The sequence below is a fragment of the Centruroides vittatus genome, unplaced genomic scaffold (assembly GCF_030686945.1).
Source record: "Centruroides vittatus isolate TY-2023 unplaced genomic scaffold, ASM3068694v2 contig_747, whole genome shotgun sequence".
Taxonomy (NCBI): Eukaryota; Metazoa; Arthropoda; class Arachnida; order Scorpiones; family Buthidae; genus Centruroides; species Centruroides vittatus.
Genome location: NW_027122483.1, coordinates 1,518,458 through 1,633,465, shown reverse-complemented (window position 1 = coordinate 1,633,465; position 115,008 = coordinate 1,518,458). Strand labels below are relative to the sequence as shown.

The window sequence follows — 115,008 nt, the reverse complement described above, 5'->3', positions numbered from 1 at the left end:
ATCATTACCAGTGAATAAAAGTTACAGGTTTCAATCTCCATCATCTATGAAAGAAAGAGTTTCACATTACTAGCTTAGTTCCGATTTCCGACAATTCGTTGAAAGCACACGCGTATTTTTACAAACTAACCTCCTCCTCACTGGGGATGATGACCTCTTCTGAGCGGGCGAAAGAGATCACCATTTACAATTTTCGTTAAATAATCCAATGGGAGTAGGCGGTGACGGGCGCTCGTGACGTTGGCCTCGGGATGGAGCCTCCGTGATTTCTGCGTCCGCGACCGTCGCTACGCGAGGTGGTATATAACCTGATGATTTTGGAAGAACCCAAGGGTACTCACTTACGGGTCCTCTGCTTCGAAGAGCGTAATTGTGGGGAATTTGAAAAGGGCCCACGGGTTGTTCGGATTCTGTAGCTCGTGTTGAGTCTGTCCTTTCCGGTTGGATCGAGTGTAATATGATCTCGTCCCAGGGGTCAACTAATTCCGATTGAGGTGACTCCGCGTCACTACCTAAATGTGAGTTGGAATTTCCTATTCCTGGGTTATCATCCTCTTCTAGGGTTTGCTTAAATTCTAAACGAGCTATCGCAGGTTTCATTCGATTGGCGTGCGTATGCAATTTCTTTCCGGTTTGTATGTGCTGAACGATGAAATCTACCGGGCTTGTCTCGGCAACGATCCGAAAGGGTCCCTGCCATCTGGGAGCTAATTTTCGTTTCAAACCAGAGGGGACTACTACTTCCTTTACAAAGATTCGATCTCCTACCGAAAATTTGTACGGTTTGTTTTTGCGCTGGTGATATTCGTTTCTGTCTATCGCGGCTTTTTCTGCATGTTCCTGCGCTATTTTGTGTGCTGAATTCAATCGGATTCTGAGTTCGCTCGCGAAATTTTCGCTTACGTCATAACTGAGTCTATTCGGTTCCGTAACTATATCAAATGGATATGTAGGGTCACGTCCATACATTAAATAAAACGGGGTTTCATTTGTGCTCGAATGCACGGTTGTGTTATACGCGAAAAGTGCGTAAGGGATCATTTCATCCCAATTACGTTGGTCCTTGTCAACATAATGGGTTAGAATGTCTATGAGCGTTTTATTCAGACGTTCTACCATTCCATTACACTGAGGGTGATATGCGGTCGTGAGGAGTCTTTCTATACGCAGTAAATCGCATACTTCCTTCATTACCTTAGAAACAAAATTGGATCCTCTATCAGTAAGCAGTTGTTTCGGGACAGAGTGTCTTAAAATAATTTGCGTGACGAACGCTTTCGCCACTGTTTTAGCAGTAATATCTGGCAAAGGGATCGCTTCTGCCCATCTAGAGAAATGGTCTATGAAAACCAATAAATATTTGTTGCCGTTATGGGTAACAGGGAGTGGACCCTGAATGTCTAATGCAGTACGCTCAAAAAGTCTCGATACTTTCGGAAACGTCTGCAAAGGGGCTTGATGACCTTGCAGGGGTCTTCTCCTCATCGCACATTCCTGACAACTGTCGCAGTAATTCGTAATATGTTTGTTCATTTCTGGCCAGAAAAATAGTTTTTGTAATTTCTTCCGCATCTTTTTAGCACCTAAATGTCCTGAGCTAGGAATATCGTGAAATAATTTTAAGATGTATCCTATCATTACTTGAGGAATTACTAATCTGTCCCAAACCTCATTTCTTTCAGCTATTGTCTTTCTATGGTAAAGAGTTTGATCTGCAGTCTAGATAAAAGTTTGCTGCATCTAGGTTTGTTTCTTGGGAGGACGGGTCTCCCATTAATTGTTTTTTTAGTCGACTACAAAAAGAATCCTTTTGCTGTTGTTCGCTAACTTGTTCTTTACTAAAAATCGGCTGCACCTCGTCTATTTTCGTTACGGGCAAGCGGCTCAGCGCGTCAGCATTTGTATGCGCTTTGCCTGGTTTGTGTATGATCTCAAACTGATATTCCTGGAGCGCTAGGTTCCAACGACTTAGTCTCGAACTTTCATCTCTAACATTAATGAGCCATCTAAGGGGTCTATGATCCGTGATTATTTTAAACTTTTTTCCATACAAATAGGGTCTAAAGTGTTTGATTGACCAAATTACAGCTAGACATTCTTTCTCCGTGGTACTATAATTCCTTTCGGCTGGCTTGAGCAACCTACTTGCGTAAGCCACCGGAAGTTCTCCACGCTCATCTTTCTGCGACAACACCGCACCTATCGCAGTGTTTGATGCATCGGTTGCCAATATAAAGGGGCTATCAAAGTCTGGTGATCGTAGTAATGGAGCCGATATTAATATTTCTTTTAACCTTTCGAATACTGCTTCATGGTTCTCGGTCCAATGGAATTTCTCATCTTTCTTCAGTAAATCGGAAAGGGGTTTCGAAATCTTTGCGTATTGAGAAATATGTCGCCTATAGTAACCTGTCAAACCTAAAAATGCTCTAACGTCCTTCTCGCTTTGTGGTCGGGGAAAATTTTTAACGCACTCTATTTTCGCTGGGTCAGGTCGGATGCCTTCTTCCGACACTTCGTGTCCCAGGAATTTTATTTGTCGTTTCAAGAAACTGCATTTTTTGGGTTTAAGTTTTATCCCTGCACTTGCCAGACGTTGAAAGACCAATTCTAAGCGCTCTAAGTGCGATTTGACGTCAGAACTAAACACTAAGATGTCATCCATATAAACCAGACAGATTTTGTGTTTTAAGCCCGTTAGTATCAAATCTGCAAGACGTTGGAAGGTTGCGGCTGCATTGCAAAGTCCCATAGCCATGCGGTTAAACTGGTAATGCCCTGACGGGGTACTGAATCCTGTCTTTTCTTTTGAGTCTGGGTCTAATGGTAACTGCCAATATCCACTTAAGGTGTCCATCGTGGAAAAATATCTTGCCTTTCCTAGTAAACTTAATGACTCTTGAACAAGGGGCAAAGGATAAGGATCTATTTTTGTAATTTTATTCAATTGGCGGTAATCTACAACCAATCTATAGCCTTGCGGCTTCTTAGCGACCAATAAGGCCGGTGCTGACCAAGGGGAGGTAGACGGTTCAACCACCCCACTTTTAATCATATTTTCTACTAAATCGTCCATTATTTCTCTTTGCGCGTAAGGGATTCTGTATGGGGCTCGACAAATAGGAGGGCTATTCCCTGTATCTATTTTATGTTCTATTAAATCACAATAGCCTAAGTCGAAATCATCTTTCGCAAACACGTGTTTATATTTATATAGTAGGTCCAATAAAGGGGTTAACTTGTCTTTTCCTATTTCGCTAAGGTTAAACAGATTTGCAAACTGAGCTCTAGTTAATTCATTTTCATTTGATCGCATCATTCCATTTCGCTCGGCCTCTTGCTGTGTTTCTTGTTCCGCTAAGACAAAAGTCCCTACTTTACTTCCCTTATTGATTTTTACAGGCCGCGTTTTTGTATTTAAAATTCTAACAGGTATTCTACCTTGCTTCCGGGTATTTACTAATGTACTCGCAACAAAGACTCCTTCTCTTTCAAAGGGTGAAGGTTCAACTACTCCTATCCGATTTGTCGTGTGTGAATGGACTTTTCCCTCTACAATAACCTCTGATCGCGGAGGAACTACGTAATTGTTTAACAATACTACATCAGCTGACGTATCGCTCTCTCTCTTGTCTGAGCTATCAGCTTTCGTGTATCTTAAATTTCGTTTCTCCTTTCGTTTTTTTCTTTGTGTGTGTCTCGTTTTTTTCCTCTTATCTACGTTTCTGTTGTTATAATTATTATCCCTATTTCTCCCATTTCTACTAGTGGTAGAATCGTCCTCTGTCGCTGCAACTTCATTTGTTTTGATTTGTTCTCGCGTTTCTTCTACCTTTCCTGTCTGCTTAGGGTTGCTAAAATTTTCTTGTAATTCAGCTGTCCCCCAAAAGGTCACGGTGTCTCCCGAGGGAAAGCTTAACGTCGCGTTTTTAACAGAAATTGTGACGTCGTATTTTTCGATGATGTCCCTACCTAAAATTCCGTGATTTGGTTCTGTGATTTCGGGCTTTACTAAATAACAATCGTGATAAAAGACTAATCGTCCGATTCTGAATTTTAATCTAAACTTCCCGATCGTTTCTATAACGTGACCGGTAACGCTAACTAAATCTACCGTTCTCGTTTCGGCTCGCGATAGTTGTTCTATGTTGGGGAAAAGAGTTCGAGATATTAGGGTAACGGCTGCCCCTGTATCGATCGTCAACTGTACCTCTCTATCCTCGATCTCACAAATCATCGTACAGGGAGGCAAGTTTCTACCTTTCGATTCGGTTATTCCCGCTAATGGAGTTTGAATTAGGCCTTCTAGTGGCCGTTCTATTTCGCGATTGCGTTCTCGAAATTGTACCGAGGTGACTCTATCTAAATCTCGCGATTGTTTATTTTCTGACGAGTTGCGTTCTGGTGCGGGTAATGCTAAATATCTAGAGGGGGTCGCGTTGGATGGCGTTCGTTCGGTATCAAAACCACCTGTACCACCCTGACCGTAACGCGGTGGACAAAAGGAAAAGGGCGCAAAGTTCCCGCTACATCCGGGTTCAAATTGCCCAAATCGTGCCTGAAAAAAGGGTATCTGTCCTAACTGATTGATTGGAAAGGGGTTCGGCACGTTTCGCACGGGGACTACCCATTCAGGAGCGTCACGCTTCGCTCCCCATCTTCCCTGATACGGTGGAGGGACCTTTCCTCCGTACCATTCGGGTGGTGATGGGACGTACTCCCACGGATTCCGATTCGACGAAAAATTTTGTAGGTATTGATCTCTGTTCCCTCTCCACGGGGGATTTGGGCCTTGTTCCTGGTACTGATTATAAAAAGGGTATCGCGCGCGGAATTGTCTTTGCGGGAAGGCGGGCTGTGATCGCGGGGAAAATTGTTGCTGTGGACGACGCTGCGGACTTGGGGGATAACGCGGCTTTCGCTTCTCATTGTTCGCCCTTTCAGCTTCTCGGTTTCGATTTGGTTGCGAAGGTTCATCTCGTCGGAAGGCGTTTGTTTGCTTTGGCGCTGGCTGTTGATCTAATTTTCTCCCAAATGTTGCTAGTTGCTTCGATAGTTGCGCAATTTTTGTGTCGAGAGCCGAATCTCTCCGCGAATTGGTCTCCTCCGACTCAGCGTCGCAATTCTCTTCGGTATCGCCTACGCTGGCGACTAAACTCCGTGTTTTTCCTGTCAGTTGATCTATTGTCTCCTCGCGGATCGCTACTTTTAATGCTTCCGCGAAGGTCGCTGGATCATGCCCCATTACCTGTCTTTTTAATCTATCTGTTAGGCCATGTAAGAATTGGACACGCAGTTTTTCGTCCAATTCTCGCTGTTGACAGCGTTTGATAACTGCTTGTTCCTGTTCGGTTGCACCTGTGTGATCTATGGCCGTTGCGCTGGCGAGAGTCTGCAGGCGAACCGCGAACTCCTGCACCTTTTCATCTCTCTTTTGGGTACACGCGTGAAATTTCTGAACCCTAATCGAGTAAGGCTCTTGATCAAATCGAGTGATCATCAAGCGTTTGAATTGCGCAAAGTCTGTCACGCACTTCATATTTAAATCTCGCCATGCGAAGTCTCTAGCTACACCTGCGAGTTTGCACTTCGCAATACTCAAGCACTGTCTCGGCGTCCATCCCGCTAGGCTCGCGATCTCTTCCAGCGTGTCGAAAAAGTCCATGACACGTCCAACTTCTCCCGAAAACGTTGGGATCATACCTCCAAAGGTGGAGATGGATGGAAGAGTCCCGCTTCCGTCACGAGGCCGCGCCGCACTTGCTTCTGCCTCCATTTTTCTCACCCACGTATTTTGGCCACAATGCCTTCGTCGGCGTACTTACTAAATTCGTGGGACTTAAAATATCCCACTTCTGACACCACTGTAAGTTCGCCGAAATGGGGGGGAGTTTTATTCCCAACCGTCGGGATGGCTAAGGGCTATTCGCATGTGGGTGGCGGTTTTGAGGAGGCAGAAAAACAAGCGTTTCACATAGAAACCGTTTATTTTAGTCGAAAATGCTTACATAAATTTAGCAATGGTCCTTGAGTTCAGAGCTTTAGGTTGTTTTCGGTTTCGGTCTGGTCCTACGCTGGAGGGGCCCCGTAGCAACGTCGAGTAAAAAGTTCGAAATTCTGAAGAGACGGTGCACAAAAGACGAACGGAAACACCACTATTGGAGGTGAACGAACACAACAGGTAGTCTAGAGGAAGCTCTTCTGTCCTTGATATCGGAGGCTTTATAATTTTCTCGGGATCGAATCATCGCTAATTGGCTAACTCTTCTCCTCCTCGCTTCCCAATTGGTTTCCCACCTGTCTCCAGGTGTAAATGGAGCTTCGTTAGGTCGCAGGAAAGGTCGACAAAAGAAGGTTCATCCGACACCGTCTTTTAGACTATGATCGCGTTTAATTGTTGACGACGACACCAACGCTCATTTTGATATATTTTTTTTTCTTTCAGGTTTCGTTTTGCTTTTTAAACTGCGTCTTAATTTTTAATATTTTTCTTTCTAAATTTTCTTTACCTAAAATTTTGTTTTTCCCGTTACTCGTTATGAGCGTCGACATCAAAGTCCGGTGTCGCCGACTCGACACTTATAAAAGTTATCATCTCGTAGTTTGACTTAACAAACTTGTACATATCCCTTTTGGGGCTATTTCCGGGCCTCACATATTATGTCAGCATACATCCCTTAACTTATTATTTAGCGGATCAATACGTTTATTTAATTAATTTTATGAATGTTTTTATTATTATTTTATATTTTACATAGAATGTTCCAACGGTTTTTTTAAAATTTGAAATATCTTGCGCATATACATTCGATCCTGCACGAGATAACATTCCAAAAGTAAAAATTGCTTGAAGATGACCTGTGGAACAGGTGGAAAACGTTTGCATTATTAAATTAATAATTTCTCAGAGGTATAAGGTGTCTGAGTAGTAAAAGTTTATATTTCTTAAACTTACTGTTTGTAGTGTATGGAATCGCCCAGGCGAGCGATTCCCGCTCTGTTTGTAACCCAACGGAAACTTTCGTGATTCAAAATCTTAGTCGTTACGGAAGAACCGTTAAAACAGACCCGTTGGGAAAGCCGTTGTGGTTTGAATCGACGATCGACGATCGACGGACGATTGGCTGTCGGAGAATGGCCGTTGGCCGGACTTTATGAAGTTATCGAAGCTGATTGGCGGAGAATTCGAACGCCGGCTTCTATATAAGTAGTAGTTTTCGGCGGGAAAAGGTTGGATCGGTTCTATCGAAGTTTTAGCTATCTCTCTCTTTGGGACTTGCTGAAACCTGGTGTAAATGGACTCCCGTTGGACTATCACGAACTTTTCCTGACTCAGAGGTGTTGCGAGTACTAAGTCTGTTAACGAAGGTCGTAAGGTGTCCTTCCGACGAACTGGTACGGAATATAGTCGGTTGTAACTTAGATTAGTGTATTGTGGATACCTAGTTGTAAACGTTATTTTGCATTTATTTTGTATGTTTGTCTCGTCAATATAAACGTTGTGTTTTGTCAATCCGACAGGTGTTATTTTGAACATTACTCTGTTTATACATGGTACTGCTTTGTCGTTTCTTTTATAGATTAAACATTATGTGTATGGCCTACATATATAAACGTTTTAATCTGATTTAATTTGTGATAATGAATGAATATTTGAATACGTATTTCACAGTAACACGGATATTTTACAATGTTACATTTGTTTTTTTCATAAACTTATTTATAGTTAATGCAGCATTATGATATTAAGTTACAAAAAATTAAAAGGTAAATTATAAAATGATTATTTTTAGATAATAATAAGACAGTGAGTGGAGAAATGATCGACACAAAGGAAATTTCGAGAATTATAATCGAATTTAATAAAAGTAGAAAAGTTGATAATGAATCTTCAAGCGAACTTGAATCGATGAGAGAAGATGACGATGATAGAGTAAGATAATATTTTTTAAGTTTCCTTACTTTACACTTATAAACCCATTCTCGTTCATTGCTAAACTTTCGATAGTATTTTGGTATTTTAAATGATTGGCCTTAGATGGTTTATATTTAAATTTTGAAAAAATTAATTTGAAAATATTTAAATATCACTTTGAAAATGGCCAATTTAACGAAAAGTCTAATCGAGAAATTTAATTCTTCGAAAATTTATTGTTACCGCGGAATGATGGCATTCGATGAGGAATAACACATAATTCCAAGTTATCGGCCAGCACAAAATATGTTTTAAATGGTTTTCTAGAGTACGAGTTTAAATATTTGTTGTATTTTTCGCGAAATTTGATTGGTCGGCAGATTACTGTTTGATATTCGGCTGTGAATGGAACAGTTTGTCAGAACTGACATTAGAAACTTAAAATATATTTGCAATTGGTGTTTATTTCACCAATGAAATTGTGCCATTTCGTACCATCCGAGTATCGCTATAAACGTAATAATGATAGAATAAAATAATTATTTTTTATACGGCTATTATATCATAGTATTTGATTTATATAATTACGTAAGGATTTAACACACCGAGTGACCAATTTAACATATTATAAAGATTCTTAATTTTCCTACTGTACACAATTTAAAGAATTTTTTAAATGTGTCAGACAGGTCATTCGGTGTGATAAACTTTTACATAATATAACCTTTGTAATTATAAATCAAATACTATGATATAATACAAGAGTCAGAAGTACGAAATAATGTAATGATCTTCATGTTTGTTGTTGTAATTTACTGGTATACCAATATATTTATACTTTTTGCAGAAAACGACGAAATGTTCTGGTTGTTTTGCATATGTATTCGGCAAACTTCAGTCCATATTTTCGTTTTGCAAAAAAAGAACTTAAAAGGCCAATGGTCCAAAAGATACGTAAAAGATTACGTTAACTGTAATTATAACATGACTCTTATTAAATAAAAGTAAATAGGTGTGCGATTTGGCATGCTTATGTTAATTATCGAAAACAAAAATAAACATTCACATAAAATTCAATCTACTTTAACACCACGTCATTCTACTACTAAACAATTTATTGAGAATATAATGTTTGACGTCATATCACTAACACGAACAGAAAATAGCTCAGTTATAAACGTGAAAAATAAAATAAAAAATAAAAACAGGCCTTTGATACCAATTTAATCATTTTGTATTAATTGGTCTTACAATCCAGCTTCATTGTGAATCACAATTGATTCCGTCGTTTTTGGATTCGGATCAACTTGTGAAAAACAGCTACGTCTACAAGAATGTTTTTTATCTTACTATCACTCTACTTTCATTGTGTATGAAGTTCCTGTGACACAGAACACACTGCTGTTACTCCTAAAGTGCAGACAAGATAATAAAAACAGTTAATGCGAAAATAGAATATTTTAGTTTTCACTTCTAACTGGCTTTACTCTTTTAATTACATAAACACTTGATGTTATAACCATAACTGGTTTTTTGGTGATGCCGCATCTTAGTCATCTTAGTTTGTTTACTGTATTTACTCTGCGTTTGTTTGTTCTTAGTTATTTGCCTGACTTTTACGTTTTCTTTTTTAATTGAATTAATAATAATAAATAATTTAATACTTTCTGGACGAAAGTATAATATAATGCGCGTTAAGAAAAATTTAGAGTAGTGGTTTAGAAATACTAAGAAATTTGTAAAGAATTTGCTAAAATCACCACAAAAGTTTGATTTGTGTACAATTTTACACAAATTCCGTGTTTTAATTTATGATCTCTGCTAACTTTTGTTCTGCTTTAGCCCAAAATTCAGACGACGGTTTCTTCTATTGCCCGACTTGTCTGTTTCTGTATATATTTACACGTCTGTGCGTCTATACATAGAAGTTTCTAAACAGAAAGTTTTGAGTTTTGCATAAAAGAGAGCTTCGTAAAATATGTTTTAAAAAGAAACTCACATCATCACATTTTATACACTACGAAATCCTATGAAATTAAGGAGCACACATTTAGTGAATAAGTTGGTTAACTAATCTAAATTATGTGTGTGTTTTGGTGTTCTCTAATACAGAATCCTGTAAGACTAGTCTTGCGACACTGCGAAACAAACAGCATAAATGCATGTAAAGAAAGGTTATTTACTAACTTCATGTGATATGAATATGAGTTGACAGTAATATAATTGGATAGATTATAAATCACACTTAGCAGTGTTGCTTAATTGCTCATAGTCAATGTCGCTTTACATTTTCGGTATCCTTCAGCTTGAACAGTTATGGGGCCTTTCTTAAACTAGCAACGAAAGGTAACAGTTCAAGCTGCGGAATAACGAAAATGTACTTTGTGGACATCCGGGATTAGTAACTTTAAGCATAAGCTTCGTTAATTTCATAGTAGATACGCCACTGTTAATATAATTCCGTTTCAATCGTACACATTTGTATTTTAAAAGAATATAAAGATGTTAATTTTAAAAATTATTGAGATATTTAAATATTTTAGATGAATATCTTAATTATTTTTATTTTATTTTTACAGATTACAGACGAAGTTTAGAAGTTTTCGTCTCTTGTACATAGTTATTTTGTTTACAATTAGTTTCTATTTCATTCTTTATTCGTATTTGTCCATTTTGAATTTTATTTTTCTTTACTTCTTACATATTTATTCTTGTGAATACACAAGACAAAAAAATTATAAAAGTTAAAAACTACAAAAAAATTGTATAAAATAGAAAATTAAAAAAAAGTTTAAAATCTAAAACTTAAAAAACAAGTTTATTTTTTATTTGTTTTTATCTTCTGCTTGTATTGGAAGCAAAGGTCTTGTCGCACAAGATATATACGTGCGAAGAATTTGCAAAGGAAATATATTCGATTTCTAATTCCTTCGTGAAAGTAAGGGAAATCATAAAAGCAATCGAACAAAGCTATTTCTAAATTTTGTTTCTTTGAACATCGATTTTAGGAATTTTCTTAACTATAAGTCTTTGCAATTTTGTGCCTTTTGTCAATACAGATAGATTTCAAGCAAGTTTCTTATGATCTATTTGCAGTTTTTCATTTATGTTATTTGTTGATGTTTGCATTAGTGCATGGAGAGTAACGGAAGCTGCTGTTAATTTTTTTTCAATGATTTATAGAAAATCTGTATTTTGCGACGAAAGAGATATCGAAGTATATGCGTTAAGACTTTCGTCGAAATGCTTAGAACAATTTTTTTTTTTTGTTTTCTGGTTGCAACGTTTTTAACATAAATCGAGCACTAGTTTTGACCATTGTTAGTGTAGCAGTTTGTTATACAGCTATTGTTTGTCAGAACACTTAATTTCAAAGTTTGTGCTAAAAATTACTGTTACTGTTTTACAAAATATTAAATCTCTCATAAATTTTAGAATTCGTATGAAAATATTAATCCAGTTATATTGCAAATATAAAATGTCATTATACTAGTTATAGTAAGAGAAGACAACGTTTGTTTTTCAATTTAGAATCGTCACTTAAGATTAAATTTAATCATTAGCAACTCTCCTTCAATCTATTTATGTATAGAGAAAACTCTGAACATATCAGTAATAATATAATAACAATATCACTTATAATGTAATAAGTATTTTGAATATATTATTGTCACACAATGCGATCGTAATATCGCTTTTTCCGTGACATCGCTTATTAAAGAACACAATTATTCAAACTATATCGTAATATATTTTAGTATTTAGTATATTATTGTTATAACGTAATCAATAGGATAGATTTAAAGATTTTGTATTTGTATTTGTAAACTGAAAATTATATTAAGAAATACACTACTATCTGTAGCAATATGTATCAAAATTAAATCTATATTTTGTGCATCTTTGTTGTAATATTATTTTACCACACAACACACTGAAATTGTATTACTTCTATTTTAATTTGACTTTGTTTCTGTATAAAAGTCGGATTTTTCATATTTGATATGATATGCTTAAACAAGTGGAAACTTTGCTGTGTTTTTCTTTATTAATTTTTCGTATTGTATAAGATTAATAATTAAAAACACTGCACTGTATATACAGTAGGAACACTGAGAAAAATATTAATTCCAGCTATTCCGTTTCGCATTAACAACGTCTTTGATTAATAATGTATCGTCAGCCATATTTCAATTATAAATTTGTCATTAGATTTGCAATTATTGAAATATATATAACTCGTATACGGTGGCCTAAAATATATAATTAACCATTGGAGAGACTACTGGTATATTTCTTTAGTTCTGGTACTATATTACTTATAAATTTGAAAAAATTATCCAAACTCAGTTTTTTACTTGTTAAACCCTCGGGGTCCTGGTGGGGTCTGAGAGATTGACTTATTTTCAAAAGTTCATAACTATCTTTATATTTGCGTTAGCGACTTTACGTTATTAATAGCTTCAGTTCTTTTCATGCGCTTGCGATCCCCACAAAATTATTAGTTCATCGCGCGATATTTTGCGAACAAAACGTGTTTGAATAAGTGCTGGGCCTCACAGACCCCACCAGGCGCTCCGCGTTGCAAAAGTGTAAGTGATATTTTTTGTGTTTGATTGATTTATAACACGTTTTAGTTGTCAGTAGATAAATGTTTAAGCAGCTACTGAGCGTCTGTAAAAATGATCGAGATTTATTTGCATGGGACATGCGAAATTCCTATGGGAAAAATGCCTGAATTTTTAATTTCAAATTTTAACTGAAGAATCTTAATGTTTATGCTTTAACAGATAATTATATTTAGTGCCATTAAAATGAATTCAAGATACTTAAATTATAATGAGATTACATCATGATTTCTAGAGAATCAAAGTTAATATTTTTGTTACAACAAAAAAAGTTGATGTTTTTTATTATGTAGTCGTGTGAATAAATATTATACGTAAATCAATGATTGTTTTATTATAAATATGTCTTAATAAATCTATTGTATATATATATTAACATAACATTGAAATTATCTTTACAAGCCATATAATGTAGTGTTTTATTTTGGGGTTTGTGGGACCCCACCAGGCGTTCGGCGGAAATTCCTTCACTAGGCACCCTGAGGGTTAGTAACAAAAAATTACAACAATTACGATTGCAAATGTAATGGTAGATGTATTGTACTGTACTTACGGACTCTCTTTTTCTTCATTCACATTTTTTATTGAGATTTTCAAAAACTTTACTTAAAAGTGTAATTCAAATAATCCAGCAACGAGTTGCTAAGCTTTCTCGGCAACTTTAAAAATTTAGGTAGTGCTATCTATTATCATATTTTATTTTAAAAGCTTTTAATATTTTTAACTATTTTAAAATGGCAGAAAATTTAATTTTTAGGATACGGATGAGTTTTATAAAAATTGTAAATGCTAATAACGAGTAAAATCGTCATTAAGTCTCACCTCACTGGATATACACACGACCCTCATTATCTTCCCGCTCCATCGATCTTTAACTACGAAAATTTAACAGCTTCAATTTCCCTAATAAAGAGACCTCCCAGCGAAATTTCAAAATTTTTCAACAAAAAGTCAGTCTTTTATCTCAGACTTAAAATTGTCCCCGATATCATATTTTGTCGTAATAAAAGTAGTAACGACATTAAAAAGTTAGGACGGGTCTAGGCCCTACATCAAAAAGAAAGTAGTATCGCTCGTTGAGGCATAAATGGTTATATTATAGGCAAATAATTTATAGGGAATCCATTATTCCAATCTCGTTGATGTCGAGCTATGTAATGACAGATAATATCGATAAGCGTTATATTAAATATTTCTATTATATTATAACAATATAAATATTATTTTTATAAACAAGAGACAAGTCGCTCCAAAATTTATTAGACGATCACCATTTACACTGATGTTCCAGAACAATTTTATAGACAGCCGGACCTTCCTTTTTAGGCTACTCAACTGCCTACTCTTTTAAAAGTTCCTTTAAAAAACACAGAAAAACCAATAAAGTTAAAAATCTTTAAAATTGGTATGGTAATCTTACGACATCTTTAGGCCATCCTTATCCCGTCGAGATCTCGGCTCCTTTTATCCACTGAGAATTAGCGCTGTTTAATGTAGATTACGCCGATATATCCCTCTGGTGACGAATTTAAAGTTAAATTTTTGTTTAATTTTCGTCGGATGGATAAATATTTTTTTACAAACAAGAGACAAGTCGCTCCAAAATTTATTAGACGATCACCATTTACACTGATGTTCCAGAACAATTTTATAGACAGCCGGACCTTCCTTTTTAGGCTACTCAACTGCCTACTCTTTTAAAAGTTCCTTTAAAAAACACAGAAAACAATAAAGTAGCCTAGACTAAGTAGCCTAAAAAGGAAGGTCCGGCTGTCTATAAAATTGTTCTGGAACATCAGTGTAAATGGTGATCGTCTAATAAATTTTGGAGCGACTTGTCTCTTGTTTGTAAAAAAATATTTATCCATCCGACGAAAATTAAACACAAATATAAATATTAAATATTTATATTGTTAATTTAAATTAATTTAAATATTTGCTTGGGGCGCCCCTAGTGGCCATTTTTGGCATACATTGATAGAATCCGGTTTTTCAGCTTTATATAGTAGATTTTTTTATGGGTGAAATACTTATTTATTATTTAAGTAAATATTTTACCAGAGGATTATTCATCCTATATGATGATCTCAGCTTGAGCATCATCAACTTGTAACAGTTTTTCTTACATTTCATGTTGTACGAGGGTTTTACCTAATTCCCGAATTATGTCAGAGTGAACCCGTGCTATAGAAGTGTCGTGTTATACGAGGATGTTTTCAATTCTCGAACCGTGTTAGAGCGAATCCGTGCTATAGAAGTGCCGTGTTATACGGAGGTTACCTGTACTTTCATAAATATGTAAAAAAATATCTATATAATCGTTCACATAATAGGGTAATAATCGGTTATTATAATCTACTCTTATTATTATATTGTAAATATCACAAATGGAATCGAATATACATCACCGATACTAAAAAGTGTATTGACCTACATTTAGAAAAACAACCACCCTCTTCCATGCCCATGGGCGTTATAAAGGCTTTATTATCTCTACGTAGAAAGCTTCATTTTTTTTACTTGTGAGAATATAGACGTATGTATTAAATTTTCTATGATAGCTGTATTCTATGTTGATCTAGTAATAGTCTCTTTAATTCGAAAAATTGACGGTAGACTGCCTCACAGCTTAACAGGTTCAAACTCCTTTATTGCCTTTTTACAAATGCATTTCGGGTTAGTATTATTTTCTCTGACCCTTCTTCAGTGCTTAAGTTCTTCATACACTCTTTTTACACCTATACAGTACTTTCGGGTTTTGTTCACATTGCCTTAAAAAATACGGTTTTCTTCCCTTGCAATCTACGTAACATATATACAGAATAATCGGATGTTTAAAAAAAAGGTTTATTATTTTTTAAAATCCTGAATTGTGTAAATTTTTGTAAAGGTACAGGACATAATATTTTACAGTCAACAATCATAAACGCTGATAATATTATATAATTAGGAATAACATATCATCGTACTGTACTACATATAAAAGCATTTGTATAGAACATATGAACACCTGGTTTACTATCCAGCTGGCTTAGACCATTCAACTGTGATAAAGTCATTAGTGTTTGATGATTAGAAAGTGTTTATTGTATTGAAAATCGAAAGGTTTCCTATATAGGGTTCTCAAATGTTACAATAACCGTACAATAACAGATGCGAGTTGTTTGTTTTTAGAATTTATGACTCTGTTCTTTTTTTTCGAATGATTCTTGGATTTCTCACTATTGTCTTGCTTTCTAGTAGACAAGATCTTCTTTGCTGTTATGCTTCGTACGTTTTCCTTGGACATTTTCTATATATTTCGAGAAAATTTTCTAGTAATTTTCAAGCGGGTTTATAAATATATTGTATTTAGAGTATATTTTTCTCAAGCGTATTATAAAAAACGGATTTTAGATAAAAAATTTTTGTTGGCAGAATGTCTGGTTTAGAATTTCAATATGATAGTATCTCCGAAAGTGGATCGGATTTTAATTTGAGTAAATGTAGCGACTCGGATCAACGCCACCTATAACACAAGGCCTGTCGACAGAGATGGATGACTCATCCTAAGTAGGCCATCCTCTTCTCTCCAATCTTGTGCACGCAGAATTGGGTAGTTTAATTATCGCAATTTTCCGCTATAAATTAAAGATTTATGTTGTATAAATACAAATTACATCGTAAATTTACCTGTTGTCACTGTATTAGGAAGAAATACTTTGATAATCATGCTTTGCTGACGTAAAGATGTCGAATAAAATAAATGATTCATTGTCAAATTATATTTTTATATTTCCCAATTTTGTTACAAAATATTATAGCATACATTGTACAAAATAAAATTCACTTGCAGATAGGACTTTTTATTGTCAAAATCAAGTAAATTATAAAATATTTAATATACAAAAATATTACAGAAATAGTTTACATATACAAAGTTAATTGCAATAAATGATGTTATTGTCTACTCTTTCTGATGTATTGAACTACAAAGGAAAACTGGATCCTATTATGTAATGATCCATAGAACTTCCAAAATATGTTGATACTAATAATTATAGCTGTTGTAATTCCAAAATACGGATGCACAACAGATGTTCATATACTACCTTATTTATTATATCAATATACTTTAAATCATATTTATAAGTATATTGATAATAATTTTGGGTAAATAAAAATTAGTTTCATAAGAGCAAAGATGTTATATGTGTCTCAAGTGTTTGGCTTCAAATCAAAGCTGGCTTTTAATGTTTTCTTAAGCTGAAAAGCTTAAGATTTGACATTAGCATAAATTATCACTTTTTGTATAGTAAACAATAGATTCCATACACTTGTCTTTCTTAAAATATTTCTTGGTTTCTTTAAAAACAAGACTAATACAGTAGAACTCCAATTATCTGGATTAAATTAGTGTATCCTTCCCACTTTCATCCTTTTACATTGTGGCATAGTTTTCTTCCTGATATCATCATTTTTTCTCTTTGTATAATTATTTAAGAAAATATTACTAGCAATATGCAAAATATTCTTTTGCATATTGCTAGTACTATGTGAACGACAGTTATGACCCAAAAATATATTTTCAGGCTTGTTTATTAAACTCAGTGCTACAATAACACCCCTTTGGTTTCTTTGCTGCAGAAAAGTTTCTTCATTTTCTTTTGAAAGCAACTTATTTACAATTACATAAACATAAGACATACAAGTCACAACATCTATGTGAGGATAACATAGACCTCCCCTATCAGTTGCCCTAATCAATCTTTCGGCAGCTTTGTTTTCTTTGCTGTCATCGTCAATTTGTGAACATAAAAACACTTGACAATAATCACATTTAAATTTTTTAATCATTGCATAGCTAGTATACCCAGCTATATAAGTTAATAATGGCCACACTGAATCTTGAATAATATCTATGTCATCATCATCAACATGACAGTTGTTTATTAAACTTTGTGGCAAAACACAGTCATAATCTTCTGCCGCATGCTTTATAAAATGTCTCATTTCAGGAACAGCACTTAATGGAAGAGAAACCTCACCAAAAGTATGTGATTTCAAAATTAGGGGCACTGTTGTTTGAATACGCAGCTTTGTTTCACATTCATACAGTTGGCAAATAGAAATATGGTAATGAGATCCAGCAAGTTGACGATACCTACCAAATCTATCCTCTAAATTATCTGTCTGTAACTTGCCACAAAGGAAGTAGCTGAGGATGTAACCATGTGTTCAGATAGCAGGAGTGCTATAGATGCATTAAAGCAATTTAAAGACAGCAACCATCTTGCGATGGAAATCAAGAATATTATTAAAAGCTGTGGAGGACGTGGAACCATCAAATTCAGGTGGGTCAGAGCCCACATTGGCCTGATAGGCAACGAAAGGGCGGATGAGCTTGCTAAGGCAGCAATTAACAAGAATAACACAGACTACACAGTGTTACCAGCCACTTATATAAAAAGGCAAATAGCAGAGGGAATGAGGAATAGGTGGCAGCTTAGGTGGACAGAGTCCACCAAAGGCAGGCATACTCATAACATCCTGCCGAACATCAAGGAAAGGCTGGAAGACCTATGGTGGATGCCCACAGGCTTCACCCTTACTCAAGTGCTCTCTGGGCACGCTATCTGTAACTCCTACCTTCATAGGATTAATAGGAGCCCTACTGACGAGTGCGATTGCGGGGAAGATCAGCAAACCGTTCTACACCTTATCTTTAATTGCCACAAATTCGCCGCTCTGCGGCAGGAGCTGGAATGTGTCTTTTATCATGAAAAGCCAAGTCATACCTTTGACCTCTACAACGTTACTCGGACTAAATCTACTTACCCGGAATTCTCAAGGCTTATTAACGCCATTTTTAAACGGACCTAAGTCACTGGGATAGGCCTCCCATGTGGCTCTGGTGGTGTGAGGCCACCTCTCGGTGTTTGTTCAACTGGAAACGCACCAATGTAGACATTGTATATACCTTTGTTTTGTTTACTTGTTTTATTTGTTGTATGGCATAAAGATTAATGCTAATAAAGGACGGGAAGCCCTCTGCAGTGCTAATGCGGAACAGAGGGGTATTCTGATCCCCATAAGGGGAAATGATGATTTTCCTTAAAAAAAAAAAAAGGAAGTAGCTGTTCCCTTTATCATAAATCCAGAATTGTGCTATCTGAAGCAATGCATGGGTAGTGTGTTTAAGAGCAAAATGTGTTTCTCTTGTTAACATTGCTGCATCATGTAACTTTTCCCACCTCTGTAACCAGTTTAAAAATTTTTGTAGAAAACTTATAATATGATCAGAATTTTTGGTTATAGGTTCTTGAAATGGATTTCGAAGCCTTAGACCTTTTAAAGGGGTTTTCACATTTACAATATCCCACCACCTGCAAATTACCTCAATGTAATTTGCAGTAGTTTCCCAGTTATCAAAATGTTTCACACAGCCCAATTCCCTCATAGCTATGTAGGTGCTTGGAGTAAAAATGTGCAAGACCAACTTTACATTCTGGCGTTCAATATCAGAAGGATACAAAGATTTCAATGACAAATTAACTCCATATTTTAGCAGATTTAGCTTTTCATTTGAATGCAGCTGTTTTAAAGCTGAAAAGGAAGCAATCTGTGGAACTGTAGATGTATCATTAAAATCAGGATAAATCATATCTTGATTGACTTTGTTTAACCAATTATTTCGTATGCATTTAAGGATGTGAACTGGATCAATAACAAAAAATAGTTTTCTGTTGGAATCACTTGGATGGCAGTATTCAGTTTTCACTGATGGTGGTTTGCTAAAAAAGGACATTGCTTTACTGTTGATTGAATTATTGTCAGAGACAACAGCCACTACAGTAAAACCTATCTCTTCTAACTTAACAATAATTTTCTTAAGAAATGTATGAAGTATATCACCTCTAATAGTTTTAACAGGTAAAATATGCACAACTTCCTTGTAAGATGATGACAAGCTAGAAATCATAAAAACATAAGCACTTGTAGCCAACTCTTCTGTGCCAAATGCATTTCCTACCACAGAGCCTCCTTTGTAGTCAGAATTTGCTCTTAAATGAATTTCATCTATTTGAAGAATGACAGTTTTTTCTTCTTCTTTCAGGAGATGACTTTTGAATGAGACATATCTGAGCATGCTAGAGGTATCTTGTTCTAATTGTGGGCTACTTTGAAACTGTGCACATACTCGACGTATAGTACTTGGGCTTGGTATCTTTATAATGTTAGCTGATCTGAGAAACTTATATGCATGAGGAGAAATAGAATATAATAAGCTGAAAAACACCATGATACTGCAGGAATATCGTGATCTTGTTTTGCATACTGGAAGAAGTAAGACCTGCTCTTTCAGGAATGCAACAATTCCAGTATCATCTTCATGCACTATGCCTTCCAACTTATTGAGATAACTTAAAATACATTGTATGCATTCATCCATAGTAAACTGGGAAGCATCATTTGTGAACTTGGTATGACATTCTTGTACAATTTCATCTATCTCATTAACATTACTTACAACCAGTGGCAAAGAGACTTTGATATTAGACAGATGCTTCACTTCTTGGTTTTTATAAAACACTGTTACTATAAGTTCTTGATTTATTTGTACACTGCAAAGTACTTTCACATTTTGTGTGTCACTGAGAAGCACAATGCTGATGCAATTTTCTCTTGAAATCATGATCCATTCTTTTGGAAATCTCTCAGCATTACTATAAAGTTTATCCTTCATTTCCTGAAAATTTGCAAAAGTTGTAGTATTGACATAATGATTAAAGGATGTGACACTTTCTTGTATTGTAGCTTTTAAAGCTTCATTTTCGAGACGCTCCTTTCTTTTACTTGGTGCCTCCCTTGCCACTGCAGTCTTTTTATCTGACAAATACTTTGGACAATTTGGTAGTTTTGAAGGTACTGCACCTACAAAGAAATACCAATATTGTTTTACTAACATGTGGAGCTTTAATTCATATTCAACAATGTGCAACAAAAACTTAAGAGAAATTAAATATCAACATTTTTATGACATACGTGTAGTGTAATAGTACAGTACACGTATTAATACCACATACTTGATCAGGGCTTTTTTACAATTATAAGAGGGAATACATGTATCATCATTTGACTACATAGTATAAAGAAATAATGATAACTAACCACGTGGAATAAAAGGAGATAAAAACCAAGATTTGACAAAAAATCAAAATTTTAATAGATGTAAAAAAGAAATATTTAACATACTTTGGGAATAAATCATTAGAAACATGAAAGGAATATAATGAAGTTAGAAATAAGGTCAATATGCTGAGAAGTGAAAAATAAATTAAATTTTGGAAATTTAATGTCTTAGACACAACAGATTTACTATGTGGAAAAGAAAAAAACCAACCTTCTACAAGTCTTGGATGATTAAGGGTTACTGTAAGTTTTTCACCAGTCTTACTGTCGTAATCACAAGCCGTCCTCTCAATTTCATGATCATGAAAATGTAATTCACATACCTGCAATGAAGTAATATCTACATGAAACGACCAATACATGTAAACAGCACTATTTCGAATTACAATTACTAAAAAGCTGACACAGTACGCTTACCTTTGAGTACTTTGTTGGAACAAAGTTTTCCCTGCAAATAGCTCTTATCCACTGGCTCTGTAACTCTGGGTTTTTTGGAAATGAAAAAACACTTAATTTAGGCCCACCCTTATAATTTGTTCTACATCCAGGAGCACAACACTTATATGGCATTGTGGATACTGAAACACAGCAAATCAACACTGAAGATAAACTCGTAACACAGACAAACCCGTCGTCTTCCACGTGTAACACAACGTACAAAATGGCCTACTCGTGATTGCACAACACCCCTTCCAGCTTGCTGTCGACAGGCCTTGTGTTATAGGTGGCGTTGCTCGGATTCAAGCGAAGATTCGGATAGAAGAATCGCTACTACCAGAGATTGGGCGATGTAGATATTAGCAATCCTCCTCCACGTCCTCCCCGATTTCTTTTTACAGAAAATCCAGGTTGACAATTTAATATAAATAATATCGATCCACTCGCCTTTTTAAAATTATTTTTACGACTGAAATTTGATAAACTTAACCTTGCAGGTCATTCATTTGTGCACATTTTTTTATTTAAATCAGAATTTTCATTTTGTTATAAATCACAACTTTATTGAACTTTTTAGTGTTTGCAGGTGTTTGAGGTTGGACTACCCGGTTCTGTTTGCAGCGGGAGCCGGGGAGCTGGTACGCAAAATTGGGCGTTTAAATGATGGTCAATGTGAGACATTAGAACATGCTTTCCTTCCATCAATACGAGCCATATACAGAGACAGGCCAATGTGGTTCATCCACAACCTCACCCAAATTCACATGGCCCGGATCAGCCAACAATCGGTGAGAGCCCAGACAACTCTGATAAACACTCAATGGTCAGGGAGAGGTGCCGACCTCAACCCAATCGAGCACCTTTGGACAAGAACTCTGCCACGAGCCCATTCAGGCAGCAACTCCCGACGAACTTTGGGGACAGAGTTTGTTGAAAGAAGTTTCACGAGGAAATACTTAGCCAAAGTCTTGTGGCAAGTATGCCTGAACGCCTGAGTGAAATCATGGACAGAAGAGGGCTCTGGGTGAGGTTCTGACACCTCTCCCCTGCATCTGCGGTTGTCATTTTGCGATTTGTTCTGTTTACGATTTGTCAAGACCGTGGTTATTTGCTATGTTCTGTTCACGAGTTTTTTGAAACTTGAGTTATTAAATGTAATTATTCATATGTAATCTGTGTGTTTTTGAAACAAGTAATGAAAACGTAGCATAATTAAATGTTATAACAGTTACTGTAATTCTTATTTTACATGAGTGTTGCTTGCAGATTGGTTGCTTTGATATTTTTGTTTTTTTTTCGGAGTCGCTATTCTGATATATTTCGGTAAAGATTTACGGCCAATACACTTTGGACAGTCTTGTATGTCACACACTACATAATCAACTAAGTAGAAGACAGTGTGGCTAACACTGTCTTCTACCAATCATATTAAAAAAATTTATTGTTGTTTCATTGGATAATAACAACTCATAAATTTCGGAATTTTTTACGGAACCTGCAAGACTTGATAACTAAAGAAGAAAGGGGATAGCTTGCCGAAAAAGAAGGAAAGTCGAAGTCAAAATGGAAAAGTGATGAGAAGAGAAACATGGGTGGGGAAAGACACTGAGGGGTGTCACCTTTACCGTTTATTTAGGAAAAAAATTGAAATCTTACAAATTTATATAAGCTTTATAAGTATTTTTTCAACAAAGTTCAAAAGAAGAAAGAGATGTTGCATTGCTGATTGCTTCTTCGTCCACTCGTCAGCCTATCGCTGATTTTTGGAACACGAACTCTCCTGTTCGTGATCGTTCGATGGATCAGTCAAATATGGCAACAAGCCGAGAAAGCTGCGGAGCACACGAATACGAAAGGACAGAATGGAATACGAAAGGACAGAATGGAACACGTTACTCAACATTGAGAAGAGAAATCCGTGTTTTCTCTTTGGCATCTGGGATTTCAAAAGGTGGGTCTCCGAGTTAAATCATATCGATTGATCTCAATTTCCTCTCATTGCTCTTTGATTAGCCTTTTTTCTTTATCTAGATGACAAAAGACTAGATCAGGTCTAAGGAAAAATGTGATATATAAAAAATTTTCACGAACTTTAACTGTTTAATCAACAAATATTTCTTGAAATCGCGAAACTTTGGTTGCAATGTTTACACTTTAATTCACAAATTTTCATGACGACTCAGGATATCTTCTATATTGAAGTTAAGACCATTTACAAAAATATACAATATCTTCGAGTCTTTTCTTTATCTTAGATGTAGAGTCTTATATTTACACGAAATACAGTAAAGTATGAAACCTTTATTCACTGACTACGTTCTACATTCATAATTATTAGGCTATGGATATACGTGATAACAGGACGTTAAAAGCCATAATAGTGGTGCCAAGAATTTTCATTATATACAGTTTTGGTATCGGTGACAATGTCAAAAAACAGTTCAATGTCCAGTTCAATCAACAGTCGTCCATATTTTGAATAAGATTATAGCAGTCGTCTTGGCCATAATGCTTACAATTTTATTCTTTTCTTTCTGTCCCGTAGTCTTATTAGAGAAGTTGCGGCCGACGTTTTCATCGCAAAAACGTGTACGTCGAGCATGATTCCACTGACGTTCCAAACGCCATTATCAAACGTCTAGGGTTACAGGAAGGCGGCGCTGAACGCCAACGTACACGTTTTCGCGATAAAAATGTCGGCAGCAATCTCTCTATTATTGAAGAATTCAACGCCGCTGCAGAGTCTGAGAAAATTGGGCTGTGTCCTCCATGATGCTACGTCCGTCGTGAAGCGGAATCCCAGTAAGAAAGTCTTCGCGTACATAATCAAAACATGACTAAAGAAAGTCAAGTCAAGTTAGGTATCATCGCGTTAATTAGCGTGACAATAATCCACCCTTCAGTCCTTTTAATTCATAATTGTCCATTTCTAACAAATATTCCATATTTTAGTATGTAGTTATCGTTCTTAGTATCCTATGACATGAAAGAACCCCTACTAGTTGATCGAGGAGCATATAGCAGCCCTCAAGAAAGCGAAAGAGCAATGAATCTTGCAAAACAATCTATTGCTTCTCGTTTTCTTTTGGAATATTCCTCCCTAATTTCAACAGCTAGCTAACCCAACAATTATTATAGAAAAGAAGCCGAATTACAATTATTACCCCCATTAACGCATATTTTTGAACGGACGGCCATAGACATTGTGGGCTTTTTGCAACAGCCGGTAACAAATATATTTAGGTCTTCGTGGATTATTTTAGTCGATAAGCGGAAGCTATACCTATATCAAACATAAGCAGTACAACCATTATCACTATTACTATTTGATGTTATTGTCTTCTGTACGTATTATTCATATGCCTTTCTGTCTTTATAATACAATTTATTATAAATGTCTAGTAAGACTTATTACACTGGTGTCCGGGTTCTTCGAATTGAGGAAACTTATTCAGTAAAAACAATATTGTTCACCTGTTTCACCTGGTCTCTGAGAAAATCAGTGGCATTACAACGCAGGTGAAACAGGTGAACAATAAAGATTGTTCGTGTTAATTAATTCTTCTGTTACTACTCTTTTTCTTTCTAGCGCTCAATCGTAATTAAATATGAATTACTATAACGTGTCTAGCACGTTGTATTTCCTTAATGGTATTACGCAAAATACAATCGTATTGTGATTAGGCCTTACGACGTTGTGGACGGTCATTAATGTAACTAAAATCGATGTTTGAGGGGTTCAAATTAGAAACATTCACCCCTGTACCAATGTAGATATAGCCGCGAGCACTGTGAATAAATATTAAGTTCTTATACATATTTTACACATGTACATAACTCTTATATATTGTATATAAATAAATTTGTCACATGCATAAGTTTATTTATGTATTTATTTGATTTGTTTTCATATATTTGTTCACATAGGGTTCTACTGGTTACACGACTGTGCACCCACAATCATTAAGGATTTTCACAAGTAAATTAGTATAGTATATCAATTTATTAAGATGGACGAATCCAAGTGTGAGCTTAAACGATAGTAATAAAGTTAACATAAAATAAATCATCAATAGAGATTAGTAATTTTTAATGTTTCTTAAGTAAAAATTGACTATAGTTAATTGGGATAATGGCTTACGTATATAAGAACAAGTTCATTATTTACATTTTTTTTAAATGATTTACTTTCATTATGATAATTGCTACAGGTCTGTCTACAAAAGATAACGTTGAGTGACCTAGTTACAAGAGAAGTAGAATGTTTCCTTTACAGTTTCACTTTCTCGTCTAAACTTATTCTCTAACAATTATTAATTCCCAGAAGGTAAGCAAATTAATTAAAACATTGAGCTGTAAATATTATCTAAATAGACACTTATACATCAACTTCAGGACAGGAAAGTATCTGCCCCCTAATATATAAATTGATTATTAATTTAATAGAAAATGTAATGGAATCCTGTCAAATTTTATTCTCGGGGATTTTTGCAAATATTTACGTTTTGAGGCCCCTGAACCCCCCAAAACAGTAATAACAAACAAAAAGTTTCGTGGATGTGTGTGTTGTGTCCACTTAATATGTTTAATATATATAGATAACGTCCCATGAAGCTATAAGGCACCACTAATTATAGATACATGCAAGTCTCAGATTCTTCTGTTTTATTTACTGCAACTAATACTCATTTTGCGTTAAATGCCTTAAATTAAACTACTTGTAACAGTTAATGTCTATTTAATTCAATTAGATTGCAAATGTCTACAAAAATGTTAATAAAATTACTCTGCGTTAACTTAACATACGATTATATTATGTTAGTGTTCTTATTCTCTTTAGTTTTTAGTGCGGAATGTGACTTTATTTACTTATTTTTTAGTAAATAACCTTGTTTATATTACAAAAATTATGATTCTTTTTACAATAGAAAATCCAGGGTGGTCTTACCCATCATCACTCCAATCTGTATCTGAATGCTTTAAAAATTTCAGCAATTCTTTAGCTAGAAAATTTCTTATCATCAATTTAGAGCCAAAAATTGCCGAAAATCTTATCAAAGTTATTGGGCAAAAGACGTAACACAATTATTCTCATTTGAAACTTACCTTATACATTTCGAAAATGCTTAAATTGTCAACATAAAATATACACATGATAGATTTTAATAATAAAGTCTCTAACTTAAAATACAGCTGGTCACATTTAAAATCATTCCCACTTATTAGAAACTGTACAAATGAGATTAGGGAAAAAACAATCGTTAGTTCACACTGATACCGATAGCTTTAATGCTTTTGCTTATGCTTTTTTTTTTTTTTTACTTTGCTTAAAGGACTGGGATCAGTCTTATACACTTTTCCTTTTTATATCCCCTATATTATTTACATCAATAATGATCTGTCATCTCACTCGAGCTGATTTTACGTCAGACATCCTGTGTTATATCGTTAAAAATCACCCCAAGGTTATTGAAACCTTTCAGAAATGTCAGTTTTATTCGACTTTCACTAATTTATTTGTTAAAAAGTGTCTGGAGATGTGTGTTTAGTTTATTGAAAACAGACTTTCAAACACATCAGCTAACACTTTTCCGAGGCAATTAAGCAGTAAATCTACACACCCCTAATATAAAAAATACATTTGTGTTTTAAAAATGTTTGTTTTGTAAACTTCTTAAGTGCTTGATATAGAAAAATGTCGTATTTTAATATAGAAAAGAATGAAATTAATAGAAATAATTTAATATTTTTCCGAACGACTTTCAATCGATTCTTAGAAAGTCAGTGACATTATAATATTTGTATAATTATCAATATGAATTTTAAATATAGGTCATATAAATACATTTCTACTATTATACCTATCTATGTATATATTTTGCTAATTATATTAGAGAAAAAACAATTTTAAAGAAATAAAACTCTTTTGTCAACTCTAGAATTAGAAAAATAATCATTTTGTTAGAAAAAAATTAATTATATAAAATATACCTGAAATTCAGGCCAATGTAATTAAATATCTCTATAATGAATTGTAAACATAATACGAAAATTATATATATATATATATATAATTAATATTAAATTGTAAAGACTGAAAAAGTGATTTCTGAGTAGTGTTTGATAGCAAGGAAAAACAATGAATAAGTATTTAAATGTATACCTTGTACGAAAAGAAATGATATTGCATTATATTTGAATTACTTCTTTACTGAAAAAATAATTACGTTAACAAATAAAATTAATTAGAATTGTTTATTATTATAAACACAAATATATTAAAATGAGTTAAAGTTAATAATTTAAAACATTTAATAAAGTTACAATTATTTAATTACTTTGTTTTATCCTCCTTCCCTTCGTATTGTTAACATTGAAACAATCCTCTGTTATAGAAAAATAAATGATGGTTGCCTTTGTCTTTATTGATAATATTGTTATAACCTTTTGTTTCGTGTATTTTACTAAATACGTGCGAACTACTACTTGATACAGTTTAAAAAATAATATTGTATTTAGTTATTTCCTCTGTAAAATGACATAAGTAGCTATAATTATAATGTTTAACTTTTCACTATTAAAAAAACATATAGGTCTATATCCTGTCTCTGCCCCATTTTCAGTTCCTTGCCATTGATAAGTATTTTATATAAGTATCATATTGAACAAGTAGTATTATGTAAAACGTGTTTACTTGGATTATTATTGAGCACGTCATGTTGAATGTAAAATATATTGCTGTAGTTTTGTTTCTAAAGCTTTGTATTGTTTATGGTAAACATAAAAATGTATTCGATTATATAATAGGTAGGTCTTTTATGATTTTTAGTGGTGTTTCTTTAACTTTTTGTATATGAATTTGTTCATTTGTTGAGCAATTTAACAGTTGTTTACTTTTTGTCGTGTCAGGTCAGTGATGTAGCAAAATGTTGGGAAATAGCTTATGTAAATCGAAGAAGCATAGAAATAATGACATTTTACATTCTAGAGATTTTTGCATGATTTGTCTTAGCATCCACACATGATGGAATTCTCCGGAATTCTTGCTTTTCATCATCTAAATTTATTTGTTTTTCTACTATACTCCTATTTAAGAATAGAGATGTAAAATCCTTTATAATTTTCTGGTTTAGGTTATTAACTTTTAGTCTGTGATAATTTATTCATACTGAATTTTAATAATTTTTCACTGTAATATATATTATAAATTTCTTATTAATTTCATTAATGTCTGGTGATATTTAATTTTTAATTCTTTCACTACCACTCTTAGAGATTTTTGTTCTTCCGGCTGTTATACAATATATATCAGAGAGGAAGTATCAAAAACTGACATCCCAAGAGTTTTCCATTGTTGGACTTAGAAAACCTTGAAATGTGGAGAAATGCAAAATATTGGGGAGTTTCTATATGTATGGATATTAGTGTGTGGAGCACCATTTTGTTCACCTTTAAAGCTTAATAGCTTCTGTGCTTTTTGTCGAAAATTTCTAAAATTTTGTAGGAAGGTTTACTTATTAGGGAAATTCATAGGTTTAAATTTTGGTGATTAAAGGTCGAGGGGATGGAGAGATAATGAGGATCGTGTGTATGTCCAGTATGGTCGGACTTAATGACAATTTTACTCGTTTACTCGTAGAAATTTGCCAAAGCGAAAATTTTTAAAAAACACATAAATAATCTCATAAAATAATAATTTTCTACCAATAACTTTCTGCAGTTGGTTCAGGATCAGCAGGAGCAGTTATAGCAAATAGGATTTCGAAAATACCATCCATTAAAGTTCTTCTGTTAGAAGCGGGAGAAATGCCGCCTTTATCATCTGAAATTCCATTTTCTCCTCTAAATTTAGCTAAAACAAGATACAATTGGAATTTTACGACTATACCTAGTAAAACCATTGCTCAAGGACTTAGAAACAGGGTAGGTAATTTGTAATAAAACAGTTATAGAAAATAAATTAATCTCTGTAATTAAATCAAGTGTATTTTTTTCAGCAAAATAAAATTGTAGCAGGAAAAACGCTAGGAGGAACCACAAATTTAAATTTAAACTTATTTGTGAGAGGAAACAAAAGAGATTACGACAACTGGGCGGAACATGGTGCCATAGGTTGGGATTGGAATAATGTCTTTCCTTATTTTTTAAGACTCGAAGACAATCGAGATTATCGTTATGTACGCAATGGTAAATTTTTTTTTCTACTTTATGTATATTTAGTATAAAACGTAGAGTAATTTAATAAGAATTATGTTACAATACAGGTTATCACGGTGTTGGTGGAAATGTTGTTATACAGACACCACGTTTTCATTTACCAATAACAGAAGGTTATTTACAAGCAGCCAAAGAAATTGGATATAATATCGGAGATTTTAATGCAGAGCCTCAGACAGGTGAAATATTTTGTTAGATTTAAATATTACTAGTTTTAAAATAGAAAACCAAAAATCCGTTAAAAACAAAATTATATTTTTCAAATTTATGTTATTTTAGAAAAGGTATGTACAAATTTGCTACAAAAAAATAAGGAATATGTAATGAGAATACTTATTGCCTTTTGATAACACAAGGAAATATTAGAAAATAAAACACGAATTAGAAATGTTTAAAAGAAATTTGATTTACATATCGGAAAATACGTTTATACATATATTTCTTTTTAAATTGGTGAAAGATTATGACATAAAATACACTAAACATTATTTTAATTCACATCTGTTTAATATATAAAACGTTTCAGTGTTTCAACCGCCTCAGGGAACCATTAATAGGGGAGCACGTTGGGGTACTCTTAAAGCATATATTAATCCTGTACGAGGTCGAAGAAATCTTTCCATTCTAACTTCAGCATTTGTCCACAAGGTAACTCATATTAATCATCATCAACTGATGGTTTTTAAAAAATGAATAAATGAACAACACTTTTCATACTTATAGATATTAATCCACAACAAACGTGCTTACGGAGTTAAATTCGAGCACCACGGAAAGTTGTACGAAGCTTATGCCAAACAAGAAGTGGTAGTATCTGCTGGGACATTCAATTCACCAAAACTCCTAATGCTGTCAGGAATTGGGCCAAAGCGTACATTGGAGAAGTTCAATGTAATGACTGTTCTAGCCTAAAATTTTAATTTTTACACAAATATAACTTGTATAAATGAATTTTAGATACCTGTCGTAGTAGATTTACTAGTTGGGAGTAATGTTCAAGAACATCCATCTACGTATGGTTTGTTTTTTGGAGCTAAAACCGTTACTTACCTGTCGGAACGTATTACAGTAGATCATTATAATGAATTTCTAATAAACGGCACAGGTAAGATTGAGATAAATACCCTATACAATACGTACTTTCAAATGTTTTCAACGACTTTTTAATATTTTATATTATTTTAGGTCCACTTTCAACACTAGGATCACTCGAAACAATTGGATTCGTAAATTCTAAATATAACGATGAACCTGATTGGCCAGATATTGAACTCTTATGGTTTACTCTATCGGCGGCATCCGATAAAGGTGAAATTTTAAGGCCCGCCATGAACATTAACGACGAAGTAAGTGAATCTATATTGCTTTATATACATATGTAAAATGAATACCATTGCTTTATCATGCGTTTAAATCATATCGCCATTATTTACCTAGTAATAATTGACTTCTGTGTCAAAATCACGTAACCTTGAATTCTATTCTTGTTTTCTCTGTCGAGGGAACGTATTATAAATCAACAAATTTGACAAGTATCTTCATTCAAATTACGCATACTTATATTGTTTAATGTATCAATTGGTTAAAATAAATTATCTTTACAGCACAGTTAATATTCTTATATACTTCATGTTCACCGAAACAACTTTCATTGCAATCCATTCTAATACAAGAGTACTTTCTTATAATATATTGGATATTTAGAAGGGTTGGATACAGGTAGAAAAGTTTATCTATAGACCATAGATTCGTATATGTCTACCTTATTACTGACTATTAGATACAAGAAATGTACGCCTTGATTACTGTATTGATTTAACATCAGACAAAATTATACTTTTCGTATTTAATTAGAATTTAGACCTAAATTTAATGTCGCATTATCTTAATAAATGTATTAATTGTCTAATTATAATTCAACACACTATAATTATAAATTTGTTTTTATTATTGAGGTATGGAAGACAACTTTCGAACCATTTACATCCATTGACACAATAACTTGTTTACCATATCCAACACGTCCTAAAAGTAGAGGATTCGTTTCTATCAGATCGAGCAATCCTCATGACGATCCTCTGATCGATTTAAAATTTTACTCGAATCAATATGACTTAAAAGTTATGGTTGAAGGTGAGATATTTATAATTTTCTAGTGGTGAAGGTTTACAGCGTATAACACAATAACGTATTGACACATTTAAGCTCAATAAAGTATATAATAACTCAATTTTCAGGTTTGAAGTACTGCCTAACAATGGCATCCACGAAAGCGATGAAAAAGTATGGAGTCTATCGCCTTCCAATAAGTGTGCCCGGTTGCGAACATTATGAGAGATTTAGTGATGAATATCTCGCTTGTGTGGCAACATCAATCCCATTTACAATTTACCATTATTCTGGATCGTGTAAAATGGGGAGTTATGCTGATCCTACAACTGTGGTTGATCCAGCGCTCAAGTAAGCATTCATAATTCTAGCTGTATGTAGTATTTGAAAGAACTAGATTTGAAAAATGGAAAGGGTATAAAATACATTTTGTAATATATCCATTTTCGTAAGTTTAAATAATAATTCACTGAAAGCATAAAAATATGTTAATATAAAACTTTGTTTAAGCGCTCAAAAACAAACACAAACTTGTAAAGTTATGTTTAGCTCTTGTACATACTTCAATGTGGAACCGAAATCTAATAATGCATTGATTGGCATTTCTAACGTATTTCTTTGTGCATTTATTTTACTAAATCATGGAGCAAAAGGTAGATCGTGCACAAGATATTTCTCTGTTCGACACCGGAGTGCAGAGGTTACGTATCACAAGTTCGTATTTTTTATGTTGTATTTTTTCCATTTTCGTGAAATCATCGACGATGGATTAGTGTTACCTCAGGTCGTAATCCAGCATTTATTTATTTATTATTCTTTCTGCCCTGTGGGACATAGACGTGATTAAAAATAAAGATCCTCTATCATGAGTTCGATCATGTCCACAATGGAGTAGTACGATTTTTTAACAAACTTTGTCGAAATATGTACGTCAAACAAAATACGGTTTGTTCAACAAATAAAAAAATGTTCAATAATTTGAAAAATTAGTGATGAATTCTAACTAGAGTAGGTATTATCTATTTAACGCTGGGTATTCATGAAATTTTACTACAATGCTACTTCACTCAAAATGTTCCGTTAAAGCAGACTTAAAATATTAAATTTCGATATTTTTCAAATGTTGTTTACATATTTTAATAGTTTTTCGTTTCCTTTTCAAGTCACTCTTGCGATTATTTAAAATATCAAAACAATAGGTTGCTTCTATGGTTAATAAAATACGAGTATCAACATACCAGAAAACACTATATCACTGTAATAAGAATTATAATTTATGGTTGTTGACAAGAGAATTACAATTATTGTCAAAGAATGTAAGAAGGAAGGCAATTACCATGAAACAATATGCTGTTTAATGAACGAAAAATCAGGATGACAACATAGTCTATCTTCTAGAAGTTAACTGCCAATTCTCTCTCGAAGGCTTTGTAGATTTCTTCTTTATCCTGGTGTTTCAGGCGAAGCATTTTGAATTCATTCATTTATTTCTTTGCAATTTTATCGTTAAAAGCCATAAAACTGAAATAGTTATATGGGAAAGCCTCGTGAACTTTGACCTATTTTACAGAATGATTATACTAGTAAATATATATGGTAAATTGACTTTAAGGGATACAATAAAAGAATATATAAGTATTATTTCAATCTGATGCATTCTTTGACATACATTTATTTGTTGTTTCTGTTTAAAAAGTGTATACTAATATATTTAAAGTTGTATTTATTTATTCAATGTAGGAATTTTTCGAAATAAGCAACAACTAAGTGCTTAATAATCTTTACATATCTTGCAGAGTTAAAGGTGTAGATGGACTAAGAGTAGCAGATGCATCCATAATGCCATTTGTGGTAACTGGACACCTGAACATTCCAACTATGATGATTGGGGAGAAGGCTGCCGATATGATTCTCTACGATTTATTCCACAAACCTAAACACAAATGAATACTTTACGTTTGTTTATTATTAAATAATGGTAACTTTAAACAACGTATCCTTAGTCTACTACTTTATATTGTCAGCAGTATTGACTTCGCGCATATTTTATAATTGAAAGTTTATTCATGTGTAATTAAAAATCAAATATTGCTTTATTATTTACATTAATAATTTAATTCGCGTATGGATGAGTCAAGTTCTGCCATTTCTGCTTCAATTAAGAGAATATACTGTAGTATAACTATATAATAAATGTTAGCGCAAGTAACAATTTAAAATAATAAACTGACACTTTTATCCTAAAAATAACTTATTTAGAGAATTCTAATAATTCTTTTATGTTGCCCTTTATGATTTAATGTAAAACCTAAAGAGGCCAGTTGAAATGGACGAAAATTCACGCTTGTGTTGTGGCCCGAATGACGTTCTGGCACTTCTTTTCAGGGATAAAAACGAGTTCCTAAAATTTTGTGCCGATTTTGTTATAAGAAACAAAACAATCAAATTTTTTCTAAATAAAGAACCTAATTGTGAAATACTGTTATTTGTTTACAGCTGTAATGATACTGATCATAGTAGAGTAATTCTTAGAACATGAACCTAACACTATAAAATAAATTTAAATTTATTTTACTTTCTCGGCTCTTGTAACACAGAAACGTATTGTAAGCTGGCTGCTAAAGAATAACACAGGTTACTTTCCTCTGTTATAATGTAATATTTTAATATGTTACGTTTCGCGTTTTTGGAATCTCGACATTTTGAAACCCCTATGTCAAACACACGATATATATGTGTGTATCATAATGAGCTATTGTCAATGCACTGCAGTTTAGATGCTACTTCTAATCTTTTCAATTTTTTTTTCTTATTTCATGCCTTTGTTCTCCAATTTATGTCAACCACTTTCCTTATTTCGTCGCTCCATCGTCTTAGGCGTTTGATCTCACGTTGGATCCCTGTAGGATATTTCTAGTTCATCTGTTTCTTATCTTCTACCAATGTGTCCAGTCCATTGTCATTTTCTACGTTTGATCCTCTCAATATATACTACTACTACTACTTTGCTGCCTTTGTCCCTTTGCAGGGGTAGGCCTCCTGGATCTTGCGTTGCCACTTTCCTCTATCCAAAGCGTCTCCTTTCTCCAGTCCTACTATTTTCATATCCTCCTCCACCATATCAACCCATCGCTTTCGCTGTCTTCCTCTACTTCTCTTCCCCTCTACTCTCAGGTCAAAAGCCCTCCTTGCCATATCATCCTCTCCTCTTCTCAGCATATGTCCGACCCACCTCAATCGAGATTTAGTTATCCTGTCCAAAATACATTCAACCCCAAGCTCTCTCCTGATCTCTTCACTTCTCCTTCTCTCCCTGAGCGAAATACCGGACAACCATCTCAGCATTCGCATCTCGGTCCTCGCCAACATCAACTCCTCTGTCTTTCGGAGGGTCCACGTTTCCGATCCATACAAAAGGACCGGTCTTATTATTGCCTCATAAATTTTGATTTTCAATTTCCTCGGCATCTTGGCATCACAAAGTACCCCTGTCAGTTCTCGCCATTTTAACCACACCTTACTGATTCTACTTTTCACCTCCACGGTGCATCCTCCATTTTCATCTATCATCACTCCCAGGTACTTAACCTTAGCCTTTTGCGTGATGTCAAGTCCGTTTCTATCCGTTAACTTCAGATTTATCTTCTGATTTTTAACACTGGCCAAAACCTCTGTTTTGTTAATGTTTAATTTCATTCCTCCATTCTCCAGACATCTCTGCCAATCCCCCAACCTTTGTTGCAACTCTTCTTCACTGTTCGCTATCAGCATTATGTCGTCAGCATAAAGTAACTCCCACAGCCCCTGTCTGCCAATGGTTTTGCTCAACTCATCCATTACCGTTATAAACAGCAGAGGACTCAAAGCTGATCCTTGGTGTAACCCCACTCCAACTTCAAATTCTTCTGATCTACCATTAGGTGTTCTGATAGCAGTCCGTGCCCCTTTACACATTTCCTCTAATGTATAAAGGGGCACGGACTGCTATCAGAACACCTAATGGTAGAACATCCTCTCAATATATACACTTGTTTAATTTTTTATCCAGATGATTCGCTTTTTGTCTCTTCTCGTAATTGCTAGTATTTATCCTTCTATACTTCTTTGTGTTGTCTGTAGCCTCTGTATTGATTTCTTGTTAGGATCCATGTTTTTCTCTGTAGGAGAGTGCCGGTAGAACACATTGGTTGAATACTTTTCTTCTCAGGCACAATAGCAGGTTGCTTTTTTACGATTATGGTATTTTTGCTAAATGTATTCTATCAGATTTTAATTTCTCAGTTTACTTCATTCGTGATATTGTTATCCACGGTTCTTCATTCAGGTAGACATAATTTTCTACTTACTCAATCTTGTTTCTGTTTGTCATTATCTTCTTTTTCACAGGTAAATTGTTAAATATTGTAGGATTGAACATAAATCTTCGATTTCACAGATTGAATGTTTGCTCCAGATAATTATTCCAACATTTTTTCTAATTCACACGGGTTGTTGGTATCGATAACTATATCGTCTTCAAAGAGAGGATGAGTCAAAAATTCTTCATTTATTTTAATTCCTTTCATGCTCCAGTTCAGAGTTCTTAAAGCCTTTTCTAATACAGCATTGAATAGTTTTGGCAATATTGTGTCTCTTTCTCTAACCCCTTTTCTAAGCATGATCCTTGCCTTTTCTTTATTCGATTAGATGGTTGCTATTGCTATTGCTTCATTACAGATCTTGTGAATTATAACAATATATACGCTTACTATACCATTTGATTCTCAGGATTTCACTTCTGCAGATGAAAAAATATGTTCAAAAGACTTTTTGAAATCTATAAAGGCAAAACAAAGTGGTAATTCATATTTTTTACGACATTCAATAAGTTCTCTGATTTCTTGGATGTAATATATTGTACTAAATTTTCATCGAAATTCTACTTGTCTTGGTTGAGCGGAGTCCAATTTGGATTCTAGTCTGTAAGTATTTTAGTAAAGATCTTATACATATTAGAGAAAAGGCTGATAGGTGTGTAGTTTTTTTTGTTTTCTGTTCCATCCATTTTGAAAATAGAACATTATTCATTTTTTCCAGTCTTCTGTGCATCAGACTTCTTGAAGCATTGAGTGAAGTGGGCTGCTGAAATACAAGCGAAATCTTCACCAGCTTATATATATATATAACGTGCTTGTGTGCATGTATGCTTCCGTTATTTTGTTTAATATCTCTGGATAAAATGAAGATAAGCTAAAGAACTTTGGCGTAATAAAATATAATTTTAAAGGGGCAGTGATTCTATTAAATTCTGATGGTAAAATGTCGAAGGTAGAACGGGGTTATGTGATATCTCGAATTGGGTCGGACTTAATAAAAATGTTACTCGTTATTGGCATTTACAATATTTTTAGAAACTCATCTCTATCCCAATAATTAAACATGTTCTGGGGGCACTCCGATCACCTGCTGGTTCAATTTCGTCTCACTTTACAAAGTTTGTGTATCTACTAACATATGAAAAGTACTAAATCATATTTATATAATATGAATAATTATATGTTAATTATATTGTTGCTGATAATCTCCGGAATAGAACCAAACCCAGGACCTCCACAGAAAACGCCAGTAAAAAGAAATAGACTACCTCCTAATTGACAAAATTATTACATAACGAAAAATCATCATAATTGGAAACGAATCTAATAACTGAATATACAGAAGTTAGATAAGCAGACCCTATATCTCAAAGAGGTGAGAAATTTAATTTAAACTCCTAACTAGAATTAATATCTACGGAAACAACAGACATCTCAACAACCGGGCTATGGTTAAAAATACTCTAACTAATTACTATAAACTGAAGAATCAGTTTTTACTAATTCGTGAAGAAATAAATATAGTTCATAATGAAATAAAGGATTTTAAAACAGTTACAACGGTTTAATAGATGACGTCATTTACTTGTGTTTATCTTTAAAAATCACGAATTTCAAACTGCTGAGGCAGTGGCGTAGCGTAGTGGGGGCGGCAGGGGCGGCCCGCCCCGGGCGGCACTTTTAGGGGCGGCATTTTTGCACAGTAATAATAATATCTTGTAAAAATTTGAACCATTTCATTTGATATTTTTGTCGCACCTACGATTCGGACCGATTGAAATGAGAACGGAATTTTTCATTACTTATTCTGTGACGAAACTGGGGAATCCCGTTTTGTTTAAATGAATGTATAATAATGACATCTTGCTCATTGCAGCGACTGATAACACCGTCTGTACTGGTTGTAGAGAGATTCCCCGTATTTTATTTAAGGGGGCGAAATTTTCCTCCGCCCCGGGCGGCTGACACCCACGCTACGCCACTGATGGATTTTACAGGAAGTACTGCTACTGGTGTAACTCTGGGGACTGGTCTTTGATCCACAAAAATGTATAATGGAATAACGGCTGGCCAACAAATGTATATTTTTTAAACTGTGTTAATACTAACCCCCTGTAACAACGCTCGCCTTAGTACATATAAATTATTATTATTATTATGTTGGGTTTAGTGGGTTATACTCGGTTGACACCGGTGGCTGCGTACTATGCCGGACCTTAGTCAAGGCATAGCAATCAAAACAAAACTAAAATTAAATAAGTGTGTCTGTGTCTGTATTTAGAAATTTCCTAACAATGTGGCATGTATTAAATACAGTGGCCTTTTGTAGAGTGATGAATTTCTATTCAATTTTAATGTTCCCAGGCTTTTGTGTAGTGTGTGTGGTATCACACCTGTAGAGGAGAGAACAACAGGTACAAGAAGCACCCTATCCATCCTCCGCAGATGCCTTATTTCCTGGGCGAGTTCTGTGTACTTGCTAATTTTTTCAGTGTTTTGTATATCGTGAGTGTTTTGAATGGATATGTCTCAGTGGCGTAGCGTGGGTGTCAGCCGCCCGGGACGGAGGAAAATTTCGCCCCCTTAAATAAAATACGGGAATCCCTACAAGTCAGTACAGACGGTGTTATCAGTCGCTGCAATGAGCAAGATGTCATTATTATACATTCATTTAAACAAAACGGGATTCCCCAGTTTCGTCACAGAATAAGTAATGAAAAATTCCGTTCTCATTTCAATCGGTCCGAATCGTAGGTGCGACAAAAATATCAAATGAAATGGTTCAAATTTTTACAAGATATTATTATTATTTACTGTAAAAAAATGCCGCCCGGGGCGGGCCGTCCCTGCCCCCCCACTACGCTACGCCACTGATATGTCTATAATGTATGTTTGATTCCTCACATCTGTTGAGGGTCTTGCAGTAACCATGCCTGGGCCGGCGCTACTTTCGCCACCGGTAACCAAAGAACGCTGTGGCATATTTTTCGAAAGTGAGCGACTGTCTAACCGATGCACCTTGTTATTATTATTATTAAGTCTGTTCGGCGCCATTTTTAATAATATAAGAGTTATTTTTTAATAACACCTCATAAAAGATGTAGCCACAAGCAATTTTTTTTCTTCTAATGTGTATTAGTCTTTCCTAAACTATTTTTACCAGGAAAGTTACGCAACTCGTTGCTGGAGTTTTCTGCAACATTTTTTATTTAATCTTTGGTGAAACTTTTGAAAATTTTTCGATATTCCTAACTTTGTAATCCACAGGACATGCCGACAAAATTCTTGCATTACAAAAATACCATTCGAGCAAAAAAACGCTGGATTTCTCGTTGAAGATACGCACTAATTCAGACAAAATAATTTGGAGAGAAATTGCGTAGACGTAACACTTGCGAGTTTTGCATGTAATCAACGTGATCTGTTATTGTAGCAATTTAAAATTAGTGTATCTTTACAAAAACACTATTCCATACATTTTGTACTGTTTATTTATCTATGGACCAGAAAAATTAATTCCTCTAAAATTTTAAAGAACTGGAAAATGTTCGAAACACATTTATTACGATAAAGTTTATATTTATTTGCATACTTATATGTTTACGTGTATAATTATAATATAATTATCTGAACAACGTAATTATTTTATTAACAATAGTAACATACAAAGAATTAGGACAAAAATCATACCATTAGGAAGATTTTGATGCAGACAAAAATCTATTTCATATTTGTGGAAAAAAGTATTTGTATACCAGAGTCACTTTAGCCACCACTCAAAAACATCGAGTGACGTTTCCACTTTCCAGAACGAGGACATAAAGGTTAGATTTTGGGAAGCAGTGTTGGTATCATGTGACGATGTCGTTTACGGTAACGAAGCGTGGTATAAAAATGATTGGATGAGACGAATAAACTAGATAATGGTTCAATTGTGAATGTTATCGTGAAAGCTGTTTGTAAGGATTTGTTGTAATGAAACTGATGAAATCGTCCAATCTTAAATAATGAAATTCCTACTACTTCTTCTTCCCCTTTAATACAGTAGACCTTGGGTTGAATCATGGACTAAAAACTTCAATGTCTTTCTATCCTTGTACCACTCCTCTTCAAAGATCGTCAGTCCATTTTTTAGTTATTCATTTACCTCTTTCTAAGTCTAAAATTCCGATTGATGGATTTATACTTACCTGAGGCCGAAGACAGGTTATTGCATTCCAAACTGGATCAGATTTGTGGTATAACTGCTGCTAAATACTTAGCAACCCTGTAAAAATAGGTGTCATATCAATTACGTAACGAAATTAACAATCCGTGTATTTGAATTTTCGGGTTCCACGTCAGATGTAAGCGTGCTCCCGGGCACTCAACAACTGTACGAAATTATTTCACTGGGAATCTAACGGCCCTACAACATTCTAAGATAAAAATTCTTAAACAAATTTTCGTAGAATATAACAATCATTTTTATTGCTTTTGTAATAATAGTATCAGAACAATTATTACGTTTCCAAGTGAATTATAAGAATGATTAATTTTGCTTTTTTGTTTCAGAATTACTGTATTTCTATACAGTATTTGAATAATTCAATATTAGTTTGTTTTCATACAGTTTCAAATACCTGACAGTGGCTTATATAACATAAAATTTCGTCTGGTAAGCAAAATAAAACATTACGAAAAGAGAAATTTTTGTGAAAGGAAAGACTGCTGATATGGTTGAATATAAGGAAAGACGGTATTTATAATATGGATGGATCGAAATAAAGCACAAGTGTGCTTAAAAGCACTCGTACATTATTTCAAAAATAAACTTTTATGAAATTTACATGAAAATGATATTTTTATTGTACCAGATCTTATTTTATTTATATTATGTTATCATTGTTTGTGAAATATAGTAAGAAATTTTCACCTATTCTATTCAAATCATCGTTATATTCTTGTAGAATATCAAAATGCGAATACAGTGCTGCCTCGTATAACGTACGCCTGGAATAACGGACGCTGCGAACAACGGACTTTCTGTTTGTCCGTTACGTGACTCGAGCAACGGACTGACTGCGAACAACGGACTTTCCGGCATAATTGGTGACTGCTCCACGGGTGCGTTCTTTAATAGCAGTCGCTCTGCGTATCCGCTACTACGGGAGTGCGCTGCTGTTTGTAGGCATTTAGGAACGACGGTGAAAGAAAGAAAGATGGCAGCGCCCGCACTATCGATAGTATGGTGATGGAGGAATCTATAATTCTAAAATATGAGCTTTTAAGGGCAAAAAGAAGGGTCCCCGATTGTTAAAATTGTAACCATAAAATAGATTATTTATTAAAAGAGAATTCAAAATAGCCACGAAAAAAATTAGAATGCCGGCTACCATTCGAAAAAAATTCGTAAAGACACTTCACCGCGTGCACTAACTCGCGCTTTTTCACAATTTCTAAATTTTCATTCATAAAACCACATAATGGACCCGGAAACGAAACTACTCTTAGCCATGGAGGACGCCTAGTTGCTTTCCACCGTAAACTACTGCTACAAGCGGCCGTTTTTGCCGTTCGACGACGTGCACTCCCACCGGAATTTAGGAACGCGTTCCGCAGGAATTTTTAAACGGATGTCGCTCGCGCGGAGTTACGCGGAGGAATAAAAGAACGCACCCCATGTTCATTTTTTTAATAATACAGTACGGTTATTTTATGCTGGCGGAACGAATTAGATGTTTTAACATCAGGGCCGGATTTTAGGCGATTGGAGCGATTGGTGCCAATCGGGCCCCGCGCTTGAAGGGGCCCGCATCACGTCAAAATTTATATATTTAAAAATAGTACGTTACAAAAATAAATATCTAGGTATATTATTATTAAAAATAAAACAACATATTTCAATATGTAAATTAACAGTTAATTAATTTTGTTATTTAAAGTTTGAGGGGCCCCGCAAAAAAAAAAAAAAAAAAAAAAAAAAAAAAAAATTCAATCGGGCCTCGCACCTATTGGATCGGGCGCTGTTTAACATGTATTTCTATGGAAAATGCGTTTCGTATAACGGACGTTTCACTTAACGGACGTGCACCTGGAACGGATTAAGTACGTTATACGAGGCACCACTGTATTGTCAAAAGATATAATGATATTAATAAGACTGGGTATTGCTTTAAAAGAAATCAGTAAGAAGTCATTTATTTCGTAAGACTTATTGAAAAAGTTGTGTAAGAGTATTGATAATGAAGAAAAAGAATTGTTTAAATATTTAAATGTAAATTTAACTCTTATCTAACACATTTCATGTTAGATAAGAGTTCTTTCATAATTATATCATATGTAAGTAAAAACTGTTATCTGTAAGTAACTATATGGAACATTTTGTAGATCGCTATCAAAGTAGTATGGAGAAGGAAATACACTAAGAATGATTGATTCATTAATCAGTAGTACCAGCACATAAAGCTTTCGTGATCGATAAATTTGGTCAATCATACAAGGTGTAATCTGCAACTAGCTATAAGATGGTATAAGCGATTCATGTGGAACGAATCTGACATATATAATACTCCCAATACGTCTTGGATCAAATACAAAGACACACTATTCTCATATTAATTATCTCTAACTCATGATTAGGAAGGTTTGAATCAGTGTTTGCAATATCTAAATATATAGTGTTTTCTAGGAGGAAATATCAGTGGGCTTAGTGTTTCTTCTCCACCTCTCATTTTCAAAATAATTCTAAATCCAAATATTTTATAAAAAATCGAATAATTATTAATAATTACCGCGAAGTTTAACAGGTGATTAACATTCAAAACCTTTCCTGTTCCTCATCTGAATTAAATCCTCAAAACTAAATTACCGGCCTTCACCTTATCCATTCAAAGTCACGTTGGGTGTATTGCAAGTTCTCCTGTCAGTTCGTTTATATGGAAACACTTCAGAAACCCAAAATATTTTCAATATAACGAACTTTAAATTCGTGACAAGAATGTAATTTAAATTTCAAGTAATCATTCACTCGTTCATTAAACTAAACGCCTAAATAGCCATAAGAACAAAAAAATAATAATAATAATTGATAAATATTTCTATAATAAAAAATATCATGTAAGACTGCCAATAGCCTTCTCGGTTCAATAACCATAGAATTTGCTCCATAATAAGTTATGTACAGTGGAACTTTATAAATAAAACACAGGCTGATGTACTGAGTCATCGGAACTGTTAACTTTAGTGTCAAATTATTTGACAAAGTAATTTCATAATTAATAATTCATTAAATTGGAAACTGTTTTAATTAATATCTTCAAGACCAATGAACCGATTTGGATGAAATTTAAAATATTCAGAGTATGAGATGAAGACTAAGCAGGCCTTAAATTTTGCCCGATTTGCACCAAATTTTTCATACTTATTCTCTGGACACTGAGAAGAATCTTTAGGCTATGTCAGATGAATGTAAAAGTTATCATGAAAACTTCCCTCTTATGAAGTTATTGATGACTGAAAATACTTGAAATCCCTTAAAAAACTGATAAAACTGGTTAAAAAAGTAGAACAAAGGAACTAAATAAAGGAAACTTTTGAAACATGTAGCATAAGAATAGTGGAAGCAGAATAAGACTCAAGATATGAATAAAGTGCACATTACCAGACTACAACTATAGCAAGTATTGGATGAAGCATGTCGTCATGATAATAAATCGAAAAAATAATCATCATTACAGAAAGAAGGCTTCGAGCTTTGCTTTGTGTTTTAAAGTCCTTAAGTCCTGTACCAGTGTAAATGTAGGTGCTAGCAATATGAATGTACAGTACATGTACAGTACAAAACACATACTTATTACATATACATACATTACATATATATAAATACATGTGTCACATACATAACTACTTTCAGCATTTATTTGATTATTTTTTTCCTTCGTTTACTTGTTTACATGGGTAAAGGACCCTGTGTTACGCGACTGTACATCAACCATCATTATGAATTTTTATTATTGAAACAGTCGAGTGTATCTGACTCAAAGATCGTTATATCAATTTACTAACATACAGGAATCCAAGTGTAAATTTAAATGACAGTAATAAGGTTAAAATGATATAAAAATTTAATAGAGATTAGTAATTTTAAAACATTTCATAAGTAAAAAATTAATTAGTTTTATAGAAAATAAATGTAGTTAATGGGATTAATGACCTGTGGATATATGAAACGTTTCATTATATACATTTTTGTACAATGATTTACATTCTTCACAATAATTGGTCCACAAAAAAGAAGGTGGAAACTGACCCAATTAAAAGTTTCGTTTGTAGTTTTAATTTCTAATCTATTTACCATCTTTTGTTATAATTTCAGAAGGTATTCATTTAAAAAATATACGAAACAATTAATAAAGTAATTACATGAGCTGTGAATATTATCTAAATAAGCACTATTTACTATATAATAAATATATATTCTTTAAATCTAAACATACACACCGCACATCAACATAATTATTGTGAAGAACACTAAAAGCATATTAAAATTCGCTAACATAGCTTAATCATTATTTAGAACAGTAATTGTTTAACCTTTTGTTAGCCTATTATTTTAATTTACCAAAATAATAAAATTAATAGAAATAATTTTATATAGTCTATTATAAATAGTAACTTTGTATCGATACTTAGTCAGTACGACTTAAATTATATATTTAGGTCAGTTACTACTCTTGTATCTCTTTATCTATACATATTATTTTTATATTAGAGGAAAAATAATTTAAAATATAAAAAATAAACTATTTTATCAACTCTGCAATCATCAAAATTTTCGTTGTTAACAATAATTAATACCCAAAATTCATAAAAACGTAATTAAATACATCTATGATCAATTATAGATATAATATAGGACTATATATTTAATAATTACGATAATAGATGAACTTGGCCTTTATTAAAGTATACACAATGTATCTGTGTTAAGGATGTAGACTAGAAAAATCTTTATATATAAACAACAATTACATAAAGGTAAAAGGTAAAATGTTGTTGAGTGTGTCGAGGTCAAAACTTAGAATCTATAATTAATTTCAAAGTAGGGAAAGTGATTTCTGACTGCAGAGTAGATAATATACTAGAAAAAACTACAAATGCCTACATTTATATCTTATAAAGTTTATATTTGAACTACAGATAAAAACATTTCCTCTTATTTCAAATAAATCTCTATTGTGACATATATTTTACGCTTACGAATTAGAATTTTAATATTATATTATATAAAGGCATTTTTTTACGTATCTGAAAATAAATTGGACCTAACAAATACTTCATATAACAAGGAAAATTAATAAATTCCCGTATAGAAGTTACTATTCTCCTAACAGAAGTGTATTGTCGTTTCGACTATTCTGTTGTAAGTCATATGGAAATTCTTATTAAAGTTTTATATTAAAATAAATGTCAATTTCCATTCTATATTTATTCTTAGTATTATAATAAACTTCATTTTGTATATTTCCTTTTAATATTCCTCTTACAATCATAAAAATAAGTGATTTGTTTGAATAAATGCCTAAAGGTACCAATGACTAAACATCTACTTGTACTTGTTTAAAAAATAACATTTAATTTAATTATTTCTTCTGTAAAATGACACAATTAGATGTGATTATAATGTTAACTTTCCACTGTTGATTCGAGAGACCTTGTTTTTTTTTTTTTTTACTAATAAGTTCTAAGTGCCTTTATTTTTAAGCGCCTTCTTAATAATACTTGACAACACTTAACAACACTTACTATTATTTTTACTTTTAAATCCTAATACAATCAATTTGTATATTACATCACGTTACTAAATTACTATTATTTTATAAATTTAAATTAAAAAATAATTTTCTTAATTGATTCGTTCTCGATTATAAATTAATTCACACGCTAAACACTTGTAAATTAAAGAAATAACTGCTTGAATGCCAAAGGAAGTTAATTTGCATTCCAATTTTTGCATATTTTACTCGATTAAAAAAAAAATTATTTAATTATTTTCAATTAAAAGTTTATTGCTAAATATAAATATAATTATCAAATTAAATATAATTTTGCTCTTTTATTTAAAATATATTCCCGTACTTTTAACTTACATTTTAAATTCTGCTTTTATTATTGATAAATTGTATATTTTAATTTGAATATAAAGTGAAAGAAAAAATTCGTTTAAAGATATTTTAATAGTTATTAACATATAATATAGTTATATAATGTGACGTAGACCTACCTATAATCGGCGACAGTATGTAGGACAAGAGTTCGGACCTCAATAATGACTTGAATTTCAATTGATTTTTAATCATAGGCTATATGTAAATTAATAAAGTAATAATACGTTTATTTTACATTATAGATAAACTAGTGATAACTAGTCTCTTATGTGACACAGCTTGAAGTGTGTAGCCATTTCAAAGCCAGGTTAAACTTTAATACATTATATTAAAACAGTACACCCGACCGTTTTTAATACATTAATTTGCTTATTCAAATAATAATGACGAGTGAAATTTAAATCTATATAATTTTATTTGAGTTTAACGGAGTTTTTTCTTTTTTTTTTTTATTGACAAATTTACGCACAATTACTTGATTATATACGTTTTAATATACACTTGTGTTGCCTTAGGCTGCCGGTGTTCAACCATGCTTTTACTTATTGTACTTTAATAATAAAACAAATAGACTACATGTCGATTTTGCCCCATTTTCAGTTCCTTGCCATTAATAGGATACAATTTATATAAATACCACAATATTGAATATAAAGTGTTAAGTAACCAGTTAAGATATATAAAGGCTGCTTTACTTGGAACATCATAGAGCACAATATGTCGGATATAAAATATATTGTTATAGTTTTATTAATTCAGCTTTGTATTTCTTATGCTGAACATAATAATGTATTCGATTATATAATAGGTACGTTTTTTGATTTTATTTTTAAATGTTTTCTGTGTTAAATTTAAAAATATTTGTAGTTTTAATACAGATATTAGCTAATATCTTGTATATGTTAATTGTGTGTGCTGCTATGTAATTTACTAATATTTATATTTGATAAATTCATAATTTATTATTACTTAAATTTGATGAGTAATGATTATATATTACACAAGTCTACTGAAATTGCTATTATATTCTCGTAAATCATGATAATTTTTCGTTATTGTCTGCTTATTCTAAAACTAAGCGATTGTAAGACATTGCGGTATTGTTAGATATATATTTGATAAAATTGTAGACATATAAATTCCCATTGTCGCTTGCTTTTTCAAGATTAAGGGCAGACAGACCTGCATGCCCTTAATCTTGAGAACGGAGTTAGATAAATGAAAGCGGATACCATATCTGGAAAAATTTGGGGCAAGTGGCCCCGTTTAACTACATAAGAACTTCCGGTAGAGACAAGAAATTACGTTAATTCAATTATTTCTTATTTGATTATTTCACACAATGAAGCGTAATATCAATGACACAAGACTTTCTTTACAACTATTACAAATGTTACTTACAGAGAATTTGTACTAAAGACATATATTTAGAATAATATAAATTCGACCGTCTGTTTACTTTCTGCAGTTGGTTCGGGATCAGCAGGAGCAGTCATAGCCAATAGACTTTCGAAACCACCATCGATTAAAGTTCTTCTATTAGAAGCGGGAGAACTGCCACCTTTAGCATCTGAAGTTCCATTCTCTCCTCTAAATTTAGCCCAAACAAAATACAATTGGAATTTTACGAGTGTACCTAGTAAAACTATTGGTCAAAATCTTAAAAATAGAGTAAGCGATTTGTAATAAAACATTTTTAGAGAATAAAGTAAATATATAATATAATCGACTTTATTCGTTTCCAGCAAAATAAAATTGTAGCAGGAAAAGCGCTAGGAGGAACCACAACATTAAATTATAACTTATTTGTGAGAGGAAACAAAAGAGATTACGACAACTGGGCAAAACTTGGCGCCACAGGTTGGGATTGGAATAGTGTCTTTCCCTATTTTTTAAAACTCGAAGATAATCGAGATTATCGTTATGTACACAATGGTAAATCTTTATTTTTACTTTATGTATATTTAGTATAAAACGTAAAGTAATTTAATAAGAATTATATACAATACAGGTTATCACGGTGTTGGCGGAAATGTTGTTGTTAACACGGTACCTTTTCATGCACCAATAACAGAAGGTTATTTGAAAGCAGCCAAGGAAATTGGATATGATATTGGAGACTTCAATGCTGAGCCTCAGGCAGGTATGATATTTTATTATATTTATATATTACTATATTTGAAATATAAAACACAATTTTTAGTCAAAAAGTAAAAATTATATTTACCAAATTTATATTGTTTAAAAATTATATGTGTATAAAATTGCCAAAATCTGTTTAAAATATATAATCACAGCTTTCTCTGTTATTTTTGACCGATCACAGGTTATACTCGTTATTCAAATTTCTGAAGTAATAAGATTTCTTTGTAGAATCACTAATTCTAGCATACCACACTGTATATTTTCAACACTATTTTAATTCCTATTTGTTTAATGTATAAAACGTTTCAGTGTTTCAACCACCTCAGGGAACCATTAATAGGGGAGCACGTTGGGGTACTCTTAAAGCATATATTAATCCTGTACGCGGTAGAAGAAATCTCTCCATTCTAACTTCAGCATTTGTCCACAAGGTAAGTCATATTAATCATCTTCAACTGATGGTTTGTAAAAATGAATAAATGAACACACTTTTCATACTTATAGATATTAATCCACAACAAACGTGCTTACGGAGTTAAATTCGAGCACCACGGAAAGTTGTACGAAGCTTATGCCAAACAAGAAGTGGTAGTATCTGCTGGGACATTCAATTCACCAAAACTCCTAATGCTGTCAGGAATTGGGCCAAAGCGTACATTGGAGAAGTTCAATGTAATGACTGTTCTAGCCTAAAATTTTAATTTTTACACAAATATAACTTATAAAACAAATTTTAGATACCTGTCGTAGCGGATTTGCCAGTTGGGAGTAATTTTCACGAACATCCATCTTCATTCGGTTTCTTTTTTGGAGCTAAAACAGTTACTTACCTCTCAGAACGTATTACAGTAGATCATTATAATGAATTCTTAATAAATGGCACAGGTAAGTTTGAGATAAATACCTTATACATTACTTTCAAATATTTTCAAATACTTTATGATTTTTTTGTATTATTTCAGGTCCACTTTCAACACTAGGATCACTCGAAACAATTGGATTCGTAAATTCTAAATATAACGATGAACCTGATTGGCCAGATATTGAACTCTTATGGTTTACTCTATCGGCGGCATCCGATAAAGGTGAAATTTTCAGATCCGCCATGAACATTAATGACGAAGTAAGTTGATTTTTATTGCTTTATAAATACGTACGTAAAATTTATATAATTGCTTTATAACTTCAAGGGGCTCAGGATAATTTGAATTAGGGTCCCTGTGTACAGTATTGACTTCAGACATTTTTCTGTGTGGAAATTTTTTAAAGGAAATGTTTCCTTATAAAAATTTGGTTTAGGCCTCCTGTTGGTGGGAGGTAAAGGCAATTGTTCTTCTTTTTTTTGTCTATAAGATAATGCGTCACTGTTTAGAGTTGTTTGAAATGAAAATGATTTCCATTCAAGACCATAACAATAGGCCGAGCGGTCAAGGTGGCAGCCTACCGCTCTGGGGAACCCGGGATCGAATCCGAACGGGTCGAATAATCTCCAGGAATTTTTCGGGGGATGGTCCGTTCGGATACGTCGGGCCCCGTCCCTTACCACCCGGTCGCCCCATTGTGGGCCTGGCCGAACCCATAATGGGCCTTCTAAAAGAGGCCCTCTTAGTGCCCACAGGGTAGAAAGAATTTAAAAAAAAAAAAAAATAGCATTAATAATGGTGCTGTTCTGTTTTAAGCTTATTTTCTGAATTTTTAAGTTAATTTTTCGGTCTTTTAACTTTGTTTTTTTTTTCTTTTTACATATCATTTGACATATATACCTATAAAAAATAAATATTGTTTATTTTTATTAAATTATATTTATTTCACAATAAATATAATTCATATCACAACATAAAAGGAATTTAACTTAGATAATGTAACGGGTATATTAGCCGCATGATTGAGAGGCAAACCAGTAATTATACGATAGAATAAGTCCTTTCAGCGTTGTTCAATTTCCACATTGATAATACATAAATGTCTAGATTTTTATGGCTGTATAATAGGAATAAAATTTATTTAATTTAAAAAATTCGAGAAACGAGAGTTTCGTAACTTTACCGGCTGTTATAAGTGTTTTATAAAAAGTAATTTTTATATTGTTAGCGAAGTTGAGGCCGAAGTTTTAAACGCGAAAACGTGTACGTCGGACGTTCAGCGTCGCTTTCCTGTAAGCCTAGAAGTTTGACAATGGAGTTTGGAAAGTCTCGACATTCCAAGCCTAGAAGTTTGACAATGGAGTTTGGAATGTCGAGACTTTCCAAACGCCATTGTCAAACTTCTAGGCTTACAGGAAAGCGACGCTGAACGTCCGACGTACACGTTTTCGCGTTTAAAACTTCGACCTCAACCTCGCTATTAATAAGCAAAAACTGGAATTGTATGTGGCGCCATCTTTTATCAGATTTTATTATAAAATTTTTATATTTTTAATTATTGTAAAATGACAAAAAGCTTAATTTTGAGAGTAGACGTGAGTTTTACAAAAGACTGTAAATGTAATAACAAATGAAATTTTCATTAGGACTACTCCGCTGGTCATACGTGATTTTCTCTACCTCCTCATTCTCTCGACCTTTCAATACCAAAATTTAATAGCATCAATGCCCCGCATATAGAAGCCACCATGTCAAATTTCGTTTGTTAGTCTTAACCCCATCCTGAAATATTAAATAAGTATCGTTTTGCATTAAAATCCAAAGAATTTAAAGTTTTTCTATGTTATTCCTGAATTGTTTGACGTCAGTAATTGCTCCTTACAATAATGTGGTTTTCACGTAATGTAATGGATATGTAGATGACAAAGACGAGATTATAGAGACATAAAATCAACTTTTCTGCATAATTTCAAATTTATCTACCTTTTTCATTACCGTTAGATCCAGGAAATGTATTGTTTGTTTACTGTATTCTATTGATTGAGCTTACCCGCAGGATCAGCCTTTTTGTTTTTAAATAGAATTTCCATCTAAGCGCAATGCCGCATGGCTTTAATAATTGCATAGATGTATTACTTGTCGCTTTATTAATCATGACATTATAATTACCGTATAAATTTGTTATTATTATTCAGGCATGGAAGGCGATGTTCGAACCATTTACTTCGATTGACACAATATCGTGTGTACCATATCCAACACGTCCGAAAAGTAGAGGATTCGTTTCAATCAGATCGAGCGATCCTCATGACGATCCTGTTATTGATTTAAATTTTTTTTCACATCCTTACGACTTAAAAGTTGCAGTTGAAGGTGAATAATGATAATCATAAATTTTGTGACAACGTTTAATGTGTTAAATCGTTTAAATTTAACAAATAATTCAACAATTCCATTTATAGGTTTCAAATATTGTCTAAGAATGGCAACCACGAAAGCGATGAGAAAATTTGGAGTTTATCCCCTTCCAGTAAGTGTTCCCGGTTGCGAACATTACGAGAGATTCAGTGACGAATATTTCGCTTGTCTAGTAACAACACTTCCATTTACAATATACCATTATTGTGGAACGTGTAAAATGGGAAGTGATGCTGATCCAACGACTGTGGTTGATCCAACACTCAAGTGAGTCTTTAAGAAATTTTTGAATGTATGCTGTATTCATGAAAGATTGACAATGACTCATAAACTGAAAAAGACTGTCACATATATTGTGCTTTACATCCATGTTTCTTTCTTTAATGTGGGATTGAAATGTTTAAGTAATAATTTATTGAAACCTTGTAAATAATATTTGTTACTGCAATACTTCTGAAGAATTTTAGTAACTAAAGGTGTGTTTACTGTACAATTTAATGCTTAATAATCTTTTTTTTTATCTTACAGAGTAAAAGGTGTAGAAGGGCTAAGAGTTGCAGATGCTTCGATAATGCCTGTTGTGATAAGTGGACACACAAATATTCCAACTATGATGATTGGGGAGAAGGCTGCCGATATGATTCTTTATGATTTACTTCATAAACATAAACACAAATAAAAAAAAACACTTTGAAAAGAATACTTCACCTTTGTTTATAACTGAGTAGTCGTAACGTTGAAGAGTATTGTCTTTAGGGTATTGATTTTGTTGCGCCTTTTTTATGATTAAAGTTTTAATTATATATAATAAATATTCCAATATTTCTTTATTATTTATATTACACATTTAGTACGCGTATGGAAATGTCAAGTATATCATACATGCAAGAAGCACGAATTAGAAAGATTATCATCATCATCATCACCTGAAGTTAAAAGAGTTTAACGCTCAGTAATCTTTAAATTCGTATAAATTATATCGTTATCAGTAATGAAAACGCCCTTAATAATAATAATAATTCTATCATTAGTATATATTAATAAAATATATATAATAAACAAAATGACGACCTGTTTAAAATTCTCGATTGTACTCTCGATCGTTATCAATTTTTATGAGTGAAGAACGTCGTTATATCAAGAGTTTATCTCGATATAACAACGTTTCAGTCAGACACGCTCGTATCTAAAGATGAATTTAAATGTTAGTAATAAGGAGAAAATAGAGTAAAAATTTAATAGGGATTAGTAATTTTAAAACATTTCTTAAGTGAAAAATTAACTATTTATATTGAAAATAATTCCAGTTAATTGGATTAATGACCTGTGGTTATAAGAACACGTTTGATATTTACATTTTTTGTACGGTGATTTACATTCTTCATAATAATTGCTCCAGGCATTTCTACAAAAGATAAATGTCGAGTGACGTAATTACACAAGAAAAATATTTCCTTGTCTCGTTTATTTACTAACGATAAATATAATCTTAGACATCAGGTAAATATAACAATAAGTAAAATAATATTTAAATAACCCTCATACACAAACCTTAGAAGAGGAAATTATGTGTAAATTGTTTTACACAGTATTATTCACATGTCTTTTAATATATGTATACGTATGTATATATAAAGTAATTACAGTATTTTAATTATGGAAGGACAGGTAAGCCGGCGGAAGGACGGAATGTAACTGTCATCTGTCTGTCTGTTCTATAACAACAGAAGTCGCATTCTGTTGTTAAAAACTGTCATTTTGATGTCAACAATAGCAGTTTGATAAGTCTGTTATCTCTTTAACACAGTGTTTGAGATTCATTCATAAATTTTAAAATATTTGCTAAATTTGGGCGATGTCAACGATCTCACAAAATCAATTATTACTTTTCGTGATCTTAAATTTTTTCCTGTATAATACGGTTATGTTATAGATTACTGCAACATTTTTTTAAAAGTTTCTAGTGAAATGTTTAATTAAACATTATATAGCAGATTGTAGTTTTTCCTGTATTAATATATTTCGATGTCGAAATAGAATTTGCGTAACTTTCCCGGAAAAAAAATTTAATATAGAGGTGTCGTTGTCTATAAAATAGCAAATAGCTTAATTTTGAGGGAAGAGGAGAGTTTTAAAAAATATTATAAATGCTAATAACGAGTAAAGTCTTCCTACCCCACTCGAGATACGACACTCCTAACTCTCGACCCTCTGTACCTTTAACTACCAAGATTTAATAGCATCATTTCCCATAATAGACAAACCTTCTTGCAAAAAACACTAGAGTTATTAAACCTCGTAAACAAAATCGTGCCCCCACACACATTAACATCTAGATATACAGAAAAAGACACCCCTTTTTCATTTCTCGACGTTACAAAGTGTCCTGAGTACAAAAATGTAAAAACTTGGGGGTCGCTTTTTTGTCCTAACCCAATACTTTCCTTCTGTTATAAACTTATATAAGAGCTGGGAAACTAACATTTGTTTATAATACAAGTTTTTGCATCATAGACAGTAGTTGTTTTTCTACCATTGCTCTTTCAACGAGTGTAACAAGTTACATGCTTGATACACTTTAATTCATTGCAACTTTAAATAAATTATTGAATACTATTTTTAAAAGTTTGTTCCGACATTCTGGAATATCTTCTATAAATCTTCTGTTGAATTTAACGTAGTTTCGTATTGTTTAATTTACACAAAGATAGCTGTTTAGTATCCTGATGAGTATATTTGAGTACATACTGTTGAATTTTTAATGTTACGCGGCTTTGCCTAAGGCCCAAGTTGCTTAACTGAGGTCTTTCCTATTGACAATCTGTCAATCTATATATTTTAATAAAACAGATACACGTTTTTTTTGCCCTATTTGCAGTTCCTTGCCGTTAATAAATAACATTTTAAATAAGTATCACAGGATTGAATATGCGGTGTTATGTAACCAATATATATATATACATGCGAAGACTGTTTTATTTCTATCATTATTGAGTACAGTACAACATGTCGGATATAAAATATATTCCTGTAGTTTTGTTTCTGCAGCTTTGTATCACTTGTGCGGAGCATAAAAATGTATTCGATTATATTATAGGTAGGCCTTGATTTTATTTTAAAATATTTTTCTGTATATAATCGCAAAGTATTGCGGAAATAAGGAACGTTTGAACACTTTTGGCAAATTGTGTGTTTTCTTCAACACCTTCATTTTTTGTGTATTTAACACTTTTTCTTGGTTTTGCTATTTCAAGTGTTGTTTCTATCTCATATGACAATATAGGATAAAAGCTTACTACTGTTATATATACTTTTCCTTTGTTTTTTTCCTACAATCCTGTTATTTCAAATTACGCTGTTTAAAAACTCTCTCATCTTAATTGCATTTAATACTTCTGGTGTAATCTCTCTTACTAGGTTCATTCTATTATTCAATTTTAAACACAAATACTGTTATATACAACATTTTGTTACAAATCGTACAATATTATATACAATATTTTAGTATCCAGCTCTGATTTAAATGTATTACATTTTTGATGCGCTGTTATACATTTCGTTTCCTCAGATTTTATTTTACGTTTTTCTGCCTCTATCTTAAATTTATAAATCGTTGTCTGTAAATCATCTCCATGCTCAGCCATAGTCAGCTTATCAGATAGTATTTATTACTTTACCATTTATTTTACTATTTCATTGAAACTATATTAAATTAATACGAATTAATGAAGTTTAAGACATCCTTATTTTTAGCCTATTTGTCCACGGTGTTCTTTTCATTTGTCTCCAACACCAGAGCTTGAATTTGTCGATTGTTCTAACAGTCAAAACACCCAAAATGTAAAAAATTCCTTACAAAATTCTGTATGTGGACGTCTGTTTTGATATTTACTGTTCATTACAAAGAGTGTATTTAGCAGTCGAAACACACCAAATCGGTAATGGTGACGTTCAGGACACGCGGATGACATTTCAGTAAAAAGAACGTTAAATGAAGTACCAAAAGTCGCTACTTTTAAGGTAGCAAGCGACAAATATTTTGATTACAGATGACACACTCACTATATTATCAATAAACAAACCACTGATTAAATGTAATCTACATTCGGAAAGAGTAACACTTGAAGTTCATGAACATTATGCACAATAGCAACTGTAACTGATCTTCTGTGATGCTTTAATATAAATTTTTATTAATATATAATTTATATTATTCTATAACATTATATACAGTATCAACTATTTATTTTCTACAGTTGGTTCGGGATCAGCAGGATCAGTTATAGCCAATAGGATTTCCAAACTACCATCCATTAAAGTTCTTCTGTTAGAAGCAGGAGAAATGGTTCCATTAACATCTCAAGTTCCACTTTTTCCTCTAAATTTAGCTCTAACGAAATACAACTGGAATTTTACGAGTGTGCCTAGTAAAACCATAGCTCAAGGTCTTAAAAACAGAGTAAGTAACTTGTAATAGTGGATTTATAGAGTATAAACTTACACTTTAAAATTGACACTAATCTATTTCATTCCAGCAATATAAAATTGTTGCAGGTAAAGCTCTAGGTGGAACCACAGTTTTAAATTATAATTTATTTGTGCGTGGAAACAAGAGAGATTACGACAACTGGGCAAAACATGGTGCCACAGGTTGGGATTGGGATAATGTTTTTCCTTATTTTTTAAAAATGGAAGACAATCGAGATTATCGTTATGTACGCAATGGTAAACTTTTTTCTGCATTATATACGACCATATATCATATAAATTTATAAAATATGAAGCAATTTAATATACAATGTAGGATATCACGGTGTTGGTGGAAATCTTGTAGTTAACACAGTACCTTTCCATGCGCCAATAACAGAAGGTTACTTAAAAGCCGCCGAAGAAATTGGATACAATGTTGGAGATTTTAATGCAGAGCCACAGACAGGTACAGCATTTCATATTAAACTAAAAATAACTAAACGGAAAATAAACCAAAAAACATGAAATAATAATGATAAGGAATAATAAGAATGCTTAACCTGTACTTACTTATACAGGGAAATATTAGGAATAAGTACCATATTTCCAGGCATAAAAGATCATGCTCTTACGCGAGAGCGTGCTTTTTTATGCCTGGTGTATTGACAAAATACATTTTAAACATTATTTTAATTCTTACTTATATGATATGTAAAATGTTTCAGTGTTTCAACCACCTCAGGGAACCATTAATAGAGGAGCACGTTGGGGTGCGCTTCAAGCATATATATTTCCCGTACGAGGTCGAAGAAATCTTTGGATCCTGACTTCAGCATTTGTTCACAGGGTAACTTCACGTGTTATACTTATAGTTTAAATATGTGGTAAAATAAACAGATTTCTATATTTATAGATATTGATCCACAATAAACGTGCCTATGGAGTTGAGTTCGAGCACAATGGAGAATTGTACGAAGCTTACGCCAAACAAGAAGTGATCGTATCTGCTGGTGTCTTCAATTCCCCAAAACTCTTAATGCTGTCAGGAATTGGACCAAAGCGTACTTTAGAGAAGTTTGATGTAATAACTGTTCTAGCCTAAAGTTTTATTTTTTATGCAAATATAACTTATCTTATGATTTTTAGATTCCTATTGTAGCAGATTTACCAGTTGGGCGTAATTTTCAAGAACAGCCATCTACAGTTGGCATGACATTTGGAGTAAAAACCTTTACTTATTCTGCTGAACGAGTCACAGTACCATATTATAATGAATTCTTAGTAAATGGCACAGGTAAGATTGAAATAAACCTGTTGCAATTAATTCTAACGCTCATGTTTACAGAGGAATCGTCATTATAGACAAATTTCCATGTAAAACAAGTGTGTCACCAATGTATTATCATTAATTTATGCAAAATTTTTACAGAAAAAATGGACAAAATCTGACCTGTTATTTATTATTTTATTACAGGTCCACTGACATCTTTAGGAGCAGTTGAAGCAATTGGATTTGTAAATTCTAAATATAACGATGAACCTGATTGGCCAGATATTGAAGTGTTATGGCTTACATTATCAGGTGCATCTGATAAAGGCGCAGTTTTAAGACACGTGTATAATGTAAACGAAGAAGTAAGTTTAATTTAAATTGCATTATACCCGCAAAATATTTGAATATATAAAATTGATTTATCAGACTTTCTAATTATGTTTTTAACAATATAAGATAGAAGATACGGAACAGAAGCATTGACACTAAAAAGCAAAACGATAGTTTTGCTTCTTAGTGTCAATGCTTCTATTCCATAAACAAAGAAGTAGGGAAAGATGCAGCTAAAATAGTACAGTAGAAGTCGAGTTTTTCAGGTTAATTTTTAATCCTCTCTCTCTCTCCCACGGCGGAGGAATTTCGTAAAATCCCATCTTAGTGTATTGTACCTCTTGTTTACAGTATTGATTTAACTTCTGACAGGAATAGATGTTTCGCTTTTAAATAGAAATTTTACTTTCATTTAATCATGAATTGCCTTGATAATTGCACAAATTTATTAATTAATTATGACATTATAATTATTAATTAGTTTTAATTTTTCAGGTATGGAAAACAATATTTGAACCATTTACATCGATTGACACAATATCATGTTTACCGTATCCAACACGTCCGAAAAGTAGAGGATTCGTTTCTATTAGATCCAGCGATCCTCATGACGATCCTATCATCGATTTAAAATTCTTTTCGCATCCTAATGACTTAAAAATTCAGGTCGAAGGTAAGATAATTATAATTTTTTTGTAACGAAGCATATCTTATAAGCACAGTGTTAGAAACTTCGACGTAAATTTACTGCAATCATACGCTAATCATATCACAGTCGGCAATTTTTACCGACTCTTGTTTTTTATTGTTTTTTTTTAAATCAAAATTATAAAATTAATGTTTTATCTTCCCGTGACATCAGCGATTTTTCTAACAGTGCGTATTATTTAAGCTTAAAAATAATTTAATAATTCGATTATTAGGTTTGAAATACTGCCTGAAAATGGCATCTACGAAAGCTATGAAAAAGTTTGGAGTTTATCCCCTTCCAGTGAGTGTACCCGGTTGCGAGCATTATGAGAGATTCAGTGACGAATATCTCTCTTGTCTAGCAAAAACACTTCCATTTACAATATATCATTATTGCGGAACGTGTAAAATGGGAAGTCATGCTGATCCTACGACCGTAGTTGATCCAACGCTCAAGTAAGTGTTTGATAATTCTTATGAATATAAGTAATGATTTATGAATAATTAACAGTTATGATATTTAGGTTTATAAATTTTAAAAAGTGTCACATGATTTATGAATTATATTCATTCAATCTTTCTTAAAATTTGGAAGTACTTCTCATGAATATAGTAAATAAATATTATCTTCTCTGAAGAAATGAATGTTTATGAATGAAGCTGGCGTTGTTTTCAACACTTTTTAGACATCAGTCACGTTTTAATGTGCAGTCCGTGCTGAAATAAGGAATAATTACGGGAAAGATAAAAATAATTTATTATAGTTAGAACAGATGTAGCTATTTTCTTTATTTTTCCACACAGTCATAATTGACTTCCATAGGGTTTTGATATCTGCTGCCAATTTCTTGAACCATTCAGCAACATCGTCTTTCCATTCATATACCATTAAACTCTAGGATATATATATATATATCTCCTATATAAGAAAATATTTCATGTGCGAATCCGTGCTATACGACACAAAAGACCAGTGTAAAATATAGAGTTAGTTTAAAAAGTTAGAAAAGTACACTATTCTTTTTCATTACTAAGAGAAGTGTGTTAAAATATTTAACAACACTTACCTGTAAAAGTTTAAATAAGCTTTACCAAACACGAAGATAAATCTACAAGAAGAAAACACAGTGACAAAATTAAGGAGCCTTCTGTAACGGATATGTCCTTAACAAAAGTTAATTTTAAAGCCAATTAATAAATGTTACTCTTCTCAATACGCATATACTAATCTTTTAATATAATGTAAAATTTTATTTATTTATGTAATTTAGAAATTTTTCGAAGTAGGCAACAATTTAACGCTTGATAATTTTTACATATCTTACAGAGTTAAAGGTGTAGAAGGGCTAAGAATAGCAGATGCTTCCATAATGCCATTTGTAATAACTGGTCAAATAACTTATGTGATTGGGGAGAAGGCTGCTGATATGATTCTCTATGATTTACTCCATAAACTTAAACACATATGAAATAAGACTTCGAAAATAATACTTGGCAATTATTTTTAATTAAATAATCCTAATCTTCAACAATGTATTGTTTTAGCTTACTGTATTACGGTAGTCGACAGTATTTCTTTTAGTTTGCTGATATTTTATAAATTTTATCATTGAAATTTTAATTATGTTTAATTAAAAGTTAATTATTTTTTCTTAATAACGTCAGAAGTATTAAAGCATTTTCATCATAATACATTTAGATTAAAGGTTAATGCAAATATAATGCGTGTTCTTATATTAATGACGACGACCGAATGGGCCATTTATCAACCATTGATACCCGTGCATTGGGGCACATAATCCCCCTTTTCGTCAGTGCTCATGTTTCCTAATCCTAGTACGCGTATATTAATATTTTAATTTAATGTAAACTTATATTTATTTATGTACTCGAGAAATTTTTAGAGATAAGCAACAACTTAGTGCCGAATACTTTTAACGTATCTTGCAGAGTTAAAGGTGTAGAAGGACTAAGAGTAGCGGACGCTTCCATAATGCCATTTGTAATAACTGGACACCTAACAATTCCAACTTGCATGATTGGGGAGAAAGCTGCTGATATGATTCTTCATGATTTACTCCATAAATATAAGCATAAATGAAATAAGACATTCAGAACTATACTTGACAATTATTTATAATTGAATAATCCTAACATTAAAAAATATATTCCTTCAGTCTACTGCATTATGATAATCGATATCATTTCCTTCAGATTACTGATGTTTCATCTATATGTGTAATTCAAAATTAAATGTCTTTCTTGTATTGCTTGTTCAGTTTAAAATAACTTGAAAGTAAAAATACCATTTGTATAAATTTCCTGACGTGTTTTGACGTGATTTACTTACATAAACATGTTTACAATTATAAGTTTTAGACATAAGAGAAGTAACACTTTCTCTAAATTTCATCCCTCTGCGTGACAACTTTAGTGTTCAACATGGCGACTCCTGAACAGGCAATCCTTAGCAGGAAGCATAGAAGTTGCCACTACAGCACACATTCAACCTATCAATTGGATTTGTGTCGTGTATTAAAAGCTTCTCATTGAGCACTTGCGATATGTGCTATACAACCTTTGAACATATCTTTTAATATATATAATGATTTGAACTAGTGTTCTGAGATGCTTTCTTCAAGCATCTTCTAAACATCTTAGGAGTGTGAGTTTCAATTTGCAAGATGTTCCTCTTATAAATAAATATATAGTAAACGTATGGCTCGACTTTTTATATACTATTGTAGACTTTTGAAGATATTCACTTGACCAGCAAAGTAGAACAATTTTATGAATAATCCCGTGTAAAAAGCGAGTTATTTCTGAAGCCAGTAAGAAATTTGGTTAAAAATTCGAACAGATAACAATTGTTATTTACATTGTTTACACACAATTAGTTTAATGGAAATTATTTCAGAAAGCGTGCTAATCTAGAAAATTGAGAGGGAAATGTGATTAAAGGGCACTACCGTAAATGGCAGTTGTCTTCAATGGGGTCCTTTTTATAAATACTTGTTCGGTAAAATTTAAAATAACATAATAATGTGAATTGTAAGCTACTCGATCACGGAATTATGTGTGAGTTTGGTGCTTTAACCATACTTTTGCCTTTGGATCTCATGAAAGTCGAGTGTTAGCAGTTGTATTTTTCATTCATCTATATTATACTTTTGAATTTCTGCAAAGATTTCTGTTCAGATTCTAAGTAGATATCAAATAGAAAAATGTTTACATATTAAATGTGTGAAAAAAATTAAAGTAAATTATGCTTATCACTAAAATTACTGGTGTGTTCTTCGTGTGATTAGTTCTTGTCATCAAAATTTATGCTTATCACTAAAGAATTTCTGGTGTAACTCGTGGATCATAAGTTGTCTCACAATTGCAAACCTAACGAGTGACTGCAAGTTACAAAATTTTTGGGCTATGCTCTGTTTGAATGATTTTTTTAAATCTTTATTAAATGTATGCTTTGAATGTCCTTTTGTACAGTATATATTTATTGTTCAAACGTTGACGTATTGAAAATTAAAAAAACTATATAATGGAAAATAGCATACTGTACTTAATATTTAAATTACTCTAAGAGTTTTCATATGTATTAATGACTTATAGAATGGCATGTTGAGTTCCTGAAAACACGCTGGAGTCCCACACTCGTTGGACACCCTTCCCTACGCTCAATAATGACTTCTATGCATTTTTTTAAAATTAAAAGACTATTGTCCACCCGATTTGCTTCCACCATTCTTATAGTCAAATATTAAAACTGGATTCTTAAATTTATGCAAATATGCACTTTCAAAAACACAGACAATGTCAAATTAAATTACAAGTAATTCAGTTTCGGCGTGAAAATAATATTATTACAACAAAGGTACACACAGATAATGATTTAATTTTAATACAAATTGTTACAGATAGTACTGTATTGCTTTCTCAATATAAATTATCATTATACCAATCTTTTAATTCTATCCTACTGATTATGTTATAGCAATAAGATATTGAAATATAATACATTTTGAATAATCCAGTGCAATCGTAATGTCGCTCTACAGTGAGCGGGGACACAAGAGGAGCTTCCAGGAACGAACTAATGACGTCACAGGCAGACCATTCATCGAAAGAGAAAACGTAACTTATGACGTCAACAATTAGCCAAGTCACATGAGTGTAGCCCACAGAGGAACGACATTACGATCGTATTGTATAGCAATAATAAATACTAAATACATTAACTTATTACACCAATTGTTTTGTTTAACGATCTCTCTATACATGAATGAAGTGAAGGAAAGTTACCACGAGTTGAATTTATTATTAGGTGACAATTCTAAATTGACAAACAAACGTTGTCTTATCTTACAATAACTAGTATGATGACATTTTATATTTGCAATATAAGTGGATTAGTATTTCCATATTGAGTGTAAAATTAATGTAAGATTTAATATTGTGTAAAACAATAATACTAATGTTATTCTTTCCGTATTATTTTTAGCACAAACCTTAAAATTATGTGTACTGACAAACAATAGTTGTGTAAGTAACTGCTAAACTAACAATGGTTAAAATTAGTGCTCGATTTATTTTAAGTACGTTACAACCAGAAAACGAAGGCAATTGCTCCAAGCATTTCGTCGAAAGTCTAGACGCATATCCTTCGATATCTCTTTCAACACAAGACAGAGACTTCTTATAGATAATTGACGAAAATTTCACAGCGGCTTCCGTTACTCTCGATGCACTGACGCAAACATCAATAAATAAAATGAATGAAAAACAACAAAGAGATAATAAGAAACTTGCTTCAAATCTATCTGTATTGAAAGAAGGCATAAAATTGCAAAGACTTATAGTTAAGTAAATCCCTAAAATAGATGACCAAAAGAACAAAATTGAGGAATAACTTTCTTCGATTACATCTACTATTTCTTTTATTTTCATGTAGATATTTGGAATCGAATATATTTCCTTTGCAAATTCTTCGCACGTAGATATCTTGTGCGACAACTGGTTAATACACTTTTCTGTTAATTTACATATCGAAGAAAAGTAAAGATATAAAAAGTTCAATGTCATATAAAAACAAAATATATAGATCGTTTCAAACATAGAGAAAATTGCAAATGACGAAATTTTAGGTAATTTATAGCCGAATAATTCGTTTACATGTAGGGTATTAATTTCTTTATCGCTGAGTAGATAGTGAGTAATGTAAACTACTTCGCTCACTATAGGCTGAATCCATATAATAATTACTTTAATTAGCAAAATTTTGTATTCACGATTAGAAGATAATTTTAATTTTGAAGCGAAAGGCAGCATTTTTATATTACGAAAATGTTTATTCTTATTAATAAGAAAATTATAAATAGATATCAAAGATATCAAGTTTGAAACCAAAACGATAAATTCTACTCCAAGTGTGAAAAAATTGGTAACTGTGTAAACATTGTAAATTAAACTAATAAAACTTAACAAAAAGGAACACTTCATTACAATCAAAATGATAATGTTAAAAAGAGTGAAACCGTTTTTGTTATAATTCAATCCTAATAGGGCCATACTTTTCAGTAATGGTTTCCAGGATTTCAATATCTCTTCACCGATATCTTCTGTATTACTGCGAACCTTCACAAGTGTAGCTAACTTTGAGTCTGGAATCTGAAATATAAATATTTAACATTAAATATGTATATGTATATATATATATATATATATATATACTTAAATACTTCATGTAATAGGAGCACTGCATTACCTTACTTTTCCCCAAGAAATAAATGAAATAACTAACTCAAACTTATACAAATATTAAAACTTTTTAGTACAATATAACTTTAAAGTTTTCTGTACGATTCACATTTACTTATTTTACATGTAAGTTATTTAAAAAATTTTTATACAGGCTCCCCTCCAAGAAATCAGAGACATGTTTAAAGAACTCCCTGTTAACCCTGTTCATAATTTAAATTCAAAATCCCCGATCTGGCACAGCCCAGTAGAAGATCCAAGGGGTTATGCTATCTGTGATCTTATGAGAGGACTGCACCTTCAGTCCTATAATGTCAGCTCGCTTCCAACTTTCTCCAGTAGCAACGGGTTAGTTGGATCGATCTATGTCTGGGCAACTGGAAATTTACCAACGTTAACTTCGACTGCAGCATTCAGGTCTCTGCAAGCGACCATGCGTACATCCTCACAAAGATAACAGGCACCAATTGCCCTGTTAACATCAATATCTGTAACATCACAAACTGGGACCATTATGAGGAGAATATCAAAATTATTTGGAATCCCTCTGACATCAGCATCAACTCCCTTCAGGAAATGGACTTTGCAGATGAACATCTCCAATGAACTCTAAGGGAAGCATTCCATCGGATACCCACATCAAAGTTAAAAAGCCCTAGGCTCCCTGGTGGAACAAGGAACTGGAGACAAACTGGAAAAGGGTTCGGGCGGCGCAGAGGCGCTATGTGCGGAGGTAGACCTCATCATTAAACTCTCTTTTAAACAGACGTACTTAACTCTTTTCAAAGATTATAAAACTCTCATAAATCGCACTAGAAGTAAATCGTGCAAGGACTTTTGCACTGCTTCTAACTCAAAAGGTCCCTGAAGTATTCCATATTATACAGTAATTAAGAAAAACAAAGCCTCTACCATTCCGGCTACCATCTCTAATCCTAGTCTTCATACCATCAACCAGGGAGAGACATACAGTGCAATTTTCTCAGTTCTCTTTCCCTTTGATGATCCTAATAACGACTCTACAGAACATAAAAACATAAGAGAAAAAAACCAAAAGGAAACAACTACTCACAATCATTGTCCATTCACTTCAAACGAAATAAGCAAAGAATTTCAAAGGATAAAGAAAAGCCCGGGCCCAGATCTTATCGATTGGAGGATGGCCACGCATGCATTATCAGCCATTCAGACCACATTTTTCATACTGTTCAACAAGCGCTTATCTCTGGGGTACCAAAACTGGAAAAAAGCCTCCGTTAGGCTCATTCAAAAAAATGAGAACTCGTCACTGACTGAAGCCTCCGGCTATTGCCCAATCTTACTCCTAGCAGTGATTGGGAAGGTCCTGGATGCACTGATGGCGGGTAGGATACTCCACCATCTCGAAAATAAGGCAGCTCTAAATGAAGCCCAATATGGCTTTAGAAAAGGAAAGAGTACACACCAGGCTAATGAAAAAATCATCCATTATATTCAGACTGTAAAACTTCCAGGTAGGCACACCATGATGGTCACCATTGACTTCAAGGGCGCTTTCGACCACGCATGGTGGCTAGCCATTCTGTCTACTCTGGTTGAAAGAAACTGCCGGCCAACATTCTAAAGCTTCTTTGCAGCTACCTACCAGAGAGGAAAGTAATGGTAATTGAGATTTGTAAAATTCACTATTAATCCACTATATATATTCATCCCCAGAGGATGTTCTCAAGGTTTAAAATTAGGACCTTTTCTTTGGAATATCTTATATAATGGTCTACTGAACATCACGAAAGGAACAAATTTAAATGGAGACCCATATATTCAAGGCTATGCGGACGACACAGTCGTCCTGCTTAGCCATTAAAATTACAAAAAACCTTACAGACTTATACAAACACTCTGCTGAAGTTGGTGTACAAGTAGAGTGAGGAAAACAAGCTTATATTCAGTTACAATAAATGTAATTGTATGGTTTTCCCCAAAGGGAATCCTCTCCAGAAGCGACCGTCTATTAAAATTAACAATCAAAAAATCCAATGGACAAACAATATCAAATATCTGGGTATGATCCTAGACCCGTAAACGTCAGATGATGTAGGTACCTCTGTATGTCTCGAGGACTCTTCAAAAAGGAACTTTTGACAAGCAGTATACAAACTGAATAACAACTGCTCAATTAGCTGGGCAAAATCACTCGCAATCTTCAACTGTTTAAAGTATATTTATACCGATATCCAATGGCTACCGCACAGAACAATCAACAGCATTAATGATAACCGGATTGCCCTCCATCAAATAAAAAATGAAAACGCAAAACTCCCCGTAATTAAAAACAGTCTCAAGTTAATATATACTCACTTGAAAACTTAACCATAATAAACTTCTATTGGATAAGAGAGCACTTTCGCAACGATAAAGCCGACTACTTAGCTAAAAAGCTAAGGATATTGCCACGAATTGCAGCCACTTGTCACTCCCAATGTCGTATCTCTGCAGTCAATCTTTATAATATCATCAAGGTCAGGTGGCAGGAAGAGTGGAATAAAAGAAACACTGGCCGCATCACTCATGATTCATCCCTAAAGTTAACATTAGGATGCTTAACAAACATCTAGATACTACACATGCTCTCACACAGATACTGACGGCGCATGGTAACTTCAGGGCCTACCTTTCTCGTTTCTTGAAGAAAAGCAATGGTCTGTGCGATTGCGGTGTAGAAGGTGGTGACCCCCACCATCTAATCTTTACTTGTACTAAACATACTTCTCACCGCTCCCATCTCTGATAACTGGTGGAAAACGACGGGCAAGACTGGCCCTGCAATCTAAATACCTTCATGAACAACAGTAAATATACTCATGCCTTTACGAACTTTGTACACAACCTTAAACTTATGAACCACCAGCAGACCAACATAAGCAACTTGTAACTCCATATCCTCTTTGCTGAATTACCCTACTGTTACTCAGCTTATAATAGTGTAGCTTCTAGTAGTGCTTGTTCATCTATGGCATCATCGATCTCCTTCTTATCATGTTCAACAACTGTAATTTAAATATCCAGTAAAATAAGGTTACCATTGTAATATGTATAACCACTGTAACTATACCCTTTGAAACACGTAAAACCATTGGTCTATGGTTATCTGCTGTTTTATGTTTAACAACAGTACTACGTATTTCCCTTGCAATAAGCATTACCCTGTAAATTGAATGAATTATATATCGATATCTATCAGCTCTTACTGTACTTTACTACCTTTCTCTTGGCTCCTGTTGTTATGGTTGTACAGTACCTGTAGATCGTCCCCCACCAAATGGTAATTGTCGCGTCTAACCCTCTTACATGTATATTATCCACACGCGGTCCCTTCTGTAACATTTGCATTCCACCATTGGTTCCCGGCAGACGATCCGTGACCCTCCTTTCCTCTCACTTTTCCTTCTCATTCTCACCCCACATTATACTATACTTAACCATACCTATCCCCCTTCCTTCCCATTGAGTCAGGCCTTTCCTTTAACATCCTATTCTCTCCTACTTGTATTAATCAGCAATCGATGGACCAATCAAGCCTATCAGAAGCAAGATGTACGATTTAAAAATAATTTATTACTATTAACCATTATATTGTAATTGATAGAAAAATTACAAATTAAAAATTATATTTAAGGAAAAATCGAATTATTTATTTATATAATTTAATTTATTATATTTGAAGGCTGTCTTTTCCATCGATATAAGGTATAGCCTCAATACACAATACGAAAGAAAAGAAAATTTAATATTCATGTATTTATGCGCTTAAATATATTAAACTTGCGAATTTTTAGCAAAATAATTTTACAATTATTAACTTATTATATAGGTTTAATCAATTGAAATGTCCCGTACTCACCTCCCACATTCTTTTCTGTCTTATCTCTTTGTAGAAGCTTAAGCATTGACTTTAGATAAGCTTGTAATTTTTATCCTTTAACGAAAATAAACGTATTTCTTTTCAAATTTTATAATGATTTTAACACTTGTGATGCGTGTTAATGCAACTACACACTGGCTCGAGTTTCTATTCCAGTTCAATTTTAATGACGTAACAATCAATTTATTGTGTCAACAATAGCACTTCTCTAAATTAAAACGTCATCGATTTCTCATAAATTTTAATATGTCGTGCTATTAAAAACAAACTGTCGTTTCCTATAATTAGCATCAAATATTTACACAATATGAATTTCGAAAATTAATTTAGTGTTAATTTATTTATCCAAAAATATAAAATAATTAAAAATTCGATTCGTATTTATGAAATGAGTACAAAGTTCTACACTACTTTAATTAATACTACGCATTTAAAATTACAACAGAAAGTTTTATATCCTGTTACTACTTGGTATCATTTAAAAACATCTGATTGTCTCTCTCTTCAGCATGAAGTATTAACACTATATTTAAAAAATTAAATATTCAAATACTTTCATACATACAAATGTCGAGAAAAATACGTACAATTTTTGAATACTTAAGTCTTTTTAATTGGAGATGATTATCCCGAAGACATTAACAAGAACTTTATAGGAGAACATTTAACTTCCTTTCAATTGCGCTTTCTTATAACAATACTTATGCAGCAGACATTGCCAAATAACATCTACCTCCATACTTTTATTTAAATTAATCGAATTTAACTATTGTAATAATTCAATATGTTCCTAAAACAGTTTTTTTATAGTTTTATCAATATATAATATCGTAACATTCTTTTTACTTATCGCACAACCCTGTTCCGTGCAATACAAAAACTAAGGAGACTGTCTATAACCCTATCTAATTGACGTCACTTGTTTTTCCAATCACGTACCTAACTTTCCTCTCGTTTCACCAACATAATTATCGTTTTCCTTACGTGTACTACTTAGTTTATATACCATACGTCTCAAACTTACTTTGTATACAGCTTACTTGTATTTTCTAATTATCTTTTGCATTTTCTATATAACGTTAACCGTATAATATTTTCAATGCTGTTTTATGCATATATTGGCAATCCAAGTTAATTACATCCCCACAAATTAAACGGAGAGCAGACTGTATCAGACAAGGCGTACAAGTAATGTTGATAAGCAAAACTGCAAATAAACTCAATGATCCCGCAATGAAACCAAGACCGTTGGGTGTTGCAGAATACTTGACAAAAACTGCCAAGAAGTGTAATACATGCAAACGATTTGTTTGTAAAAATACACTAACTGTCATATAAACAACAATATGCAAATCATGCAATAACCAAAAAGATTAAGTTGAAATAAACATCTATTCGTTCTAAGAGTGACTGTGTTGTATATTACTTTTAAGTGTTTCAGTTCATTTCCTAGTGAAAGCTATTTGACACTAGGAAATGAAGTGGAACACATAAATACATATAAAGCTAATTTTTGTGTTTTATGTTATATTATACATTAATTAAACTATTTATAAAAAAAATCATTTACTGACCCACACGGTCGTCAGTGTTTCAAAGTTTGTCGAAAGGTTACGACAGATTTGATTTATTCATACCCGCCATCGATAAAAATCAATGGGAATGTTTTAAGAAAGGGCTTTTTCTGCAGATAATTAGTCTTTATTTCAATGCGAAAAAATCCAGAAACTTCCACGTCGCTAACTCATTCTTGAGGCGCGAGCCATGTGCTCGATGGTTTAACACACTCGGACACTGAAGCGCTTCTTTTATATATAACAGAGCCACTTCTCAAGATTACAGTAAATATAAAGACGTTAGTGTTTCGTCCGGAAAAATAAAAGTTTGTTTGCTGTAAAGACACGTATTCTTTTGAACCATTTTTATATTCCTTTTGGTTGTATATAACAGAAGAAAAAAAATGGCAATCAGTAAAGAACCAGCAAATCCCGAAATTGTGTATACATTTTTGGTCTCAGGAGACGTCGATAAATGGGAAAACTTCGGGTTTCTTTTGTATGTATGAATGAGCAATGAATTCGTTCACCCACTTTCATGGAAACGATTCCTGTGCGTTTATCGAAAATGTCTATAGTTTTGCAGAGAAGTTTAGGTACTACCAGGTTGATGCTATTCGATTTTATTAGTTAAAGGTCGAGGGTGTGAGGTGATAGAAAAGTCGTGTGTCATATCTTCGAAAGGGTCGGATTCAACAAAGATTTTGATTGTTATTGGTATTTACACTTTTATTTTTATCTTATAAAACTCATTTCTACCCAGAAAATTAAGTTTTTCCACATTTTATAATAAATTGTTTTATAACTTTAATATAAAAGATTTTCGAAGGAATATTATAAGAGATAACGCCACACGCAATTGTAAATGTTAAAGAGAAAGTTAAGAAACTCCGTATTAGGTTTTAAATTGTTTTCACACACAATTACGTGTATCACAAAATTTTATATAAATCGAAAAAACAACGTTAATTTTAATGTCATTTTTCAATAATGTTCTCCGTGTAACAATTTCCAATTGTTTCAATTATTAAAGCGAAATGATGACAAGTTCGGAAAGTATTCGTTTGCCATTTTCCAGTGAAAAAATGAAGAAAGAGAGGTAAATTTAATCAAAAGTTATATTTACCAATGACAATTCTTTAATATTTATTTAAAAATTCATCAATTTAGTTATAATAGAGGTGATGGAGCTGAACCTGACGTTCAGCAAAATCAAAATTATTGGATTAATAATGTAAGTTATTCAATTTCATTTATGAACTTACAAATAAAATTTTTAATTAGAAGTCAATTAACAGATCTTCACTCGATTTTGAAATATGTATTAAGAATAACAAATATTATTATTTTGACTTTCCGTAGAAATTTAATGATTTTTCTGCTAATGGGTGTTTCTCCGCTTACAAAAGAGATTCACCATTGCAGGTGAACAAAGCCAAGAAAATTGGACGATTTAAACAATTTTTCAAAAGTATATTCTGTAAACTGATGCGCTGTTGTTGCGTAAAAGGAGAAACTTCCGATTCATCGGTAACACTTGAGTTTCTTTGCTTTTTTCTGATTTCAGTTAACGAACTTTGCAACTAAAATATTTTATAATTATAGAAGTGCGAATCGGACGATTTTGAATTTGGATTTGAAAGTTCAAACAATACAAAAGAGAAGTACGAATTCCAAGAAACTGGTAGCGGAACTTTCGGCACAGTCTATGTGGGTCGTTGTAAAAATTCCGACAGAGCAATCGCTGTCAAAGCCATCAAGAAACAAAGGATTTTATTCAATCAGGTATGCATCAGCCTTGTTTCTATCAAAAGACAATACAATGTCTGTAAAGGCGTTGGTAGAATGTAATACGTTTTTTTTATCTTTGGCACATGAAGTGTGTACACTTGACTGAAAAATCACAGTTCATTTATATAATAATATTGTTGTTAATACTTTTCGAAAATTTTAAATAAAGAACTAATAGACAATATATTAATTTCACATTTCGTATACTTTTAATTTACAGGAATTCAATATTGTCACAGAAGGAATTGCTTGGCGCCGTGCTTCCGCTCACCCTCACGTTGTCAGTTTTATTGGTAACTTCGAAACTGATATTAGGTAAATTATACGATTTTTGATATTACTGATTTGTAATACCTTATGTGTTTCGGGTAATAAACTATTTGTGTTCTTCAGTTACTGTTTCGTCTGCGATTACGTGAAAGGTGAGAATTTGACAGATTTCTTGGAAATAAATGGAACATTATCGGAAACCCAAGCTAAGACAATCGGTGCACAACTTGCTTCGGCCATCATTTATATTCACAAGAAAGGTGCTTTATCTAAATATATTCATACGTATAAAGTTCCTTGTGTATATATACACTGTGTGACAAATTATTTTACTTTCTCCGATAGAAATTATTCACAGAGATATAAGCTCTAACAACATCTTAATAGATAAGCACAATGGAGCACATTTGATTGACTTTGGCCTGTGCACAGTAAGTACTGTACGCCTCTTTCTGTTCTTCAACTGTACTTTTCTTATCACGTGACGATTTTATTATTATTTTTTCAGTTCGAACGCCGTCCAAAAGAGTTCTGTGGCACTCTGTTCTATTTATGCCCAGAAATTCTTCAACAGAAGGAATACGGTAAGAAATGTTATTTACATTTAATGGATTTTTATTTCCTTCTTTTATTAATGAAATCAATGTATGGTTTACAGACGCTTACTGCGATTGGTGGGCGTTTGGAGTTGTATTATATTAGGTATTCGTTGGGAAAACTCCAATGAACATTTACCTGGAAGAAATTATGACCATTGAAGATTTCCAGTCATTGCCGATAGCAGAAAAAGTGGAAAGTAAGTATCAATTCAGAAGTCGTTAAGAAATAAAGGAAACGAGGATTAATATCAAAATGTCATTGCAGTTGCTGAACAAGTGGAGTTGACGTATCCTTTTGAACTACCGCAGGATGCGAAACAAATGATCCAGGATTTGTTACAGAAAGTAAGTTTATAATGCGTTTTATGTAATTAATTTTTTGATATTTGTACTATACAGTTTACGAGAAAAAAATCTTTTTGAATAGTTTTCTTATATGTTGTGTTGTTTTATTTCTATATATTAACGTTTTACATTACTTTATATCATAATATCTAACATTTTTTACAATTAATGTTGTACGCCATCATTGGTTTTATGAGACAAATGATTTTTAAAGCATTTTTAAAACTGATTCTCTTGACGATTAACTCATTACGGTTAATCGCATATTAAATTCCGGTTTTCAGTAACTGACTTAATTACATTTTAATTATTGTTAAGAAATTTAAAAAGTTATCGTCGTATCACACCTCACTTGTTTGTTTCATTGCAATTTCTCTGATATAGTTTAAGTATGGTAATTGAATTGAGAAGTTGCAACAAGTATAATTAATTATTGTTATTGTTGTTCATTTCAGAATCCCGAGGAACGTCTTACGGAAGAAAAAATCGAAAATCACAAATTTTTCGATGATGTGCCGTGGCCTATAATGCCAAAGACTTAAGTGATTAGTTAAGAGAAGCACAGAATTGTTCGAAAGGATTATTTCTGTCCTTTCATCCCTTTTATTTTTATTTTAAAAAAATTTAGATTATATATACACAAACGTTTTCATTTAATTTCGTACTTTATTCGTTACAAATAAAGCTTCGTTAATTACTAATGGTTTCCGCACGTTGATTGTGTTACTCGTCTGACATTTATACGATCCGCATCCTAAATACAATATTATAAATGATATGTAATTAGGAATCACTCAGTGGCGTGCTGTCCATGGATGCTGTGGAAACGCCGCTTCCCTTGTTTTATTTTAAGTATAAATACATATTCTTCTCAACTTTTTTTCGGTGACGGTATACTTTTAATAATTTAGAAATTTTGCCGCGCAGAAGGTTACTTTGGTAAGTACCGCAGAACAACCAGTGACGTCATAACAGTGATTTTTAAACGATGTCGGTGATTTAGGTATTTTCTAAACGCGTAGAACCGATTAAACTACTTGTCTGACGTCGCTTACGTGTGGATATTTGCAGTGGCGGCACAGTGGTTGAGAATCACTGTATTGTGCGATTCTTTTCATTTATTTTGTTATTATTTTAGAGTACTTTTAATTATTTAAAATTAACATTTTATTATATCCGCATTATGTATTTTATTACAAATTTCTATACATGTGAAAAATATCGGTAAGATTGTATTTTCGAATATAAATTCGTATATGCATATTCCTAATGGAAGCGCTGTATCGTGGGATACGGAACAGCTTCCACGGCGAAAATATCTGAATAGTGTAAAGCAGTCAGATTACACAGCACCAAACTCAAACTGTTTTGCTGGTTGGTGTATGCTACACATCAAAATATCGTATAACGCTTCCAACGATTCTATTCATTAGGCACTCGTAGGAAGCTATTCGACTAAGTGGATTATGTTAAGATTTAAAAAGTAAAGAATATTTTCTGTTATTTTTATGTACGTTTCGTCGAGATTTAATTCTGAATTTTAAATTAAGTTAATTTTGTGAGAAGCCGAGTGTTGAAGAATAAAGCTCTGAATTCTTTTCCGACGTCAAGACGGCAAATTCTGTTCAATTGTCACTGGATGGCTGTTATTTGGGTTAAAATTTAGTAGAAGGACAATTTCTAACATCGATAGGGTAACGATTTTTCGAGTGAAGACAGTTTGACATGTTAGTTATCAAGAAAAGTTTAATAAACTAAAGTAAGGGATACGTAGAAGCTACTAAATCTACATACAACTACAATTATATTCTTGGTGGGATAATACATATCTAGTTATATTGTATACAGTACTTTGTATGTATTTGGACTGAGAGAATGTACAATTCTAATTGCAATTCTAAGTACAATACCTAGTGACGATAACTCAATGTTTTTGGATCCTGTTCAGGCGATAATGGGGAAGACGATCGTACTTATAGAAGTATATTTGAGCTCTCGGTAGCTTGAAGAAATAACCCAAATAAAACCGAAATTGGTACACCTACTATTTAAGAAGGAAGAAGAATGGAAGAAAAGGGTGAAAAAATAGTTTAAAAATTGCTCATAAAAGGCGGTGTTAAGTTCGAAATGTAATGTGTAATATTACATGGTGCATTCAAGTTCTAATGTCTCACATTTTACTGACAAAATACACAAACAAATTGAAACTTTTTCACTTTTTTACATAATCTCTTTGCAAACGCACACATTTTTCACACCTGTGACACCATCACCGCATGTGTTACTCAACTGGCAATGAATTTCGGTAGGTGTCACTCCACACAAGTGTAGAAAACGAACGATTACGCGTTGTTCTTTTAATGAAAATTTAAGTATCAAAAACGCCTCTAACTCGATCTGATGCTGCTAGTGTTCCGTGCGCCGTGTGTTGCTACCCTCTATGTTACGCGACCACAAACAGTGTCCGCTTCTTTTGAAAAAAACGCAAGTTGTTACCTATTCCCTTTTCCTAGAAAAAAAAAATAGGAGACCTTACAATTTGAATACATCGCGAAAAAAAAAAAATATTGTTACGCTGTCATATTGAGTTGACGATTTTTGTGGAACGTGAACTGGATCGTCATTACAAGACGACGGCGTAACTACATTAACTGTGACATTTTCCAATAAATAATATGGGGATCGGGGAGTCAAAAATTTTTCCACATCTCCGAGATGTGGAAGAAAAGGACGTCCTCTCTGGTAGTTAACAATTGCTTCAGGCAGAACAAAAAAAAAACTGATATAAAAAACATGTTGCGTTCAAATACAATAAAATTTTTAACGCATTGATGAAAATAAAGGTATTAAAATTGAAATTTTACAGATAACGTAAATAATAATTCGCGTATATATCATATATATTAGCTACAATATTTTGGGGAAAGGAGGAATGGTGTGTCTCGCAACCCCGGTATGTCATTAGTTTGCACCTTAATCCATTCGAAAGTATACAATAAAGTGTTCTGATTCAAGTTATATATTCAAATTGTCCGTTGCAAATATGTCAACAGCCACTTTCCGTTTATAATTTAAGGTCAGTGACATAATCATATTAGTTTTATATAAACGACCCAATTATCGATTATCGATAAAATTTGAAGAAAAACACACGAACACATACATGCACCATTTAGAAATAACAGTACACCTTTAAAGTGCTTATACATTAAAATGTCTTTGACATTTTTAAGCTTTAAATTCATTAGCTTTTTAAACATTTTTTTAAAAAAATTCTATGAATATTGCCTGTATTATTGATCTTACACAAAACTAATTAATTAACATAAATTTTAATTTGGTTAAAATTTAGTAAAGAAAGATGTTTATACATATAATAAAATAAAATATTATTGTGTAAGAGTGCGAGAGAGCAGAAGGAATCCCTCCTATACCGATACAAACGTAATAAAGTACTGTACATTAAATATGTATTATGCGTACAATTGTGTACTTTATCCTGGTAGAAAACAAAAATAGTGCAAGGGGAGGGGTTGAAGTTATAGAAATGTTATTTAATGGTTATATTTATAGTTAAAATTAAAATATTAAATTGGATATATACAAATAGTGAACAATAATTTTTTAATCAAAATAAGTATAAGACACTCGACTTTTTTAAGGAAGGAAACTGCCGAATTGTCTATAATTATTTTGTCTTATAAATAATTACTTTATACATAAAGAAGTAATAAAATTTATATTTAACATAACAGGTCTAATCAATTTTACCTGAACTTTTTTATTATTATTTTTAATAATTTATACGAGATAAAAGAAAAATTCAATGCAAGTCTGTTGCTATTTTAGTTATTAAATACGTTAATTAACTTTAATTCTTATTTATAAATAAAGGATAAAATAAATTTAAGAAATATATAAATAAATATCTAATAAAATCCAATTAACACAGCTTATGGTAGTAATAACAAACATACGCACCTTATAAAATAAAATAGAACCCGTAACAATGCTTTAATTTATTGTGACGAACAATAAAGAATTAAGATTGATATGTTTAAAAATTTATTTTAGTCATGTTTCTATATTTATAAAAGTATAAACTCGTATTATTCCTACGAATATTAGAAATAAAATAATAGATATTTCTTTCAATAAGGAAAATTGCGAGTTATTTAAATGTTACGTTTATAAAAACTGATGTAGTTCGATATTTTTTTTCACTTATGCCCCACTTTCAATGTTTGCCACTTGGCTTCATCCACGATGTTACAGTTTTCGTTCGTATTATCTCTCTTTACCATTTATTCTACTCACGCAGAATTAGCTAATCAGTGCGACTACATTACAGGCGAGCTCTTGTCTTACATAAGAGTTTAACAATGGTAGCGTTAAAGTATACTATTAATGCACTAATTTAATAAAAAGGCAATGAAAGCGGGGTTCATAGACGTGTAAATCTACCAGTTCTCAATGAAGAAATGTAATTCATACATAAATTCACCACTCTAATGTCAAGGTTTCGTATGGTGTAGGATCATGGTTGCTGATTCTATTTGTGGGTTTTGGCGACTCTAAAATGAGGATGCGGATAATCATCTTCTCAAGTGCACATTCCGGTTTATAAATGAAATTACATGTAATTTATTAATGAGGAAAGATACAGTTCACGTATTCCAGTGTTCCTATCAATTCGAGATCTCAGGAAAAGATTACCATTATCCATGCTATAGTGGTCATCATATCTGACATTCTCCATCGAGTCTGGCGGGATTTAAGCTACTTCTTGAATGCTTACATGGTTACAAAAGGTGCAGACATAGAGGGACTTTGAATGGTGGACATAGTACTTAACCTTTTATTACTTTCCAAAATTTGGAAAATATAACATAAAAGCAGAACAGAAGGTGACCTTCGTTTATATAAATGACATATTTATCCCCCGACCAACATATTTTATCTATTAAATTCATCTAAAAATAATGTCTAACTTTTTGATTACACGGTCGATATGCAATAAAGCACATAAATCATTCATCGTTGGCTGATAAGTCAACATAATTTATGCGAATTTATTTAAAACCGTAAAAAATTAATTAACAAGCTATTGATTAATGAACATTAACATAACGAATTATTCAAATTGTCAGGCAAATAGACTAATAATTAATGCTATTAGTTGCAAGTTCACACTTTCTTATACCAAGATAATTTATGTAATATTCTTATTATTATATATCGATTTACCTGCTATTAATGCCTGATATAACCTGCTATTAAAATTATCCATTAATTTATTATTGTATATTTTAATATTTCAGAATTAATATAAAAAAATACGTTTTTTACCGGATTTCCTTAATGTAATACGATAACCTGTGTTTAAATTTTTACTTCTTTTTCCTTGAAAATGTGAGATGTAATAGTTAATATTATGTTAATATCCTTAGCACGTTCGTGTGTTATCTACAGAATTTATCGATAAAAATTTAGTGTTTCTTTTTTTTATCAATGTCTATTAATTTGACTCGTGCCAAAGTAAACGAATAAATGACCTTATTAATGATAAAATAGCAGATATGACCACTATTTATTTGTTTATTATTCTCTTTACGAAACTGAATTAGGAATTTCTTTTTAATTAAGTATATATAATATATTGTTAATGTATATTTTTATATTTTTGTACCTTTATTAAGTATTAAAGCTATAAAAGTGTCAAGATTTAATTTATGATGCTAGAAGCTAATGTATGAGCTTGATAAACATTAAATATATTTCTGTCATAATGTGTGTCTCTAATTCTCAAATTCCTTCATACGCAGTACATAAATAGAAAACATAAATATACATACCCTATAATTTATCGTCTCTCTTTCACTGTTTTTCTCCACATTTTCCATAAGATGGGTATGAGGGAATTGTCTATTTTTCTGAGTTGGCATGCTTCTCTTCATAAAAGTATATAATGCGGGGTCCTAAACAAGAATAAGTAGCCTAATTATAAGTATTGAAATAATGTACAAATAGATGTTTTAATTTAAGTACTTAGGAAAAATTGTACCGGTTTTTGAGTTGGACCCTTCCTATTTTCCTATAGGTAAATAGATGTATTTACCTATTTTATACTCTTCTTATTTTCCATTAGCTTCAGTATTTTGTTTCACAAATTTTTAAAAACGTAGGTTAATGTTACCTATTGTTCCAAGATGGCGACTCGTCTCTGATTCCAGCAAATAGAAGAAGGGAAACAGTGGGGACACACGTTATAATTATAACCTAACCTAACCTATTCTAATAAATTACCATAATTATTACCAACAAAATTACTAGAATAGGTTAGGTTAGGTTAGAACGTGCGTCCCACTGTTTCCTTGCTGGAATCACACGAGCCGCCATCTTGGAACCATAGGTAATATTAACCAAAATGTATTATTCAAGTATTTTAATTTCTTAAATAGAATTAAATTTAGTATTTTACTTCTAACTTAAGTTCTTGTTTTGTTTTTTTAAGTTGGTTCCGGTTCAGCAGGATCCGTTATAGCAAACAGGTTATCAAAGTCACCATTTATTAAAGTTCTTTTACTAGAAGCGGGAGAAATGCCGCCTCTTATGTCCGAAGTCCCACTTTTTCCTCTAAGTTTACAATCCACAAAATACGACTGGAGTTTTAAATCTACTCCGAATAAGGATGCTCACGATCTTATCGAAAACGTAAGTCATTGCATAAATAAATTTATATAATGGGATTCTATTCAGGTATAATTATATATACGTTATTTTACGTAGCGTGTTAACGTAGTAGCTGGAAAAGCACTAGGTGGAAGCACAACTTTACACTATAATTTATTTTCTCGTGGAAATAAAAGAGACTACGACAACTGGGCAAAGAATGGAGCAACGGGATGGAATTGGAAGAGTGTCCTTCCCTACTTTTTAAAACTCGAAGATAATCGAGATATACCAGAAATTGTCAATGGTATTTTAAGTTTCTTTGGTTTACATACTTTAAATGGAAAAAATTAATTCAGATATTTAATAATTAAGGCTATCACGGTGTCGGAGGAGACGTAAACGTAAAGACTCCATCATTTCACTCGCCACTCTCTTACGCTTACCTAACAGCTGCTTAAGAAATTGGTTATAGTGTTGGAGATTTTAATGCCGAACCTCAAACGGGTAAAATATCTTCATTTCTTTGTAACTTAGTCCATTAAATTATAAACGAAATTATTATAATATTAATAAACTGTTTAGTATTTAATATACCGCAGGGAACAATTAAAAACGGAAGAAGATGGGGAGTTCATCACGCCTTTCTTGATCCCATGAAAGGAAGAAGAAATATTAAGATTACCACCTCTGCATTTGTCATTAAGGTAATTTACTATATATAAAATTTAATCATCTTGTAGATTCGAAACTTAATTAATTCTACAGATATTAATTGACGAACATAAACGTGCTTACGGGGTTAAATTCGAATGTAAAGGGGGATTTTTTGAAGCATACGCCAGTCGTGAAGTCATCGTATCGGCTGGAGTGTTTTAATGCTCCAAAACTTTTAATGCTTTCTGGAATTGGACCGAAGGAAACTCTTCATCACCTCAATGTAACTAGATATAGCAACTAACACGAAGTAATTATCTATTATAATTAAATTATTTGATGATATTTTCAAATTTGGATTCCTATAATATCTGATTTACCCGTTGGTCTGAATTTACAAGATCAACTTACCATACCCGGAATGTTATTTGGTACCAAAACTTACACATACAGAGACGATCTAATCAGCAAACAAGACTATAACGAATCCTTAATTAATGGCACAGGTAAGGTCATAATTTATTAAATTTCATTAAAGAAAAAATACGATTTGCAATATTTGCAACTCTTCTTCAGGTCCATTAACAAGTACAGCAGTTATAGAAACGATCGGGTATGTAAATTCTAAATATAACAAACAACCCGGTTGGCCCGATATTGAATTACTATGGATAACATTATCAGCCGCATCGGATAAAGGTCGAAATTTCAGGAGAGGTCAAAATATTAAAGATGAAGTAAATTTACTTATTAAATTTTTCTGTTTATTAAAGATTTATGCATGTTTTAATTTTCAAAAATAAAACGAATTAATTAAATTCTTTAGGTTTGGAAAATCTATAAACCGTTTACGTCAACGGATACGATATCCTCACACGCCGGGTTGCAATTTTTAATCATATTTTTAATTTATTTAATTTAAAATATATGCTCTCCACCTCAAATTAGTAGTGGCTTGCCCCTGTACATCATACTTTTCCTTCAACAACAGAGTCGTGTCGGTAAGCTAACACTTTTCAGGGGAAAATATTTGAATTAAAATAACGAAAATTTTCGGAGGTTATTCACGTGTCTAACACCTAAATGGGACCAGTTTTCTGTAAACACTTTCCGAGAGGTTTCCCAACTTTTGTATATTTTTACTTTAGCCAAACAAAAGGATAACCTTTTAAATATTTATAGATCTTTCGTTGTTTCATTCAGTTCGGTTGGCAAATGGTAATGGTTTGAATGCTTATTACTGAATATTTGTTTTGATTTTTGGCTGAATTTCTGATTTGTTATATCGAAATATTTAGGTATGAAGTATTGTCTAGCAATGAAAACAACCAAAGCTATGAAAAAATTTGGCGTTTACCCTCTGCCAGTTGTCATCCCCGGTTGCGAGCATTATGTATTATTCAGTGACGAATATCTTGGTTGCGTGGCTAAAGCGTATCCATTTCCAATATTTCATTACGTTGGAACAAATAAAATGGGAGCTTACGACGATTCCAGCACCGTTGTAGATCCAACACTCAAGTAAGTCTGTTTTGAAAATGGTGTGCTTGAAAAGTAATTGCAATTAAGTTTTGTCCGTGTTTGTACTTAAAACCAAGACTTTAACCCTATTTAGCTATCCTAATCATTCTTTAGAGTTTAGCATTCCAGTGCATTCTTTTGCCATTCTGAAAATTCTTTTGAAAACCTCACGGTGTTTAGGATCAAAATTTAGTGAGATATAATTACACAGTTTTAAAATTTTACAACTATAATTATAATTATATAGTTTGAATTATAATTAAAGCGATGCAAAATATAAATAATTAACTTAATTATACATTACAGAGTAAAAGGAGTGAAAGGGCTTAGAGTAGCGGATGCTTCTATTATACCATCCATGCCTACAGGACACACAAATTTTCCAACAATGATGATTGGCGAAAGAGCAGCAGCCATGATATTACACGAACTTCACGACAAGGGAAACAAATAGAAGTATATGAATGGCTTCATTTTTATATTGAGGTCTTAAATATTAATTTTCCGACGTTATAATAAATTAGAATATTGTTTTACATGATATTTAAAATATAAACATCTGTATATATTTGTACAAAATATGCAAATTAGGCTATTTGTTCTTGTGAAAAAATATTGCACCAGAATATTTTCACCTTTCTGCTGATAGCATTTTGATTAATATTCACTTGGCCACTAATGGGCACCAGTAGGTATGGACCCGAATCTACAGAATCTCGCCGTAAATCAATATTTGGTGAGGAATCTTTTAAATATTTCAAGCCGTAAAATGCTGAATTGGCTGCAAAAGCATGCAATCGCTCATAAACATCGAACATCTTAATAGGGACTAGCATCTCACGAAAAGCCCTCCTGGAGGTACTGTACCTTCCATTGCAGATCACCCATATGGTACATTGCCATATTCTATTAAGATAATCTAATTTAATCATTAATCTAAGCATCAACACTTGAAAAATCCGCATTAAGGTAACAATTTCATGTTATAATTACAACGTTGCAGCTAAGGAAAATGTTATAATTAATAATAATATTTTCCCTACTAATCTTTTCCTTATTTTATATCGTACATGCTGCAGGTATAATTAAATTTTTATATGATTTATTATGTCTTGTTTATTTTCATATTATTTTGTTAAATTTTAATTAATTTTTCAGTTATTCTTACAAAATAACAAATATTTTGTAAGAATAATTGAACTAAGAGGGCCTCTTTTTGCCAAGACCATTATGGGTTCGGCCATGCCCACAATGGGGCGTAGGGTGGTGAGAGACGGACCACCCCGTGAAAAATTTCGGAGGATTTTTCGACCCGTTCATAAAAAATAATAACAATAATAATATACTTTAATTTAAAATAATTTCCTAAATAAAACTATTATTAGAAATTCACTATAATCACTATTCGTAATTACATCAGTAGTGTTGGTAACTCATTTCAATAGACTTAACATAAAATGAATTAATTAATAGTAAATTATTCGCTGATTATTTAACACATCTTTACAATTAACTTATTTAAATATGAACAGTGTTGTAAACTTGTAAAATCCGCCATACGAGTCGACTGCCTGAAATTATTAAAGCGCATAAAATCTTAATTGAAACGGCTTCGGCGTCCAAATCAAAAAAATTTCGAGTTAAATACCAATATCAATATACATATTCTATATATAACTCTCGGTGTTGTATAATAGATTAGATGCATTTGATCAATGATAGAACACAATGTTAATCGATACCATTAACCATGGAAGACGGCTGTTTATATTGTTCTCTCTTACCTTCTATGTCTCTATCCTATATATTTGGCGGCTTATTCTTCGAGCCTTGTCAATGCAGGCCACACAATAACAAAGCTAAGGCTATGCGACTTTACATTATATTTGTGCAAGGTATTTATGTAGCGCACTTCATTCTATTAACTATTCAGCTTTTCCCAACAGATGAAACAATCGGATGCAATGCGACACACAGCTTGACCGAAAAACAAAGCGTGCCTTTTGTTAGATTCTTACTTTTGTCAGTGGCATTTCTTTGTGGTCTCCTTCACAAAACCGGGAGAAGTCACAAAATAATGCTTAATCAAAACCTGTCGAGTTACGCAGGCGAAAGAGAAAAACTATTGAGATATCAGAAAGTAATCCACCTTTGGGTGGGTTGCGCATTTTTCATCGTAGCTATTATCATGACAATTACAATATCAAAATCGCTTGGTACGAAAATCGAAGAAGTCAGTGGTTATTGGCGTAGTGTAATCTGCAGCGTGTTTCTGAACACATGCGTAATATACGAATGCGGCATCGGTTTAGTTACGTTAGTAGTTCTTTGCGTAACGTTTCTTGCTGTCAAAGAAAGATTCGATGCGCTGTCATTCGAGTTACAGTTTGCAAAAGTTGATTGTCCCAAACAAGAAATTGATAATTTAATAGCCAAACATGCAGAACTTTGCGAGTTTATAGATGATTTTAACGAGAAGAAAAATGAATATCATTTCTTTCTATATGGCACGATTCTTGCAATCGTATCAACTTGCATCTACTCTACTTTATTCGGGATACTTAACTCTCAGGTTTTCACAATGACCATAGCTGTTACGATATTATTAAGTGTAAGCTTGACACTTTACGCATTTGCCATTTCGAGACTAGCGGCATCCGTAAGTACTACTTTTAATTTATATATTAATTATAAGCAGATATAAAAATGATTCTTTTATATAAAAAAAAAGCATATAACGGAGTGGCCCGTTGTCTTGACATCTTTTCCTGCTAATGAGACCCGGGATCGAATGTGATCGAGGAGTTTTTTTGGAGGTTGTGATTCCCGGATATTTACTGCCTGTTCCCAACTACTTGGCCGTTCCAATGTTGGTCTGTTCGGACTCATGTTGGGCCTTGTTTCATTTAATGCACCGTAGGAAATAGTTCCCTTCATATGTCAGAAATTCTCTGAAAGCAGGCCAAGCAAGCACTTATAATGTTTGTACTCACAAAACTAAATAAAACAATATTCACAAGTACAATAGTGGGTGTTAAGCTGAGTGATGCTGCGGCTTCAGATATTGGTCTTCCAGTCGGTTACCGAAGCAGGTACAAAATTAGCTTAACAACTATGGTACAATATGAGTACAAATACAATTCGGCTGACAATATGTAATCCAAATCAACACTCCAAAATTGACAGTGGTAGTATTTAATGAATATAATTTGTTAATATTATATACAATAATAACGATATTTTGCCTAGGCTTATGATTCATTCCAAGAAATTAGAAGATTGGGAGCTTCTTCTCGAGGTCTAGAGAATAAATTAAAGGTAAGATTATTCAGTATCATTACTAATATCCGGATTTTTGGGTGCCGCACCCACTCGACTTTTGAAAGGGGCAGAGTGTAAAAAGACAAACTAAGTTGGTGTTAGTACAGTAGGCCCACTCATTTCCAAATTGTTTATAACCCAAATGCATCCAAATTACAACCTGCCCCCAAAACAGTGACTAGTACTCAAACTGTATATTTTGCACTCAGCTTCTCCCTTTTTACATTTTCAAAGAATAAGTTGAATATTATCTTTTTTTTAGAAGTTTTTATCCATTCACTTGAGAGGGGGAAACAAATTCGTTCAACCAGACCACGTATGCTGCAGAAAAATTACGATAATTAGCTTACTCTCTTCTTTTGTTGAGAGGAAAGGGGGTAAAGCGGAATTTTCTAGACTAAACAACGAAGCCTTAGGGTTGTTTTAAAAATGTAAACAGATTCACTGAAAATCTGCAACACGTGTTTTCTTTCCTAAGAAAAGAACAATCTAGAAAATTCTGTATTGAGGTCACCTTACCTTGACTTGTGAGCACAACAGTTCCAATTTCCTTTGTTCGGTGTCGGAGACATTAGAAAATGGCAAAATTGTCTGCATCTAAACTGAACATTTTAGCAAATGAGTTTAAATATGAAGGATTATGCACAGACGGAAAAATTCTTTGCTGTTTCATTTGCGATTTCAGTTGATGTAAAACACCAAGAAACCCAGGCGACACATAAGTTTGGAAAAGCATAGAGAAGGCAAACAAAAAAGTAGGAATTTCGAGCATATATTTATAGGGGCACCTGGACATTGTTGGAGACAATCCTGTAGTGTTTATACTGGAAGAAACAACGGATTTCACAAAACGGTACGTGCTGAACATCGTTGTCGCACCACTGACCAGATGCTACGTACAACCAATGTTGTTCAAAATGTACCAACTTGAAAATACGAACTCAACGAACTGTAATATCTGGTCATCCGTTGGGGGTCTTGGATAAACAGTGTGGTATTCTACTACGAGAACTTCGAGAAAATTAATGCGTTTATCAACGAACTTCCTCCTGGTCATTCTGCCACCGTCGACAGGGTCGAGAAACTGGTCGATGAACCAGTAGGGATCACAGAGATCTACTCCGTGCATTCGTACAAGTTATTGGTGAATAAAATCAACGATTTTGCCCTGGTCAAACTCAAATATAGTTTATCAAAAAATCCCGTTTGAAAAATATAATGGATTGCACTGAATTAGAATTCTGAGTAAAACTGAAGCACGTCCCCTTAGTCTCGGTCGACGTAAAAAAATCTTTTTCCTTATATAAAGACATTCTATCCTCCAAACGAGAAAATCTCACTTTTGGTTAATGTTGTAAATTACAATGCTCATCTTTATGTCTAAATTGCAGCAAACAATTATGTAGTTTGTAAATATAGTACATCTTGTTACTTTTTGTCTTAATAATACAGCATTTAAAAGCACCCAAACTGGCACCCAAAACGGAGAAAAAAAGCACCGAAACGAGCACCCAATCCATTCCAAAACTGCACCCAGAAATCCGGTCTTTAATCATTACACAAACGAATATGCTTACATAACAGAAAATATATTTCTACAGATGTTGAATTTCATGAAGAAATTTCGTGAAAAACAAATTGGACTGAATTGTGGAGATTGTTTTATAATGTCGAAAGAATGTCCCGTTAAGGTAAACAATTTAACAGCAATCGTCTGATAATTATTTTAAGAATTCTCCTGATGATATAAATTTCTACTTTCTTGATAATTCTGTAAAGATATAATTTATACAATTTCAGATATTCCAAAGTCTTTATGGTATATTCGACATGCTCTTACAAATTCGTGATATTTTAATTGGAAAAACGAATAATTGCATCGCCTCTAATTCTAATGTAACTACAACTGAATCCTTGATCAATCCATAAAATTATATTTCTGAAATTACTCATATTTTTAATGTTTAAGAACAAATAGAGTAAGTATTATAGACAATTGTCTAACAAGTAAGCTAATGTAATATTGAGTAAATGAGAGAAATAGCTTCAACATAAGAATTGTATGTAGAGGATATTGTATAATACTTGATACATATCTGAAGAAGCTGATTAGTTTGTAATAAATCTTGATAAGTGTTTAGTAGGAACGTTAAATTAAGAAAATCTATATCAATACTAACTAGTAGTCTAATAAAGAGTAATTTATTTAGTATGCTATTTACACCTTGTAAAGAATATATAAGCAGTTTGTTTGACTTTAATTTATATGTTTATAAAGTAATATATCGAATAAAATGAATGTAAAAAATGCAGGTATTATATTAATTCCAGAACCAAAAACAAAATAGAGTACAGTGTTAAACTGTTATGTTTAAATGGTAGGAGGGAGATTTTTGACAAATGGCCATACTGTTCTTGTGTTATAAATAACTGGCTTCCTGTACAGGGCTTGAACTTTACTAAAAATCTTACTTTTCCAGCTGTTATATAACACAGGGAAAGTTTGACGATCGGTCAATAATTGACCTCTGGATATTTTTACGTATCGATTCAGGGACCATGAAATGTCGCTTAATTCAATACTAATTGGAGTTATTTATCTTCGTAATTATTATTGTTAGTGTGTGTGTATATGGCATGATCTTTTTCATTCAATTTGTAGCATAACAACTGCTGTTCGTCTTGACAAAATTTGCAGAAATTTTAAGGAAAATCGGGTAATGGATCGGGAGATAATAAAGAAGGATAGACAGGCAAGCAGACGGAAATTTATACGTCTGCAATTATTTATATTGCTGCCCAAAAATACAAATGGACGTAAAAGTAGAACCGGAAACACTTGATATTAACAATCAAATACTTTGATTAAAAAAAAAATACAGTTACAGCAATAATTAGTGTAGCACTTATAGACTATTCTGATATTCACACGTTACTTTAGTGTTATGTTCCCCATTTTACTAATTTCTTGCCCCTGTACATCATACATTTACTGATAACAAGAGTCGTGCCAGTCATCTATCTAAGTTGTTCTCGAGATTAAAATTGGAGAAAATAAAATTATTGGTAGAATATCGTCGAATGGCATCTTTAGTTAATTTTCGAAATCGAATTCCAGATTCTTTATCGATTAAACATTAGAGTAATATTGAAAAGTGCTTTTAAAATATTAAATTATTCGCATAAATTTGCTTCCTTGTGTGGTTCGTCGTGTATAAATACCAAGTTACGTATAAGTAAACATCGATGATCGATCGATCATCTCTCAAGTAATTTCATTAATTGTGTTTGTATGTTTACGTTTATACTACGACTAGAAATTAGCTAAAAGCTCTTAATTCACATCTGACCTTATCCCAAATGATTAATGACGATCATCTTTCGTATTATATAAACTTAATTTTTCAGTGTTTATTCTAAATGCATTCAATCTCTTTTGTTCTACCCATATTTTAGTCTAATTGAGATATGCTATACGTTTATTTCTCGTTAATTTGAGTAACGAAGAATTGCTTTTAAAAAATTAATTTAAAAAATTGTAAATGATGATAACGTGTAAAATATTAAGTCCGATCCCACTCGAGATAAGACATGTGACTTTCCTCTATCACTCTTTATCCCCATGACCTATAACCATCAAAATTTAACAGTATCGATCCCCCTAATGCACAAGTCTCCCTGCAAAATTTCAAAAACTTTCGACGAAAAGTACAGGAATCATTAAGCTTCGAACAGGTTGAACAAAACTGTGCTCCGTCCGTTTGTCCGTCTGTCTTTCCTTACTCTCGATAACAAAGTTAAATAAATGTAAGTTAAAGATAAAAATGGAAGAATTAGAGATAGAAGACCTGACTAATTGTATATCTGCTTCAAATACTAAAGAGAAGACACGTTATTTCAATTCAAATATATTCCCCTGAAAGGTGTTAGATAGATGACCGGCACGACTCTATTGTTAAAGGAAAAGTATAATATACAGGGGCTAGCTATTAATAATTTGAGATGGAGAGCATATATTTTAAATTAAATATATTAAAAATTTATTCTCTGGTTACAATTACGTAAGAAAATGGCTGTTCATACATATGTGTTTCTGGCATTTCTTTTTCTGTAGCATATACTTGAAATTTAAAAAAAAAACAAGTTGTTACATTATTCAAGGTGAGTAAACCGGTTAATAGTTGTTAGTTATGTAATTTCTTTCTAACTGATAGCGAAATCAGGTAAACAACTTTACCTGTTGGGTCACGTACTTCATACGGTAGATTTACACGTTTTCTTATATAATATACGAATACTTATCATTACTTTCTTAAAATAACTTATGAACAATGATTTACAGCACATCTGTTAGCAGGTATTCTAATCAGAGGGGATGAAAAATGCAATTGTTTATTAAGTCATAGAAAGAAACAATTGAATTTTATACATATATATGTTTTCACAGAGCCGTTAATAGGAGGGTGTACTTTTTAATGCCCTCCTCTACTCCCCCTGAAAGAAATTATTGTGTGGTTGCAACAGAGATAATTCGAATATTTAAGTATTTTTAACGGGAGATTAATGACTATTTCAACTCTGAAATTTCTGGAGGTGTCACGCGAATATAAAAAATGTAAATTATAATATTCTTTATATAATAATATTGCATTACGACGTGAAAGATCTTGACATGTTTTCGTATAGGTATTCAGCGATGTGTAAAATTTGGCAGTTTTACAAATAATAATAATAGTTATTGGTGTACGAGATAAGATATTTAGTGCTTATAAAAAACAGCTATAACAATATACCCTTGTATTTTTAGAGGAAATTTTCTGTATAATGTAATCAGTTAACAATTTCAGAACTTAAAGTAGCTCGTTTTGACTAACTTATAATGTTTTTAAAACCTAATTGATGCCCTAAATATGGAAATAATTAGGATCAATTTCTTTATACTAACATCATTATGTCAAAAACACGGATTAATCTGTAACGTTATGTTAATTAATTCGTTATATATACAACAGAACGTTTCTTCCGTTGCCCTTAATTAGAAATAATATAAAATGGAAAGTAATTAGATAAAATTTACTGTCTTTTTAAAACATAAATCTATTTCCCAAAATAATCATAAAAAACGATGGAGTCAGACTTTCTATTCTTCTTACGTTTTACTGTTAAAGTATACGAAAAAATATATTTTTCTTCCCGTTCTGACTTATTGATATTGTATAACTAAAAAATTTTTCTATTGAAAACATTGTGTTAACAATAAATAAAAAAGATTACAGTTAAAAAGGTAAAAGGAAATCAACTTGCAAGAAAAAACTTTTTATTTACTTTGACAAACTTCCCATATGCATTTCGCCTCTTATAAAAGGCCTCTTCAGTAGGTTTGACTGTACACAGTTCACATTCCGACAATAACTTGTTAGAGAAAACCACTTATATAATTCACAAAAAATTCCCAGCATTCCGCTGTTAGCATTCCCGTATTCAAATTTACATTGTTGTTTTGCATAACGATAGCAAAATGTTCCTTTACTTTCCGTTTTACATTGTTTTTTTTTCTCTAAAGACAATTTTTAACTTATTAACATTGATCTGACAATTATTAATATTACAGTGTTGGAAGATAGGAGAATTACAGCAGCCAAATGTTCTGACAGTCTGATCTTCAGTCTTCTTTTTGTTTCACCGATGTAAAAACTGGGGTTGTTACATGTGCATTCTATTCTGTAAACGACGCCGTCTTCTTATATATAGTAATATTAATAATTGTCAGATCAAGGTTAATAAGTTAAAAATTGTCTTTAGGGAAAAAAAAACAATGTAAAACGGAAAGTAAAGGAACATTTTGCGGTTAATGTTACCTATGGTTCCAAAATGGCGGATCGTCTCTGATTCGAGGAAACGGAAGAAAAAAAAAACAGCGAGGATGCACGTTCTAATCTAGCCTATCCTATTCTAATAAATTACCATAATTATTACCATCAAAATTATTAGAATAGGTTAGGTTAGGTTAGAACGTGTCCCCCACTGTTTTCTTGAATCAGAGACGAGCCGCCATTTTGGAACCATAGGTAACATTAACCCATTTTGCTATCGTTATGCAAAACAACAATGTAAATTTGAATACGGGAATGCTAACAGCGGAATGCTGGGAATTTTTTGTGAATTATATAAGTGGTTTCCTCTAACAAGTTATTGTCGGAATATGAACTGTGTACAGTCAAACCTACTGAAGAGGCCTTTTATAAGAGGCGAAATGCATATGGGAAGTTTGTCAAAGTAAATAAAAAGTTTTTTCTTGCAAGTTGATTTCCTTTTACGTTTTTAACTGTAATCTTTTTTATTTATTGTTAACACAATGTTTTCAATAGAAAAATTTTTTAGTTATACAATATCCATAAGTCAGAACGGGAAGAAAAATATATTTTTTCGTATACTTTAAGAGTAAACCGTAAGAAGAATAGAAAGTCTGACTCCATAAATCTATTTATACATTTAAAATTAAAACCACTGTTTAGTACGTAGCATGTTTCATTTGAAAGGAGGTATGCATGATCAACTATATTAAACCTGCTTTAATACGCAATATTCATATTAACTTGTTATGAAGTTTGAAAAGTATAGAGTTATCCTTGACACAAAAAGAGATTTTTAGTCGAAAAGATCGCTTACTTAGGTATTAAGTTTCACATATATTATTCAGTTGTTTGATACCTTTCAATCGTTATACGTGTTACAGATGCAGATGTTTGGTGTTCGTTATTATTATCTTTATACCTCATTTGTGATTAATTTATCCATAAAAATAAGAGTTTTTTCATTGTTTATCTCTTCATGTTTTTCTCATGTACTGTACACCTACTTTCGTACTCCCCTGAATAAAGGAAATAATACAAAACAAGTGATAGGGGGATCAAACAGAGAATTTCACCTGTCATTCCTAGGAGCGTTTGTCTTTGAAAACAGGGCTATTTCGACCTTCCGATCCCAAATTCGACCCCGAATAAGCCCTGCGAACAGAACAAGAACCAATCGGGAATGAAGAGAAGAAATCGAGACCAACCAGAGTGTTCGAACTGTGAGACGAAGCATTCCAAAACTCGTGTCCTTGTCACACGAGTTTTTAAATGTAAGGCCCGAGAAACTCGTGTTACAGAGACACGAGGTTGATAACTTGCCTCGGGATAGGAAACTTATGATAATTTTCGTGAACTTTCGCTACGTCTCGCATCATTTTGCATCATTACATCTCATTTACATAAAATAAAGTAATAAAATAAAGAAAAACTTATATAATTAAGTGACTTTTAAAGTATATTTTTATTTTTAAATTGATTTTTTTAAATATTAATTAAAACGAATTGTAAAATTGAGATTTAATTACACAACCATGGAACACTTGCAACAAAGAAACTTCTTTTTTGGTAATAAAGTGAAAGGTCGGCTACTTGATTTTACAACAAAATAAACAGGTTTTTCATTATAAAATTTACGACATATTCTCAACTTTTTTGGCACGCTGCTTTCAAATACGAACAAAGAATAAGTCGATTTAACTTTTACTATTATATATAACAGAGGGAAAGTATCGGTCAAAAATTGACCCCTCAAAATTTTCACATTTTTGGACTCAGGACACCTTAAAATGTCAAAAAAGCAAAAACATTCGGAGTATTTTTTTTTCTGTATGTATCGATGTTAGTGTTTGTGTATGTGTGCGGGGGACAGCACGATTTTGTTCGTTCTCTTTGAAGCTTAATAACTCTCGTGATTTTTGTCGAAAATTTCTGAAATTTTGCATGAAGATTTGTGTATTAGTGTGATTGATGCTGTTAAATTTTCGTGGATAAATGTCGATGGGGTGGGGAGATAGATGTATACGGTCGTGTGTCATAGTTCGAGTGAGGACGGACTTAATGGAGATTTTACTCGTTATTATATTTTACAATATTTATAAAACCCATCCCTACCCTCAAAATTATTCTCTTAACCATTTTATAACAGTTAAAAATATAAAAGTTTTAAAAATAAAATAACAAATGGCACCACATACACGGTTTCAAATGTCGCCGAGGAAGGTAAACAACTCGATTTTTCTATTCTAACATCCTCTTTATTCGTTACTTATTATTAATATACTACACTTTTATAATATATAATCATTTAAATTATAATAAATGCTTGGGGATATTATAATAAGTGACGTGTAGCCTATTATTTATTAAAGAAATAAAAGTATTTAGAAGATATATCCCTATATGAGTAATGAATAGTTTCCTCAGTATATATGTGGTCTGTGATTTATAATCACCCGTTCTACAGCTTTCTACATTCATATTGTTATACAAAATGACACGTGTATGTATTACTATATACTTTTTTTATAAATATTTACTGAACAGTTTATTTTAGGTGTAAAGTCTCAATTTACAATAATAAATTACACTCGGATTTAAGACGATTCTGCTGGAACGGTCGTAAGAGCGGGGATTCTACTCAATTGTATTTAAATTAATATATTTATTTCTATAACACTATAGAAATAATACTGGAAATATTTTAATTGTGTATAAATTGTTCATTTATTTTTATTAATTTCGTAAATATAAGCACAATGATATTTACAATAGGCCACAAGAACTAATTTTGTCTTATATTTGTAAAATAATTTCAGTTCAAGGATATAATTTATTCTTTAATTTATCCTTGACTAAAATTACTTCCTTGTATGGGGAAAAATTATTAATGAACTTTCAGAAATTCCCTATCTTTCGGGACAACAGGAAATAAATGCATTTAAATTAATTATATGTTAAAAGATGATTACTCACGATTTATTTTATTTCTACTTTCGTTATAATTGGGCTGGTCGTTGCAACTTTGCTCGCGCAATAAATTTATTAATGCAAATTATTTAATTAATAAACATGGCATTTTCTAAGAAAACGAAACTTAGATTTTTGAGCTGCAATTTTAAAAAATTGTAGACCTGTATTTTTCCACTTTCCTCCGTCTGTCAGTCTGTCTGCCTTCCTTAATCTCGACAATGGTATTAGATAAATAAAAGTTGAGACAAGGACCGGGAAGCCCAGATTAACTATATAGTATTCGATTAAAGTACACAAAGAAAATCAATTAATGGAACAAGGAAACGTATTGAAAGTGTTATTTAAGTGTGAGGTAATAGTAATCATTTGGTAAATGTTAATAATTATTATTAGAATAATAAATGTAATTATTTATATAAGTAAACGTCGAGAAAACAAATGTAAAAATCGACTGAATAAAGAGAAAAAGTCCGAAATGCATTTCGATTTTATATACAGAACATCGTAGTAAGTGTGAATTGTCTATTACAGTAGAGCATCGGTTATCCGAAAGAGTTCCAGTCGGACTGTGTCGTGCTGAATCGAACGTTTTTGATACCAGATTAACTTCTAAAGTATAATTTTTTTGTTTTTATAAGTTATCCGAACAACCCCAGTTCCCAATTGATTCGGATAAACGACGTTATACTGTATTTAAGTCGACTGTTATAACAAATGCTGGTAAAAGTGAATCGAGTAAGCTCATAATATGTCAACGAATTCATATTGATATTTAAATACTTGCTTTATTAGAAATTCTACAACATAGAAAATAAAACAAGAGCAAAAGTATTGTTATATTTTTATTAGAAAATTACTACTACATAAAAAGAAATATAATTTTGTTCACGCATTTCAATGGATTAACTAATTGTTGATCGTTGATAGAAACGATTTCTGCTATTCTATAACCATCTTCAGTTACGAAAGAACAATATAATAAATTTAAATTGACACGTGACATTCGAAATATAATTTAAATTAGAACAATATTTTAAAAAGAACATAAAAAAATTAACACAAAATAAGTAAAATTAATAATAAAAAATATAAGTACAACCTAATTATATATCGCAATTAGTAGCAACAAGAGTGAGGCAAAAGATGTACACAGTGATAATCTTCTTTTTAAATGTTCTATGTATAATTTTGTAATCAATGGTAAACGTTATAAACGAACATTCCTTATAGAATTCTTCATTAATTAAATGATCCTTAGATACAGAAAGCTTCATGAAGCTAGTCAGTCATTAGAGTATTTGGGATTTTGAGAATATGGGTGCTACTCAAGGTAGATTCAAAGTGGTTGAATTTACCTTGAGTTCGGGCACTTGACCCCTATCGTTTTTCAATTACCTCAGAATTACCTAATCTTACTTAATTGAACTCATGCTATATACGTTATTATACTTTAAAGTAATAAATATGGTTTGGCATCAAGGATTGTTGCAGAACCATAAGCATTCCTCCGAATAGGACAATGTAGTCAATCTTAAATGAAAGCTTTGTTTATTACCGTGTTATAATTATAAAAATTATCCATATTCTTGGTCTAAAAATCAGTTTATTACACTTCCTGCCCATTTATGGAAACCTAACATAAAATGGCATCTATAATATATTGTTAAGGGCATAGAATGGCCGAAAACGTTTCGAAATTGAAAATTAAAACGTTGGTTTCCTAAAAACAACAGTTTAATCTTATTTTATGTCAGGATACCAAGTTTCTTTTTCAGTTTCTTGATATGAAACTAATAGAATTTAATACAATGTATAATCATTTAAAACCTGTTGAGAGTGCTAAAGTGAATAAGTGCTTTTCTTTCTCTTGAAACTTTTTATGTAATGACAAAACTGTACAAAGTATGACAGGAATTACGAATAAGGCATGAAATGCAGTTACTGTAGCAATTATAATAACTATTTTCATAAATGTTATAGTTAGGAAGAAATTATAGTATAAGAAGATCAGCAAACCGATACTTGTGGAAAATGCACCCTGAAATATAGGAAATCCCACGTGATATAAACTATCTTTCAATCTTCCTTTGATTGTTTGATTAGGGGAGGTTAGGAAAGAGTAACAAATGTGAGTTGGATAATTAACACAAAATCCTATGCAAAGTGTGATGCACATTAACGAAACGATATCTAAATTAATCCCCCATAAAGACATATAACCTATCTGTTTGTACTGTGATGGACGAAATGCATAGAGAAACAATAAATGCATACAACAAATTAGGGATAAAACAGATAAAAATTGCAAGAATTATTAATGAAGTTATCCAAAAGAATTGAAAACTTACAGCTTTTATGATGATTCCCTGCTCCACAATTGGAGATATCATGGTATGGACAACGACAGAAAATGAAGATTCTTCTGCAATCTTCTGTAAGTCGTTGATTATTTTTATTTCGGTAGTTCTGTTCGAAACATCTCTTGCTAACAGAAAGAAACGACTACAAGTAATTTCTGTATAATTATTATTAAACACGATATCATTCTCATACATTTTAGCTCCTGGAAACTTTAAGTAAACCTCTCTTAAAGCATCGATAAAATCTTGTTTAATGGATAAATCGTACCCTATAAAAGAATATTTCGCAAAGGAAGAATTCTGTATGGCTTTGTAATACTTCAACCAAGATACGTCCATATCTGCCACGTTAGGATGAGATTCGAATTTTTCTAAAATGTTTTCTACTGATTTCTGAACAACAGGATTTGAATAATCCAATGTTTCGTTAATGACTATATGAATACTAAATGGATACTCAGTAAAGTATTTATAATATATGCGAAATGCTTGAGTAATTTCGGAATTTTCAGGAAAAAATCCGAAGACATTGAAGCCTTCGTTCAAGGAGACGATTCCCCATATGCCCAGCGATAGAGTAATGATATACAGTAAAATAATAATTATTTGAATCAAGGAATGAGAGATAAACTTTGCAACTTTGTTCCTGAAGAATTTCATAAAGATGTCGTGCTGCTCAATATCTTCATTAGTACAGTAATTGAGGTTAAAATCTGAAAACGAGAGAATCTTTATTACTTGTGAAATTTACAATGTGTGGAAAGTATTATGTTATTATTTGAAATTTTCTCAACTTTTGACTATATTATATTTAAGAATTATAGTAATTGATTGTTGTATCCACAATACACGTAATAACATCGTCTTAAACGTGTTAATAGTGAATTGCCTTGTTAGTACTTTAGTGCATTTTAAGGCATACACAATTACTAAAAGCATTTCTGTTGGTAACTGAATCTATGGACTATAGGGAAATTAGAAAAGAGTAACAAATGTGAGTTGGATAATTAACACAAAATCCTATGCAGAGTATAATGCACAGTTTCTACTGTGATGGTTTCATTATCCTTAAATTGTCTGTAAACTAATAAACTAAAAAATTATCTAACAAAACTAAACTCCTGGTTAAGAATACGTTATATTGTTTAAAATTTCAATAAAGACAATATTATACACTTTAATAATATATACATAGAAAAAAACTAAAAATGTCTTCACATCTCTGTTTCCTCCAATCACCAGGAACTATTCTTGCTTCACAGAGACCATACAATTAGGCCTATGCAAATACACTTAAAAACGTTTACTGGACAAAAGCCAAAACTTAAAAAGTATATATTGTTTTAATTAAAGAACGTTTTTAACTGTATTTGCATAGTTTTACACAGGCGTAGCCTCATACAGAAGGTTATCTTTGTGAACCAAGACGTGTTTGATTCCTAGTGATTGGGCGAGACAGATATGTAAGAATATTTTTAGTTTTCTTAGAATTACGTTGCAAATTCATATATTAAACTGTATCCTGTGCAAATTTTTTCTGTATCTCTGATTACTTTTTTGATTATTCCTTCTACTGTATTAACACTAAAGAATCACGTCATAGTAGGCCTATATTTGACTAATACGTTTTACACAGAATCATGTTTTTTCCCGTTAACTCAATGATTCTCAATATTATTGCTTCATTTAGTAGTTTCTACCTATAAGGATCATACAAAGTTATACTGATTTAACGAAATATTAAAGAGTGTAAATTATCTGATATTTCTATTGTGTAACATTCGCTATCGTAAAGATTTGGGACCCAATTAAACATCACTAGCAGACTTACTGGCGACTAGAAGGGGCTAATGTCATTTAAATACGTTAAATTTTCAAAAGTGGAAACTTCATTACCTTTAACAGGTTTAAGTGTAAATGGATGAAGACCGTTTTCTTCTCTATATCCACTCAAGGCTAGACAACCCCCGACAAACGTTAACTGGAAAAAATACGAAAAGCATATGCAAGTGGCAGCATACGCGCAGAAAATTCGAACACCAGGAAATGGCGAATTCATAGCAACACAATAAGAACAGAAATTCGTTAACGATGTTATTGTTATGGATACTGCTGCATTCGAGTAAGTATCTTCCATCCGTTTTTCAACTCTGTCGTAGATATTACTCGTTCGCCAGCAGGCAATTACGACAAACGTATCATCTATTTCAGTTGCTGCAATATAATTTAAACAAATGTTAGTACAAGAAAAATTAAATATAATTCTAATACGAAACTTACCTAGAATAACAAAGGGTATGGCAATATTGTAAATAATATTTTCCACTCCACAAGCAAACAATAAACCAAACGAAGCGATTACAGCCATTCCAGTTGAAATGATACTGGCTACACCCATCCAGGGTTTGCTTCTGGTCCAACTGTTAGTCATGTTGCTCAATATGCAGAAGATACACACTACAATTATTGTGACGCTTATTAATGACTTTGAATTCTGGGTGTTTAACATTGCTTCATATTCGCTAGAAGTGAAGGGTTCCAAAAAAGTTTCAATATACTTGAAATTATGTTCTTTTATCCGGTTGAAGAGTGTTTCGGTCCACGCTACATTCCATTCCATTTTAGTGCTGTTATTTTCGTCCAATGGATACAATAAACGTAAAACACTCACTTCGTTAATGTATCCATCAGCATCAAGAGTTACACCTCCTACGTTCAGAAACATTACTTTGTATGTGAACGTGAGGGGATCTATATCTATTGGATACTTGAATTTCAATCTTCTAGAAATTACATCATCCAAATTATGCAACAAGCCAAAAATCGGATTTTCAAAGCATTTTCCATGGGTCATTCCGCATATGTCTTTGTAACTAATTTGTCTTCCATCAGCGTACACTGTCACGTTTCTTACAATTTGGTTTAATGACTGAATTTCGAGTAAAATGTTTTTCTGTAACATGTTTCCATTATTCTTGTCTTTTATATAGATTGCGGCTGTTTTAGGACGATGCGTTAATCTTTGGAAATCGTAGAATTCCGATGTGTTAAACGGGAACGTCCTATCTATAAATCGTTTGACTTCATAGATTTTTCCAGAATCTGGTACTAATAAGTAATTATTATCACCGATAGATTTCGTATTCATCAACCCGATCGATAGTAAAGCACACATAATGCAAGGAACGATGATGAAATAATACGGGTGTTGTCCAATCTTCCTTCCAAGTTTTGCTACGTACGTGCGTAGATATTCACTAATTGATTTGCATTTGTGTCGTTTCTTCATTTTTTATTAACGATAACTGCAGAAAATAAATTAACAATTATTTTAAACGTTCGTTTACAATTAAATTAATACTATACATAATGTGTTTTAAAGAAATTGGTAAAGAATTTTGTGTATAGGTCAATGCTATGAAATTTATTTTCATGAGAATGTCCTCTCGATACTGTTTAATACGTTTTCTTAATGGCGTTAATACAAAAGGCCGAATGTATTAATTGTTTTAATACATTCGGCCTTTTCCTGTTCTGTTAGCCGCGTACCACTACGCGGCCACTATGACCGAGTTTGATTTATATTAAAATTTATGTAGTTTTACAAGGGAATTTCGTGAGTGGCCAAATAAGCGTGGTGGTTACTTAACTGAGGCGACCAGAAAGCTAGGTTTTATTGTATTCGAACAAAAATTCAGGTTAAAGTGTACCTAGGTAACCCCTATGGCGGCACTTCTGGAATCTCGATAGCATTTGCAATTAGAAATGCAAATTTTTAATTTTCGTGGACCTGAGGACGCACGTTCTAACCTAACCTATTCTAATAAATTACCAATAATTTGGTAATTTATTAGAATAGTTTAGGTTAGGAAATAGAATAGCACGACAAATGCGTGGCCGATTATTCTCGAGCAATTTCTGATTGATAAACCGAATCTTTGTTAGATATCTTTAATAATATACGTAACCAAGACTGAATTATTTTTCTGTATCGAGTACTCACACATAGGGATTGCAATTGCTGGATCCCTCATCCAGCAATCCAGCTGGATCCAGCGCATTCTTCAGCCTGCTGGATCCAGCACTTGGTGCTGGATCCAGCGCTGCGGATCCGCAAATACTCAATTAACTTTCTAAATAATTGCGCAAAAGTCTACGTTGTCGCGTTGCCGACTTTGCTAACTACTAGACTGCTACTAATTACTTACTAATTACTTACTCACTACTTTACTAACACTAATAATTAAATTACTTATAAATAAACTATACCTTAATCAATCCAGCAAAATTTAATAAAATTATAACGTATTCAATCGCTTTTAACAATCTTCCTCAGTTACAAAAAAATACAACAATAACTATAGAACATAAAATGTGTTTCGAATAAATATAAAAAGAATAGTGCTTAATTACATCCCATTTTTTTTAAACAAGATACATAGATGTACTGCCAGGTCTGATAATTTTCGTATTGTATACCGACGTAATCCCACTGTTTTCAAACTTTTAAGAAACGATTAAAAAGAAAGCGGATCGGAATTCAACAACGGGTATATATTCGGTGCCTTTACACAACCAACGTTTCAATTCCAAGCTTGTTTATGTGGGTGCAACGATGCGCAGTTTAAAACAAAGGCTCAAGAGCAGAAATATACAATAAGTAAGAACCTTGACAACACTGCGCTGGCATCAGACGCAAGACAGAAGGATGTTAACGTCCAATGGGATCGAGCGGCAATTATAAAAACGACGACGAATAGGCAAACAGTCAAACATCTTGAGAGATTAGAAATCTGCAAGGCGCACATGACAACTGGTTGTATAAACCATAGAGATGCGGACTCATTGTCTACCGTGTGGAGATCCTTTTACATTAATTAATGTTATTAACGGACAATGCTGGTTTCGTCGTGATATCTTATATACAGTAATACCCCGAACTTACGCGATAGGTGGGACCGAGCGATAACCGCGTAAGTCGGGGGTATAACTTCGCATATAAATACATACAAATTATTTTAAATTGGGGCCAGAGACTAAAGAAAACAAAAATTTAGAAAAAAATGTTTAATAAAATCTTAGATAATACATATGTATAACAAATTATATTATTAAAATCGTAAACCGAAGTTATTTTGTTATAGAAGGCTTCCTAAAATCTAACAAATTCGTCTGACGGCTCAAAGATTTTTTTTTCTCCCGCAAAATTTCCTCGTAGCATGCTAATAATTTTTTTATTTCTCGTTTTGTAGAAGAAATGCGCTCTTCGTTGGAGTCTATATTTTCTAAAATTTGTAACCTCTTTTTAATTAAACTGAGGCCTTCTGTCAAGTTTCCAACCGTCATTCGATCATCTGATTGAACTGGGTCTAAAGGATCAAGTTTTGCCAATTTACAAATTTTTATTTTTGTATCGAAGTCTTTGGAATGTAAAGTTAACATTATTAAAGATGGAGTTTTTCTTTTCTTGTTTGATGCAGAAGAATCAGTTCTACTTCGTTTGGATGACACAGTAGAGTCTCAAGTCTCCGTAGATATAACAAACACAGAAATAAATAAGACAAAATAAATTGTAGCTATGCGTCGATTCCGCGCGACACGTCCGAACCTATAAGCTGAACAATAGTTTGGGGGGAGTGAGTAATCAAGGGTTGCGTGGCGCTCAAACAAAAGACGAATCCTCGAGATTTGAAAATCGCGTAACTCTGGGTTCGCGTAAGTCGGGGTAGCGTAATCGAGTATTACTGTACAGGGTGTTTTTTTTAAACTGACGGTACTCAGAGACATCTGTAGAGCAATCTAACATCCGGACTGTCGCCAAATTTGGGAGAGTGACTAAGGACGACATGGGAAAGAGATTCCGCGAAGAAAAAAGTAGTACCCAAATTTGCCGGTAGGGGTGGATTTGGCGCTGTTGTAGCAAAACAGCTAAGAATCTGCATAAAATCCAGCTGCAATTAACAAACACACGAATAAATAATCAGACAGAGGTTTCAGTGTAATAACGAAAGTTTAATTAATCAGCAAATAACCTTCTCCCTTCTTCAATGTGATCACCGTCCTGCTGGACAACTCATTGCATCCTGAACACCGTGTTCTCTATGGCCGAACGTAACATGTCCGCAGGAATGTTCATCACAGTTCGAGAAATGTTGTCCTTCAAAGTCATCAAGTTTGGGACACTACTAAGATAGACCTTGGACTTTAAGTAACCCCACAGGAAAAAGTAACATGGGGTTAGATCCGGGGAGCGAGGCGGCCATGCAAGTGGAAAAAAGCGACTGATGACCCTTTCTTCAGTGAAGTGCTGGTAGCTTTTTCGCTACAACAGCGCCAAATCCTCCTCTACCGGCGAATTTAGGTACTACTTTTTTCTTCGCGGAATCTCTTTTCCATGTCGTCCTTAGTCACTCTCCCAAATTTGGCGACAGTCCGGCTGTTAGATTGCTCTACAGATGTCTCTGAGTACCGTCAGTTAAAAAAAAACACCCTGTATATATTTTTTCCGCTATTTATTTTGTTTATTTATCTATATTTTGTCCGTTTGGGCGTTTTCCGTGAATTTTGACGGTCCGAACACATTTTATGTTCCATTTTTTTTTGTAACCGAGGAAGATCGTTAAAAACGATTGAAAACGTTATTATTTTATTAAATTTTGCTGGATTGATAAAGGTGTAGTTTATTTAACTTATTCTACCTCCAGTACATCGTTTTATATACTTATAAATAACTACAGACTAATATGTAGAGCCTATATATGAAAACTGGTAAGACTGATAGCCACTTAGCCACTGATTATCCGTCCTTACATTATTATAATATATTAATATAAATTAATCAGTAGAATTACCTTTGCTATTATTTAACTTAAAGATTACATTATAATTATAATCTAACTAAACATTTAAAGTTAATTATCTCTATCTCAAGTGTTAAACCGAAAAAAGTTAAGTTTACTACCTAAATGTGTAAGAAGTTTTACTGATTTATAGTGACCAGTCTAAATAATAAAAGCTTCTTAAGTATTTTTTAGACAGATAATACTATTGCACCAAAAATACATCCATGCTGGATCCGCGCTGGATCCAGCTAGAATGATTTCAATCCAGCAAAAATCCAGCTGGATTCAAAACACTGCTGGATTGCAATCCCTACTCACATAAGAGGAGCGGAATTACGATCGATTTTTTTACGTCTTTTCTAGATAAATAGGAACCAGTTTCTCCATCATAGAAAGTCCTTCGAGTTGCACTCTCTCTTTGGCAGATCGCCCATGTGTAATATAAATCTTTTTAGAGATTAAGTATTTCAATTCGATTCTATTTTTATACATTTCAGAAAGTACGTGTGAAGGATCTCGCATTAGGATCTTAAAAGTCACAAATTTCTGTGTAAAAATTATTATATTGTACAGAAGGATTCTTACTTTTATCACTTTTATTTGTTCTTAATCTTTTATGAATCCTTTTTATCGCATTATCCCTCTGTAATTTAAGCTTCCAATGAATAATTTGAGTACGTACTGAGCGTAGAAACTATTTCTCTTGTCATTACCCTCTAAAAAATACAGTACAACAACCATTCTCTTAGCATTTACATTCGATTACGTGTTATAAGTAATCTAGAGATAACTTATAATCCTTTACCGCTAGACAGCCTCCATTGTGGCCATGTGGCCATAGACAAATCTATGATACACAGAATAAAGGTTTATTTAGTGCCCATACGACTGAAAAAGTAAAACAAAGTACCTTCAGTTTTATTTGCTTTATTTCCTCAATTAAAAAAACGTGTTTATTCAACTCATTTAGTAAGAGTGAGATGAAAACACCAAGAATTTTGAGTTTTTATCCTTATAATTTTCGCACGTTTCTAAAGTTTAGTTCTTTTTAAACTTATTCAAACAAGTTTTTAAATAGGTAAAATGTAATAGAGATGATTAGTAGAAGTCACTTTATAGAAATGAAAAACTTGGAATGAGGAAGTATTCGAGAAAAACAAACATATGTAGGTGCAACAATATATTAGATCAACCTTTTCTCAAGGCAAATACACCAGAATTAATTAATTTTCAGCCCTTCAACTAGTCTAAATTGTATCAGCATTTAAAGTAAGAAAGATAAAACCATAAATTTAATAACAAAAATAAAAGAAAGCATATTTATCTAACTACATCTATAATTAAATTTGGTAACATAGCTATATATTTGTAATAAATAAACACGTTTAATTTAATGTGTTAATTAATATTCATAGTTTTAATTTTATTACATTCTTATAGATTTGTTCATTTCTATGTATACATAAAATAGAATGTCTGCCTCTATCATCTCGATCTGCATCAACTTTTTATAATTTCTCTTTGTAATCCTGCGTAAAATATAGGATAACATAATACCTCGACATTTCACAATAGTGTGTAAAAAATACTGTAAATCCTACGCACAGTATGTAATGTTATTATAACTTATTTTAATATTATGTTTACTCCTTCTGGAATATGGCAGTGAGGGCCTTCTTTCGGGTCTATCGTTGGATGGCCTGAGACTACAGCGGGCAGTGGTGAGGGAGGGAACCGAAATATATATTATAATTTTGATTATGCTATTAAACAAATTATGATTTTACTAATATTAATTAATACTGGAGTAGAGTTATGGTATAAGGCAACTCAATAAATGAACGATCTGTCAAAGAAGACGGTGTTTTCTTGAGGACTCTCTGTTGAAAAGTCGGCCCCTATTTACGTTTAAAAACCAAAAAACCCTATCTTGTTGAGGGTCAAACCCGCAACCAACTACTACTGTTCGTTGGTTTTATCCACTCGAACACTACATTAGTTACTACTATTAATCAATTTATATCCTGTCTACTAAATAAACGAGTTTATTACAGCTGAATTGTCTGACTTAAACGTAAATTTCACACTAGTCATAAATATAAAAAACGAGCTACTTATTATTATAAACTTCCTTCTTGACTACAAATGACGTATCAATAAATTCAATAGCGTTAAGGTAATTTTAATAGCCTAATAATTCTTAATTTAAATACATTTATAGCAAATTATATGTAAATATTTTAAGTTTTAATGCAAATATATAACAATTTCCTTTCTCACTATAGTTAGAAAAATAAATCTTTCATTTAATTTTACGTGTTTTATTCCTATCGATCCTAGAAGTGTTTAAATCATTCCCTCAAATTAAATTTATGATACTATAAAATATATATATATATATATATATATTTCTTACCTTTCTAACTGAAAATAAGCAATAAAAAAAATATGAAAGAGTAAGATGTAGATGGGAGCTGATAAACTAAGAGTTACGGTGCCTCTCGCCGAAATCTTCTAACTAGTTTCACTCATTTCATCATAGCAAATGCTGCTCACATTTCAAGGTAAGTTTGTTTTGCACTTAAGTTCTATTAATAAATTCAATTCTACTGTTTAAAATGCAATCGAACTAATCATTCGTTTTTTTTAAATTCGATTTTTTAAAGATGCATTTTATTAAAATTAAAAATTTCTATCGTTATAAACTCTTAGAGGTTCGTTATTTATTTCCTAATATTTCCAGCCGAAATTAATTTTAATTAAACTTTAAGTATAGTAGTGCGTAATATAATTTGTTTATTAGAATTAATGGAAAGTAAAGTAAATTTTACTATTGAATAATAATAATAATAATAATTTTTTTTTACTAATTAAGAAATCAAACTGACAGATCGTCTACTTGTATTAAATAACAAACATTACATTTTATTTTAGTAATATCTAATGTATCTTCTTTTCACACGAATAGTAATAACTTCTATTGTTATATAATACATCTATTGACTAAACTAGTTACGCACCTAGACAGATCTTTTTTCTTTTACAATTACTGCAAGACTTGGCACAGACAGGTATGCAAATGATTACAGTTGTAGTCCGATGTACGCCGGACAAACCACCAAAATCGCTAAGTCACTACCATAAAAAGGCTTGCAGAGTCTCAACTGTATTCAAAATTTTCATTGTACTAGTTGTTTGGAGAATTTCGTACGAATGGCATGCTTGTAACACGCGCTCAAAGTCATGAAAGTAAGAAAGGCCTCATCATCTACCTGAGGAAACAAGATGGACGTCTAGCTTAATTTGTCGCCATCTGGGCCAATCTGTCCCGACTGTGACGAAGTATTCGGGAAGTGGCTACATTAGAGCACGTACACACTGCGGGCACACCGACAGACCATCGAGAAATCGTTTGATAGTGAGACAAACACGAACAGCTGTAATGGCACTTTTATCCACCATATAAAGACAGATAAAAGATTCACTACCGTTGGCATGTTGAATAGCAGAGGCAAATTTGAATAGACGACGACCCCCTATGCGTTTTGCCGTTAGACCCCCGCATCTTTGGCTTCGTAGGCAGTGATGACGCGACACACAAAATGCTAATAGCAACTTATCGTGTTTAGCAACAAATTCTGGTTGTTGGGAACGGATGACCTCCGTTCCCAACAACTGTAGAGAACCACTGGTGAGCGCTTAATCCCGCCTTTACCGTTGTCATTACATAACAAATCTATCCAACGAATTGAATCGTCTTGTCACATGACCGACTTCCGATGTTATGAGATCAAGAATTGGTGAATTTACAACAATAATTTGAATGACGAAATCGTCGAAGTAAAGAAAAAAACGAGCAATTTTTTATCATATTTTTCATTTATTTAATTTAAAATACCTGAAATTAATAGCGTGTTGACGCTGTACATCATACTTTTCCTGTTAGAAGAAGAATCGTGCCGGTCATCTATCAAACTCCTTTTAGGGGAATTGAAATAACGTCACTTCCTGTGTGTATTGGAGGTTCATGTATAATTAATCGCGGCTTTCTACACGTGCAGTTATCACAACGTGTCATGAGATTCATTCATCTATCAATGTTCTCGAAATTTAGGAAGGACAGACGAACAGACGGACGACAGTGGGAATTTATAGGTCTACAATTTTTTTTCAAATTGCAGCCCAATAAATCGGAACTTATAAAATTTAGAATATAATTTTTTCTGCATATAATGTAAAAATTATATATAATTTCTAATCATTTTGATCATGATTGATAACGACAATATCGTTCATATATCGGCTTTTATGACGTGATGCAGTCTATAGTTTTTGCGTGTGTATTTTACAGGGTGTTTTACAGGGTGTTTTTTTTAAAACTGATGGTACTCAGAGACATCTGTAGAGCAATCTAACGGCTGGACTGTCGCTAAATTTGGGAGAGTGACTAAGGACGACATGGGAAAGAGATTCCGCGAAGAAAAAACGTAGCAGTACCCAAATTCGCCGGTAGGAGTGGATTTGGCGCTGTTGTAGCGAAACAGCTAAGAATTTGCATAAAACCCAGCTGCAATTAACAAACACACGAATCAATAATCAGACAGAGGTTTTAGTGCAATAACGAAGGTTTAATTAATCAGCAAATAACCTTCTTCCTCCTTCAATGTGACCATCGTCCTGTTGGACAACACATCGCATCCTGAACACGGTGTTCTCTACGGCCGAACGTAACATGTCCGCAGGAATGTTCGTCACAGTTCGAGAAATGTTATCCTTCATAGTAATCAAGTTCGGGACACCACCTTGGACTTTAAGTAACCCCACAGGAAAAAGTAACATGGGGTTAGATCCGGGGAGCGAGGCGGCCATGCAAGTGGAAAAAAGCGACTGATGACCCTTTCTTCAGTGAAGTGCTGGCGCAACACATTCCGCACCGGGAGACCAATGTTTGGTGGTGCTCCATTCTGCATAAACATTGTCTCATCCAGACATTGTCGTTGCTGAAGTTGTGGAATGACAAAACTAGTCAGCATATCGCGATACCTTTCCTTAGTAACAGTACAGGTCTGTGGTCTGTTCGAGTGATGTTCTCAAAAAACGAATGGTCCGATGATGAAATCTGCTGTAAAGCCACACCAAACAGTGAGTTTCGGTGAATGCAATGGGATTTTCACAACCTTCTTGGGTGTTCTGATGCCCAAATGCGACAATTTTGAGTGTTCACATCCCCATTTAGGTAAAAATGGGTCTCATCTCCCCAGAGAATTATCCACGGCCAAGCATCGTCCACCTCCATACTGGCAAGAAATGTCAGAGCAAATGTCAATCGTGTAGCATGGTCGTTTGGTTTTAATTCTTACAGGCGGCTTATCTTGTACAGATAGAACTTAAGAACTTTTCGCAGAACTTGCCATACCGTCGAAGGCGTCATTTCCAATTGTCGTGCCACTCCCCCGGCGCTGCTACTACCAGCAACGCTCCCCTGTGAACCTTCAACGAGTGCAGTCGCAACACCACTAACTGTCTGTGCAGACACCAGTTTCCGCCCTCTACCAGGCCGAACTGTTAAGGATTCTGTCTCTTCAAATTTCTTTATCAAGTCTTTCAATGAATTAATTGATAGAGGACCTCAGTGCAGGTTGTTACTCACGAAAAGCGCCCGGTGCGCTCGATTGATTAAGATAATAAAGTTTCACAAGCAACGCACGCTGAGGTAACGAAAGATGCATGTTGAACTCTGCTGACCTCTGGAATGTGCTTCGGACTTTTGTCCTTGTCTTTTAAGCTCAAATTAGGTGGCACTGCTGTCGACCATGTCATTGTGAATTTAGATTTTGAGGTGTTACCAGCGCGTTATGCAAATTCTTAGCTGTTTCGCTACAACAGCGCCAAATCCACTCCTACCGGCGAATTTGGGTACTACTGTTTTCTTCTCGGAATTTCTTTCCCGTGTTGACCTTAGTAACTCTCCCAAATTTGGCGACAGTCCGGCTGTTAGATTGCTCTACAGATGTCTGAGTACCATCAGTTTAAAACAAAAACACACTGTATATATAATTAAATTGTTAAAATGTTATTAATTAATTTTAAATTTTACATTTATATGTTTCATGTTGAGTTTATTACGAACGAAAATGAAATGTCTGATTTAAATATAGGTTACGTCATAAATAACAAAAGGTGCTATTTATATCCAGTAACTTCCTTGTTGGTAATAAATGACATATCCATAAGTTCCATACGTGAAATCATTATGATAAATTACATTTATCGAAATTATATTTTTTTAGATTTATTTTTTTTAAAATGTGTCATATTTCGCTAACCGCGAAGAGCAATAATAGAAATTTTAAATAGATTAAAGCCAATAAAATGACAGCCATGATGCTTTTTATCGAAATTTTATGTTTATACGTCTCATTTAATCGTAACAAAGGCTAAATTTAAATCTACATTTTTGGATTTGTTTGTTCGATTTTCAATCGAAATCGATTATTAATCGATCTGTTTTGATTTCCATTTCGATTATTATTTTATTCAATCAATTTCGATTTTAAATCGATTATTATTTTATTTAATCAATTTCGATTTTAAATCGATTAATAAAGTAATAATCAAAATCGAAATGGATTAAAAATTATCTTTATAAACTGATAATATGTACAAAATTAATTGTTTCTAGGTTAAACCATTTTCGATTAATTTTCGTTACCGTAAACATCATAATATGCATGCATCTTGCGTTGTAAGCCTACTAAATTTATTAATTATGAAATAAATTATCTGTCATATTAGTCATTCTTGCGCTGGTTCTATAATTATTTTTACTCAAGAGAGAATTAATGATAATTGTCATTTAATTTAACTCCAATAAATCAGGGTGATTCAGGAGATTTCTGCAATATTTCGCGAGATGATGGCAACTTATGTGCGATGTTTGAGCATAAACACCCGTCGGATTCGTAACGGTTACTGAGATTAAGCGGTGTGCAGTCGGAAGTAGTTTTTGGTTTTATTAAACTAGATTTCTGCTTAAGGGATTGGATGTAGGATGAAGTTTACAGTATATTGGTAATTATGTGTGTTGAAATTTTTGAACACGCGTTGTATCCTGGATCGTTACAGCACTTTTCGAATACCAAGGTAATCACAGGCTTTACTGTATGGCATTCCTTAATCTATGCTAACCAGTCACATGCTGCACCTTTACCCCTACCAATGGTCAGTAATCTAATCCAACGCTTTCGTGGGTTGATCAGTCTAAATTCGTTAATTAAAAATTAAGCAATAAGAAATTTTATATGTTATCAATAACAATTATTTACTTTTACATTATATCAAAAATAACTAATGGAAATTCTGTTTTATTTCGATATTACGCTAATAAATTTCCCCCATTAAAACCAAAACGAATTATTCTTAGAAAATGACTCCATTAAGGTAATTTATATCATGTATTATTAAAATATATTGTTAGAATTCTATAAAATACTCTGAAAAAATTTTAAAATTCGATATTAAATTAGTTTTAACAGGTAATAGTTGTTAAGCGCTTGGCCTGTAAACATTTAAACTGCATCAAAGCCAGCTGGGAATTTCGAGGGGCCTTGTAAAGAATTTATTAGTGGGGCCCCAAAGTATTTAAAAAATAATTTTTTTAATCAAATTTTTTTGGAAATTTGATTCGGGTACCTCCGAGGCCCGAAAATCGACGTCTGTGCCCGCCTTGAGCTGTACTATATAAAAGTTCTAAATGACTGCATTAAATCTCATAGTTACAAGCTTTTCTATGACATAAATAATTTATTCTGTTCAACTATTTTTTAATATCAAGAAAAAATACTTAAAGGTTATTCATTGATTGACCTAATTATTACCAGTTACTTTTAATTTCAGAAAAAATGTGATGAGAGTTATATAATGTATCAATGGCTGCATTCACAATTAAGATTAAAGAAGGACCAATCACTAATCACCATACTTTTAGTACGTGAAGGTTTATTAGTTAACGCCTAACTTCATTCTTGATTGTTGAGACGAGAATATTCAAATATTGCTTCCACAGGAAATTTTCTAGAGGGTGTTATTCTGTTATTTAACTTTTGTAGTTTTTTCACAAGCAGATTTTATAATAAAGTGCAGGATTACATCAAAGCTTAGTCGAGTATATTATGTGACGTATCTAAATCGCTTTTACGATTATAATATGTGAACTTTTCTACTCGATCCCTGGGAGGTATGCGCCCCGTTTGCCCCTCTCACAATGCTTATGATTCAAACTTCTGTTCTGTGATACGTCTGAAACTTTGATTTAAATTGTATTTTTACAGTTTTGTTACACACACGTAGAGACACACAGAAACAATGGAGCTTTATAGCTTCGTGGAGCTCAGGATAATGTGAATTAGAGGGCCTCAATAGCAGTGTTGAGTTCACATGTTTTTTTTCGTGGAATATTTTGGGAAAATATTATCTTATACAAAGACTGGTTTGGGGCCCCTGGTGATGGTGGCCCCAGGCAATTGCTGTTTTTAAACGCAAATTTGCCTTTTTAAACTATAAAGATTGTTTTTTTCTGTTCATTCCCGTCATTGTTGTAGATAAGAGATGACAATATCAATTAATGAAAAGCATTTTAATTGTTCTTTATGCCGAAAATTTTAGTAAACAGAAGGCACAATAATTCTATATAAGAAATCGTTTTACATGTACGCGTTATCCTGTCATTAATATCAAAAGAGAATGATGTCCTGGGGTTATTTTTTCAGACTTTTCCTTAGACCATTATTCTCCACATATCACGTATCTATAAATATCTAGTATCTATATATACAAGTATTTATATAACACATCATTGACCGCAATGTCTGGTGATACCATCGCATATAATTAAACTTTAACCTATAACTTAGACTATAATTCACTGGGAAAGTTTCATAAATTGAATTAAGAGGTAGGAATGCTTGAATAACAAATTCGAACTAGTCTTTCTGAAGGACAAAATAGAGGAAAATTTCAGAGGTCGTCTATACAAAAAATACAGAAATCGAGACTAGATGATTGAATAAACACTAATCAGGTTTTAATATATAAAAATTCTTTGTAGATTAATGTTTTTTAGTTAACGATTAGGCCTAACCATTAAATATCTAACACAACTCATTGTAGTAATACTTAGAAGGTTTGATACATCCAAACAGTGCCATTTTATCTATCCAGATAGCCTTGTCACACATGTATTGTCAGAAAGGACATTGAACATCATAATTTTGTTTAAAACAGCTAACAATCTAAGAAAAATAACCTTAGAACCTCATTCCACTTTGATATCGGTGACAGGATAATATACACCTTAGTAAATATACACACCTGGTATGCCTTTTGTAATGTAAATTTTATCTTTTGTTGTCCTTAATATCAATTTTTCATCGTTTAAATTATTTTTTTCGTATTAGGTAGCTGTTACAAGAAAGCTAAATAGGGTATAATGTATATAAATAGAATAGAATGTCTGTTTATACACTTCTAAACTCTTCGAAAGACCCACACTAAATGCCACAAAATTTAAGAATCTAATGCAAATAATACAATTTTACTATTTATTATAATTTTTATCAATAAATTTATCATACTTGCTATATAAACATTACAATGCACGACATTAACGGAAATAGAGGAAAAATAATAAATTGTAATTTAATTATTCTTAGAAAACAAATAATACAAATGTTTAGATGTTATCTCAGCCAAACTGTTCTCATTTTTGATATAAAATTAATTTATTTGAAGGAATATATTTTCTATTGTTCTGTAGGGGAATTTTCGATTTGTAAATTTTATTATTTTTTCTACACAAGGAAGTAACGTTACCCAAGGACAAATTCAATAATAAATTTTATCCTTGAATAAAGATCAATTTAGGACATAAAATAAAATTATTTTATGGTATTCAATTTAAATATTCAATTGAAATAGTTAATTATAATTAATTATATACATTCTAAAATGTTGCAATTGTAAATTTTAATACATTTACTAAAAAAATTAATTTGTATTAATATAAAACATTTATTCGAATGATTCTAGTGTTAAATTTCATAATTCTCCTGCTTTTATTTTTATTTAATTATATTGTAACTGGAATCGATTTTAGGGAGGCCCGAATTACAACGTGCAAATTTACATTCAACCCTGTACTAGTCTGGATATACTGTATATATACATATGTATAATTATATTTGTCGCATGTAAATTTTCTTCATATACTTATTTAATACTTTCTTTCTCTATTTATTTAAAGGTAGTGGAGCCCTGGCCCTCTAGGCTCCCTGCTTACTCTACTGCCTTAAATTGAATCCTAACTCTTCATAAGCTTGCAAATTGTCGTTCTGTATCTGTATAATTTCAAAATAACAGAAGAATATAATACTTAAAGGTGTCATTTATACAATTACACTACCAGGTATTAAGTAAGATGCTGTAAACCAGGTTGTTATTTATAATTTTTATTTATTTAATTAATATTTTAGAGCATGATAACCTTGAAAATCCAAGACCATACTCTGTAGACCTTTTATTATTTCCGTTTATAAGCAATTTTACGTCTTTTAAATTACTTTTTACGTCTATAATACCAATTCTTTTATATTATCACTCAAATATTTCACCACCTTCTTTACTAATTATTGAATAATAATAAGAAAAAATTAATAAAATGTATAAATCTGAAAAGTTTTACATGTATTATGGGCAGAATAAATGTTTTCTGCACTTGTTCCCTTCATAGACCCATTGACATCGATAAAAAAGGAATTCGGATCCTTAAAATTATTGATAAATATTTAAACCTGGGATCCGAATTTTACTAATAAAGAACACAAGAAGCACAGTTAATAAGTCTCAGGTTCAGTTAATTAACAATAAAACCTTGACTCGTAAATAGAAGTGTATCTTTTCATCTGTGAAAGCTTATAGATGTTGCTTTTCCTGTCCAGGTATAAGCTACGAATAGATTATTGCTATTCGTATTGTTCGATTATTGCTATTATAGCTATTATTGCTTATTTAGCGTAACTATCGGAAGCGCTATGTTCTTGAATATTCAATTAGAGTACATGAATATCGATTTATAATGACAACTGTTAATACCGAATCAATACTTTTCCTATGGTCGTTGGTATACCGAATCAATACTTTTCCTATGTTCGAGTGATTTTAATAATTACAAAATAGTATTGTGGGGCCAAATATAATCTATAATAATTCACTTGGTTGCAGAAAAAAGCAAGAACTCGCAAGAATCTAGTGCTTTAATCACTCGTCCATGTGATTCGTTTATAGAACTAGATACACAATGGCACACACGAATAATTTTAAACAATGATTAACTGTAAACTACTGTTAATTGGCACGAGTTATGCTAAAGTACACTAGCGGAAAAGACGTACTAAAATGTATTAAAATTTCTGCGTAATCCATACACTTGGATGTACGTAATTTGGCATTATTACAAAGTCCCCAATAAGTCAATTTATTTAAAACATAAAGCACCATAGCATCCGTATCATCAGTGACGTATTTCCTAGTAAACCCACTAGACACGGGCCTAGGGGCGCAAAAATGGTTCTATGTAAAATGTGTAGTAATAGCCCTAGTATTTTTTATAGACAGAGTGATAGTATGCCTACGTCACTAAAGACAGATTTTTCAACACTGGTGCCCTTTGACCTTTTATATACAACTAAAAGCAACAGGTTTTATAATACGAAACTGAATTATAAATATTTTTAAACACCTTTTATCTATTATAAATCCGTCGTCTTCCCTTATTGAATGTAAAATTATAAACAAGTTATACAGTTACATAATTTACAGTTTAAAATAAATAACCTTATAAACCGCAAGTTAATGAGCGTGCTTGTTTTGCAATTAACCGCTAATAATTTCCACAACGTGCCTGGATCGCTTATCGTTATCTCTAATTGAAACGTGCAATAAATTAAAATTTTTATTCATCGGCTCTAACAGTTCAACTATTATATTTATCTTATTATAAATTTATATCTCTATAACGTCATAATAGAAACTATACTGATCTAATTCTATGGGATTCTATTTCATTACGTAAAAAAATTCATCAACGAGTTGCGTAACTTTCCTGACAAAAAAGTTAAAATTGTGTATAGCGCCATCTGTTATTTAAAACATTATTATACAGGAGAAAACGCTTAATTTTGAGGATAGAGATGAAGAACTGTTTTTATAAAGAACTGTAAATGCTAATAACGGGAAAAATAGTCATTAAGTCCGACAATACTCGAGATACAACACACGACCACACCCTCTATCTCCCTATCCCTTTGACCTTTAACCACCAAAATTTAACAACGCTAATCCCTCTAATAAGCAAACTTCCAT

The 115,008-nt window shown here is 32.6% G+C and overlaps 6 protein-coding genes across 6 annotated transcripts; 4 read left to right on the top strand and 2 right to left on the bottom strand.

Moving 5' to 3' along the window:
- Window positions 1–16,935: 16,935 nt before the first annotated feature.
- On the bottom strand, window positions 16,936–19,999 carry LOC136981220 (uncharacterized). Its single transcript, XM_067277500.1, has 3 exons — window positions 18,503–19,999; window positions 17,812–17,960; window positions 16,936–17,740 (listed from the first exon to the last, which is right to left on the bottom strand). The coding sequence occupies exons 1-3, from the start codon at window positions 19,973–19,975 to the stop codon at window positions 16,936–16,938; spliced, it is 2,427 nt and encodes an 808-aa protein (XP_067133601.1). The 5' UTR covers window positions 19,976–19,999.
- Window positions 20,000–22,965: 2,966 nt separating this feature from the next.
- LOC136981219 (glucose dehydrogenase [FAD, quinone]-like) lies at window positions 22,966–30,573 on the top strand. Its single transcript, XM_067277499.1, has 8 exons — window positions 22,966–23,104; window positions 28,874–29,076; window positions 29,151–29,340; window positions 29,418–29,549; window positions 29,897–30,018; window positions 30,094–30,261; window positions 30,328–30,438; window positions 30,556–30,573. Exons 1-8 carry the CDS (start codon window positions 22,966–22,968, stop codon window positions 30,571–30,573), a joined length of 1,083 nt encoding a protein of 360 aa, XP_067133600.1.
- Window positions 30,574–47,324: 16,751 nt separating this feature from the next.
- Window positions 47,325–52,087, top strand: LOC136981218 (glucose dehydrogenase [FAD, quinone]-like). Its single transcript, XM_067277498.1, has 11 exons — window positions 47,325–47,331; window positions 47,451–47,653; window positions 47,728–47,917; window positions 47,994–48,125; window positions 48,437–48,558; window positions 48,632–48,799; window positions 48,865–49,012; window positions 49,090–49,250; window positions 51,186–51,363; window positions 51,453–51,675; window positions 51,937–52,087. The coding sequence occupies exons 1-11, from the start codon at window positions 47,325–47,327 to the stop codon at window positions 52,085–52,087; spliced, it is 1,683 nt and encodes a 560-aa protein (XP_067133599.1).
- Window positions 52,088–55,750: 3,663 nt separating this feature from the next.
- LOC136981217 (glucose dehydrogenase [FAD, quinone]-like) lies at window positions 55,751–58,223 on the top strand. The gene is made up of 9 exons (XM_067277496.1): window positions 55,751–55,867; window positions 55,944–56,133; window positions 56,213–56,344; window positions 56,604–56,725; window positions 56,792–56,959; window positions 57,025–57,172; window positions 57,353–57,513; window positions 57,977–58,154; window positions 58,204–58,223. The coding sequence occupies exons 1-9, from the start codon at window positions 55,751–55,753 to the stop codon at window positions 58,221–58,223; spliced, it is 1,236 nt and encodes a 411-aa protein (XP_067133597.1).
- A 12,202-nt stretch (window positions 58,224–70,425) lies between these two features.
- LOC136981216 (RAC serine/threonine-protein kinase-like) lies at window positions 70,426–72,985 on the top strand. The gene is made up of 11 exons (XM_067277495.1): window positions 70,426–70,487; window positions 70,559–70,622; window positions 70,751–70,918; window positions 70,994–71,173; window positions 71,400–71,494; window positions 71,573–71,709; window positions 71,795–71,880; window positions 71,958–72,033; window positions 72,108–72,245; window positions 72,314–72,393; window positions 72,849–72,985. The coding sequence occupies exons 1-9, from the start codon at window positions 70,426–70,428 to the stop codon at window positions 72,149–72,151; spliced, it is 912 nt and encodes a 303-aa protein (XP_067133596.1). The 3' UTR covers window positions 72,152–72,245; window positions 72,314–72,393; window positions 72,849–72,985.
- A 1,851-nt stretch (window positions 72,986–74,836) lies between these two features.
- Window positions 74,837–105,176, bottom strand: LOC136981215 (patched domain-containing protein 3-like). Its single transcript, XM_067277494.1, has 6 exons — window positions 105,008–105,176; window positions 98,030–99,054; window positions 97,646–97,963; window positions 95,738–96,462; window positions 78,249–78,371; window positions 74,837–74,902 (listed from the first exon to the last, which is right to left on the bottom strand). Exons 2-6 carry the CDS (start codon window positions 99,036–99,038, stop codon window positions 74,837–74,839), a joined length of 2,241 nt encoding a protein of 746 aa, XP_067133595.1. The 5' UTR covers window positions 99,039–99,054; window positions 105,008–105,176.
- Window positions 105,177–115,008: the final 9,832 nt, after the last annotated feature.

Coding starts and splice junctions, on each gene's coding strand:
- LOC136981216 (XM_067277495.1), top strand. CDS start 70,426: ATGATGACAAGTTCGGAAAGTATTCGTTTGCCATTTTCCAGTGAAAAA. Junction 70,623..70,750: donor AAAATTATTGGATTAATAAT/GTAAGTTATTCA, acceptor GACTTTCCGTAG/AAATTTAATGATTTTTCTGC. Junction 70,919..70,993: donor GAGAAACTTCCGATTCATCG/GTAACACTTGAG, acceptor TTATAATTATAG/AAGTGCGAATCGGACGATTT.
- LOC136981217 (XM_067277496.1), top strand. CDS start 55,751: ATGGTTCCATTAACATCTCAAGTTCCACTTTTTCCTCTAAATTTAGCT. Junction 56,134..56,212: donor TTATCGTTATGTACGCAATG/GTAAACTTTTTT, acceptor TATACAATGTAG/GATATCACGGTGTTGGTGGA. Junction 56,726..56,791: donor CTTCAGCATTTGTTCACAGG/GTAACTTCACGT, acceptor CTATATTTATAG/ATATTGATCCACAATAAACG.
- LOC136981218 (XM_067277498.1), top strand. Junction 48,559..48,631: donor CTTCAGCATTTGTCCACAAG/GTAAGTCATATT, acceptor TCATACTTATAG/ATATTAATCCACAACAAACG. Junction 51,364..51,452: donor CTTAAAAGTTGCAGTTGAAG/GTGAATAATGAT, acceptor TTCCATTTATAG/GTTTCAAATATTGTCTAAGA.
- LOC136981219 (XM_067277499.1), top strand. CDS start 22,966: ATGGCAACAAGCCGAGAAAGCTGCGGAGCACACGAATACGAAAGGACA. Junction 29,550..29,896: donor TAATGCAGAGCCTCAGACAG/GTGAAATATTTT, acceptor AAAACGTTTCAG/TGTTTCAACCGCCTCAGGGA. Junction 30,262..30,327: donor GTACATTGGAGAAGTTCAAT/GTAATGACTGTT, acceptor AATGAATTTTAG/ATACCTGTCGTAGTAGATTT.
- LOC136981215 (XM_067277494.1), bottom strand. CDS start 99,038: ATGAAGAAACGACACAAATGCAAATCAATTAGTGAATATCTACGCACG. Junction 97,964..98,029: donor CATACCCTTTGTTATTCTAG/GTAAGTTTCGTA, acceptor ATTATATTGCAG/CAACTGAAATAGATGATACG. Junction 96,463..97,645: donor TACACTTAAACCTGTTAAAG/GTAATGAAGTTT, acceptor TCTCGTTTTCAG/ATTTTAACCTCAATTACTGT.
- LOC136981220 (XM_067277500.1), bottom strand. CDS start 19,975: ATGGATGAATGCATACAATGTATTTTAAGTTATCTCAATAAGTTGGAA. Junction 17,961..18,502: donor AACAAGTAAACAAAACAAAG/GTATATACAATG, acceptor AACACTGTGTAG/TCTGTGTTATTCTTGTTAAT. Junction 17,741..17,811: donor TTGATTTCCATCGCAAGATG/GTTGCTGTCTTT, acceptor TTACATCCTCAG/CTACTTCCTTTGTGGCAAGT.